General features: G+C 44.4%; 2 protein-coding genes across 3 annotated transcripts; one reads left to right on the top strand and one right to left on the bottom strand.

Annotated features, from left to right (window-relative positions):
• Positions 1 to 3,168: 3,168 nt before the first annotated feature.
• On the bottom strand, positions 3,169 to 81,525 carry IBTK (inhibitor of Bruton tyrosine kinase). Of its 2 annotated transcripts, none has more exons than XM_038760806.1 (29): positions 81,353 to 81,525; positions 70,185 to 70,893; positions 67,393 to 67,489; positions 66,218 to 66,342; positions 61,855 to 61,965; positions 58,168 to 58,338; positions 57,349 to 57,466; positions 55,322 to 55,502; positions 54,590 to 54,713; positions 51,815 to 51,992; positions 51,037 to 51,211; positions 49,038 to 49,643; positions 47,631 to 47,717; positions 46,374 to 46,456; positions 46,244 to 46,281; positions 44,444 to 44,540; positions 39,244 to 39,345; positions 37,842 to 37,959; positions 36,748 to 36,808; positions 34,730 to 34,857; positions 32,230 to 32,342; positions 31,745 to 31,848; positions 29,898 to 30,061; positions 27,413 to 27,505; positions 26,204 to 26,362; positions 15,316 to 15,468; positions 7,182 to 7,253; positions 5,997 to 6,117; positions 3,169 to 4,527 (listed from the first exon to the last, which is right to left on the bottom strand). In XM_038760806.1, exons 2-29 carry the CDS (start codon positions 70,506 to 70,508, stop codon positions 4,396 to 4,398), a joined length of 4,035 nt encoding a protein of 1,344 aa, XP_038616734.1. In that variant the 5' UTR covers positions 70,509 to 70,893; positions 81,353 to 81,525; the 3' UTR covers positions 3,169 to 4,395. The 2 variants fall into 2 exon arrangements, with proteins under 2 accessions (XP_038616734.1, XP_038616733.1); XM_038760805.1 differs by having other exon boundaries at positions 31,745 to 31,893.
• Positions 81,526 to 109,272: 27,747 nt separating this feature from the next.
• TPBG (trophoblast glycoprotein) lies at positions 109,273 to 111,474 on the top strand. The gene has a single exon (XM_038760885.1). It carries the CDS (start codon positions 109,273 to 109,275, stop codon positions 110,632 to 110,634), a length of 1,362 nt encoding a protein of 453 aa, XP_038616813.1. The 3' UTR covers positions 110,635 to 111,474.
• The last annotated feature ends 32,705 nt before the right edge of the window (positions 111,475 to 144,179 follow it).

A 144,179-nucleotide genomic window follows, 5' to 3' on the forward strand; every position in this document is an offset into this window, starting at 1 on the left:
AGTTTAGGGCTTATAATAAAAGTAATAAAAAAAGGAAACATTTAATTGGCAAATGCACTTCCGATAATCCTGCCCAAACACTTATCCACCTAGCAACTTTGTATGTTTTTTTTTTCCTGCAGTATACAAAAAGTCTTTTGTTAACTTTCCAATGCTTAAGTTAACAAGCGTGACGTGATGTAAGTCTTGAAATTATAAACCACCATGCCATCTGTTGATAGGGTGCCGAACAATAAGGCGTTGCCTTGTGGGGAGGATTATATTTATTTATGTATTCTACTGTAGGAAAACTAAGCTTCTGAATTCACGGCCATTCGAGTTACCTGCTTCAAAAATTATTTTTTCCCTAATTGCTGGACACCTTCATGTGAAGGCTCCCTTGTGCATACTAAACTCACTATAAACTTATTCTGGAGAACTCTATGCCCAAATGGAGTACAAATTAAGTGGTGATTGTTTTTTAATACTTTTTCTCAAAGGGCGACCCACCAAGGCAAACAGAACCAGAGTTAATAGGGTCTGCCATACGCACAGTTAGGGTACTTTCCCCAGACCGCCTGAACTGTCACCCATTCTTAAACAGTACAAATTCCCGGAATATTTGCTGTTCAATTATTAGGTAGTCGATGTACTACTCTAAAACTGGGTTGCACTTCTTAAACGACACAAATTCCCAGTAGATTCGCCGTTCAATTATTAGCTAGTAGATGTATTACTCTAAAACCGAAAAAGAATGAAATTTGAGAACTAGTACTAATTTCCTGCCAATACAGTATTAGCAGGAGGGACTTCTATGGGGGCAGGATGAATAGTCCAAGATTAAAAGACAGAATAAGGAAAGAGAGGGAGTCAGAGACAGAGAAGCCGTGTGTCCTAGTAAAAATATCACCCGTCTGGGAGTCAGAGGACCTGGATTCTAATCCAGGCTCTGCCACTTTGCTAGGTGACCTTGGGCAAGTCACTTCATTTCTCTGGGCCTCAGTTACCTCCTCTGTCAAATGTGGATTAAGACTGGGAGCCCTACGTGGGTAATGAACCGTGTCCAACCTCATTAACTGTATCAACCCCAGTGCTTAATACAGGGCCTGTCATCTAGTAAGTAGGAATGTTGAACTAATGCCATGTCCCATAGTTTTCAAATCCAGCTTTTGCATTTCAGGCTTAAATAAGTGAACAGTTATGTATAGCTCCAAAGGGAGGATTCAGTAAAAAAAGCAATGTACTTAACGCTGTGTCCTATAGTTTTCAAATCCAGCTGTTGCATTTCAGGCTTAAATAAGTGAATGTTTATGTATAGCTCCTAAGTGGGATTCTGTAAACAAAGCAATGTTTTCCACTGAATTTTAGACAGCCATTTCCACTGAACCCGGTCCACTTTGCTCTAGCCCATGTGACAAAAAGAAACGTGACAGTTGGTCAGGTGCCCGGGCCCCAGCAGGAAAAGTCTAAGAAGGAGACGTGGAAGGGGTGTGCTACTAGGGCAGAAAAGTCTGAGAGGAAAATAGTGCAGCTCAGGATCCCCCCATTCCAGCTTCTAGGACCTCGCTCTAGTCTGTGACCTCATTATGGACAGGGTATGTGCCTGCTAATTCTCTTGCACTGGACTCTCCAAAGTGCTTAGAACAGTGCTCTGCACACAGTAAGCGCTCAATAAATACCATTGCCCAACTGATGGCTCTCTCTTCCTCCTTCCTAAATTCAATAGGGCATTTTCCTCCCTGCTTACAAACACAATGAAATGACCCCGGTCACTAGCTTCATTTTTTTTTTTTTTAATCTGCCTCCCTGCCAGAAGGAGGAATGTCAAAAGAGAAATGAAAGAGGCTAATAAAGAACAGCAAATTACCTGCCCCGAGGAACAGCTAGAGGCAAAGGTGAGTTTCTAGCCGTAAGAGTGCGTCACCTCTTCCATTGTAGGCATTGTGCTCTTGAGGAGAAACGGACCGTGTGAATTCAAGGACTGAAATAGCACAGTTCCCCTGCTTCCCATCATCACCCGGGTAGTTGCATGCGTCAGGCGGAAGGGAGTTGGGGGTTGCGGCGGGGAGGGAAGAAGATCCATGGGGGTGGCAGGAGTGGAGAAATAGTTGTCTGGTCTGAAGTATGGAGAAGCAGCATCCCTTCTAGCCTGTAAGCTCACTGTGGGCAGGGAATGTGTCTGTTTATTGTTGTATTGCCCTCACCCAAGTGCTTAGTACAGTGCTCTGTATACGCTCGCACTCAAATACAAATGAATGAATGGATGGTGGAAAGAGCACATGCTTGGGAGTCAGAGGACCTGGCTTCTAAAACCGGCTCTGCCGCCCGTCTGCTGGGTGATCTCGAGGAAGTCATTTCATTTCTCTGGGCTGCATTTACCTCATCTGTAAAATGGGGATTAAGACTGTAATCCCCACGTGGCATGTGAACTGTGTCTAACCTGATTAGCCTGCATTTACCCTAGCGCTTAGAAGAGTGCTTGGCTCATAGTAAGCGCATAACAGACACCATTAAAAAAAGAAGTGTCCCCATTTTGTTGCTGCTACACCTGCAGAGGGAATCAATCCTACTTATTGAGCGTTTGCTGTGTGCAGAGCACCGTACTAAGCACCTGGGAGAGTACCATCAGAGTTGGTAGACACATTCCCTGCCCACAAGGAGCTTATAGCCAGATGTCAACACACATGCAGGACTCAGAAATCGGTCCGTGGCGTGAAAGTTACCACCGCACAAGGCCAACTTGAAGGTCTCTTCAAGAACATACCTCAAATAGAACCTCATGAAAGCCTTCACCGATGCTTATTTGAACAAAAGTAATAATAGTGGCATTTGATAACAGCCTGCTCTGAGCCAAGCCCTAAGGTGGAATCAAGATAACGAAGTTGGATCCAGTCCCTGCCCGGCATGGGGCTCACAGTCGAAGAGGGAAGGAGAACGGGTTTTGAATCCCCAATTCACAGAGGAGGTAACTGAGGCTCAGAGAAGTGAAGTGACTTACCCAAAGTCACGCGGCAGGCATGTAGCAGTGCCAGGATGAGAACCCAGATCCTCCGACCTGTTTCTCAGGATGACCGTGTTTTCCCCTGGGATTAGCTGGACTGGGACAGTGCTTGGCACATAGTAAGCGCTTAACAAATGCCATCATTATTTATTATTATCATCTAGGACATCAGACACGTCATGCACTACTGAGGATCAAAAATTAACTCTTTATTGCACTTTTGCATCTGTTTTCCATCTTTTGGGAGTTTAGCTAGACCTGAAACAGTTAGTTGCCGCTCTGTTATTTTTGCAAGCCCAACATGGTGCTTCCGCAGCGACTGGCTTTGACCATTCATTCAGGAGTGTCTACTGGAACTCTCTCCTTTCCGGTTTGACCAGGATCTATAAGCACTGTGATTAACTAAGTGGGAAATTTTCCAAATTTATCGGCTCAACACACAAACAAAACAGCATACTGCAAGACTGGAAAACATATATATATATATATGTATATACATATATATATATATACACACACATATATATCTACACATATATATCTCTCTCTATATATATGTATAGATATATATATGTTCAGATAAGCCTGGCACAGAGAACTTCTTGAACACACAATACTGCAAAGCCATCTACGAATCTACCCGAAAACTAGTCATTTCAAGTAGCCATAATTACGCGTTCATTCTGGAAATTTTAGCCCTTCAGCAAGCAATATGCCTCGTTCCGCCTCCAGACTTCCCCCTGAATGACATTCCTCCCTGGCTCCTTATCTTCCCCAGGCCAGTGAAGAAGGAGCTGCTACAGATTCCAGGATGGGAGGCCAACGAGGACCCAGACTCGCCAAGAGCCTGAAGCATCAGGACACAAACTGGAACCAAGGACCTTGGACCCAGCGCTTGGGATACGATGTAGGGCCTGAGCTGGAAGTGGCGGGGAGAGGCATCAGGGCAGAGGCGTGGACCGGGACACTGAGACAAGCCCTTTAATGGAAAAAGCAAAGGTCCTGAAGCAAGTTTCCGGGACCTATGCGTAAATCTCCTGCTGCTACTCCTCCAACGGGAGACAGTATAGCATTCCTACATGCGACGCTTAGACTTCAGATCCCGGTCCCTCCCTCGTGAATTAATGCCGACAATCAACTGTTCTACCGAAACGGGGCGGGGTTAAACGAATCTTCTCACCGCACAGCCTTACGTACAAAGTTACTCAAAGCGCTGTTCAATAAGGAGCCTCACTTCAGTCATACACAAGTGACACATGGCCCACGACCCCTGTGGACAAACTACCGGGAAGCCGGCCTTTTTGAGTTAGATTGGTGTTAAGCAGAGACGGGCCTCAGCCCTCCAGCCCCGCTTCCTTCTTCGGAACGCAACTGGCATCCTGAAGCCCACGTCTGCCTCCCGGGGCAGGGGGGGACTAGCATCCGTGCTTGTTCCACATAGGGGTCGCCATGGGTCCCTGCGGAGCCCTTTCAACGATGACGAACTCATCGGGGTTGCCTGACGCCTCGTAGTGGATCAACAGATCCTGGATGGCGCGCTCCTCAATCTGGAAAAAATGGGGAGAGAATAGAGGGGTTCACGCCTCTGCTGCTCTGGCTTTAAAGCACTCAATCACCTTGCTGCCTCCAACCCTTCTAGGCTGTGAGCCCACTGTTGGGTAGGGACCGTCTCTATATGTTGCCAACTTGTACTTCCCAAGCGTTTAGTACAGTGCTCTACACACAGTAAGCACTCAATAAATACGATTGAATGAATGAATGAACCTCAGTACTCTACTACTACAATCCAGGCCGCACACCTCGCTCTTCTAATGCTAACCTTCTCACTGTACCTCCATCTCATCTACCTCGCCACCGACCACTCACCCACGTCTGCCTCCGGCCTGGAACGCCCTCCCTCCTGTCTGACAAGCAATGCCTCTCCCCACATTCAAAGCCTTACTGAAGGTACACTTCCTCCAAGAGGCCTTCCCTGACTGATCCCTCATTTCTTCTTCCACCCCCTTTTGTTTTAGCCTTGACTTGCTCCCTTTATTCATTTCCTACCCATCCTCCACAGCCTCACTGCACTTAGGTCCATATCCGTAATTTATTTATATTAATGCCTGTCTCCCCCTCTAGACAGTAAGCTTGTTGTGGGCAGGGAATGTGTCTATTTACTGCTATACTGAACTCTCCCAAGTGCTTAGTACAGCGCTCCCTAAATAAAATTCACTGACTGACTGACACTGGGCTGGCCCGGAGAGTGGCTCTGTGGCCGGGCTCCGCTAAGCCCCCGGGAGCCATGGGGCTATTGCTAAAAAGCAGCCCCGAGCTTCCGAGGAGCCGCTGCAGTTGAGGGGCGACGGTGCGTTCATTACTGACAACAAACGTTGACATGCGGCTATTTATTGATTTTAGAAGCTATTTATTTTAGAAGCAGCGTGGCTCAGTGGAAAGAGCACGGGCTCCGGAGTCGGAGATCATGGGTTCAAATCCCGGCTCCGCCACTTGTCAGCCGTGTGACTTTGGGCGAGTCACTTAACTTCTCTGTGCCTCTGTTACCTCATCTGTAAAATGGGGATTAAGACTGTGAGCCCCCCGCCGTGGGACCACCTGGTCACCTCGTAACCTCCCCAGCGCTTAGAACAGTGCTTTGCACATAGTAAGTACTTAATAAATGCCTTCTAGACTGTGAGCCTGCTGTTGGGCAGGGACTGTCTCTATGTGCTACCGACTTGTACTTCCCAAGCGCTTAGTACAGTGCTCTGCACACAGTAAGCGCTCAATAAATACAATTGATTGATTATTATTGGTTCTTAACTCCATGCCCAGCAAAGCCCGGTTAATAGTTAAACCGGCTGGTGCTCCAGTCCAGCCTTCACGTGGCATTTACGCCCCGGCCTGCTCCATGACGTCAACTCCGGCTCCGATTGCCTGGTGGAGTTCGGTCGGTCCAGACAATTCGAGAGGACGCTCTGCGCCGGGGCCTGGCTGCCTTCCCCCGCCGGACGCCGGTGCCCAGAGTGCCCCTCACCTGGATCAGGGCCAGAGGTTTCTCCCGGCTTCTGAGGAGGGCGGCTTCCTGCTGCAGCTCTTCCTCCACGATAGCAGCGAACGTCACCGGGGCGAACCCCGCAGATGCGGACAGCCAGGGGCTGCAGCGAGACAACGCTAGTGTTAGCTGAGGGACAGAGCTCATTGATCGTTGGAAACCACGGCGCCTGAAGCAAACTCCGCACCCAGACGCACACCAGGAATTCCCACATCCGCCCTCTCAAACCCTGGAACTTCTGCAGCGAGCAGTAGCAGCAGGAGGAGGAGGAGTATTGGTAGTAGCAGCTAATGATATTTACTGAGCAACTTGTACAACACACTAGAGGCAGAATCAGAAGTCATGTCACCTTCCCACAAGGAGCTGCAAGGACCAGGAGTTTCTGGGGGCCTATTTCTAAGGCACTCCAGCCTTTGATGCCAGGAATAATAATAATAATGGTATTTGTTTAGTGCCTACTGTGTGACAGGAGAATAATAATGGTATTTGTTACGTACTTACTATATGACAGGCACTATACTAGGTGCTGGGGTGGGAACACGCTAGAGAAGCAGCGTGGTTCAGTGGGAAGAGCCCGGGATTTGGAGTTAGAGGTCATCGCTTCAAATCCCGGCTCTGCCACTTGTCAGCTGTGTGACTTTGGGCAAGTCACTTCACTTCTCTGTGCCTCAGTTACCTCATCTGTAAAATGGGGAGTAAGACTGTGAGCCCCACGTGGGACAACCTGATCACTTTGTAAACTCCCCAGTGCTTAGAACAGTGCTTTGCACACAGTAAGTGCTTAATAAATGCCATCATTATTATTATTATTACAGGCAAACTGAGTTGGACACAGCCCCTGTCCCATGTGGGGTTCACAGTCTCCATCCCCATTTTACAGATGAGGTAACTGAGGCCCAGAGAAGTGAAGTGACTTGCCCAAGGTCAGAAGGCAGACAAGTGCCAGAGCCGGGTTTAAAACCAGGTCCCCTGACAGACCCCAAGCCTGTGCTCTTTCCACTACGCCACGCTGCTTCTCTAAGTGGAAAACTGATAAGAGGCTGGGGAAGACTATGCCAACGTTTGAGCCTGCCCTCCCCGCTCCTCCCCTCAGAGTCCCTTCTTCACGTCTCTGCAGTGACCCTCTCAGGAGCTCCAAATTTAGGGCACAGATCAAGTCAGACTTACTTGGGACTCTCTTGCGGTGGCAAATCGCAAAGGTGGTCGCCGTCTGGTCCCGGGCTCCTTCGAGTTGAAGGTCTAAAGAACAAACACAGAAGCTGAAAATGAAAACGCTCTTCAAAGACAACCTTTGGCAGAGAAACGCTTTGGCTTCCAAGCCTCTGGGACAGAGGACCGACAATCAATGGCGTGAGCATTTGTGGGGCAATTCCTAGCGGGAAAGCCAACGAGGAGATCAGAACCGCTTGGTATGGGGCTGTAATGGCCATTCCTGAACCAGACACAGGCTGTGCTGGAGGCGGCTGCTGCCTAAGGATAGGGCCGGTCTTTCAGATAAGCTGACGTCTCCCACCAATATTGATCTGTATTGGAACCACACCATCAAAGCCATTTTGCATGCAGAACAGATTTCTCTCAAATTAACTGTGGCATTCGTTAAGCACTTACTATGTACCAGATGCGGTACTAAGCACTGGGGAGGATACAAGTACATCAGTGGGGAAGCAGCGTGGCTCACTGGAAAGAGCCCGGGCTTTGGAGTCAGAGGTCGTGGGTTTAAATCCCGGCTCTGCCAACTGTCAGCTGTGTGAGTTTGGGCAAGTCACTTAACTTCTCTGGGCCTCAGTTACATCATCTGTAAAATGGGGATTAAGACTGTGAGCCCTCCGTGGGACAACGTGATCACCTTGTAACCTCCCCAGCGCTTAGAACAGTGCTTTGCACATAGTAAGCACTTAATAAATGCCATCATCATCATTATTATTATTATTATCAGCTTGAACAGAGTCCCTGTTCCACATGGGTCTCACAGTCTTACATTTTACAGCTGAGGTAACTGAGGCCCAGAGAAGTGAAGTGACTTGCCCAAGACCACAGAGCAGACAAATGGGGGAGCCAAGACTAGAACACATGACCTTCTGATTTCCAGGACCATGCTCTATCCATTACATTAAACTATTCACGGACTTTTGACTAGATTCACTTTGCATGTACAGAGATTCATCCATTTTTGGCCTTGGCTCAAGGGGATTTGGGCTTCTTAAATTCAGCTTCAGGAAGCCTTGCAGAGCGCATTCAAGCTGCTGCTCAACAGAATCTGTAAAATCTGGGTCAGTGTCACCCTCCTGAGCCTCCAGACTAACCCGGAGGAAGAGGGCCTGTCCCACTGTTCACTCTCAGAGTGACCGAGGGTAATAATAATAATAATAATGGTATTTGTTAAGCGCTTATTATGTGCCCGGCCCCGTAGTACGTACTAAGGGTACAAACCCAGTAGCCATGGGGAACACCCATGCCCCTGCCCTGCCAGACAGAGCCCTGGATCACGGTGCCTGGGCCCACCCCAGGTTGAGCCAGATCGGAAATGAGCTCGGGCTGAACTGTAATCATAATAATTATGGCATTTGTTAAGTGCTTACTGTGTGCCAGGCACTGTTTTAAGCACGGGGGTAGATACAAGGTAACTGGGTTGGACACAGTCCCTGTCCCACATCGGTTCACAGTCTTAATCACCATTTTACAAATGAGGGAAGTGAGGCACAGAGAAGTGAAGTGACTTGCTCAGGGTCACACAGCAGACAAGTGGCGGAGCCAGGACTAAAGCCTGAATCTTCTGATTCCCAAGCCCAGGTTGGGAGTCCAGGTTTTGCTTCCAGGAGGTTTGACTCCTGGGTGCCTGGGCTCGTATGAGAAGAAGCATGGCATAGTGGATAGAGCACAGGCTTGGGAAGGTCATGGGTTCTAATCCCCGTTCCACCACTTGTCTGCTGTGTGACCATGGTCAAGTCACTTCACTTCTCTGTGCCTCAGTTATCTCATCTGTAAAATGGGGATTGAGACTGTGAGCCCTATGTGAGACAGGGACTGTTTCCAACCCGATCTGCCTGTATCCACCCCAGCGCTTAGTACAGTGCCTGACGCACAGTAAGCACTTAACAAATATCACAATTACTATATGACAGCTCCACATCGAGTGCCGGGTCTGGGCTGCTGTCAGCTGGGCCTAGGCTCACCTGCCTAACTCTAATCCTCTTTATCCCCCTGACCACCAAACAGGAGGGCTGGGTGTCTCCATGGGGACCCCCAAATTCAGCCAGGTTCAGCTTAGGATGGCAGAGGACACCTAGCTTCTTAAAGGAAAGATAAGGATTCAATAGCAGAGAGCTTTTAGTTGTCTAGCAATACATAGAAAAACTAGAGGCCCATTGTTGCAGAAAGGATAATACGGGGATCTAGGACATACGAAGAAGAGGGAAAGTCAGTCCATATATGGCAGTTAAAATGCAAGTGCACAGCTGGCTTCTCAGAAAGCTTGCAATTCCGAACACATCAGCTGCTTCGTGAAGACCACGAAGTTTCCAGATGTCGGTTTTCCTGAAAACTCACCTTCTTCGGGAAGCATTTCCCAGTTTATTTCCACTGCCCTTGATAGTATCACCCAACAGCCACGCTTGGCATTTATAAATAGGCAGTGACCTTTAGCATATGTACTCTTTTTATTTATTACTCATTACTTCATGTTTCCAAACTCCTACCTCTATTGGAGTTAAATTTTCCCTCCGGCTCCCATTATACGTATACAACTTATGTCGGTCTGTTTGCCCATTAGATTGAAAACTTTTGAGAAGAAGGGAGCCTATCATCTACATTTAACTGGACCTTCCCAAGTGCTCTGCACATGAAATAAATGCTACTGAGAGAATAGATGGATTCTAATTGGCATGGTGGATCAGGCTTCCCTGACTAAGAGGCCATCCCTGACTCAACCTATTCCTTTCCTTCCACTCCCTTCTTTGTCGTCCTGACTTGCTCCCTTTATTCATCCCCCCTCCCAGCCCCACAGCACTTATGTCCATATCCGTAAATGTGTTTATTCACATTAATGTCCATCCCTGGCAACGACTGTAAATTCACTGGGGGTGGGGGGGTATATTGCATTCTCCCAAGCACTTAGTACAGTGCTCTGCACACAGTAAGTGTTCAATAAATACAACTGACTGCTTTCGGAATAGTTAATACATTTGAAGAGTAGCTTCTGAGCTCAGAAACATGGCCATGTTAAGTGCTACGTAGAAAGAGAAAATTTAGCTCTACCAATTCAACTCCGAATAAATATCCATATTTTCCCATGTCCAGGTGGAACTGTCCATGATTAGGAATATCTTTTCCAAACGCCTAAGCAACTATGACTGTGTTTACGATAAAGACAGAAAACAGACCATTTTATTTGGCTGCTTTTTGTTTCCGTGTCTTTTTAATAAGGGCTTGGAGTGAAAGGGTCTTCCCTCTATTATCCACATTCACAGGACCAACCGCATTGCCGTTCTCAAAATAAAATTCTGTGTGTCTTGGAAAATGCTGCTGGTTTTAATGGGTTGAGATACATGCATCTGTCGAATTTCCACTTGTGGCATCAAACAAACGATAGTACTTACTGAGTACAAACTGCATGCCCCAGCATCATACTAAGTACTTGGAAGAAGTAGAGTTGGGGGACACCACCCCTGCCCACAGGTGGCTTAAACTCCTCTCTCATTTATGGTTCTGCCCACCCAATATCCCGAGGGAATAGGAGCCCAAATGTGTCCCAGGGTGTAAAAAAAAAAAAATGTTTTCATTGATTTTTGATTTGCAAAGAACACGCTACTGAAGGAAAGGTGAAAAGTTTTTAGAATTGTGAGCCCCTACCTATCTTTTTTAAAAATATTTCATATGTAGAGTACCAAAAGAGACTTTATTACAAATAGCAATTATTACTTTTCCATCTACTGTGTTCTCTCGTCATGCTCATTTCTCCCAGAGAGGAGAAAATATTACAAACCAAATATATTAGGACCTCTCATTTCTCTATTAGAATTTCTCTATTTTAATGTATATGCAGCATAGGTGGCGTATACAGATTAATACATGTGTACAGCATATAGAGTGGTTTTCCACTACCAAAAGCAGGCCTGGGGGCTCCATGCTTTCACTTGTTCCAAATGCTGGCTGCTCTTTATTTGTTTTATGGTACCTGTTAAGTGCTTACTATGTGCTAAGTCCTGTACTAAGTGCTGGGGTAGATCCAGGCTAATCACGTTGGACACAACCCATATCTTGCATGGGGCTCACAGTCTTAACCCCCATTTTGCAGGTGAGCTAACTGAGGCAGAGGAGTGAAGTGACTTACCCAAGGTCACAAAGCAGACAAGGGGCAGAGCTGGGGTTAGAACCCAGGTCCCTTTTGACTTGTCACGCTGCTTTACTGAGCTGCCTGTCTCTCATGCTGTCTCATGGAAGAGTACAAACCTGAAAAATCTGCGGAGACTCCTGGGGGACGTTCTAGGTGGTTTCTTCAAGAAACTCCACTGGTTGCCCATCCACCGTGGCATCAAACGACAACGCCTCACCATTCACTTTAAAGCACTTAATCACCTCGACTCCTCCCACTTCACCTCGCTACTCTCCTACAACCCAGCCCGCACACTTCACTCCTCTGGTGCTTACCTTCTCACTGTACCTCCATCTCCTCTGTCTCACCGCCGACCTCTAGCCCACATCCTCCCTCTGGCCTGCCACACCCTCCCTCCTCAAATCCGACAGACTCTGCCCCCTTCAAAGGCTTATTTCCTCCAAGAGGCCTTCCCTGACTACACGTTCTTTTTTTTAATGGCATTTATTAAGCGCTTACTATGTGCAACGCACTGTTCTAAGCGCTGGGGAGGTTACAAGGTGATCAGGTTGTCCCAAGGGGGCTCACAGTCTTAATCCCCATTTTACAGATGAGGTAACTGAGGCCCAGAGAAGTTAAGTGACTTGCCCAAAGTCACACAGCTGACAAGTGGTGGAGCTGGGATTTGAACCCATGACCTCTGACTCCAAAGTCCGTGCTCTTTCCATTGAGCCACACTGCTGCTTCTTTCTTTTCTCTTCTCCCATTCCCTTCTGCGTTGCCCTGCTCTCAATTCACTCCCTCGCCCCACAGCACTTATGTACATATCTCTAATTTATTTATGCTAATATCTGTCTCCTCAAGCAGACAGTAAGCTCGCTGTGGTCAAGGAATGTGTCTGTTTATTGTTATATTCTGCTCTCCCAAGCGTGCTCTGCTTTTAGTAAGCACTCAGCACTCAGTATAACTGAATGAATAATAATTATAGTGTTTGTTAAGCACTAACCCAGTGCCAGGCACTGTACTAAGCGCTGGATGAACACGCTTCTGCACATATGCATGCATCTCAGATCAATCAATCAATCATATTTATTGAGCGCTTACTATGTGCAGAGCACTGTACTAAGCGCTTGGGAAGTACAAATTGGCAACACATAGAGACAGTCCCTACCCAACAGTGGGCTCACAGTCTAAAAGGGGGAGACAGAGAACAGAACCAAACATACCAACAAAATAAAATAAATAGGATAGAAATGTACAAGTAAAATAAATGAATAAACAGAGTAATAAATATGTACAACCATATATACATATATACAGGTGCTGTGGGGAAGGGAAGGAGGTAAGATGGGGGGATGGAGAGGGGGACGAGGGGGATCATGATAATATGATCATCAGTTCATATTATTAGGCCACTAATAGGCGCTTAATTCCTTTCCTCTAAAGCAAAAGCAAGCTTAAAATTCGAGCGAACTTCACTTCTCTGGGGCTAATGACACTCAGGTTCCTAGTTCCAGAGCATGGTTGGAAGCTCTAATGCCACAGTGCACTCTACTGATCAGTTGTGGACATGAAGGTCGGTTAAAAGCTAACGCTATGTATCATCTGTTCCATTTCTACAGCTCTTAAATACAAGTGGCCCTAAAAAAGACAACATTTCAGACTGAAACGATCCCAAAGCATGTTTAAAAAAATGAAGTAGAAAGAAGAAAAGATGATTCAACTATCACACGCTACAGGGGCAGTAGAAGTTGGGGTTTTTTTCCTAACAATTCCAATGGAGAAGCAGCGAGACCCAGGGGATAGAGCATGGGCCTGGGCGTCAGGAGGACCCGGGTTCCAATTCTGGCTTCTCCCCATGTCTGCTATGTGACCTTGGGCAAGTCACTTCACTTCTCTATGCTTCAGTTACCTCGTCTGCAAAATGGAAATTAAGACTGCGAGCCCCATGCAGGACATGGACTGTGTCCAACCTGATTAGCTTGTATTTACCCCAGCACTTAGTATGGTATCTGGCACATGGCAAGTGCTTAACAAATACCATTTAAAAAAAAGTTCTGTATTTAAAAATCATCTGGATAATTTATTGGCAGAGTTAGCAAAATAATTTAGCTTAATAAGTGAGCACGAATCTAAGCCTGGTTGGAGCATGCTTATATCCCATTTGGGACTTTGCAACATGAAAAATGTGGAGGACTTGGGTGGGAGACCAGAGAGAAGAACGGAATGATTACAGGGTTGGAAAAGAATCCATAAGTACTGGGATTTTGATCTAGAATAGAAAACTGACATTTGACAATGACAGTCTCCCCTTCATTTATATCCCCCAATGCCCCGTGAGCCCTACCACACCACTTAATTACTCAAGTGACCACTTTTATCTATGTATTAATCTATTACTCCTCTTATTCTTAACACATTTGTCTGTTTTCCCCACTAAACTATAAGCTCCTTGAGGGCAGGGGCTATGTCTTCTTAAAAATAATTGTGGTATTTGTTAAAAACCTACTATGTGTCAAGCACTATTAAGCGCAGGGGTAGATTCAAGTTAATCAGGTTGACACAGTCCCTGTCTCACAAGGGAAGGGAAAACTGGTACTTCAACTCTGTTTTACAGATAATAATAATGATGGCATTTATTAAGCGCTTACTATGTGCAAAGCACTGTTCTAAGCGCTGGGGAGGTTACAAGGTGATCAGGTTGTCCCACAGGAGGTTCACAGTCTTAATCCCCATTTTCCAGATGAGGTAACTGAGGCATAGAGAAATGAAGTGACTTGCCCAAAGTCACACAGCTGACAATTGGCGGAGCTGGGGTCTCGAACCCATGACCTCTGACTCCAAAGCCCAGGCTCTTTCCAATGAGCCATGCTGCTTCTAAAAACTACCTACGTTTTCTCCACATTTACTGAACTGGAACTGATAAGTTCAAGGTGGCTGCAAGCCTCTGAAACATTCAAGAACGTCAAGTCACTTACCTTTTCTGTGCCTCATAATCTCAATCCCCATTTTACAGAAGAGGAAATGAGGCACGGAAAAGGTAAGTGACTTGCCCAAGTTCACACAGCAGGTAATTGGCAGAGCCGGGATTAGAACCCAGGTCCTCCACACTGCATCACAATCTAAGTTTTCTGTACTTTCCCAAGCACTTAGTACAGTACTGCGCACAAAGTAGGTACTCAATAAATACTACTCATTGTCTGAAAAGTCTAAGATTGATATTAGCTCTGTTAGGATTGCTCTCATGATCAATTATCTTTAACTAATCTTTACTGTCCAATTATCTGAACTAACTTCAGTCGAATAAGGGGTCGTTCAAGTAATTGAGATGTGCAAAACAGAACAGGGCTAAAGAAAACCTGTACTCACATGGACAAAAATGTTGCACAGCTTATGTTATTAGTAAACTATAATTCTGCTTCTCCTATATCCCATACCGGCATGGAACTAAAGAACACTCCCCAGTGAGGTAAACAGAGTAGGAAATTTAAAGAGAAGCCATTTGACTACGTTTTTTAAATAGATTGAAGGATCATGAAGATGTTCATTTAAAAAAAATACTGATCCTTACTTTACAGCTGAAAACATTATTATTATTATTTTAATAATATAATAATATAATTAATAATTAATAATAATTAATAATATAATTATAATTAATGATATGTCATGCTCTTACTAGGTACCAAGATCTGTACAATGCTGGGATAGATACAAGCTCATCGGGTTGGACTTAGTCCCTGTCCCACATGGGACTCGGGGTCTACGTGGGAGGGAGAACAGGTAGTGGTTCCCCATTTTCCTGATGAGGCAAATGAGGCACAGAAAAGTTAAATAACTAGCCCAAGGCAACACACAACAGACTACTGGCAGAGCTGAGATCGGAATCCAAGTCCACTGACTCCCAAGCCCGTGCTCTTTCTGCAAGGCGACACTTGCTTAAACTCATATCTCCTAGAACATACAAAAATATGCACTACTATTTCTTACCTCACAAACTTTTGGACCTGCGGCTCCTCAATTCCTTTAACGCAACCTTTTTTGATGTTATTTCCTGGAGTGCCACCTGGTACGACGGATTTTTCTTCTTCCTTTAAGAGATGCCGAAAGGACTTGGGGGAAGGTGAAGGCAGAGTAGGTGACCTGGAAGAAAAGGCCAATTGTCACGTCATGATCCTGCTTTCCGAGGCCTTGGCAGTTGAAACTCGAGGTAGGTTTCACCTTTCTATGACTACATATTAAAACCAAGCTGTTAAGGATACCAGAAAAAAAATATATCTTGACTATTTCCCAAACATGATCACTGTGTGAAAGGTTTTATGTTACATATACATTGCGGGCCCCCGCAAGCGGGCATGCATGACAGACAAATGACACTTAGAGAGTTTACTTCTGAAAGAACAGTGCTTTGCACATAGTAAGCGCTTAACAAATGCCATTAAAAAAAAGAGAGAATGACACAAAATGTGGCAATTGTTAAATTCTAACGGTGTGCTAAGCATTATGTTAAAGCACTGTGCTGAAACCAGATCGAATCAGACAGTTCCTGTCCCTCACGGGGCCTCACACTTACATTATGAGCCCCATGACGGACAGAGACTGTGTCTGGCCTGATTATCTACTATCTACCCCAGTGCTTAGTACAGTACTTGGCATAAAATGTTTAACAAATTCCACAATTATTATTACCATTATTATTATTACTACTACTACTACTACGATTATTAAGGGGGAGGGAGAACAGGTACCTCATTTCCATAGTACAATAGAGGAAACTAAGGCACAGAGAAGTGAAGTGACTTGCTCAAGGTCAACCAACAGACAAGTGTTGAAGCCAACAACAAAATCCAAATCTTCAGACTTCCAGTCCCATGCTCTAACCCTTAGGCCATGTTGTTTGCTTGGGGAAGAAAGGATAGAGCATAAGCCACTTGTCTGCTATGTAATCTTGGGCAAGTCACTTCCCTTCTCTGTGCCTCAGTTGCCTCATCTGCAAAATGGGGAGAGTAAGAGTGAGCCCCATTTGGGACATGGACTGTGCCCAACTTATCTTGGAACTACCCCAGTGCTTAGTACAATGCCTGGCACATAGTAAGTGCTTAACAACTATCATTTTTTTAAAAAGTAGAGAGTCGATCTACATTGCCTCAGGAGATTACCTCTTCTCAGAGACTGAAATGAAAAAAAGAAATAATAATTGAAATTAAAAACATTCAGTAAGAGATAGATCAGGAGATTACCTCTTCTCAGAGATTGAAATGAAAAAAAGAAATAATAATTGAAATTAAAAACACTCAGTGAGAGATAGATTATCCAGCAGTTCATCTTCCAAATCAATGTCCTAACACCTACAGTTTTGGTTGAACTGTGGCTCTGGATGGGAGATTCTCTAGAGCACAGCTGCTCTAAATGGGGAGGCATTTTGTGGAGCTGGACTTTGAGGAGTTATCCCACAGGCTTCACTCCTTCCACGGACTCATCTTATTTCGAAAAGAGACTCAAAAAAGCATGCTTGAACGTGGAGGGAGAAAAAGAACTGAATGGCCTTTTTTAAATGGTATTTGTTAAGTGCTTATAGGTGCCAGGCATTGTACTAAGAGCAGGGGTAGATACAAGATAAATGGGTTGGACACAGTCCCTGTCCCACGTGGGGCTCACAGTCTTATCCCCATTTTACAGATGAGATAACTGAGGCAACAGAGCAGTTAAGTGACTAGCCCCGGGTCCCCCAGCAGACAAGTAGCAGGACTGGGATTAGAACCCCGGACCCTCTGATTCCCAGGTCTGTGCTCGATCCACTATGATGTGTTGCTTCTAACTGCAGAACGACTGTGCCCTTTTCAAAATCTCCAATTTCTTCTCTACAGAAAATGACTAAGGGGCAGGTTCCAGCCGATGGCTCTACAAAGCTGATCGGAAAGGTTTGCCCAGACTTTCTCCTTAGAAAGCACGGCAAATGGTTATGCAAATAAATGCTAACCACATAAACCCCAAAAATGTTCAAGTCGAGTTTTGAAGAAACCAGCATGGTTAGATCCAAGCTAAGCTCATAAACCATCTGGGCCTGTACCCAGGAGAAAGCGAAGGCTTCCTGAAACCTTACAGCCCCTCTGAAGCCTTCCTTGAAGAAGTGAAAGTGAGGACTGGATTTCCACCAGACCGTCATCCAATCGCAAAGAGAAAATCCTGCATTAGAGGGAAGACAGAAGATAAGAAACTGGGAAAAATAATGAGAAGATTGTGATCCGTGCTTGATTTAGACACTTAGCAACGTACTGGCTTGCGGGTGCTAATAATCCGCTGAAAGTTCACATCTCTCTTTTATTTAAAAGAGAATAACAAAACCACCAAAGAGGTGGGATTTAAGATCTTTCGAAGAAATGGAGGTAGCCAAACAGCTGCAAAAGAGAAGCCTGTTCCAAACCCAGGGAATGGAGAAGCTCAGGGTTGAGAGTGAGGAATCGCAGAGACAGGGGAGATGTGCTTCCCTGGACGTGAAGGGAGAAGGAAAGTGAAGATCACAAAAAAGACTAAGTAGATCAGGGCCAAAGGTTGATATTTTACCCAAAGAACACAAGAAAGCCATCAGAGGGGACTGGTACCATGGAAGCAGAGAGTGAGAAAAGATTAAGTGATCGGACTTTGAATGGATTTGACAGGACAGAGGCTGGAGGGAATCAGGCCAATAAAACTGTCACGTAAATGCTGGGTATCATCAGAAAACAGAGGAAAAGAGGAACCAAAAGAGAGAGGAATAGTTTCTTCACATAACAGGCTATAACCATATGGAATTTGTTACCATAGGAAATTTTGCAAGCCAAAACTTTCAATAGATTCAAGAGGGCTTTGGATAAATTTAAGGATGAGCAGCCCGAGAAGAATTCCTACAGGAAAGCAAAGGATGTCCAGGGGTAAAGTGGGGTGTTAAATGGTACATCCTTGAAAATTAGGGCAGATGTCATAGAAGGAACCTACTACCTTACTCTTACTGCAACTGAAAGACACAGAATATTAGGCCAGACGGAACAATGTTTAACCTAGTGTGTTTTTTTTTTTAATGTTCCTAAGCAACAGCTTTAAGTGAGCAAAAAAAAAAAAAAAAAGAATTCCTTTATCACAAAGCAAGATAAAAATACGACACCACGTTTTTGTTTTCCTCAGGGCCAGGAGTGCTAGAATACACGAGGATTCAACTCGCTGTTCTGTTTTCTGGAATTTGATATCAGTATCCCAAGAACACCTATCTCTTAGGTAAACCTACTTGTCCTATGTTTTGCTTGATTTTTTCGAAATGGAGTGAACGAAAAGGCAGTGGGATGCCAGGAAATAAATAAAGAAAACTTTCTTATTTTTTGATTTTCTTTTTCCAAACTGGAGGTCTTTATTGCCTACTATTGAGAAGCAGCGTGGCTCAGTGGAAAGAGCACAGGCTCTGGAGTCAGAGGTCATGGGTTCAATCCCGGCTCCGCGACTTGTCAGCTGTGTGACTTTGGGCAAGTCACTTAACTTCTCTGTGCCTCAGTACCTCATCTGTAAAATGGGGATTAAGACTGTGAGCCCCCTGTGGGACAACCTGATCACCTTGTAACCTCCCCAGCACTTAGAACAGTGCTTTGCACACAGTAAGCGTTTAATAAATGCCATCATCATTATTATTGAGAAGCAGTGTGGCTCCATGGAAAGAGCACGGGCTTTGGAGTCAGAGGTCACGGGTTCAAATCCCGGCTCCGCCAATTGTCAGCTGTGTGACTTTGGGCAAGTCACAACTTCTCTGGGCCTCAGTTACCTCATCCGTAAAATGGGGTGAAGACTGAGTCCCCCATGGGACAACCTGATCACCTTGTAACCTCCCCAGCGCTTAGAACAGTGCTTTGCACATAGTAAGTGCTTAATAAGTGCCATCATTATTATTATTATTACTAAATGAATACCTCCCCTATCCATAATTATACCTCAACCCCTGTGCCAAATGACTCAGGAAATCAGATAGATCTAGTAATATTATTATCTCACCAAAACGTATTCCATACAACTGGGCTACTGCCATGAAGATTGTTACTCATCTCACTACAAATTAGCTTAGAGAGAGGTTGTCAGAGTCCACGTGACTAAGACGACAAGTTCGCATTTGATGAGCCAACCTCTGAAAGCCTTTGCACAAATTAAGTTAAATTCCAGACACCCGTTTAGAGCCTCAAAAGAAAATTAAAAACCTAATTCCCTGATGAACTTGGGGTACAACATGTGCCTTTTGACGTGCTTCTGCCATTTGCCATCAAATAACTGGCCTTCAACTCTATCCTCAAATCTGGAGGTTTCTTTTGGCAAAAAAAGATAAGTACGGTGTAAGGATTCTATGTCGTTAGTAAACCCGTAGTAATGCCAGGAGTTCCCCCACCCTTCTGGCTGATGTTCTTGCCAGCAAAACTGCTAAATTTCCAAAGCAAGTATCTCATTTCCCTGGAACACAAAAGCTCCATGGCTCCCTTTATGCTGCGGGAATGGAAAGGGCAGCCAATTTGCTGAATGCCCCCTCGTATTATTTGGGGGGCGCAACTCAGAGCCCGTACCATATGGTACAGTAGTTCCATGCAGAAAGGAAAAACATTAGTGTGACTCACTCCAAGCTACTGTTTCTCTTTTCAATAGAGATCTTCTGTAGAGAACCCATTCTTCTGAAAAATAGATTCGCAAACACCCTCCCACTATCTCAAATTAAAACTACCAGTAATGGTTAACAGGAGTTATCTAGAGCTCTCCTGAAGCAATTTTTATTAAATTAGCTTAATTCCTCTTTTCATCAACCTGATTACGTAAGAGTCACCAATTTTTCACTAACTTAGTTTCCCTAATTCTTGGGCTACTGCTATTTTCCATCTTAGCAGCCAAAGAACGCTATGGAAGAATATTTATAGGCATCTGTAACCACATGAAAATTGAACAGAACTCCATTCCTCAGCGAAAACTGCCCCGCAGCACCTTCATTTGAGTGAAAAAAAAAGAATTCAAGTTTAAAAAGATGAATAAGCCGAATAACTTTAGGTTAGAACAATTGATAGCTTGGAAGTATATCTTCAGAAGACACAAATCCATTTTCAGTGCAATTTCTAGCCAAATATACACCTGAAAGAATGTGACTTGAGACTACCAATGCATCCAGTGAGGAAAGGGCTGTCTATTCAAGAGAAAATTTCTTCGGTTTTCTCCGGATTCCTTCTTGCAATATTTTCCTGGGTAACACATCTCTATCTGAGGTTAACTGGCATTGCCTAATTCACATTTTTACACAAAGTAGTTATTTTATAATTTAACCTAACTCCCCCAACTGACACTATTACTCAATAGTCATCTTTCCCCTTTCAAGGACTTGCTGAATTTCTCCTTCATTTTAAAACCCAGGATAAAGACATTTGGAAACACATCTCCGAAAAAAATATTACAGCCAAAGAAGCCCAGTCCATCGGTGAAATAAATAGGAAAGCTTTGTAGCCACGACCCTGCAGTAGCAATTAACCTGGCCTGCAAAATAGGTCTTGATGGAAATCAATCACTCCGTGCTATTTCTAAAGCACCTGAGTGCCAAGCATTGTGCTACTCTTGCAGCTGCTGAACAACGAGAACAACAGATCTGAAGACGGAGGAGTCTGGAATTTAACGCAGTGTTGTAACACCCTAACCCAGCAGGCAGTTGCCATGGTAGCCACTGTGATCTTCGCTGCCCACGCTAGCCAGGCCGTCTTGTGGGATGTCCAAAGGCAGTTCTTTGGTTAGACACTGATGCAGGCAAGACACTGCCCTACTTGCAGAGCCGAGAGCCCAGGTGTCCTGATTCCCAGAGCAGGGTTCTTGCCCCTCTCCCTTGCAAGGAGAGGTAGACGACTAGGAGTTCAGGAACAGCTAAGACAAGGACCCTGAGCCAGGAGAGCGGGATGATAAAAGTCTAGACCTCCTTCTGGGGGCTGGAAGGGTAAAACAGAGGTAAAATACACCTTCTCAGCCTCAAAGATTTTACAAGTACTAAAGATAGCTGAATCCTACTTCAACCCTTCTCGTTCCTTCTTCAGAGTATTTCTCTAAACTTGTCATTCACTGAAATCTAAATCTAAAAAACGATACTTGCCCCCCCCATTTTCTAATTTAATTCCAATTTTTGTTTAATCCTACTGAAAATGATAAACTAAGTAGTGAAATTGAATTCTGCTTTAAAAATCAAGAATAATCTTGTCGCACATAGATTTTTCTAGATGGCGTGTTGTAACAGAATGCTGGATTATTTTAGATCGGGTGGATTATGTTTCCACCACCACTGAAAAAGTGAAAGATTTTTTTTTTTAATGGTATTTGTTAAGTACTTACTACCTGCCACACACTGTTTTAACTGCTGGGGTAAGTACAAGCTAATCAGGTTGGAAGCAGTCCAGGTCCTACATGGGGCTCACAGTCTTAATCTCTATTTTACAGATGAGGGAACTGAGGCACAAACAAATGAAGTGACTTGCCCAAAGTCACAAAGCAGACCAGTGGCTGAACCGGGATTAGATACCAAGTCCGCTGACTCCCGGGCCGTTCTCCCTCTACTAGGCCATGCTGCTTCTCTTTTATCCCAGTGTTTCGGGAATTTAAAAGGGAAACACCATTTTCAAACCTCCAATAATGTTCAAAATTGCTGTGATTTTATAAAACTAGTAGCAACCTCATTTGCAAAATACAATCCTACTTTCAATGTTTCAGGGAAATCTTTGGCTTATTTATTTTTCTTGAAATACCAATGAAACTATTTCTGAATATTGCCTCTGATTTTGTTCAAATACTGAATAAATAAAAGTCCTAGGTTAGGACTGCTTTACATAGAAATAGCAAAACGCAAACAGTCTAGACTACAGCTGGCTTCCCAAAGTTACACCTTCCCCGCTGCCAAGTTTCTCTCACAGCACAATTTTGTTTTAAGAAATCTAGAAATTTCCAGGAAGATAGATGCAAACCTATCTAGAAATGCTGACAAGAATGAAGGTGTTTGTGTAAATATAGTCCCGAAAATCTGGCAATTACAAATTCTGAGACCAACATGATTATTACAATCATGGGCTCAGGGTTTTTTTTACTAGCCCCCAGATTCCAGATGAGTTTTCCAAAAAGCAGCTCTAACAAGAGAAGCAGTGTAGTACAGTGGATAGAGCTTGGGCCTGGGAATCAGAAGGACCTGCTTTCTAAACCCAGCTCTGCCACTTGTCTGCTGTGTGACCTTGGGCAAGTCATTTCACTTCTCTGTGACTCGGTTACCTCATCTATAAAAAAGGGATCAAGACTGTAGGCCCCATGGGATTAGCTTGTATCTACCCTAGTGTTTAGTACAGTGTTTGGCACATAGTAAGTACTTAACAAATACTATTAAAAAAAGAAACTGGTTTGTGAGTCAATTCCCAATACCCTGAGATGCCTATTCTCTCTGGATCCCCTAGTTACACTTTCCACACATTCTTTTACTGGTGCTTACTGATTAGGAATCTACTACAATCTTCCAAAGAACCCTTACATGCCTCACATCCTTCTAATTCTTCCTCTGGATGGGACTATCAAATCCCCCCTACTCTATCTATGCAACTTCAAAATCCTAAAATATTTTTCCATGTTTCTAAAATTCTCCTGATTGCCTGTTATCCAACAGAGCATTCTCCTACATCACAAAATCATGAATCCAGGGACAAATCTGATTTTGAATTTTTCAAACAATTGAAGAAAATACCTTATAGATCTGAATCAAATTTGATTAATGAGCTAAGTGCTGAAAAACCAGATAGGACACAGTCCCTGTCCCACTCAGGACTTCATAATCTAAAAGGGAGGCCCAATTTCAGCATCAATAATTTTATTTTTGTGCAATGAGGAAGCTGTTTGATTGCACATATCTCATCAACTCCCTAACAATCCTTCCCCCCACTGAGCTTGATGCTCTACACACCAAGCATATTTATTGAGTGCTTACCATATGCAGAACACTGTAAAAGGAGCTTGGGAGAGTACAACAGATTTGGTAGATATGTTCTCTGCCCACAAGGAGTTTACAGTCCGGGGGTGGGCAGACATTAAAATATATTCCAAATCTGTACATGAGTGCTTGTGGAGCTGAGGGTTGGGTGAATAAAGGGTACACATCCATGGGAAAGGGTGACACAGAAGGGAGTGGCAGTAGGGGAAATGAGAACTAGGGGAAGGCCTCTTGGAGGAGATGGGATTTTAATAAGGCTTTGAAGGGGGGAAGAGTAACGGTCTGTAGGATATCAGCAATGTAAAGTAGAAGGGGACGAGGTGACTGAGTGCTTTAAAACCTGTAGTAAGGAGTACAGACAATAGTTCGCCTGCCAGCACAGATCTCACTCCGACACTCAACGAAGCCTCCGCTGTGATGACAGTCATGGAAAAGGCAGAGCTCCCAGATCTGACGATAGAGCAGCTGATCTCTTCAAGCCCTTGAAGGGAGCATGCAGTTCAGTGGCCTTTTCATGACCTTTCTTAATATATGGCAAACAGTGAGGGAATGTCGCAGGATTTCAAAGATGCTACCGTCTTCAAAGAGAAAGGGGAATGAGAACGGACTGTGGAGATTACTGATATCTTATAGCTCTCTGTTCTTGGTGCGAGTCTAGCCAGAGCCTTCAAACTGTGAGTGGGGAATGTGTGTTATATTGTACTCTCCCAAGTGTTTAGTACAGTGCTCTGCACACAGTAAACGCTCAACAAATACAATAGAATGAAGACCGTGGTTAACTGCCTCTGGTTTTCAAATCCCCTCAATCCATCCTCAAGCGCAGTGGCCCAGAGTGTGAAACAGGATGGACCGGCCAAACAGGTTCACGTTCACTCCAGAACAGAAAGAGTTCCCCAGGGCCCCTCCCACTCGGATTTCACCAACTTGCTGGTACATCATGAGCCTTTATGGAAGTATCTTCAGACACATCTGTTTTCAATTCAGTGTCTATTATGAAGGCAAACTGGATGAAAACACAGGTCCGTTTTACGAGAAGTCTCAATAATGGGAAGCAGAGCTATTACCCTCAAGAATTCCCAAAATCAAATCACATGAAAACGTCAAAAATCTCCGAAAATGGCCCTTTCTTTATAGCTCGGCCTGCCTTACCCAATTCTGAAAGGAATCTGCTTCTCTTCTAGTCTATCAGGTTGTTTATCGCCCAGGGAGGTCCCTTCCAGTCTTTTACCTCCCTTTCAAGCCTTTTCTTCCCCAATTCTTAATAATTACGGTATTAGTTAAGCACTTACTATGTGTCAGACACTGTACTAAGCACTGGGGTGAAAACAAGCAAATTGGATTGGACACTGTCCCTGTCCCGCACCGGGCTCACGGCCTTAATCCCCGTTTTATAGATGAGGTAACTGAGGCACAGAGACTTGAAGTGACTTGCCCAAGACTACACAGCAGACAAGTGGTGGAGCTGAGATTAGATCCCATGAACTCCTCACTCCCGGGCCCGTGGTCTATCCACTACGCCATGCTCTTTCCCCTTCAGCTGCTTCTTGTCCCACTCTTTTTCCATCTGGTGCTCGGGAAGATAAAGGCACTTAGAGAAGCCAGGTGATTCGAGTGCAACCATTTGTCTTACTGCTACAAGAGTCTTCTTCCTAGAATGGGAACTCACATTACACATTCTTTTTCTATAGTTCTACTGCTACTTCAATAAATTGTGATGCTTGGGCCAAAGCAACTTCATAAGGCTGCCCCTTCAAGTGAGTGGCTTTCATTCATCGGTCAATTAAATCGTATTTAGTGAGCGCTAAGTGTGTGCAGAGCACTGTACTAAGTGCTTGAGACAGTACAACAGAACAGACTGTAGACTTAGTGGCTGGAGCCCAGGCCTGGGGTCAGAAGGACCTGGGTTCTAATCCTGGCTCCACCACATGACTGCTGTGTGACCTCAGGCAAGTCATTTCACTTCTCTGGGCCTCAGTTCCCTCATCTGAAAAATGGGAATTAAGCATGTGAGCTCCATGAGGGACTGTGTCCAACCTGACTGACTTGTATCTACCCCAGCACTTAGAACAGTGCTCGGCACACAGTAACTGCTTAACACGTACCATAACCATTATTGTTATTACTGATAAGGAGATTTATAGTCATTCTAAGGAACATTTACCAATCAATACCCGGGTTCCAACACAAGAATCACTGTTGAACTGTGAGGAAAAAGAAATGCGATCTAAGAAGGAAAATAAACCAAAAAAAAAAAAAAGAAGAAACAATATGCTACCACAATTAAATTAAGGCAACTATTATTTGGAGACCTGCCTTTCTATTTTTAAATTAGAGATGTTTCTGCTCAGATCTTCTAACTCTCGGTATAACTTCCACCTGCCAAATAGGAAAGGTCACATTCCAAATTGTGCTCGATGACATCACTGACCCGGCAGCAAAGGCTGCTTCACGGCAGATCCTCTGGCCCAGGGCCTGAGACGTAATTTTCCCCATGTGGATGTACAATCTCCCCATCTCTGACGCAGGGCACAAACGGGACTCAGCTGCTTCAGAAGATGGCTGTCACAAGACTACCTCGGAACTTTTAAATCAGCACAGCACTGATTTATTAAAATCGACTGATTTGCGTCATGACAGGCGTCCGGCTAAAACGCCAATTACGGAGAAAGAATTGCTGGCCGGAATTAAAACTGCCCCTCTCGGAGATTGGGATTATTTCTCTTACTTTCAATGTCTAAACCTAAGGATTACTGAAATGTGCTGTGCCAAAATGAATACGCTTTTCTTCAGCTATAAAGATACTTAAGAAGCATTTCTTAATGAAGGCTGCATAAAGCGGGAGGAACACCCCTGCAAATCAAGAATGATGTAGAGGAATTAAACACAACATACCAAGCATTCCCTGGTTTTGAAGCTTTTGTAGGTGTCGAGGGAGTGGTCAGAACAGGTGCAGTTTCCGCATTACTCACTCCTACGCTGTTCTCCTTTGCAGCCATGGCGATCATTTTTCTTTGCTTCTGGGAAAGCTTAATTCCAGGAGAAGCTGTTTTTCTATAAATTGAAACCAAATTCCTTGAATAACTAACTGCTCTTTGCATGAGGCAAAGGAGCTTTATATCTGAACAGTGCATCCTACTCAGGAAAAACAGAATTAGGTGAAAATGTTCAAGTGCGTCAACTAGTGAAGATGTCTGTTTCGGCCCCTAAAATCAAGGGGTAGCCTTGAACTCACACAACACCCTGCTTTGGGGGGGTGGGGGTCAATCACAGGATGCCTCAGTCTTCATATCCATTGCATCTTTAGCCTCTTGGCTGAACAATATATGATCAATAAATCATCATACCCATGATTTTAATTTCAGCCTCCTCCCATTAGACGGTAAACTTCTTGTGTGCAGGGAACATATCTACCACCTCTGTTGCATTGTACTCTCCCAAAATGTAATATAGTGCTCTGCGCACAGTAAACACTCAATAAAGACCATTGATTGATTGAATGATTCAGGTCTATCAGGAACAGGATTAAGATCAACTCGTTCAGTAAGCAGAACCACCTCTAACCAGAATTAACTTATTTCTGGATCATTCCGCCTTTAGGCCAGGGGTCTACAAAACTCATACTGTTTGAAAGAGCGGAGAGAGGTCAATTGATCGATCCTCTTGCTTTCATGCAGAACATGATTTGGAGGCAATGCTGCTGCAAATTCTTTTGAACTTTTTAGGTCTCAATTTCTAAACCTTAAACACAAAAAAGAAAATTGGGCAAGATGTTTCACCGAACCATCCTCTAAAAGAAGAAGAAGAAAAAAACCAGAAATCTAAGTCCTATGCATTGACTAAAAACAACCAATTAATCTAACGATCTGGTCAGAAGGCCCAATTTGGTTTCTCCTTAGTAATTTCTGAACATCCACACATTAAATATTTCACTGTAATTCCTTAAAGAAAAGGTTGCAAAGCTAAATAAAACTACCTCTTTAATTATAATATAAATGGAATATATGGTTTAAAGAGCATTTAACTCTCAATGCCGTTAAGTAAATACGTAATGACCTTTACGGTTCCATTTCCTTCTTTTATGGATTTTGGTTTTTTACCAACCCTGAATTTGTCTTTGGCGTAGCTCCACGCTTTCGCATGTTTTCTTCAATTTCCATGATGGTTCGGAGCTGCAGTGCAGGAGGACTAGCAGGGCTGAACATTAAAAAAAAAAAAAATTACCTTCTGTTCCTCCCAACCTATTTCCCAACCTTCCCAGAAACAGTTTAAAACCATATACGAGTTTGGTCATCAGATGTATAATTTGTGTCTGTTTCCTCAATTATGGCCAACCACAAATAAAACATTTCAGGCAAAGCCTTCCTTTATGTATGGATCTATAAATAGCCCAGCAAAAAATACTTCCAAAGTCATTACAACCTGAAATAGTAACCTCAAAACTTCACTTGTTGTTCTTAAAGAAAGGGGAACTCGGGAAATGAGACTTAAGGGCCTTGATGTCTTTCTGAATATCGGCTTATGAGATATTTTACTTTGGGAATAATCCTCACCATTTTATAAACTACACAGACAGGGCTTGAAATAAACTTCGTGCGCCTCTTTGATAACTTCATCCAGACCCCAGTGGCACCTTCCTTCTGACCAAGAAAAGCAAAGGAGAAACTGGGCAGAGATCACCAGTGGCAACAGGAGATCCACTAGATGGGGATGCAAGATAAAAACACCCAGGTATTTCCAAAGTCTTTTCAGTCCTGGAGCTCTTGGGCATTCATTAATTCATTCAATCGTATTTATTGAGCGCTTACTGTGTGCGGAGCACTGTACTAAGCACTTGAACACTGCACTAAGCGCTTGCGGGATAGTTCTCCTGCAAGATTTCTTTTCCTCCCCTACCCCTTCCATCCCCAATGTCTTGAAACCTTTTTTATGATTTCCTTGGAGTTAACAGTGATAGTTACGGAGCTCCTATAAGGAAGAATATGCATTTTCAAAGCCTAAAATGGTGTTCTAGGAAATATTTACTTTACGGATGAGAGAGAAAAATTACTGCTTAGACTGAGAATGTAAACAGGGGACTGTTTAGAGCCCAGGATAATAGGTGCCTCTTAGAGATGGCGCCCAATTCAATTCTTACATTGCTGACTTTAAGGCCATTTTACTCAAAGCAAGTAAAGGTATTTTCATGGTAGAATTTGAGTAAACTTTTCTAATATGATGCCCACGAATTGTGAATGCTCATAGAGACCTCTAAGGGAGTCACAGGATTGGGGGTCTTTTAAGAGCCTGAAGCCTAAGAATTAAAAAGCTGAACCGCTTCTAAAAGACAGGAAACACCCAACTTCTGACTAAACACTTTTACACACTTAAGGGTTCGTTGATCTTTCTAAGGAGTCTATCTTGAGCTTTATCTAGTCCTGCTGCAGTTTTTCCTGCTGGGTCGAATATAGTATAAACTCCCACTCTTGGACAAATCTGTAACCCTTCAGAATCTGTAAGTCTTGGGAAGAGTAAATCTATGTGATGCTTTATCAAACAAGGCAAAGTCTGTTGAAGGGTAGCTGTCAGAGCACTTTCCCTCTACACGTACAGAAATGTAATACAAAAACAGATACTGATATTTGGAACACATTTTCCAGTTTTTTTCTTTCTTTTAGGTATTTGTTAAAGCACTTACTGTGATCCAGGAACTGTACCAAGCACTGGGGTAGATACAGGCTAATCAGGTTGGACACGGTCCATGTACCCCATGGGGCTCACAGTCTTAATCCCATTTTACAAATGAGGTAACTGAGGAACAGACAAGTTAAGCGACTTGCCCAAAGTCGCACAGCAGACAGTTGATGGAGCCGGGATTAGAACCCAGGTCCTTCCCACTCCCAGGACCATGTTCTACCCACTACATCAAGCTGCTTCTCAATGTTAACTGTTGGTGATCACTCATCCTTGTCACTGGATGTGTTTATCAAGTACCACAAAGATTGAGTGTGTATTTATCAGGCAATCCAACGAACAAAACCCCCCCAAAATACTTTCTAATTCAAGACACCTTAAACCAGAAACACCCTTTAGGTAACTGGCTTGCACCTTTGCCATTCCTTGCTGCTGCTGGTTTTTCAAAACCCACTCTTTGAAGCTAAGAGCAATATACAGACTCCAAAGACACTTCTATTAAAAAAACTAAATTGAAGCACATTATTTTTCAAGTAGAACACTCACTCTAAGTTATAAAGTATAAAATACATCGTATGGGATCTCAAAATGCTGTAAACGATTGTGGTGAAACAAGACATATGTCAATCAAGACAAGCTTAGGTTTGTCCAAATGACCTTACCCTCTTTACATATTCTATTGATAAGTTACTAACTACCTTAACTAACTACAGGAAGCTATGCTGGTTTCCCCGAAAGAACCTACTCTATGTGGAGTAAACACTAGTCACCAATGATTTTTTTTTTTAATGTACTGTCTTTTAAAAAGCACATGCAATAGCTTTTTTGGAAGTTGACCTCTAATGATACTTTGCTGATTCTGAGTAGAAATAAAAACTCATGTCTGACAAATATAATTGAAAAGAAAAAATTCTACCTGAAAGAGCTAGCCACCCAGTTGGAAAAGCTCGTGGAGAAGTTTTTGTTCCTGGGAATCGGCTGTGGGGTGGACCTTCTAAGGCCTGTTGGGTTTTCACACAGCTTCACATCTTCATGAAAATGAGGAGGTTGTCCACCATTAACGTAAGTTTTAACTTCCACCTGAAACCAAAACAAAAGCTTTCTTCACTCACCAAATCACATAAGTGGATCAAAATGGAAATTGGTTGAGTCAAATCTCATAGGCTTCAAGGCTCTTTATACCTATCTACCCACCTCTCCCACTTCACCCATGCTCAGCCTCTCTGAAATCTCCAAATATGCCTCTCTTGCAAATGACTCTCCCACTTCCAAGCCATCGACCACCATTTCCACCTCTTACTCTGCAAAGCCACATTCCTCCCCTCCTCCAAAGCTCTAATAAAAATCACACAATAATAATAATAATAATAATAATAATAATAATAATAATAATAATAATAATAATAATAATGGCATTTGTTAAGGGCTTACTATGTGCAAAGCACTGTCGTAAGTGCTGGGGAGGATACAAGGTGATCAGGTTGTCCCATGTGGGGCTCACAGTCTTAATCCCCATTTTACAGATGAGGTAACAGGCTCAGAGAAGCTAAGTGACTTGCCCAAGGTCACACAGCGGACATGTGACGGAGTTAGGATTCAAACCCATGACCTCTGACTCCAAAGCCCGTGCTCTTTCCACTGAGCCACGCTGCTTCTGGTTACTGAGCACCTATGCCATGCAAAGAATTAAACGAAGAGCTGGGAAAAGTGTAATATGGTTAGACACATTTCCTTCCCTCAAGGAGTCCCCAATCTGGAGGGGACAGATAGTCTCAGAGAGGAGAAAGAAGAATTGGACATATATATAGCCACTTCTTCAAAAGCACTAACTAGTGCACATATATATACGTATATATGCACAATACATACATATACATACACACGAGTTATTGCTTAAATAGTAAGATAATAATAATAATAGAATTTGTTAAGTGCTTTCTATGTGCCAAGCACAGTTCTAAGCACTGGGGTAGCTACAGGGTAATCAGGTTGTCCCATGGGGGGCTCACATTCTTAATCCCCATTATACAGATGAGGTAACTGAGACAGAGAAATGAAGTGACTTGCCCAAAGTCACACAGATGATAAGTGGCAGAGACAGGATTAGAACCCACAGCCTCTGACTCCCAAGCCCACACTCTTTCCACTGAGCCACGCTGCTTCTCTATGTATGGATGAAGCACACTGGGTGCACAAGTGTGTAGTTGAAGCGCATGACTCATCGCTGATATCAAACCACTTTGCGGCCTTGGCTACTTTCAGTAAATCTGAAAAGATAATGCAATTCTGCTCATTTGAACTCAAGAATTTTTTGGCGCTGGCTTTTGTGGGTTGACTTCTAAACTAAAGGCAGAGCCATCAAGTGACATGAAGTGACAATGGCCTACCCCTCCGAGACAGCCAAAGGGGGTGAAGTGAGTGGGCCTGCTCGCAGAATCAAGGGTGAGGATAGTGGTGTTCCCTCCCAACCCAGCTTCTTCCTTGCCCGTTGATCCCCTCTATCCCTTTTCCTTCCCTCCCCTGGCTGCTTCGCAGCTCACCATGGAAAACCTAAAGAAACACTGGCCATCACTCCGTGCTGCACAATAAGCAAAAGGGAAAGGAGATCAAAGGTGCCAGTAACCTGCTTCGGATTAGCCAGGCAAGGGGACGTCTTTAAACTACTGAGCTCACTTTGCACCTAATGGTTTGGGGAATTGTTTAAGGACAAATAGTTTGTCGTGATCCGCACAGCCAAGTTCGAGAAGAGCTTGAATAACAAACCGCCATCTTATCTTGTTGAAATCCTGTTGTGAAGTCGGGGGACTGCAAATCTCTCGGGCTTCCCACTCCAGGATAGCTACCTTCTGAGTCTGAGGTCAGTACTTCTGGAAGAGACTCCACAGAATTGGTCTTAGCAGATTTTACTAAGCCTAAAGTGCACAATTTAACAAAAAGACACAGATGGTTAAAAATGGTATAAACCAAAAGTGTCTGTCCACAAATTCCACTTTTCCATGGTGCACCTAGAAGACACATCCTGAAAAATGTTTACCATTTGATAGCACTATTCAAGAGCAGATCTTCACTTTTTTATTATTATTTTTTTAGCCACCATCTTGGGGAATCTATTCTTTCATATGAAATGGGGATTATTATATCCAACTAAACCAGATGCATTTCAGCTACCAATCCTCCAATGACAGCTATTTTTCTAATGGAACATAAAGGCTAGAAAATGGTTTTAAAAGGAAGTGGTTTCTACTAACCTGTGGAGGGTGGGCTCTGAATAATATCTGAAAGATTATAACCTCCAGAGCTGTCTGAGCGTCTTCGCGGCTTCTTTTTGGCTTTGGTTTTCGCCTTTTTGAAAAAACCTTCCCTGTGGAGGAATTAAAAAAAAAAAGTATCAACGGTTTACGTGTGCAAAAGAGTCAAAAACAGGCGCAAATGGACCGAGGGGTGGAGTCCTGACTCACTTCTGCAGCTGAATATAGCAAAATCACAGAGTTCGTCACTCTAGTTTAAACCCACTTCAGCATCACCTAAAACAGGAAAAATGGAGCTCTGCCCCCCAGGGAACACTTTAGAAATGATTTGAGACCTTTAGAGAAAAAACACACTTGCTCTAAAAGTTATCTTACTGGTCCAAAGCATTGATAAATGGGCAGTGGCCAAGACATTGATACCCTTCCTGCCCCAGGAAATGAACCCAGAATCACGTTTTAGTTCAGAGGTAGATTTCGATACTATTGATATTAGAATGCCATTTTGTAACAGAGGGCATCTTTGTAGATATAGGGGTGCCTGAATCTGTTTTTTTTTAACATCATACCGACTGATTTTTGATTCACGGGTCTTTTCCCAGCATATTGGAGCAAAATCCTGAACTGCATATTTTGATTTGTTTTGGTGGATCCTTTTTCCAGCCATGACACTATTTTTTTTCTTTAGTGTATTTGTTAAGCGCTTACTATATGCCAGACACTGTTCTAAGTGCTGGGGTAGATAAAACCTCATCAGGTTGGACACAATCCATGTCCCACATGGGGCTCACAGATTTAATTCCCATTTTACCAATAAGGTAACCAAGGCCCAGAGAAGTGAAGTGGCTTCCCCAAGGTCACACGGCAGACAAGTGGCGGAGCCAAGATTAGAACCCAGTTCCATCTGACTCCCTTGCGCTTTCCACTAGGCCACGCTGCTTCTCTAGGTAGTTTTATGCTCACACTGCTATGCTGGAAAATCAAACAGAAGTATAAATAATAATAACTGTGCTATTTGTTAAACACTTACTCTGTGTCAAGCACTGTACTAAGGGCTGGGGCAGATACAAGATAAGAAGTTCAGACACAGTCTCTGTCCCCCAAGGAGCCCCTAGTCTCATGGGGTTTTGGCTTCCTAAGAAATCCTGCACCAGAAGGAGACTCAAGTCCTGGAAATCTCAGCTTGTCCCAGAGACTGTCATCATCCTGGCCAAAATCTGAACCAAATGCACCTGTGCAGGTGTAAACTGAGAAGCAGCATGGCCTAGTGGATAGAGCAAGGGCCTGATAGGAAGAAGGACCTGGGTTCTGATCCCGCTGCGCCCCTGCCTGCTGTGTGACCGTAGGCAAGTCACCTCACTTCTCTCTGCCTCGGTGTCCTCATCTGTAAAATGGAGTTTAAGACTGTGAGCCCTACGTGGAACAGGGACTGCATCCAACCTGATTAGCCTGTACCAACCCCGGAGCTTAGTACAGTGCCTGGCACACAGTAAGCCCTAAACAAATACCATTTTTAAAAAAACAAACAAAACTGGAGATAAGCAGGAGAACAGGACTCAGAGCCAGGACTTTGACATCTCCTAACAAATGTGCTAATTATGAGGCTAATTAAAAGAGAGAACTTGAGAGCCTCAGACTCGTCCGGGTTTTGGCCTCAAACCTCAGCATAACCACCTGATCTTTGCTGCCCAGAGCTGAGGACAACTGGAGGACAATCAAATTGGGCCCGACTATTTCTTTGGTTGTTTTAAATTTAGTAAAATAGGAAAAAAAATCCAGTGTCTGTCTTTACATCACAGCCAAGAGAAAAGCATAGCATGAACTTACCCTTTAGTCATTTCCCCAACTCCTCTCTAGACTGCAAGCTTATTGTGGGCAGGGAATGTGTCGGTTATATTGTACTCTCCCAAGCGCTTAGTTCAGTGTTCTGCATACAGTAAGTGCTCAATAAATATGACTGACTGACTCTTTTGCAAAGACTTTGCACTAGGATTTGTACCCTTTGTTCACCTCACCCTCAGACTCTCAGCACTTAGGTACATATCTGTACTTTATTTTAATGTCTGTCCACCAGACTCTAAATTCCTTGTGGGCAGGGAGCATGTCTACCAATTCTGTTGTACTGTGCTCTCCCAAGAGGTTAATTCAGTACTCTGCACATAGTAAGCTCTCAATAAATATGACTGACAGATTGCATTCAACCTGTCCAAAGCATCCACATCTTTTCCCCCTTTTCCGAGTTATCAAGGAGCTTCTCCAAATTTGAGACCTAAATTAAGGCAGGCAGGCAATTCTTTAATTCTAAATGTTATGCCTGTTGCACTCGACTATTATAAAATAACATTAAATCATCTTCTTTATTGGAGCCTGTTCCATTGCTTCTATGTGACTTCTTTGCTATTGTACCACTCCTACTCGTGGAAAATAAATGGCAACAGAGAAAAACTCCAGAGTTCCAGGAACCACGGAAGGCACGGATCGAAACAAAAAGAAATGGACTTACGGAGAATTTTGTTCTATATTGTTTTCTTCTCTCAAAAAGACAAAGTTTTCTCCATCTTCAGCCTCCAAATAGGCAATGTCTGGTCCGCCTTGATAAGGTGTGATCACTCGCCTGCCCATTGCTGGAATCTTGAACATGATAGTGAAAGGTCACCATCGATCCTTTTTGGAATATCCATACATTCAAGCGAGGTATTATTATAACAATCATAATTTCCTTATTTGTTAAGCACTTACCCTGTGCCAAGCATTGTACTAAGGGCTGGGGCAGATACATGGTAATCAGTTCAGACAAAGTTCTTGTCCCACTTGGGGCGCCTAGTCTGATGGGGTCATGATTTTAGGAAATCCTGGGCCAGGATTTTTTTTAAATGCCTGGAAATTAGCCCTCCCCACAAAAAACTCTTGGGGATTTCCATTGTCTTCAAATTAAATTCAGGGCCAAAAAAGAACCTCTTTAAGGTATAAGAGAGAAGCAGTGTGGCACAGTGGAAAGAGCATGGGCTTTGGAGTCAGAGGTCAGGGGTTCAAATTCCGGCTCCGCCAATTGTCAGCTTTGTGACTTTGGGCAAGTCACTTAACTTTTCTGTGCCCCAGTTACCTCATCTGTAAAATGGGGATTAAGACTGTGAGCCCCCCATGGGACAACCTGATCACCTTGTAACCTCCCCAGTGCTTAGAACAGTGCTTTGCACATAGTAAGCGCTTAATAAATGCCATCATTATTATTATTATAAGTACAAGATTCCAAGCTACTAGGTCACTATCTGTCAACCCCTTAGAACGTTAAAGAGGAAAACCTGATAAAGTTTAAATTGCATGACTCCTTCCTTGCTCTTCCGGTAAATGACTCATTTACCATTCTTCTTAATAATATCTCCATTATCCCCTGGCAAGCAATTACTTTCTGTTATATCCTTGTTCTTTCTGTTCCAATTACTTCATCCAAAAAATGATAATTACTGAGCTCTAATGAGCTCAAATCATTGTACTAAGCACTTAATAAATACCCTCGAATGGTTGATTTGTTGATACTAAATACTTGGGAGATAATAATAATGATTAATGTGGTATTGTTAAGCACTTCCTATGTGCTACCCACTGTACTAAGAGCTGGGATGGATACAAGGTAATCGGGTCTCAAGTGATGCTCACAATCTAAGTAGGATGGAGAACAAGTATTGAATTCTCATTGCGCAGGTGAGGGAACCGAGGCACAGAGAAGTTAAGTGATTTGTCCAAGTGGCAGAGCCAGGATTAGAAGCCAAGCCCAGACTCTTTCCACTAGGCCGTGCTACTACTTGTGTCAGAGAAAAACAACAGCAGGACACGTAAACCTCTGCTCTCAGGAACTAATGGAGGAAACAGACAAAAGTTCATGACCAACAGTGGGAACAGGTGGAAGAAAGAGGAAGGATGTAATGGGAAATAGGACATCTATGTCATGATCAAAGAGCTAAATAATTGAATATACAAATAAATACATGATGTGAATAAAGTGTGGCGGAAAGGAATCAGATAAATAAGGGTTAAGGAGAGCAGCTGGGTTAATAATAATAATGATGGCATTTATTAAGCGCTTACTATGCGCAAAGCACTGTTCTAAGCGCTGGGGAGGTTACAAGGTGATCAGGTTGTCCCACGGGGGGCTCACGGTCTTAATCCCCAGTTAAGTGACTTGCCCAAAATCACACGGCTGACAAGTGGCAGAGCCAGGATTAGAACCCATGACCTCTGACTCCAAAGCCCGGGCTCTTTCCACTGAAAGAGTGAAACCCCTCACTCTACCTGCACAGGAGGAGTGGGTTGGCATGACTAGTATGCTATGAATTAATCTGAACATCTTTAGACACTCTCTGAAGCGGGGAGAAGAACTTGCAGGGAACAGTTCCAATTCCCTCATGTTCCAAGATGCTCAGGACTGGAGTCTCCTAGGAGATCATCCCATTAGAAAATCCAGTAAGGCTACCATTTTACTTTGTTATACAGTCTGTCTTCACTGAAAAATGCAAACCTTACCATTTTTCTGTACGACACAGAAAGTTCCTTCAAAACAGCATCACTTAAAACATCCAAAGCCCTGAAAAATAAGATCAACAGTTATATCTTGGGATTTGTCTGACAGAATGTCTCTACAGAACTACAGTGGTTTATGGGCAAAAAGCATTTCATTGTTTTGGGGGCTTTATTTAATGGTATTGGTTAAGTGCTTACTATGTGCCAGGCACTATAGTAAGTGCTGGGGTAGATACAAGCTAATCAGGTTGGACATAGTCCACGGCCCACGCAGGGCTCACAATCTTAATCCCCATTTTACAGATGAGGTAACTGAGGCACAAAGAAGGTAAGTGACTTGTCCAAGGTCACACAGCAGACACAGGGTGGGGCTGGGATCAGAACCTGGGTCCTTCTGACTCCCAGGCTCCATCTTCTATCCACTAAGTCACGCTGCTTCTCGACCACAAGGATAGGTTTGAACTTTTCTGATTAGCAATGATTAAACAAAAAACAAGCATCCTGAATGTATAGGTAGACGAAAAAGCTGGGTGAGTTAACAGAAACAAAATAGCAGGTGGCAACAATAGTCTTTCCCTTCATTTCACAACGATTCCATATCCTATGCTGCCCAAATTACAGCAGCTTTCCAGAAAAAATAAAAAGCATAAGCTGTTCATTTGGGTAATTAACTACGTCAACATGTCATTTAAAGACTTGTTTTTAGAAAACTACAAAAATGTGTTTGGCAATTTGCAGAAATGTGAATGTTACAAACCTTCTGTACTCGGAAGTGTAAATACAATTAAGAGGACTGGCTTGATTACAGTTCCCAGTAAAAAATGAAATGAAAACAACTGTGCTCCCAACTACACAGTCAAGGGCTTGTCGAATCAACAAATCGGATGAGTCCTTGTGAACTGTGATATCATTAACAGCGGCAATGGAATACCGCAATTTGTAACTTCCTCCTCTTTTTTCAAATGCCCTGCTTCAGAAGATTTTCAAATTCTTGAATTCACCTTTATGGGCCCTAATCCCTTGGTACATAGATGTCTAGTTTAGTCCTGTGTTTAAAAAAAAAAAAAAACTCTTCCATTTTCCTAGACCCAACCTACCTTGCTTCAAGTAAAGCCGCCATATTTAGTCCTATAAATTGCAGGCAAGAGAGCTTCAACTGTTCGGCATTATACATCGCTGCAAACTCCAGCAGTTCTGCTGCATTCTTTAATGTCACTGCAAAGGAAGAGAATACTCTCGAAAACAAAGCCAGGTGCCTACTGCTTCAATAGGAGAATGGCACTTCAATCCCAAATGTGTCCAGTTATAGGAAAAAAATCTTTTAATTTCAAACCAAATTGAAAATGAGTTTGCTTCAAAAGAACCACAGAGACAGGGATAGAAATTGACCGGCACCCTCCATTTACCACAATTATTTCAACAGGAAGGAAAGGAAAACTGAAATTAATCACTGAGGAAAACTAGGGAGAGCACCAAAAACAAATTCTGAAAAAAAAAAAAAAGGTGGAAAGTAGGAGGTCGGGTCACTAAAGAGCAACCTCCAAGAAGTCACATAAGTCTGATATCTAGAATGTAACTGGGTATTTTGAAAATTCTTTCGTTGGCCAAAACCTTCTTTTCCAAAACAGCACAATAACTTCCCTTGCTAAATCAGCCATAAAGAGGGGGTAGGTGGGAGAAAGAAATCAGCCATCTAAATGTATGAGGGATAAAATATAAATGGCAGCATTTGGCAAGGTGTTGATGTGCTGAAGCTTTTTGTCTGGGGAGGAGGGAAGTAAATGCCATTTCTCAAGTGTCCACATGTCTGCTACTTGTTGCCTTTCTGTCCTGGAGACTGTAAGTCCCTCCTGTAGACTGTAAACTCCTTGTAGACAGGGATTGTGTTTACCGACTCTATTGCATTGGACTCTCCCAAGAGTTTGGTACAGTGCTCTGAACACAGGAAACGCTCAGTAAATACCACTGATTCCCCAGCACTGGGGTTTGTGGGTGCTTCTGCCACCACTTAAGACACTGCTCTGTCTCTGGGAGTCATTCTTCTATATGTCTCATCCCAAATTGCACTCACATCACCTGGGCGAGAGCAAAGAGACTGACAAAGGCTCTGGTAAATGAGAAACTACATGAAGTCTCAGAGCTTGGTCAGAAAGAAGGGTCCTTGTCCTCACGCCAGACAGATCATTCTAGTTTGGCCCACCCTAATGTGTATGCTAATACCTTAAAGAGTCATTAAAAATGCCAAAGGCTAGCAAAACGTAACTAGTTTTGCTTTCAATTTCTGCTTTCAAACTTCTGTCTCTTTTCTAGCTCCCAAGCTTGCGCCTCATTCATTCACAGATTGAGTCAGTACAGTGCTTTGCACACAGTAAGCGCTCAATAAATTCAATTGAATGAATGAATGACTTGACCTGCTATAACATCTCACTACCACTTAAAAGAAGCCTTCAACAAATCTGAGTTGTTCCCCACGTTATTCTATCGTGGGAATATACTTACGTTTTTCGGTTATAGCTACCTCGCAAATCTCTTTCAGTCGAGTTATTAGAAGCTGATCGGCCACCACAAGAACATTGCAAACAAATTCCACACTTGGAGACTCTGAAAATTAAAGACAAATTGCAACTGAGAAAAAAATACTCTCTAACAATAAAAAGCTATTAAAAAATTAAAGGAATAAAAAAGAAAATTCCATTCGACCTCAAACTAAAGAACGCTAAAGATGCCTAAGGAGCTGACACATTAATTATGGAAAATTACACCAAGTTTGAATTTTGACACAACATAGAGGGCAAAATCAATAAGGCATGGCAGGCTAGCCGGGGCAATGGAAGGCAAAACCAGTATTAATTTGAGGAAAAAATTAAAATGTAGAATTCCAAGCAACACCTACAACATGGAATCCACGCTGCAGCACCAGATAAGCCATGGAGGAGTCAAACCTACTGACAACATATTCAAACTAAAATGAGGATTTAACATAAACTTTAGACAAAAAAGGCATTCAAAAGCTCTCAAAACATTTATTTCCAAAGAGTCTTGGGTCCAGCAAAACCGGTGGACTCATTTAAAACCAGATCTCATTTAACATCAGTGGGCCTTTTTAAAAAGAAAAAAGAAAATGATATTTGTTAAGCACTTACATCATACCATGGGGGCGAGGGGGCAGTGGTTTAATGGTATTTGTTAAGCACTTACTATGTGCCGGGCACTATTAAGCATGCAGAATACAAGTTAATCAAGTTGGACACGGTCCATGGCCCAAATGGGGCTCAAAGTATTAATCCCCATTGTACAGATGAGGTAATTGAGGCATAGAGAAGTGAAGTGATTTGCCCAAGATCACAGAGCAGACAAGTGACAGTGCTGGGATTAGAACCCAGGTCCTTCTGACTCCCCTGTGCTTTCACAAGGCCATGCTACTCCCCTCCTTCCCATTTTATTATTATACTTTTTTCCAAAGATCTTATTGGAGTCTATAAATTTGTTTCACATCGGTTAACAATTATAGTCTATGTTTTCACGAATTAAATATTCTGTTTTGTTTCCATCATTTGTGCATTTAGAAGAAAAAGCCAAAGTGAAGTAATGAGTTCTTCCACAAGTAGTGGTTCTTCCCTTTGTTCTGCCCTTTGGAGCTGACTTTGCAAAGAAAGCTACAGACTAAAGCAATCGAATCCTCTGACAGCTTTATGAAGATGCAGTCTCAGCTGAGCTAGTAAAGTCTGAAAATTAAAACTGGCATGAACAGGTTATCCTTTTATTTTCAAGTCCGTAAAACAGGAATAAAACAAGCATGCCAATAGTTCAGATTTCCATCCTGATTTGGAAATCAGGTAGGTAAGCATAATATTGAAAGAATAAAGATGACATGGGAAGCTCACTACACTCTAAAGCAAGAAGAGGTAAGGGGCAAGCCATAGTTAGTAGACAGGGACTTGGCTAGGGCTCAACCATGGCAGCTCACAGGGCTGAAATAGTCCCAGAGGGGCTGGGGGAAGTATAGCATTGAATCACAACAAAAACAATCACTTCCAGGCAGAAAAGCCCTGTCACCATTCTTAGTCAATGTGATCCAAAAGCAGAAGCGGTAACTTCCTTCCTTGGTAGTAACTTCCTCGCTAAATTACGTACGGAGAACTCTCACTATCAAGGTAAATAGCAAGGGCCAGTTCCCTCCTGCTCAATCACAGCTCAGTCGCGGTCTGAAAGAATTTAGCTCCAGAGGTGACCAGTTGTCAAACTATTAATGCAGAGAGGTGATACTGGGTTCCCATTTCTGACCCAGGTGGTGGGAGGGAGAGGGTGCAGTCCCAGGGTTTCCCACACAGCTGCCTTCGGCTGTCTTTGAGCTGAAAGAAGTTATTTACACTGTAAGCCCCCCTTTTTAATTCTTTCTTATGGTATTTGTTAGGCGCTTACTGTCGGACTCTGTACTACGCGCTGGGGTAGATAAAAGCTAGTCAGGTTAGACACGGATGAAGTCTCATATGGAGCACAGAGTCTTCATCCCCATTTTACACATAAGGTAACTGAGGTCCCAGGAAGTGAGGTGACTTGTCCCAGGTCACATAGCAGACAAGGGACGGAGCCAGGATTAGAACCCAGGTCCTCCCAACTCCCAGGCCGGTGCCCTATCCACTGGGCCAAGCTGCTCCCCGGTTCCTTGAGTGCAGGGAATGTGCTTTTTAATTCTGTTGCCTTGTACTTTCCAAAGCGAGTACGGAGTACTCAACATATACTATTGATAGCAACACAACAGAGTTGATGTAGACACATTCCCTGCCTACTATCAATCTATGGTATTTAATGAGCACTGTCTATATGCAGAGCACTGTACTCATTGTTGGCAATCAATCAATCAATCGTATTTATTGAGCGCTTACTATGTGCAGAGCGCTTACTATGTGCAGGGAAGTTTCTGCCAACTCTGTAATACTGAACTCTCCCAAGCACCCAGTAAGCGATCAATAAATACAATTTTGTTTGATTGAATTTAAGCACTTTCTATGTAAGTCCTGGGGTAAATTACACGTTTATCAGGTTGGACATGACTGACTGATCACTGAGAAGGGTCTGGCGGAATCCACCTTAGGGTCTGAAATCAGGACCTGGGCATCCCCCATCCCTTTGGGGCTGGAAAGGCGTAAGCGCTTAATAATAATAATAATAATAATAATGGCATTTGCAAAGCTCTGTTCTAAGCATTTGGGAGGTTACAAGGTGATCAGGTTGTCCCACAGTCTTAATCCCCATTTTATAGACGAGGTAACTGAGGAACAGAGGAGTTAAGTGACTTGCCCAAAGTCACAGCTGACAGTTGGTGGAGCCGGGATTTGAACCCATGACCTCTGACTCTGAAGCCCGTGCTCTTTCCACTGAGCCACGCTGCTTAATCCAGTGCAAGCGCTCAATAAATGCGATTGAATGTACTGAATGACTAAAAACCCAAGAACTTTGTTCTGAAGTCAGGGTGCCGTGCTAACATTTGGGGAGCAATCCGGGTGAGGCGGCAGACTGGCCCACCCAATTCCGAGGGGACTCGACGATTACAGGCTCCGAAGGAGAGGAAGCAGCTAACGGCTTTGCTCCGAAGCAAGTGTGCTGGTTGGGTATCTATCTGACCCATACAGCGCTCAGATCAATGACCACAGGCTTGGAGACAGGCTGTCGGTGGCTTTCACGCCTCATGAGAGCCCTAATATTTCAGGGGACATTCCCTTACCTGTGATATAGCCGAATCTAGAGGTTTATACATGGTGTTAAAATGCAAATGAAGGGTAGTCGATTTAATAGGTAACCATCACCTTTTAGCACTCAAAGTAAAATGCAAATGAATAGTACTCGATTTAATAGGTAACCATCACCTTTTAGCGCTCAAAGAGGATTCTGTTTCACATTACAAGCCAGTGCTGGGGTAACTCCTGTGCCTTAAGCAGGGGAGAAAGTCTCAAATGGGAGTAATAAATCAAACAATGGTTTTTATTAAGGGCTTACTATATGCACAGCACTATACTAAGCATTAGGGAGAATACAACAGAGTTGGTAAACACGTCCCCTGCCTACAATGAGCTTAACAGTCTAGAGGAGGATACAGATATTAATATAAATAAATTACAGATTTGTACATGACTACCATGGAACAAAGAGAGGGGTGAATTAAGGGTGCAAATCCAAGTGCAAGGGCGACACAGAAAGGATTGGGACGAAGGGAAGCAGCGTGGCTCAGTGGAAAGAGTATGGGCTTGGGAGTCAGAGGTCATGGGTTCTAATCCCGGCTCTGCCACTTGTCAGCTGTGTGACTTTGGGAGAGTCACTTCACTTCTCTGTGCCTCAGTTCCCTCATCTGTAAAATGGGGATTAAGACTGTGAGCCCCACGTGGGACAACCTTGATTACCTTGTATCCCCCCCAGCACTTAGAACAGTGCTCGGCACACAGTAAGCGCTTAACAATACCAACATTATTATTATTATTATTAAGAGGAGATGAGAGCTTAGTTGAGGAAGGACCCTATACTCTTTCCTCATCTCTACTTCCTCTCTCCAATTCCTCTCCCCCTCTGTGCGTGCGTATGTGAACACACACACATAGAGCCCCAGGACTCTGTGTTTAAGAATCACTTCTGAAACAGGCCCCACAGAGCCACAGGGTGAAGCTGAAAGACCTCAGGGAGTGAACTGAACTTTACCATGAAGAGCCTCTGCAGCTCCCCGGCTGCCAACCTGTGTGGGATTCACGTTTGTAATTACAGACTGACGTGACTGAGCTAAAATTACTAATTTCCGAGTGTTGATGAATCAGTAAATGGTATTTACTGAGCACTTACTGTGTTGCAGAACACTGTACTAAGTACTTGGGTGAGTACAGCACAGCAGAGTTGGGAGACAAATTCAGTCGAGACAGCTACTTGAAACAAAGATCATGGCAAAATGTGCTGGCATTTCTATCTCCAGCCACATGACGAATCAGGTGGTCATCATCATCATCAATCGTATTTACTGAGCGCTTACTATGTGCAGAGCACTGTACTAAGCGCTTGGGAAGTACAAATTGGCAACATATAGAGACAGTCCCTACCCAACAGTGGGCTCACAGTCTAAAAGTGGTCCTCACTGCCCAAACACTTGGTCTTGAGCAGACGAAGCTCACCTGTACCTCACAGGCTCCCTGAGCTCTTGGAAGGTTGAGATGTCGAGCTAGCCACAGACATGCCGAGCTAGCCACAGAGATATCAAGCTAGCCACAGATGCTGAGCTAGCGGCACCACCGTCTGGGCCAAGTGACTTCTGGTGAGGTGGAAAAGAACCTACTCTTCTTGGGGCTTGTTGGGGCAGGGGAGGGGGAGAACAGAAAGGCAGGTAACGGGAGCAAATGTTCTGTCTCCCACCCATAATTCCAAGTCATTTTAGGAAAGAAACTCTTACTCCGAACACAAAAGTGTCGCTTTGAACCAGAAGCAGACAAAAGGCTCTGGATATATGAGGTACGCTGATGTGGTAAAACACAAAGATAGTCAGTAAACCTAACTGAACGGGTATAAACCTTCTCTTAAGAATTCAACTACTTCGAACAGGGATCCAGACAGCCTGGTGGGAGAGGAACACTTAAGACACTTTTCCAAGCAAGGCAACTTTAGAGCACGGGGCCGAAGCCAAATGACAGCCACCCCTGCTTAGTTTGGAGTCTTCGGTCAATACCTTTTAGTGCAAGAGCTTCATCTGTATAAAGGTAATCCAAAAGGACTTGCAGTATGTCAGAGTGAATTGGCATTTCCAAAGCTGAACAACTGGAAGACTAAATAAGAGGGTTAAGAAAATGAGTTTTCCAAAATGAAAAGGAACACTTTCTCAACATTAAAACTCTCCTGACCAGAGACTACCACTGAAAACATTTCAGTAGCGCACACAATTTTAAATATCCCAAATAACACCCAAATAAGAATGAAAAATTATGAATCTCTGAATCACTTCAAGGCATTAAAAAAACTCACAAAAATGGCATCAATAACAGGATACCACAAATCCAATTTTCCTGGCTTGGGCCTCTCATAAAATAACTGGGTACATCCTAACTTGGCAATAGCTTTTTTTATTATCAATTTGTACAGTTCAAGGGTAAAATTCAGCACAAATAAAATTCTGGTAATAAACAGTTATTTTTAATGTCACACACCCAGCTTCTGATAGGAGAAAGAAAAATTTCAAGTGTTAGAAAACAAATTCTCCTCCATGTCCTAAAAAAAAAGGGGGGGGGGGGGGTGCTGGGACCCAGGATTTAGTTCCACCTCTGCTACTGGCCTGCTGTGTGACCTGAGGAAAGTCATTTGGTCTCTGGTCTTCAGTTTCTTCCTCTGTAAAGTAAGATATCTACTCTCCCTGTCTCTTAGATTGTGATCCCCATGTGGGTTGGGGACTGTGTCTGATTTGACCACGCTGTACCTAATCCAGTGTTTAAAACAAAGCTTTGGCTCACAGGAAGTGTTCATTAAACTCCACCACTATTAGGCACATATATAAGTGATTGCCTTCTTGGGTCAAACCGAAAATCATCAAGCTTTGAAAGCAGCATGGAAAGCTTCTCATTTTAACTTTTTGTTTTAAAAACTGTTTCGTTTTACAATTCTCAATACCAAATACACAAAAATAGTCTAGCTTCTCCAAGTATGTGAAAATGACTCTTTAAATCTCCCTATTTCCATATGCCACCCCTTCAGATTCCTCAGCACTCATGAATCCATCTGTTTATTTGTGACTGATGAAAGCATTTACCAGGACTATTATTTAGAGTTACTCTCTTACTCTTAACTATGGTGAATTTGCCTATTTATGTCTGGCACCACATCTTTTCCTTCTTTCCACATGCTTCCCAAGCGACTGGTCCGATGCATTGTACACTGCAGGCGCACGATAATGTCAGTTTTGCAAGGATTTAAACAGCATGCCACTTTTTAGTCAAAATAAACATGGCTCATTTTATTGATTTTCATGCTCTATCAACCTAAGGCTGAGGGCTAAGAAATCCAACAGCTATAAAAACAATTTATGTCCTCAAGATGATGTGGAACAGCAGGAAAACAATCCTGATCGATATATTTGTATAATACTTTATGCGTTGACAGGGAAGCAGTTCCATATTCCCCTCCCCCCCCGACACACACGCTCAATAAAGCACCCAAAAATTCTAGCCATACACTTAAAATGCCATACATAATTTCCATAAAATTTACAAAAATCACTTCCCAATTATTAATGCTTCCCACGAAGCTAATCATTTTATATGAAGCAACTTGAATACATTCATCCCAATACATATGCTAGCTATATTTTTTGATAATGAGGCTTTTAAATGTCTCCCAAAAGTCAAGACTCATAAAAAAGCATATTGACAATCAGGTTGTTAGTAGTTTAAAGAGTTTAAAGTACTCTCTAAAAATACATAAGGCCCTCTCCTGAAATTAATACCAAATGCACATGCTTATTTTATCACTGCAAACTTACCTCAATCCATGAGCTATTCAACATACTGTGAAAATATTCTAGAAAGAAAAAAAAAAACTCCTCAGTTGAAAAGTGTCAGTTCAAATAGATCCAGGTCATAAATATCCCAAACTTTTAATCATATACATACCAAGTCTGGCACAAAGTACACATTTGTGACAATGAAATTCCTTTCCATCCAACGATTTCATGGTCACATCACAGAAATATGTGCTGCAAGACAAAGTGAAAATCCCAAATCAGTGGTATTTCTTCCTTATTGAGAAAATAAGAAATCTCTTAAGACTAGAAAGTGGAAGAACCAAATCAAACACACTGCAGGCGGAAACTCTAATGCTGCCATATTTCCAACATAAACCAAATCACAGTGAGGTGCTTTGTCTTCTGCTCCATAGGACCCTGCCCATCCCCAAGAAAACAGACCAGACCAGACTTTCCTGGCTAACCCCCCTCATTTGCGCACCATAGTCACCCTCCCCTCTGCATCGCCTCTGCCCTTAAACATTAAACATTTCGCTACTCTCCCCATCCCTGGCCACACAGTCCTTAATTACATATCCTTATCCCCTGCAGTTTCCTCCTCTGTCATTTATTTTAATGTCTGTCTCCTCAACTAGATGGCAAGCTTCTTGAGGGCTAAGACCATGTCTACCAAATCTACTGTAATACACTCTCCCAAGTGCTCTGCTTATAGTTAAGTGCTCAATAAATACCACTGATTGATCGATTGAGCCCCGCGTTTGCTGCCACTGGCCCCGGTTGTGGACATAATACCCACAGTCCTCCCGATCCACAGTCTTCCTGACAATCCCAGCTTCCCCCGACCATTTCCAGGAGATGTCTGGCTTCCCACGTTCTTGCCCACTGGGAGACTAGCCAGACTGTGTGGCTTTTTGGGCTGCTTCCCCTATCCTATTCCCTTCTTCCTTGCCGCATCTCTCCCCTGTAATTGCCTGTGCTCCACCTGATGTCATCCAGTGAGTGACTGACAACCCAAAGCAAAAAAGCTTTCCCTCGGGAAGGCATCTGAGGAGCAATCTCACTGCTCTGGAAACTCCTGGGCCTTTCCCCTTTTTCTATGTGAGGAGCTAGTCTGCAGGACCACCGCAGTGACCTGTTAATTGTCTTCAAGTTCATGACAAATTTTTCCTAGATGGCTTTGACACTGTTCTCCAGGTCCCTTAGGAACCAAATAAAAAGAAAGAGTTTAAATAAAAGCAAGAGAGATTTGGGTTGGACAGAAGGAAAAATTTCCTTGCTGTCTGGTTTTCTTCATCTTTATGAAAAGACTGACACTGCTTTGTTATTCACCGCCCAGAGCCAAAATGTTGGAACAGAAGGTCATTCGAGATCTACGAGTCTCTGCCATAAGTATTTTCAAACTTACCATTTTTTCGGATTCAGCTTTATTTTGTTCCCAGTTCTCCGCGAATTAACATTGATTTTTTCATTTTCAAACTTCACTCCATCCAGTCTGCGAAAACAAAAATTTCCATCTGGTGTAATCATTCATTTTCTCAAAAGGAATGAAAAAAAAAATTCACTCCAGTTAGCAAAGAGTACTGAACAGTATTTTAGAGATATGAGAAATACACTGCACTTTTATATCATAATTTTATTCTCCAGAAAAGCCTATTGAGAAGGAAAGACACAGGGGCTAAATCACAGGTTGGAATGTAAAGACTATAGTAAGGCTCCTCTAGACTGTAAACTCCTTATGGGCAGGGAACGTGGCTTTCAAATCTGTTGTACCCTCCCAAGTGCTTAACATGGTACTCTGCACACAGTAGGTGCTCAATAAATATGATTGACTGATTAGTTTTAGTCTGGGCTTGACTTGGGTCCTAAGGTACAACTTCTGAGGTGCCAGAGAAGGAAATACATGAGGTAAATGTTTTCCCCCACTTACAAAGATATTTATTGAGCAGTTACTGTTTGCAGAGCACTGAACTTAGCGCTTTGGAGGGTACAATACAGCAGAGTTGGTAGACACATTCTCTGCCCACAACGAGCTTACCACCCAGAGAACCTTATAGGCCACAGTCGTGGCCTTAATTGATTTTCACATACTTGTTATACCACTCCTTATTACAGCACTTTATAATTGTTGTTTATAATGAAAATAATAAACATATGCTGTTCAAAGTGCCTCAACTACCAAATCAAAGCCATAGCATCAGTAAAATCTCATAGGTCAGAAACAAATTTCAAATATTAGCATACATCCAAGGCTAGGTGGTGGCCCTAGCCATTTATAAAGATAATCAGAGCCGAGGCTGGTCCGTATTTCTCGATGGGAGACTCTTATCACAGCTGCAACCCAAGCCAGCCTAATTGGGAGGGGGGAAGGTAGTGAGGATGCTAGTAGAGAGAGCTGGGGTCGGGACGAGAGTAGGTCAACCTTAAAATAAGAGGGAACCCATCAACAGCACAAACCACACAGGTGCACAGCTCAAACAGGACAAAGTAGCAACTCGGGGCTGGCCGGAACCCCTAAAATAAGGACCACTGGGAGAACTCCTAGTGCACCCTTACTCAGTTTCCCTGTGGGTTCTTCCCAAGGCCGAGGTGACTATGGAAATGCCAACAAATGCTTACACCGAGAGGAAGGCAGGGCAGGAAGGACAGGGAATAAAATCTCAAGGCTTAACCCACTAGAAGATGAAAACTCTCCACACCCTTCGAACGGTCAGAAGAAGAAAAGCCAATTAGGGCCCACGGTATAAGTGGAATAAAAGGACACAGAGTGTGGGAAAGGGGAATCGGGAGGCAAAGGAAATGAGCAGGGGCACACCTGTCGTTCAAGTTACTGAAGCCAAATTTCTTGGCCACCATTTGCAGCATCTGGACCGGGCTGGCTTCTTCACCCACGCTTTTACCCTTTTTGGACGATTTGGGTTTGTTTGTTTGTCTTTCGCCGCCTGACTGGACCTTATTGCTCCTGTAGACCTCGCAAGTTGCTTTCCGATTGAGCTCTTCCGGAGAACTCATTTCGTGCAAGTTGGAAATCAGGGCTTCCTCGCAGTCTTCAGGGGATTTCTTATTCTGCATCCTCGGTTTGTACCCATGAGTCAAAAAGTCACACGTGTCTGTATATACGAATTGCAGAAGTTGTGCAAACAGGTCGGGGTGAACCTTCTCGACCACAAAAAGCTCGCGTCCCTCAGGATCTTTATCGCTGCGGTAAACATCAGGAGCATCCAGAGAAGTGCCATTGGATGTAAACAACTTCCTGAAGAAGTCAGATCTCAAGGACAAGATGCATTTGTGCACGTGGAAGGTCCTATTGCCAACCTGAAACGTGACATCGTGGATCGTGTCCATCTCATCTGTTTCCTCCAACAGTTTGCCAAGGTCTTCGGCAAGAGATGAGGAGGACACGCTGGGAATTTCATAAAGGCTAGAAACAAAACAAAAAGCGATGATTTTTCCATTCGGGTGGTGTGAAGCCAAAAATAAACTTATTTTTCAATGTGAGAAAAAGTAAGTTATTTTGACAGTTGCCCTGCATAATTGTCATTGTAGTACAAAGAATGCCAATTTATCTTTTCTTAGAATAGTGATCTATAGTCAAAAACGTGGCCATGTATTCATTCTATGTACACTCATTTTTTTCCTTTAAATAGAATAAGCAGATTTTGTCTTTGAATGCTCTGTCTGCTCTAGCAATGGGCTCATTCTTAAGCTATGTAGAACCATAAGAACGATTTACCTACTTCATGGGAAAATCAGGAATGCAAAAACAATTTTAAGGCCTCATGAAAGACTTCTGAAAGCCAGAAGAGTGGACGAGGTGAACCCAGAAATGTGCCCCTTCTCTTCTCGAAGGCACTAAATCTAGTTCCTACCTCTGTAGTTTCCCATGCTTTACGCAAAACATCTCTGAATGGTCTGAAGGGCAAAATCTTTCATTCACCTGTTCATCTGGGTCTGTACCCCTAAAGCACTTTGAAACTGACGCCACCCCAGCCCCACAACATTCACGTGCACATCTTTATATTCTGCCATTTTCCTTTTCTGTTATTTATGTTAAAGTCTGCCTCCCCAACTAGATTGCAAACTCCTTGAGGGCAGGCATCATGTCTACAAATTCCACTGCCTTGTGCTCTCCCAAGCACACAGTAAGCACTCAATAAATACCTTGGACTGACTGATTTCCCCACAGCACCTGTATATATGTATATATGCTTGTACATATTTATTACTCTGTTTATTTATTTATTTTACTTGTACATATCTATTCTATTTATTTTATTTTGTTAGTATGTTTGGTTTTGTTCTCTGTCTCCCCCTTTTAGACTGTGAGCCCACTGTGGGGTAGGGACTGTCTCTATATGTTGCCAACTTGTACTTCCCAAGCACTTAGTACAGTGCTCTGCACACAGTAAGCGCTCAATAAATACGATTGATTGATTGATTGACTGATTCGTATACATCGACAAATGTGTTGCTGGGGGTTAGAGTACATTTGGGAACTGAGGTGATCTTGAATACAATCAAATGAAACTAATTCAATTTAAATCGGTCACATTTGCTCAAATTCAAAATGAGCAGCATCATTTGGAGCGGCAAACGGTAACTGTCTGGAGATAAAATAGTGCTCTTGAACTTCTTAACTCATCAGTCAACAGCAAGTTCCCCTCAGGGTCAGCCATTCCTCTCCACCTGCTTAACAGAGCCGTGGGTCTTCTCTAAAGGAAATTCTTCAGTTCAACTTGAGGGCGTTTGAAGTGGATGGGGCTTTTCTGGCCTCTTAATGACAGGCAAATGAAATTGAAACCCTTTAAGCGTACCTGGTCTTGGGATCCGACTGCAGAACTGCAAAGTTACAACCGCTTGGATCTGTGGTGACACTAACAGCTCTGTGGACAAAAGGAAGCTTCTCGAGGCGAATTCTTTCATAAACACTACTTGTGTCGTGGGCCCAAGAAACCTCAGAGGAAGAATTATGGAGATTTGTGATAATCTCTGTTTAAAAAGGAAAAGAAAATTTTAAGATCAACTATTTTCGTGAAAAAAATAAAACAGAACAATAGATGAACAAGCAGGATTTACTACATATATGGAAAAGCACTTTAATCATACAGAAATGTATTTAGTACACAAACATCTACAAATTAGGCCTGCTCTACATTCTACATAGCTTCATAAACCCATATTTAATACGGCAACTATTATTTTGTAAGTATGCAAATTTAGTTTATCCAACTAGTAACATGTGATTACAATTTTTCCAAAATGAAATGCAAATAATTACATCATAATCTCGTGGAATTCAAAAAGCGTCATTAAGAAAGCTCTCCCCCGGTGCTGTGGCTTTGGACCGTAGCCCGAGATCTTAAATGAGAATAATATTCTGCTCTCTCTTCAATCCTGCCTCTCACATGCATTTCAAAGGGCAAGCAAATCGTTTAAAAAAAGCAAAATTCCCTTGTTTCACAAAAAAACTTTGTAAAAATGATGGATTTATTGAAGAGGGATAACACGGAAAACTATCATCAACTGCAAAATGAAGAATCCACGGAGTGTAAGTATGTGGGCATAAAACACCTTACCCTCACATGAACTGACCTTTCTTTTCTGTGTTCTTTTTCCCTTCTTCCAGCCACTTTCCTGTAAATCCTTCCCCATCCTGTGTGACAAACAGCATTTCATTCTTATTCAAAGCAACGTCAGACATGAAGACTTGGCGACCATAAGCCCATCGGCACTGCTTTATATAGCTGCTGGGCGATCTCCAGCAAAACACCTAAAATGAAAGCAAAAATGTGGCGGAAAAATAAAGAAAAATACATGGAATAAAAATCTAAATAAAATCAACGTATATGAATGAAAGCAACACCTTTGCAACCTCTCCTTGGTAGCATTCATGAATTCCTTTCTGGGAAACTTCATTTTGCCAGACTGAAAGGTATTCCAAGCTACCAAAGGAACTTGTTATTCTGAGTACCTTTATCAGATGGATCCCCAGAACACAATGCATTCAATATCAATCAATCAATGGCATTTACTGAGCGCTTACTATGTGCAGAGCACTATAGTAAGTGCTTGGGAGAGTCCAGTGCAACAGAATTGGCAGTCACATTCCCGGCTCATAGTGAATTTACAGTTTAGAGGGGGAGACAGATACTTTCTTCTTTCTCGTGTAATATCACAATTACTCTCATCACCTTCATTAGCAGACATGATAGATTGATATAATAATATTAAATGCCTAAATTCTCCAACCTTACTCTCTGGTTAGTTAAAAGGAATCGTACATTGACAAAAAGATATGCTTGGGAATAGGAACCATGAGGTAATCCTCCCATTACATCCAGCACTGTATGGGGCTGCAGTCTGTTTGGGCTCTGACAAAATGAAAGAGATAAGGAGAGTTTAGAGCAGAAGCTAGAGATTGGAAAGCGATCGTCTCTGTTGCTTGTTACTGACACCACCTAGTGACTCCCTCAGGAGAAGAAGCAGCTGTTGCCAAATGCAGTGCGATAATAATAATAATGATAATAATAATAATAATAATAATAATAATAATAATGGTATTTGTTAAGCACTTACTATGTGCCAAGCACTGTTCAAAGCTTTGAGGTAGATACAAGGTAATCACGTTGCCCCACATGGGGCTCATAGTCTTAATCCCCATTTTAAAGATGAGGTAATAATAATAATAATTGGCATTTGTTAAGCGCTTACTATGTGCAAAGCACTGTTCTAAGCACTGGGGAGGAGACAGGGTGATCAGGTTGTCCCACTTGGGGCTCACAGTCTTAATCCCCATTTTACAGATGAGGTAACTGAGGCCCAGAGAAGTTAAGTGACTTGCCCAAGGTCACACAGCAGACAAGTGGCGGAGCTGGGATTAGAACCCATGACCTCTAACTCCCAAACCCGTGTTCTTTCCACTGAGCCATGCTGCTTCACGATGTAACCGGTATATTGACTGTAATTACTCTAGACTGTAAGCTCATTGTGGGCAAGGTACGTGTCCATTTATTGTTATACTGTACTTTCCTAAGCGCTTAGCACAGTGCTCTGCACACAATAAGCACCTAATAAATACAACTGATCGACTGGAGGGACAATAAATGGTGCACCAACTTATGCGGGTTTTCGTTTTGTTTGGCTCTTCCGAGGAAACAACTTGCCAAGTCCTGCCCTGAAAGGTATCCTGGCTCTGCCACTTGTCCGCTGTGTGACCTTGGGTAAGTCACTTCACTTCTCTGGGCCTCAGTTGCCTCATCTGTAAAATGGGGGTCGAGTCTGTGAGCCCCAGGTGGGAGAGGGGCTGTGTCCAACCTTCTATCCACCCCAGCACAGTAAGCGCTTAACAAATACCATAATTTAAAAGGAGTGACTAAGCGTCTATAACAAATAACTAAATGGCACTGCGGGGCAAGAACAAGAAATAAGCTTTAGGCCCCTGAGACTTATCATTCATTCAATCGTATTTATTGAGTACTTACTGTGTGCAGGGCACTGTACTAAGCGCTGAAAGTACAATTCAGCAACAGACACAATCCCTACCCAACAACGGGCTCACAGTCTAGAAACAGTTTGAATCTTTAGTCTAGAATCAGTCTAGAATCTTTGGGAAACAGTTCGGTTCCGTGTTAAAATGTGATGAGCATATTCTTAACAAATTCATATTAAATTATTAGCAAATATTAGTATATGAGCAAAGATATGATTTGATTCCAGCTTTGCAACCAAAAGCATGAAATTTAGAAGGAAGTCACTATTTCCATAGGCTGCTTATTTTAAATATGGTATTTGAAACATGGTATTAAATGGTACTAATAGTATTACAATAGAACACGCAGGAAACAAAATCATGGGGAAAACACATCCCAACCTGTTGCAAATGGAACTGGTTTGAAGTCGTTTTGCGGTTGCTGTTTTTATCCACACCCACTCAAATCTGAACGATCAGAATTAATGTTTTCCAATGCTTCCAAAGCACCTGAGAAGGGTCTCGGGGGAGGAACTGGGGACTGCCTGATCAAAATGAATTGCCTTTTCCACCTTAGAATCCTACACCATTAACTCTAAGAGTCATTTCCAAAATATCTGCTTCAGGTTCTTCATTTTCTAAGCCAAAATCCACAGGGAGGGAGCAGTACTACCTGAGCAATGCAGCCCTACTACAGGGTTAGCCCGATGACTTCATGACTAGTCCGTTTCCAATACCATCACCCTGCAGCTACTGAATACCAAGGAAGAAATTTAAAGCCAACAAAATACAAAATACAAAGAGGACAGGGAACCTCAACCATACCAGAGGGTAACCATCACTCCACTCGATGTGCAACGAAAAGCTAGTTAATATACTTCGGTAAATTTATAACTTACTCGTCCAGTTTTATCCAGAGCAAGAACGCAGATTTTTTGACCCCCGTTTTCTTTCAGATGTTGAGGATCAACTTTGTACTCCATATATCCTCCGGACACAAGAACCTTTTTTAGGTTTAGCTGTCTAAATAAACAAAGGGGAGAGATTAATATTTTGCCTAAATCTGTGTGCTAATTAAAAAAAAAAAAAACTAACAGGCAAATAAAGGAAACATTTGCTTTCAACACTAAAATAACTCACTCTTCACTCTGAGTTATATTAACCTCTCCTCTGAGGACCTCAAAAGGTGCAACTCTCCAATCAGACTGGCAACTGATCGCCCTCCCAAGAGGCTTGGAAGACATGAAAATTGAATTCATGTCCATGAAATTGGACATGACTGCCCAATACAGCAAGCCAACACACACCACCTATAGTACCTGTGCTCCATAACTAAAAATCCACCCCTAACCCATGTGGAGAAATGGAAATTAACCTAAATTGAAAGTCTAGATATACCACCAGATGACCATTAAGGCAGCCATCTGTTGGCCAGACTCACCAGGCAGAGGCAGCTGAAAACAGCCCTCATTAGGTAAAAATGGGGTCACAGGGCTGAGGATACCCCCAAAAGGAGTCCTAGGCTTCTATAAGACCCTAACCAGTGCAGATGGGCATGCTTCCATTTCCAAAGTGTCAAAGCTCTTTCAAAGAATGAAAAAGTGATATTTTGTTCACCCGGAGCTACCTACTTTGAAGCCATCTTCTTGCACTGATAGAATGCCAGCAAGTAAATATCTCCCCTTCCTGTCACGCAAACAGTAGCAGCATCACTTGCGGTGACGAAGGACACCGTAACATCCTTATGACACAGGGCTGAGACCGGGCGGGGGGTCGTCACATACTTCTCGCCGTTGGGATCTGGCGGATACCCTGCAAGAATGTTTGAGCAACACGTAGAATTATCCTTCTTTAACTTGTTATTTGCCTCTAGACTGGAAGCCACCTGTGGGCCAGAAACAGGACCCAATCAGTGTCCACTATCCTGTGAGTGGTACAAGGTTTCCCAAATCCTAAACATTTCATCGACTGTGACTGGGTCTACTTTCCAGGGGGATTATCTCTTCTCACTTATAAATCGTAAACACACTCCCACATATAAAATTACGGGTTCTATTAAAACCCAAATGTCGATTAAAAACAAAGGTTTGCATCATGACATGCTAATTCAGTCGGGCGGTGATTTGTACAGACTCTGATCTTCCATTTGAGCTTTTACTTCCAGTAGATTGTAAGCAGTTTGACAGGGATTCCCTTTCACCTCCACTGTACGTACAGCAGGTGCTCAGTAAACACTACTGAGTGATTCCCCCCATACAGTGAATTTGGGAACTGGCAGCCACCACACCCCACCTAATAAAAAAAAAAAAATAATAATGATGGCATTTGTTAAGCGCTTATTATGTGCAAAGCACTGTTCTATGCACTGGGGGGATATAACATGATCAGATTGTCCCACGTGGGGCTCACAGTCAATCCCCATTTACAGATGAGGTAAATGAGGCTCAGAGACGTTAAGTGACTTGCCCAAGGTCACACAACAGACATGTGGCAGAGCCAGGATTCGAACCCATGACCTCAGACTCCAAAGCCTGGGCTCTTTCCACTGAGCCACGCTGCTTCTCTAATGGTGCAGGATGAGAACCTCAGCTTCATTTAAGTATGGTGTACCTGATGTGCTTCCCACACAGCTTCCCCCGATCATTAACAGGATAAATTCCTGTTACAGCCAATCCCTGGGTAAGGAGGAAACTGTATTATAGGGTTTGGAGGAAAATACAATGTAGATCCCCAAAATACCACTACTGTACTAATGAGACCTGCTACACCGAAGCCTCTAAGAGAGCCTCCAAGCTTATGACATTGGAAGGGTGAAAGACTAAATCCCTGAGGTACCCCCTCCCCACCACCAAAGACAACTCCTTCAATGAAAATGCAATAATCCAAAAGCATTTTAGGGGTACTCTCAAAGGGAGAAATGGAGAGCCTGCAAAACAAAGCCAGAGAGCAAAACCAGGACAACAACAGCTAATAGTCTAGCTCATCTACGACCTCATCTATATCTAGCAGACTCCTCTGTTTCTGGTCTATTCCCAGAAATGAAACCAGATTAAAAAGAGTCAAGGAACTCAAGACACTCTAAACATACCCAGGGTTGCTTCTCAAGTTTCTCTACCACCTTCCCTTAAAGAAAATTAGAATTAGGACTCTAGGGACCAAAAAACTGATTCTTAAGTTTCTTGAAAACTGACCGAGAGTTAACTCTCTTGAAGGGAGACGCTATCTCGGCCAATGACAGGTCCAGGAATTCCTTCCTGGTTTTCTCCAGCCAAGAGGAATATGAACCACTCCTAGGACCTCTGGCTGAACCTCAAGCAAAGAAATCAACACCAACCTGATGGTCTGGCATGGCTCAACTACCCTGGAAGCAGACAGTTCCCTCCCAATCTAATTTTACCGGCAAAATAGACGGAGAAGTCTGTCTCCCACCCCTACTCGGAGAGAAAACGTCAACTCTATGGAAGATGGTGGGCAGTCTAGATTAGATTACCAACAATCCAAAATCATTTCATTGGATGAAATTATACAGACGCCCTTATGGAAGCAAAGGAGAATGTATCCGTCTTCCCTATTCCACAGCATACAAATCTTTACGAAGCTTAGATTTTATAGATTTGTTGTATTTACACTGCAGATGGAGTTTTTAAAGGTCTCTCACCTAGTTGCCCACCATTTAGTCCCATGGTGTAGACAGCTTCTTTAGTCCAGAGCACTGTATGGAACCTGCCTGCCGCCACCCCAAATATTGTTCTCCCTTTCAGATTTTTTGCCTGAACCTGTGGGGAGAGAGAAGCATACGTTCATCTAACTTTTTGGAAATGAAGAAAGGCTTTCAATTAATGAGTTACTGAAATGGCTCACAATATCTGTAACAAAGGGGCCAAAGTATTGCACTGACCAAGTTTTAGTTGGATCCCTTTTTATAAACCCAAATTTGCTATTTCTTTTCTTGTGCACGTCAAGCTCTGTAGTCATACTATAAATTGGAATTCAATCAAGTTTTGTTAAGAAAATATGCCAGGAAATGTACCTCCATTTAACCCAGACCTAGCAACCCCACCCTAGGTAGCTGCCGTGCAAATGACGGACAGAGGCAGTCATACCGAGAGTTGGAATTACAAATCTACTTGATGATTTCCTCAGTGTTCGTGATCATCTGAATTCTCCTTGGTTGGTCAGAGATATGTGCTTGATTCGAACCCAAAGAAATTATCATGAGGGTTGTCTTAGAATCAAGATGGAGGAGTATCCCCACTGAGGATTTTTAAACTACGTAAAACACTGGAAAACACATCTTAAGAGGTCACTTAAAGGCATAATTTCAAGTTATGGATGAGTCAGTTTATCAGTCAAGTGGAGACTTTCTGATGATGGGAGCTTTTTTCATTTTCCAGTGTCCTGCAAAGAGTAGTAAGGGTTTATTAAATGCTGCTACTGCTGCTGATTAAGACAATGAAATAAAATGATAGACTTATACCTGTCTCGGTAAACTGCAACTTGGAAGGGGTGGGGTAATACCCAACTGATGAAAAGTATTTAGACCAAATGTATAAACATATCCCTCTTCAGTTAAAACAACTGTGTGGTCTTTAGCAGCTGCTACTTGGATGCAATTATGACCAATAAGCCCATCCACCAGTCGAGGAACCTATAGAAGAAATGGGACAAAGAATGTATCGACAGGAAATGGCATCTCTAGCTTAGAATACATATAGCAACCGAAAATCAAGAAGCCTTCAGGTTTGACCCTCAAAAACAACATGGGACACAGGTAACAACTCTCATATGATAGCAAACATCTCATGCGTGAAGTTCATTCGGATGAGAGATTTGGTTTCTACTGGACTTCAAGAGATTTTTTTTTTAAATGGCATTTGCCAAGTGCTTACTATGTGCCAGGCACTGTTCTAAGTGCTGGAGTAGTTACAAGGTTAGGTTGGACACAGTTTATGTCCCACATGGGATTCACAGCTTTAATCCCCATTTTACAGACGAGGTAACTGAGGCACAGAGAATCAATCAGTTGATGGTATTTGCTAAGCACTTAGTAATTCCTCATTAGTATAATGGTGAGTATCCCCGCCTGTCACGTGGGAGACCGGGGTTCAATTTCCCGAAGGGGAGGTGAAAGTATATTTTTCTCCCCCTTGTAGACTTTGAGCCTGTTGTTGGGTAGGGACCTTCTCTATATGTTGCCAACTTGTAATAACAATAATAATAATAATAATGGCATTTATTAAGCGCTTACTATGTGCAAAGCACTGTTCTAAGTGCTGGAGAGGTTACAAGGTGATCAGGTTGTCCCACAGGGGGCTCACAGTCTTCATCCCCATTTTACAGATGAGTGAACCAAGGCCCAGAGAAGTCAAGTAACTTGCCCAAAGTCACACAGCTGACAATTGGCGGAGCCGGGATTTGAACCCATGACCTCTGACTCCAAAGCCCGGGCTCTTTCCACTGAGCCATGCTGCTTCTCCTACTTGTACTTCCCAAGCGCTTAATACGGTGCTCTGCACACAGTAGGTGCTCAATAAATACGATCGAATGAAATAATGAATGCGCAGAGCATTGTTCTTAGTGCTTGGGAGAGTACAATACAATAGAATTAGCAGACACGTTCCCTGCCCATAATCACCTTATGGTCTAGTGGGAGTGAAGTGACTTGCCCGAGGTCAGACAGCAGACAAGTGGAGGAGCAGAGATTAGAACCCAGGTCCTCCTGACTCCCAGGCACATGTACTGCTCTGTGCTGCCTCACAGAGAAGCAGCGTGGCTCAGTGAAAAGAGCCCGGGCTTTGGAGTCAGCGGTCATGGGTTCGAATCCCGCTCCGCCACATGTCTGCTGTGTGATCTTGGGCAAGTCACTTAACTTCTCTGGGCCTCAGTTACCTCATCTGTAAAATGGGGATTAAGACTATGAGCCCCACGTGGGACAACCTGATCACCCTGTATCCTCCCCAGCGCTTAGAACAGTGCTTTGCACATAGTAAGCGCTTAACAAATGCCAATTATTATTATTATTATTATTATGTACTCTATCCACTAGGCCACGGTGCTTCTCTGCTTGAAATGTTCTCTTGGAACTGGTTTGTCCAGGCATGATAGGGGAGGGTTTCCAACCCAAATGAGGGCAATGAACCCAAATGAGGGCAATGAAGGATGCACAATTGCTTGGTACATAGTAAGCACTTAACAAATGCCATCATTATTATTAAACAGCTCCCGCCTGTGTCCTCCCCTTCCTACTGATCAACCAAGTCTACGTGGCCTGTTGCTTGCCAGACCTTTCCCCAAGCTTTCCGACTATACCAAGTTCAATCAGGTTCTCTCTCAGCTTTCTTCTCTCCACAATGAAGAGCTCCTAACCTTTGCAATCTCACCTTTTGCTTCCAGGTCACCCTGATTGGCCTGTTCTGTACCTTTTCTAATAATAATGGTGGTATTTATTAAGCGCTTACTAGGTGCAAAGCACTGTTCTAAGCACTCGGGAGGTTACAAGGTGATCAGGTTGTCCCACGGGGGGCTCACAATCTTAATCTCCATTTTACAGATGAGGTAACTAAGGCACAGAGAAGCTAAGTGACTTGCCCAAAGTCACACAGCTGACAATTGGCAGAGCTGGGATTTGAACCCATGACCTCTGACTCCAAAGCCTGGGCTCTTTCCACTGAGCCACGCTGCTTGCTCTATTCTTCCTACGAACTGCAGTGGTACTCCAGGGTTGGATATACTCTCGTGGTTTCACTGAGGGGGGAAAACCTATGCTTTTTGTTATTTTCTATACCCGTCCTAATGACGTGCATGATCTTGTTGGCCTTTGTGGATGTTGCTACATGAAGGGTGGATAATTTGAGGGGACAGTCAGCAATGTCACCTTTTCCTAATCCTCGATCGACACTCAGGGCCCATTTACGATGAGTTTACCTACGAGACATTACCTTCCCCATCCTCTCATCGGCCTCTTTCCTACCCATTCACTCAGCTCCGCAACATCTTCCAGCAGGTTATTCCCGTCGGAAAAAATGAGTGACCACTATATACTCGGAAATTTCCCTGCATGCTTCTCCCAGATCATTCAGGAAAAAGTCTGCTGAAACTAGATCTAAGACTGAGATCTGACCGAAGGAGACCCCTAATTTCACTTCTTTCTATATTTTTTCCACAACAGACAAACCCCTTCCAGTTCTATGATTCGTTTTGGGGGTCCCATCAGAGTTTCTGACCTACAGCTTCTCCCAATACCCTTCTGAATGAGCAGGGGACAAAAAGCTCCCCCAAAATGACTCAGGCCCGGGGTTGGCTGCCAAAAGCTAATCACGCAAACTGAACCATTCAGGGCGATAAGGCAACAAGATCCCAAGAACTGTGTTCTGAGCCCCCGCTCGATTTCATGGTACTATGAGATGACAAACAGAGCCTGAAAAAGATCTTGGCTGAAAACCACCTTGACTCATGTAAACACGGCCTGGTGGCAGTGGGCGAGGAGGGGGGATGGAAAGCAACCTCTAAAAAAAATTGTAAGCGTTTTTAAGCTTATTTTAATCTGAGTGTTGCCCTATGTCCCACATAATGCTTTTCTGCTCCAACTTGACTCAAATGGGAAAATGTATAGTTAGCATTTTTCACATAAATACATATTTAAAACAAACCCACTCTATTTAAAATTATAAGTAGTGCAGCCCAGTGGTACCATCACAGGACTGGGAGACAGGTGACCTGGGTTGTCACCCCTGTTTCTCTACTTGCCTGCTGTGTGACTTTAGACAAGTCACTTAAACCCTCTGGGCCTCAATTTCTGGGCCCCATTTTTCAAATGAGGATACCTGTTCTCCCTCCTAGCCTCTTGTGGACCAAGGACTGTATCCAATCTGCTTATACTGAATCTACCCCAGGGCTTAACACAGTGTTGGCGCATAGGAAGTGTTTAATAAATTAGCATTATATGTAAAAAAATTGTATCGACATTTGGTTCTTTAAACCAAGGATATAAACTTATGCAATCCTGATCTGCTAGCTCCAAAACACACTGCCCTCTCCCCTGTAGGGAACGAAAATCTGAAACACAGTACGGGGGCAAAGATGCCGTATTCTTGCATCACAAACACCCCTGCATAGATTTTTCGGTATCGATCTAAATTTTCGATTTAAGTTGTTCTTCAAATACCAGGCAGGTTTGCTCATCTCCATGGCCTAAGCGTCCCCCTTGTCCGTGACCGCAGGTGTAAACTTGCCCTTTCTGCGACAGGAACACCGAATGAAATTTACAAAGTACCACCTGCAGGAAGACGAGAGAACGAGAGAATCACATTAGCGATACGCTAACTAAATGCTTCTAATCCATTACATTTCAAGGCATAGCCATCACAAGGAAAGAAAAAGGGAAGGGAACGCTGATTACAGAGTCTCTAAAAGCTCCCGGAGAAGAGCTGAAAATGGTCACACAAACACTGAGGGTGGCTTCACGTGGCCCATGGCTCCAACGTCCAAGAAGGATCTAGTGAGCACCTGTCTGCAGCTCACTGACAGCCCCACCTCAAGTAATGACAATAATAATCGTGCTATTTGTTAAGCGCTGACTAGGTGCCAGGCACCTTACTAAGCACTGGGTGGAAACAAGCAAATCAGGTCGGTCACCATCCTGTTCCTCAAGGAACGCACAGTCTCAATCCCCATTTTACAGACAAGGTAACTGAGGCCCAATCAATCAATCAATTGTATTTATTGAGCTCTTACTGTGTGCAGAGCACTGTACTAAGCGCTTGGGAAGTACAAGTTGGCAACATATAAAGACAGTCCCTACCCAACAGTGGGCTCACAGTCTAAAAGGGGGAGACAGAGAACAAAACCAAACATACTAACAAAATAAAATAAATAGAATAGATACGTACAGGTAAAATAAATAGAGTAATAGAGAAGGGAAGTGGCTTTTCATTCATTCACTCATTCGATTGTATTTACTGAGCGCTTACTGTGTACAAAGCACTGCACTAAGCCCTTGGGAGAGTACGATACAACAAACAGATACATTCCCTGACCACAATGAACTGATAGTCTAGAGGGGCAGACGGACATTAATTTATATAAATAAATTAAAGATATATGTATATGCGCTGTGGGGAAGGGAGGAGGAATGAATGAGGGGAGCAAATCAGGGCGATGCAGAAGAAAGTGGGAGAAGAGAAGAGGAGGGCTTAGTCAGGGAAGGCCTCCTGGAGGAGATGTGCCTTCAACAAGGCTTTGAAGTGGGGGAGAACAATTAATCTGTTTGATATGAAGAGGGAGAGTGTTCCGGGTCAGAGGTAGGATGTGGGCAAGAGGTCAGCGGCGAGATAGACGGGATCGAGGTACGAGATCGACTTGCCCAAGGTCACCCGGGGGACAAGTGGTGGAGCCGGAACTAGAACCCAGGTCCTTCTGGGACCCTGCTCTATCCACTGGTCCACACTGTTTCTCAAACCAACGGAGACTGAGAAGGCCTGGAACTCCTGCCCAGAAGCAGCCGCTTTAACGCCCCGCTTGGCTCAGGGACGGAAGTGAGGCAGAGCAGGGCTCGGTAGTCTTGGCTCATTTATATTGGCTAGTTTATAATCCCCAGTTATTGCTGTGCCTCTTCTTATCGACAGGACTTGCACCTGGCAGGCTACCAATTCTCCCGTCGGGGCTGAAAGTATAACCTGACTCATACTGGAAAGGGGAAGGGGGAGAGGGGCGGGAACAAGATATTTAAAGGTGCCCGCCATTCGGTTAAGGCCAGGCTCAGCCTGTGACGGCAGGAGGGACGGGTGAAGCAATGGGCATTTCCAACTGCAGCGGCAAGCTTCTAGCTGACCCTGCAGCCCAGTGCGGACGAGGGGCACCTCCCAGGTGCCCAGACCGGGCTGGGGGCCGGACAGAAAAAGGGCAGCAGGAGTGCGGGCCAGCTTCCCCTCCAGGCCCACCCCCGAGTGCCCCCACCCATGCCCTTCCCGCAGCCATGCCAACTCCCTCCAAGGACTGACCGCACTGCTGGCGGCCGACTGGACGCGTGGCACGCTGCAACTCAGGCCCTCCCTACACCACTACCATGGGTTGGCACCAAATCTCACTTAGGCCTGAGAGACAACCATTCATTCATTCAATCATATTTATTGAGCGCTTACTGCGTGCAGAGCACCGTACTAAGCGCTTGGAAAGTACAAGTTGGCAACATATAGAGACGGTCCCTACTCAACAACAGGCTTACAGTCTAGAAGTCCCCACAGAGCCAAAAGCCCCCCAAACTGTTCACTCTGAAATCATCTGAGCTGGGCCATGCTCACTGGCACGTACTTGTATTACCAGGTCCCCGCTGAGTTTCACCAGTGCTCCTGATAGTTCCTGTTTTGATGAAGCCTGCTATTATTCCTGGGGCTTTAGTCTGTCAGCTTCTCTTCTAACTTTTCCTGCTCACTTTCCACATCCTGGTCAGCCTGTTTCTAGGTTACGCCTTCTTGCTAAGAGTTCCAACATTTCCTCTCCAAATTCCTTTATAGTTATCATGGTGGGTTTACCCCAGTTCATCAATTTGGCCTAAAACACTTTGGGTCATCACCGCACTTCAATCCAGGGCCTTTGATCTGCCTTCCTTTGAAAAATGATTCGGGCAAGGAAACCTCCATTATAACTTCCTCAGGAAATGCCAAACCATAGAATTTGCTGAGCTTCTGTCAGTTCTTTCATCCCCATGTGCATCTTTACACCACCATGATCATGTTACTCCACTGAACCCTTGGTCAACTTTCTGCTTCGCAGTTCTTAAATATTTGAAGCCTCTTGTACTACTAGTTTTGGCATTCCTGTACGATACTCTTCATATGTTTTAGGTCCACCTCATTACCTGTTTGAATTTGACCTTTAAACTGTAAGCTCCTTAAGGGCATGGATTAGGTCTACCTACTCTACATTGTAATGTACTCTCCTAAGTGCTTAGTGCAGCGCTCTGCACACAGTAAGCTCTCGATAACTACCACTGACTGACTGAGATTGACCTGTCATTCTATATACACTTTCATGTTCTCACTTGATTCAAGATGACTTTTTTTTGTCAGTAAACCTTGCTGGGTTTCTATCTGATCCACCTTCTATGGGCTTTGATTTATCTAAATCTAAATTTAGATAAATTTAATATCAATTACTTGAGTTCAGCATATTCATTCAACAATAATCTCAGTGGGCTCAATTCTCCCAGCGGCTGATTCTTCTTCACCACTAGGGCAGATTATCTAAATTTTATCTAAATTTCTAATCTGGTACTTTTTAATAGAATCCAGGATTCTTCTAAACTGATTTTTGTACTAGCTGCTCCTTTTAACTTTTGGCTTAATTAGGTGTCCCATCATTTCAGTTTCTTTATTTGAAAAAGCAATAACTTCATTCAGTGATTTTTTTTTTTTAATTTGCCTTCCCTCCCCGGTAAGAATGTCAAATTCAATCATGCGGTGGTTGCTATTTCAGGAGGGCTCTTCATCTTACATTTCCTGCTCCAAGTCCAATCATCTACTAAGGATCAAATCCAGAATATGTTCTCTCCTTGTGGGCCAGGGGACTATTGTTCCAGAAAATAAGTCACTTCACTTATCCAAAAGCCTCACCTCCACTTGTCACTTGGATAACTTTTTCAGTCAATCCACGTAACGACAAATGAAGCTTTCCGCTATTATGACAGCCCTAGTGTTGCGGCTTCCGCAATCTATTTTAACTTTTCCTGCTCATTTCTTCATCATCATCGGGTGACCTACAGAGTTGGTCTACTACAACATTTTTGCTGAAGTTTGAAATTTCCACCCCCTTCTCCACCCCAACGTGGACTCTTCTCTTTTCCAGGAACACCCACTGAGTGTCAGGCACAAAAGTCACAAAAAGACCAGAGAGACCCAGGCATCCCTCAGTGTTAGGGTGGGAACTTCTTAGTTAAAGTTACTACTCTACCTGGACAAGGCTGATCAAGACTGACTTCAGGCCACGAGAAAATGAGTTTGGAAGTTTCTAAACCCTGGATTGAAACGGCTGGGGAATATCCTCTTCTGGGGTCCCTTAAGATGCCCAATCAACACAATCGGTCTGAGATTATTTCTATGTAATCGTTACTTAAGGCAGTAGGGAACAGACTAGATGTTTCTTTAAAGTCATTTCCAGCCCTGTTTCTGGGAAGCAAATTGTCTTTTCTCCTCCGAAAATGAACCATAGCCCGTCGCCCCTTAATTTTCATACCTCTCAATGCACCCCTGCCTTCTCTTGCCCGAAACTTGCTAATAGGAATTAAGCATTATCATCCAGTAATTATGCAACATGCCCTGCAAAATGACACACTACAAACCCTTGATTAGTTTACAGGAAAAGCCAGAGAGATCTCAGGAGACCTAGAAAAAGGACTGGATTATTTAGGCAATTAAACAGACTCATTCCTTCGGTATTTGAACATCAACCCAATCCATTAAAAAAAAAAAAATCAGTTGGACAGAACTGCTCTTTGAAAAATCTACATTTTTCATCATTACATACGAAAGTACCTGTGTGATATAGGTTCCAGTTCTAGGGAACAGATCCACCAATTCAGGATGGTGCTTACTCTGCTGACTTCCATGACCCAAAGTGAAATTTACGTTATTTCCCCAGGTGTAGACATCTGTGGGATCTGAAATGAGATTCAATTTTCACACGTAATGTTTCTCTGTGTACAAAGGTATCAGTTTAGCTCGGTTTCGGATGGCCGACTAATATAGGGGCATTGGGACTGCGTGTATTTTAAATTTGGTAAAAGGCAGGAAAAAAAAAAGAGAAAAAATCAACTACCTTCAGCTTCTACAATGAAGCTGCCAAGACTATTCAATAAGACTGTTAATAATGAAATCCCCAAAGAATAATCAGCAGGTGTATCAAACACATGTTGCCAACTTGTACTTCCCAAGTGCTTAGTACAGTGCTCTGCACACAGTAAGCACTCAATAAACACGATTGATTGATTGATTACGACGAAGACATTATTGTAACTGCAAGAAATGGAGCGTTTTATTCACCTATGCCATTTCCTTTCTTGCTAGTCATTAATAATGACATCACGCAGCCCATATTTTTACAGATAACAAATTTCACAGATAACTGGTAATTGGCAACACTTCTAAAGGGTGAGTTTATTTCCCTCTCCCTGCCTCCCAAAAAACCCACTATAGTAACTCTAGCCATCCACTGAAACCTACGATACCTATATACGTATATATTTTTGTGTTGCTATAGTTACGGTACTAATAAAGCACTTCCCAGGTGCTAAACTCCGTGCTAACCGCTAGAGCCCTGTTGTTGGTCCAGGACATCGAGCCCTGCTCTGGGAATGAGGATGCCTGGGTCAGAGTCCTGGTTTTGCCCATAGCCGGGCAATGGGGGCCAAGGTGGCACGTGCCCTTTGTAATGCGTTACCCCCGTGCCCACCTCCTGGGTGACTCCGTGCAACGATGGCTGGCAGAGGCGAGAGAGTACAATCGGCCCTGGGCAAGCCACTGGCACGAGAATCAATTCCTCCTTGCGGTTTCTCGGTTCTGAAGTACCAGGACCAAGGCCCGTCTGTCATTCCTGAGGGAAGACTCTATCGCTAAGTGATGAGACAAAGTCAAGATAATCCAATCGGCCCCGGTCTCTGCCCCCAAAAGAGACTCATGATCTACGTGAAACGCCCGATTTTACATCTTACCCGAATTCTTGAATGTAACGTGAGCTGGCCGGTCCTTCATTATAAGATCCAGAGCTGACAATCCTTCTCTATCCTGTGTATACAAGCTTACCCCTCGCTGAAAGGAGGAAAAATATTAAAAGGTTTCAGAGAATGCATTACAGAGCGCAGAGGCTTACCTGAGTGTAGAGATAAAAAGTCCAAAGGAATATGGTTAGAGTGCAAATGATAAAGTTTTATTTTTTCTGATATAGAAACTCGGGCTGTCCACACCAAGATAATTAAGAAATTAAATCACTAATGGCAACGTCAGTTTTTCACAAAACAAGGTAACAGTCCAAAATCTACAGGTGTCTTGCATTTCCAAGCCAACTTGCTTCAAATAAATTTTGACATTCAATAAATCCTCTTATGGAGTATTCTATCCATTTCCAAATAAATTTACAAAGTGGGGTCAAAAAAGCAAAAACTGGCTCAAAGGTTGAGATGAAATGAACAGTTCTCTTTAGGATATTTTTAGCCATATAAAAAAGACAACAAAATAATGAAAAACTGTCTAGGCTGTAAGCTCGTTGTGGGCAGGAAACATGTCAACCGACTCTGTTATATTGTACTCTCCCAAGCATTTAGTACAGTGCTCTGCACGACAAGTGCTCAATAAATACAAATGACTGATTGATTAAAAAAAATCTCCAACACAAGTAAATGCATCCTGAAGCTGGCATCTTCAACTTAGAAGTCTACAAGGTAAAATAAGTTCATCCATCCTAACTTTGTATTCTTGAAGAACCGACAGTGAATTTGACAAAAGCCCTGATACTTAGAGCCCAATTTTCAATGAAATAATTGATCTTTTTCCAAGATCGGAATGTCAGGGTAGTTGTGCCAAAAACGTCTGGCTAAACTGAAAGGGTCGTTTTTACTACTTTGTTGTCTTATTCTTAATTGAAGCCTTTTTTCCAACAGTATCCTATCAGTGATTTTTAGATGCTAAAAATCAGTATTTCCCTTACGGGGATTGATGACTTCACTTGTATATATTTTATATCTAGCTCACCCAACAGAATGCGAGCGATCTGTACTTTACTTCAGTGTCGTCTCCCCAGCTAGACTGTAAATTCTTGGAAGACAGGGATGAGGTCTCCTAATTCCACTGTACTCTCCCGAGCACTTAGTGGAGTGCTCTGCACAGAGTAGGCTCAATCAATACCACTCAATGATTGCATCTCATGCTTCAGTTGCATTTTCCAGAGTGTTTACAACAGGGCATGGTGCCCAGTGAGAACTTAACTGTTATTACTACTCTCAGACTGGGGTCCCCCCGAGGGAAAAGAGGCCATGTCTAAATCGCATCTGGGTATTCTCTCCCAGGGCTTTGAACAGCACTCTGCACACAGAAAGTACTTAATAAATACTGTTACTACAACTAAGGGGAAAATATTGCAAGTGACTATAGCTAAATGTAACCAGATCAGTACAAAAAAAGAAAAAAAAAATCTCCACTCAAACAGGTTCGTGAACTAAGAATGATTTCTGATCAAATATTCTTATCCCTCAGGCTACAACAGAAGTCCTTCCTTTGGGAGCTGTTGCTAACTAATATTAAAACGTCACAGAACACACTGAGCCCAGTTCTTCCAGGGCCTAAAGACACACCCTGGTAGTTAGCCAGTCGTTTGAGAGGAACGTTAATTCCTTCCGACTTTTTAATGACTTTTTACTGTTTTGCCCCCCGTGCACTGCAGCAATGCCTTAGTGGGGCAGATGAATCAGGCGCTGGGAGAATTGAGCCCACTGAGATTACTGTTGAATGAAGATGCTGAACTCAAGTAACTGGATTAATTTAGTTCATGGATTCTAGAAAAGTAAGGTCATTTATGGTTGCATACACTGGACCCTTAAGGAGATGAAAAAAACTTTCAGGAATCCTTAAAAATCTACCTTCCCCAAAAAAGCACGCCAAAAAAACTCCAGGTCTCTTGCAGAAGGGAGTATGAAAAATCTAAAGGCTTCTCCGGATGGATTTACAGGAAACAGCTGAGGAGTGTTTCTACAGAACAATGGATCCAGTTCTCCTAGAATACAAAGGTTGCATTCTTGCAAAAACTGGCATTTAAGGACAACTCACTCTGAGGTACTCATCCGCTCCCGTCACTGTGTGCATACTCAGTTTTTTTCCAATAACATGGTGCACCAAACCCAAGTGGGTTCTCATTCTCAGAACAGTCCCCTAATTGCCCAACAGTACCGCTACCCAAAACGTGAAGTGAAAAAACATGCTATGGAAGGGGGAGGTACACTGCAAATGTACGAAAACAGTCAACAACCCAGGAAGTCTACAACAAAGTTCAATACGGCAGCAACCCAACATTACCTCCATTCACGTATCAAATGGCAGAGGGATTTCCCCCAAAACAGAATCAGGACTTTTGATTTATTCCCTCTGAAATGTTTCCCTTTACTTCACAGCCCTCAGATAACGCCCAACCGCTTAATGGTTTGGAAGTTGCACAGAAACGGTGATGTTTAAAGTCCAATTTAAGAAAGGCAACTTTCTTAAATTGTCTAATGTTCCAAGGCTAACCCCAAACAGCATGCTAGCCCAATTCAGTATGTTATTCTTTTAGTGGCCGCCTGATTCAAGAATTCAGTAAACAAGTACGCGATGAAGTCGTTTAGACCAGGAAAAACAAGAATGGAAGCCTTCAAGTGGTCAGTACACCTAATTACAAATGACACGAAAGCTACAATCCAAACAAAAACTAAAAATCAATAAAACGAGCTTAATCCACAAATCAAAATTGGACCCTTACCTTCAAGAGAGACCAAACGCAATCAATGTGTCCATAGAAGATGCTTCGGTGGAGAGCGGTCCATCCTGATTCTTTGTCCTTTGCGGAAAGATCCACTCCTTTGGTGTCTGCCACCCAATCTAACACTCCTTTCTTACCACACGAGGAAGCAAGGTGGAGGACATTCCTACCAAAGGTATCCCTGATGGTCGCTGCATTGTAACAGTAAGTGGAGAGAAAAGCCTTAATCTGCCCTTCGCTCCCTCGGGTCACTACAGACAGGATGTCCACTGCATGCTTTGTGGAGCGACACTTCGGAGTACAGTCGGGCAAGGGAGAACTCATCCTAATCCTTCTTACGCGGTGCTCGCTTCTTCAGAAGAGCAGCCAGTTCAAACTGGTCTAAAGCCGGGGCACTATGGTATTATTTAGGCTAAACTACGCTGGGAATGAATAGTCTTCCCTGTATGCAAATTCAAATCCCCCTGGCAATGGTACAAAAACTATTAATCTCTGTACAATTCATTGGGCGCTTCAGCCAAAAAAATATTTAGAAATATCTACAAAGTTCATATCAAATGTATTTTTTTTTCAGTTTTTCTATTTCTTAAAAAAAGCTCTTCCAATGTCCGTTAGTAATTCCAGCAGTCAAGCACCAAGGAGAGGGGGAGGGAGGGCTCCCCCTCCACACTGTGGGACCCTTTCAAATATCCATAATTGCGAGGGAGACCTAGGAGACAAGACACAAAATAAAAAATGAATCGGACACATTAGAAGCCCAAAGCCAAGATACAGCTTTCACTGATGCCGAACGTTAAGATCGTCAGCCCGAATATTACGCACAAATTAGATTGGCTGAGGACGGAACAAAAGGAAAAGCTTCTAGAACTGATCTGAAATAGTTTAAGAGTGGATGGGCTGATTTTTCCAGGCACAGGTACCTCCTAGCCCTCTGACTTCCAGGGTTGCATTAACAAATGTTGGAATGTCCCGATGAAGAGTGTTTCTTCTCCTCAGGAAATACGGACCATCAACCGATCGGTGGCTTGTACTGAGCGATTACAGCGTTCCCAGCACTGTACCATGTGCTTTGGGAGAGTAAACCAGAGGAAAAGGCACAGTTCCTGACCCCAGAGGTTTGCAATCTAATGGAGGAAACAGGCAGACCTAAATTATTTACAAATAATGTGAGTAGGAGGACGAGCAAAGATATAACTGAGAAACAGTGTGGTTTAGTGGAAAGAGCACGGGCTTGGGAGTCAGAGGTCGTGGATTCTAATCCCGGCTCCGCCAGTTGTCAGCTGTGTGACTTTGGGAATACCACTAAACTTCTCTGCGCCTCAGTTACCTCATCTAGAAAATGGGGATTAAGACTGAGAGCCCCATGTGGGACAACCTGATTACCTTGTATCTGTCCCAGTGCTTAGAACGGTGCTTGGCCCATAGTAAGCGCTTAACAAATACCATCATTATCATTATTATTATAACTGGCTGAGCCCTAGTAGATTAATATGATAGCTATATAATTATTAGATGTATAACTGAATACGCATATATAAATTAGGTGTAAGTACACCTAGGTGCTAGCGATTATATGAGGGTTTTCTTGTTCTTTTTTTCAATGGAATTTGTTAATTATGTGTCAAGCACCGTGCTAAGTGCTGGGGTAAAAACAAGTTACTCAGGTTGGACACAGTCCCTTGTCCTACATAGACTGTGCACCCTACATCCCCATTTTACAGAACGAAGAAACCGAGGCACAGAGAAGTTAAGTGACTTGCCCTAAATCAAACAGCAGACTAGTGGCGGAGCTGGGATTAGAAACCAGGTCCTTCAGACTCCTAGGCCTGGACTCTATTCACTAGGACAGGTATTCAGAATTCACCAGAAAACCTCCTTGAAGGCGGTGGAATTTTTGGAGAGTTTTGAAGGTGGGGGGAGCTGTAACTGACAGATTTGAGCACCCAAAAAATGTGCTTCATTGCAGGGAAAAAATTAATCTGCGAAAAGTCACAATTCAGCCTTAATCTCGCAATGATAAAAATACAGAACATTTGTTACCTTTTCAGAAGGTACCCTAGATTTTGCTTATTATCCAGCAAGTCAAAGACAAGGAATCTTTGAAAATGATGCTACGGTCCACAGAAGAGCCTAATGCCCCCTACACATTAAACAATATGAAGTCTTCAGTCTTTTATAGTTTTTAGGCACTTGAAGCTACCCAGCCCACCACAAGTAATGCAAATGCTACCCTGCCCACCATAAGCCATGCAAATGCAAGGCAAGTTACCAAATATAATGCTTAAAATTACTCTAGAATTCTGGCATAAATGAATGCTTCTGATAAATATCAGTCACTGACTCACAAGACGGGAAATACCACACAATCCATTCCCCCTACTTCAAGAAATCCCAAACTTCACCGTCCCAGGCAGGTAAAACTCAATCCTGCTTTTAAAATTTTCCAGCTGCCTCTTGGTATGATTTTGTTCTCACGGCAAGGGCGCGGTAGGTAACACGTCACAATGAAATACTTCTGATGCAATATTTGAAGAACTAAAACCATCTGTGTGCCTCCAACTTCCTTATTGATTTACCTCTTTTCCTCATCAAACAACCCACTATTTAAGACGTCAGTCCCGTAATGTATAAATGTACAAATCCGTATTTGAAAGCCTACAGGGCCCAGCCCAAACCCATGGGGTTAAAAAGATCCTTGAGACCTTGAAGCACTTAGTACAGTGCTCTGCACACAGTAAGCGCTCAATAAATACGATTGATTGATTGAAAGTAGAACTCTGCTCTGGCCAGAAGTTGCTTTTTTAAAATAATAATAATAATGCTTGTTAAGCTCTTACTGTGGGACAAGCACTGTATTAAGCGCTGGGATGGAGAGATTCAGGATTCAGTACCTGTTCCACACGGGGCTCAGTTTTAGTCCCCATTTTACAGATAAGGAAACTGAGGCACAGGGAAGTGAAGTGACTTGCACAAGGTCACCCAGCAGCCAAGTGACGGAGCCGGTATTAGAACCTAGATCCTCTGACTCCTGATTATCTTGTAACTACCCCAGCGCTTAGTTCAGTGCCTGGCACATAGTAGCACTTAAATACCACAATTATTATTATTATTATTATTATTATTAGCCAACTCCCTCTGTTCAAATTCTCCAACCTACCGCCAGATGTGACCTTAATTAGGGAGTGTGGTGGTTTGGTGTATATGGCCTATTAGTCGCCGTCCTTCCGATGGCCAAGCTAAACCCGATCAATCGATCAATCGGTCAATAGCAGTGATTGAACGCATGCCGTGTGCAGAGCACTGTACTAAGCCGGGGCTGGAGCCACTCCGGGACATGAGTGCGAATTCAGCAGGAGCCTCTAAGAGTGCGCGTTTTCAAAGTTCTGTCTGTTTCACCCAAACCAAAGCAACCTAGCAAATTGAAGAGCACCGGGGGAGTAAGTTGGGTAACCGAGTCAGGACATTCAAGTGCTTAGTACAGTGCTTTGCACGCAGTGAGCGCTCAATAAATACAACTGAATGAATGAATGACGTTCAGAAGTATTCTGTCCCAGATGAACTGGCCCCCCAAAAGCTTTAACTAGTTTTTCATTACTAGTGACCTATAATAAAGAATAAGTGTCCCTGCAGGAGTTTCAAAGAGCTCTAACCTCCTCTCTTTTAGGGTCCTCCCCATAGAGAAGCAGCGTGGGTTAGAGGAAACATCATCATCATCATCATCAATCGTATTTATTGAGCGCTTACTGTGTGCAGAGCACTGTACTAAGCGCTTGGGAAACAGCACGGGTTCGTGAGTCAGAGGATGTGGGTTCCAATCCCAGCTCTGCCACTTGTCTGCTGTGTGACCTTGGGCATGTCGCTTAACTTCTCTGCGCCTCAGTTACTTCATCTGCAAAATGGGGATTCAGACTGTGAGCCCCAAGTGGGACAACTTGATTACCCTGTAACTACCCTAGCGCTTAGAACAGTGCTTGGCACATAGTAAGCATTTAACAAATACCATCATTATTATTATTATTTTGACCCCTGCCTCCTTCCCCCTTCCGCACCGTGGCTCAGTGGAAAGAGCACGGGCTTTGGAGTCCCCAAGCGCTTAGTACAGTGCTCTGCACACAGTAAGCACTCAATAAATACGACTGATTGATTGATTGAGTCAGAGGTCATGGGTTAAAATCCCGGTTCCGCCACTTGTCAGCTGTGTGACGTTGGGCAAGTCCCTTCACTTCTCTGGGCCTCAGTTCCCTCATCTATAAAATGGGGATGAAGACTGTGAGCCCCCCGTGGGACAACCTGATCACCTTGTCACCTCCCCAGCACTTACAGCAGTGCTTTGCATATAGTAAGCGCTTAATAAATGCCATCATCATCATCATCACCATGCTGAGTTGCGAGTGGGCATGACCACTAGTAAATTTTAAAATAATAATAATGCTTGTTAAGCTCTTACTGTGGGACAAGCACTGTATTAAGCGCTGGGATGGAGAGACTCGGGATGAGGTAGGGCACAGTACCTGTTCCACACGTCACTTCACTTGGCTGCTGGTGACCTTGTGCAAGTCACTCCACTTCCCTGTGCCTCAGTTTCCTCATCTGTAAAATGGGGACTAAAACTGAGCCCCGTGTGGAACAGGTACTGTGCCCTACCTCATCCTGAATCTCTCCATCCCAGCGCTTAATACAGTGCTTGTCCCACAGTAAGAGCTTAACAAGCATTATTATTATTATTATTATTTTTAAAACCCCGGAGGGGTAACCCTGACCCCAAAACTTGTTCGACAACCGGTCTATTTTGGAGAACGTCTTGGAATCGAAGAGCAAAGGCTCCCCCAGGCAATCAAGGCCTCTTCTACCTTCACCCTGAGGATCCATTCTTAATATTCCTCAGACCTCTTTTTGAACCACGGTTTTTATTTGGGGGAACCACCACTTTCGGTGATCGTGAAGAACGACACCTGCCATTTCATCATCAGTCGTATTTATTGAGCGCTTAACTGTGTGCAGAGCACTGTACAAGTTGGCAACATATAGAGACGGTCCCTACCCAACAGTGGGCTCACAGTCTAAAAGGGGGAGACAGAGAACAAAACCAAACATACTAACAAACTAAAATAAATAGAATAGATATGTACAAGTAAAATAAATAAATATTTCAAGTCAGTTGTGCTGCCCGGGGTGGAGTGTTAGGAACCTGGAACCTTAAACCACAAATTTTAAACAGCTACTATAGCCTTTCCTTGTAAATTCGAACAGCATTTATAACTAACCGGCTTAGGATACCTTTTCAATCCCGACCTTTCGGAATTTCACCTAGGTGATGAAAGGGACAGAGTCCTTAAGCTCCTAAGGCTTTGCCAGCAGTGAGCGCTTTCCTAGACCTCACCCCCACACCGGGCTGCTGGGGGAATGCGTAATTGAAAATAAACTTTGCCAGGACAAAGGGCTTATTAAAAAAAAAAAAAAGAATGAAAGCCATTCTCTTGCTGCATTTGGAAAGTAAAAATTATTAAGGTGCTTCAAACGCCAACACTGTTTTGAGCTAAAACAACCATCAGTACATTTCTTGCATTCTAAATAAATGCTTCATAAAATATTTTTTTTAGGTACTGTTGAGCAGTGTGGCTTAGCGGCTTGGGAGTCAGAGGTCATGGGTTCGAATTCCGGCTCCGCCACTATTCATTCATTCAATCGTATTTATTGAGCGCTTACTGTGTGCAGAGCACTGTACTAAGCGCTTCGGAAGTACAAGTTGGCAACGTATAGAGACGGTCCCTACCCAACAACGGGCTCACAGTCTAGAAGGGGGAGACAGACAACAAAACATATTAACAAAATAAAATAAATAGAATAGTCAGCGGTGTGACTTTGGCCAAGTCACTTAACTTCTCTGGGTCTCGGTTACCACATCTGTAAAACGGGGATGAAGACTGTGAGCTCCACGTGGGACAACCCGTTAACCTTGTATCCACGCCAGTGCTTAGAACAGTGCTCGGCACATAATAAGCGCTTCACAAATACCATCATCATCATTATTATTATTATTATTATCTCATTATGTGCCAAGCACTAAACTAAAAATAATAATAATAATAATGCTTGTTGAGCTCTTACTGTGGGACAAGCACTGTATTAAGCGCTGGGATGGAGAGATTCAGGATGAGGTAGGGCACAGTACCTGTTCCACACGGGGCTCAGTTTTAGTCCCCATTTTACAGACGAGGAAACTGAGGCACAGGGAAGTGAAGTGACTTATTTTTATTATTATTATTAATTATGCCCATTATATCATCAATAGTATTTATTGAGCGCTTACTGTGTGCAGAGCACTGTACTAAGCGCTTGGGAAGTACAAATTGGCAACAGATAGAGACAGTCCCTACCCAACAGTGGGCTCGCAGTCTAAAAGTCTAATACACAGTCTAATACACTGCTAATGCACCGCTAAGATCTTTGCAGCGCCCCGAAAGACCTTTTACCAACAAAAATTTCAGATTCTGATAGTATGACCTCTCCGTGGAAATTTTTGACAAGCTCTCGGGGAGTCAGGAGAAGTCATCATCATCATCATCATCAATCGTATTTATTGAGCGCTAAGTCCCCAATGAAGCGTGGTTCAGTAGCGAAGCAGCGTGGCTCAGTGGAAAGAGCACGAGCTCTGGAGTCAGAGGCCATGGGTTCGAATTCCGGCTCCACCACGTCTGCTGTGCGACCTTGGGCAAGTCACTTCACCTCTCTGAGCCTCAGCTGCCTCACCTGTAAAATGGGGATGATTACCGTCAGCCCCACGTGGGACAACCTGATCACCTTGTAAAAACTCCCCAGCGCTTAGAACAGTGCTGTGCACGTAGTAAGCGCTTAATAAATGCCATTATTATTATTACCAGCGCTTAGAACAGTGCTTTGCACATAGTAAGCGCTTAATAAATGCCATTATTATTATTATTAAGGGTGCCCTGCAAAGCCGTTGGCACAAACTGGGGCTGGTCATTCAGGGGGCAAGCTCTGCTCCAAGTTCCCAAGGAAAAGATCATCATCATCAATCGTATTTATTGAGCGCTTACTGTGTGCAGAGCACTGGACTAAGCGCTTGGGAAGGACAAGTTGGCAACATATAGAGACAGTCCCTACCCAACAGTGGGCTCACAGTCTAGAAGATGTTTTGGGGTTCCCCATCCCCGGGTCCCGCCCTCCCTCGCAGCTGTCCATCGTTTTCTTATCCCACTTACGTGTCCGGCAAAACCTACCTGACCTACCGGAGAACGGGGCCCGCGACTATCCGTGCCCGGCTGGCAAGGCACGGCGTAACCCGGAGGCAAGGGACTGGACTAGACGCCCTTAGAGTGCCCGCCTCTCCCCAGAAGCAGCGTGGCTCAGTGGAAAGAGCCCGGGCTTTGGAGTCGGAGGTCACGGGTTCGAATCCCGACTCCACCACGTCTGCTGCGCGATCTTGGGCAAGTCGCTTAACTTCTCTGGGCCTCACTTACCTCATCTGTAAAACGGGGGTTAAGACTGTGAGCCCCACATGGGACAACCTGATCACCTTGTAACTTCCCCAGCGCTTAGAACAGTGCTTTGTACATAGTAAGCGTTTAATAAATGCCATCATTATTATTATTATTATTAAACACTTGTATTGTCATTCATTCACCCAGTCATTCAATTCATTCAACCGTATTTATTGAGCACTGACTGGGGGCAGGGCACTTCAATTCATTCAACTGTATTTACTGAGCACTGACTGGGGGCACGGCACTATACTAAGCGCTTGGGAAGGTAGTTGCAAGAGCGTGGGTTCTAATCCCAGCTCTGCCGCTTGTATGCTGTGTGACCCTGGGCAAGTCACTTAACTTCTCTGGGCCTCACTTACCTCATCTGTAAAACGGGGGTTAAGACTGTGAGCCCCACATGGGACAACCTGATCACCTTGTAACCTCCCCAGCGCTCAGAACAGTGCTTTGTACATAGTAAGCACTTAATAAATGCCATCATTATTATTATTATTATTAAACACTTGTATTGTCATTCATTCACCCAGTCATTCAATTCATTCAACCGTATTTATTGAGCACCGACTGTGGGCAGGGCACTTCAATTCATTCAACTGTATTTACTGAGCACTGACTGGGGGCACGGCACTATACTAAGCGCTTGGGAAGGTAGTTGCAAGAGCGTGGGTTCTAATCCCAGCTCCGCCGCTTGTCTGCTGTGTGACCCCGGGCAAGTCACTTCACTTCTCTGGGCCTCAGTTACCTCATCTGTAAAATGGGGATGAAGACTGTGAGCCCCGCGTGGGACAACCTGATCACCTTGTAACTACCCCAGCGTCTAGAACAGTTGTTCTTGTTGCTTGGCACATAGAAAGGGCTTAACAAACGCTAATATTATTACTATTATTACAATACAGCACTAAAACGCTTAGTACACAGTGCTTTGCACCGTCAGCGCTCAGTAAATACAGCAGAATGAACAGATGTTATTATTCTCCAGGGTTGGATGGCGGAGTGGGCTTGGGTCGTGGGTTCTAATCCTGGCTCCGCCACTTGTCTGCTGTGTGACCTTCGGCAAGTGACTTCACTTCTCTGGGCCTCGGTTATCTCATCTGTAAAATGGGGGTGAAGACTTGGAGCCCCATGCAGGGCAAAACTATTACCTTGAACCTACCTCCAGTGCTTAGAACAGTGCTTGGCACATAGGAAGCGCTTAACAAATATCACTGTTCACATATATCTATGGATATATATATATATATATATATATATATATATATATATATAATGCGGATAATTAATAATAATAATGAGACTGTGAGCCCCACGTGGCGCAGCTTCAAAACCTTGGATCTATCCCAGCGCTTAGACCAGTGCTTGGCACATTCATTCATTCATTCATATTTATTGAGCGCTTACTGTGTGCAGAGCACTGTACTAAGCGCTTGGCACATAGTAAGCGCTTAACAAATATCATTATTCACATATATAGATGTCACCTGTAAAACGGGGATGAATAATAATAAGACTGTGAGCCCCACGTGGCGCAACCTCATTACCTTGGACTTTGTTTTCCCTCTTCCTAGTTTACAGAGGAGCAGCGTGGCTCAGTGGAAAGAGCCCGGGCTTGGGAGTCGGAGGTCACGGGTTCTAATCCCGACTCCGCCACACGTCCGCTGTGTGACCTTGGGCAAGTCACTTAACTTCTCTGAGCCTCAGCTCCCTCAACTGTAAAATGGGGGTGAAGACTGTGGGCCCCTCGTGGGACAACCTGATTACCTTGTATCACCCCAACGCTTAGGGCAGTGCTTGGCACATAGTAAGCGCTTAACAAATGCCATCGTTATTATTATTGGATCTACCCCAGTGCTGAGAACAGTGCTTGGCACATAGTAAGCGCCTATCAGTATTCATATACATATACAGATGTCATCTGTAAAATGGGGATGAATAATAATAATAATAAGACTGTGAACCCCTGTGGTACTGCCTCATTAAGAAGCAGCATGGCTCGGTGGAAAGGTCCTGGACTTTGGAGTCCAAAGTCGTGGGTTCAAATCCCGGCTCTGCCACTTGTCAGCTGGGTGACTTTGGGCGAGTCACTCCACTTCTCTGGGCCTCAGTTCCCTCATCTGTTAAACGGGGATGAAGACTGTGAGCCCCACCGTGGGACAACTTGATCACCCTGTGACCTCCCCAGCGCTTAGAACAGGGCTTTGCGCATAGTAAGCGCTTAGAGAAGCAGCGTGGCTCAGTGGAAAGAGCACGGGCTTTGGAGTCAGAGGTCATGGGTTCTAATCCCGGCTCCACCAATTGCCAGCTGCGTGACTTTGGGCAAGTCACTTCACTTCTCTGGGCCTCAGTGACCTCGTCTGCAAAATGGGGATTAAGACTGTGAGCCCCCCGTGGGACAACCTGATCACCTTATAACCTCCCCAGTGCTTAGAACAGTTCTTTGCACATAGTAAGTGCTTAATAAATGCTATCATTATTATTATTAATAGATGCCATTATTATTATTGATGATGATGATGATGGCATTTAAGCGCTTACTATGTGCAAAGCACTGTTCTATGCGCTGGGGGAGATACAAGGTGATCAGATTGTCCCACGGGGGGCTCCCAGTCTTCATCCCCATTTTACAGATGGGGGAACTGAGGCCCAGAGAAGTGAAGTGACTTACCCAAAGTCCCACAGCTCAAAAGTGGTGGGGCCGGGATTTGAACCCATGACCTCTGACTCCAAAGCCCGTGCTCTTTCCACTGAGCCACGCTGCTTCTCTCCCAAGTGCTTAGTACCTGGGTTCTAACCTCCTAAGGGCTTAGTACAGTCCTCTGCACACAGTAAGCGCCCAACAAATATCACTGATTAATTGGCTGATTAGTGCCAGGTCTGCCACTTGCCTGTTGTGGGATCTTGGGGTATTCATTCATTCATTCAATCGCATTTATTGAGCGCTTACTGTGTGCAGAGCACTGTACTAAGCGCTTGGGAAGTACAAGTTGGCAACATATAGAGACAGACCCTACCCAACAACAGACTCATGGTCTAGAAGGGGGAGACAGACAACAGAACATGTAGACAGGTGTCAAGTCGGGGGGGATACAAGGTGATCAGGTTGTCCCACGTGGGGCCCACAGTCTTCATCCCCATTTTACAGATGAGGGAACTGAGGCCCAGAGAAGTGACTTGCCCAAAGTCCCACAGCTGACAAGTGGCGGGGCCGGGATTTGAACCCATGACCTCTGACTCCAAAGCCCGGGCTCCTTCCATTGAGCCACGCTGCTTCTGTTATTATGTATTATTATATTATAATTATAATATATTGCATATATATTATAATTATATTATTAATATATTTATTATTATTATTATTGCCATCATTATTATTATTAACAAATGCCATCATTGTTATTCTTATTCTTTTGAAGGGTGGGCAGCGGGGGGGGGGGGGGGGGGGGGGGGGGGGGGGGGAGTGGCGGCGGCCGCTAGGGGGCGCGCTGACGGCCCGGCGGCCACTAGGGGGCGCACTCCCGGCCCGGCGGCCACTAGGGGGCGCGCTGACGGCCCGGCAGCCGGCAGGGGGCGCGCTCCCGGCCCGGCGGCCGGGTGATGCGGGCAATGACCCGGCGGGGGTCAGAGGTCAAGGACAAAGTATGGCCAACCCCGCCAAGCCCCGCTCACCAGTCGCTAGACGAAAGGACGGCGGCGACGGTGTGGTGGAGGGCGAAGCACGGAGGCCCGGGCACCCATCGTCAGTGCCCAAGGCGGGGATGGAGGAGGAGGAGAAGAAGGCCCCTGAGCGCCACCCCGATCGCGGTCCGAGGACGCCGCTTCAGCCTTGGCCCCACGTCGGCGAGCAGGGGCGGGCCCGCGCCCTGCAACAAGGAGGCCGCCGATTGGCCCGGCCGGACAGGAAGGAGGACGCTGATTGGACCGCCGCCCCGGCTGCCGCTCGGGGATTGGCTGGGCGGAGGCGGGCCGGCCGGCCCCCTCACGACGGGCCGCCACGTCTCTACCCCTAAAATCATTCACTCAGTCCTATTTGCTGAGCGCCCACCTGCTGCCTGTGGGACAGTACAATGATAATAATAGTAATGATAATAATAATAAATAAATAAATAAATAATAATGGCATTTATTAAGCGCTTACTATGTGCAAAGCACTGTTCTAAGCGCCCCATCTTACCTCCTTCCCTTCCCCACAGCACCTGTATATATATATATACATACACATATATATATGCATATATGTTTGTACATATTTATTACTCTATTTATTTTAATTGTACATATCTATTCTATTTATTTTATTTTGTTAGTATGTTTGGTTTTGTTCTCTGTCTCCCCTTTTAGACTGTGAACCCACTGTTGGGTAGGGACCGTCTAGATGTTGCCAACTTGTACTTCCCAAGCGCTTAGTACAGTGCTCTGTACACAGTAAGCGCTCAATAAATATGATTGATTGATTGATTGAGAGGTTACAAAGTGACCCGGTTGTCCCACGGGGGGCTCACAGTCTTCATCCCCATTTTCCAGATGAGGTGACTGAGGCCCAGAGAAATGAAGTGGCTTGCCCAAAGTGACGCAGCTGACAGTTGGCAGAGTCGGGATTTGAACCCATGACCTCTGACTCCAAAGCCCGGGCTCTTTCCACTGAGCCACGCTGCTTCTCTGATAATGTTGATATTTGTTAAGCGCTTACTATGTGCAAAGCATTGTTCATTCATTCAGTCGTATTTATTGAGCGCTTACTGTGTGCAGAGCACTGGACTAAGCGCTTGGGAAGTACAAGTTGGCAACATCTAGAGATGGTCCCTACCCAACAGTGGGCTCAGAGTCTAGAAGGGGGACACAGAGAACAAAACAAAACATATTAACAAAATAAAATAAATAGAATAAATATGTACAAGTAAAATAAATCAATAGAGTAATAAATGCATACAAACATATATACATATGAGGAATATATATATATATCAGGTATCTGTTAAGCGCTTACTTTGTACCAAGCACTGTTCTAAGCGCTGGGGGGATACAAGGTAATCAGGTTGTCCCACGTGGGGCTCACAGTCTTCATCCCCATTTTACAGATGAGAGATCTGAAGCCCAGAGAAGTCAAGTGGCTCATACAGCAGACAAGTGGCGGAGTGGAATTAGAACCCAGGTCCTCTGACTCATTCATTCATTCATTCATTCAATCGTATTTATTGAGCACCCAAGCCCATGCTCTTTCCACTAACCCGTGCTGCTTCTCAAGGGGGTGAAAGTTGCAATTCCCCATTTGGACAAGGACTGAGTCCAAGCTGATCACCTTGTATCTCTCCCAAGGGCTTAGAACTGTGCCTGGCACATAGTAGCCCTTAATACCACACACCACCACTGTACTGAGTGCTTAACAAATATGACACCACTGTACTAAGTGCTTAATATGACACATCACCACTGTACTAAGCTCTTGAGAAAATTAAAAGAACAGAATCAGCAGACACAGTCCCTTCCCATAATGAGTTTATAGTCTAGAAAAATAAGTTTACAGTCTAGAGTGACTACAGAAAATGTAAAAGAACGGAATCAGCAGACACAGTCCCTTCCTATAATGAGCTTATTGTCTAGAAAAATAAGTTTACAGTCTAGAGTGACTACAGGCTAGAGTGGCTACAGGCTAGTCACTTGCCCAAATTCATCCTACAGGCAAGCGGCAGAGCTAGAAATTCCGTTTGTTTACCCTTGGCTGGGTCAATCAATTACTTTGTCTCCTCACTGAGCCTAGAACTTCTTTAAATATTACTATTATTGTTATTGTGTTTGTTGTGGTTACTTATACTAACAACAGTGATGGTGCTATGTGTTAAGTAAACCTTTTCCTGGGTCAATCAATTACTTTGTCTCCTCACTGAGCCTAGAACTTCTTTAAATATTATTATTGTTACTGTGTTTGTTGTGGTTACTTATACTAACAGTGATGGTGCTATGTGTTAAGTAAACCTTTTCCTGGGTCAATCAATTACTTTGTCTCCTCACTGAGCCTAGAACTTCTTTAAATATTATTATTATTGTTAGTGTGTTTGTTGTGGTTACTTATACAAACAACAGTGATTGTGCTATGTGTTAAGTAAACCTTTTCTTGGGTCAATCAATTACTTTGTCTCCTCACAGCCTAGAACTTCTTTAAATATTATTATTATTGTTATTGTGTTTGTTGTGGTTACTTATACTAACAACAGTGATGGTGCTATGTGTTAAGTAAACCTTTTCCTGGGTCAATCAATTACTTTGTCTCCTCGCTGAGCCTAGAACTTCTTTAAATATTATTATTATTGTTAGTTTGTTGTGGTTACTTAAACAACAGTGATGGTGCTATGTGTTAAGTAAACCTTTTCCCGGGTCAATCAATTACTTTGTCTCCTCATTCAGCCGGAAGCTTCTTTAAATATTATTATAATTGTTATTGCGACTGTTGTGGTTGCTTACAATAACAACAGTGATTATGCTATATGTGAATTGTTTTGTGCTATATGTGTATTGTTTTTACTCATATTAACAAAAATGATTGTGCTGTATGTTAAATAAACAGTGGGGTAGATGCAAGACAATAAAATGAGACATAATGAGACACAGCGTTCACAGAGTCTAAGAGGAGAAAGAGAATAGGTGCAGAAAATTGAAGTGACTTGCCCAAAGTCATACAGCAGACAAGTGTCAGAGCTGACGTTAGAGCCCTTGCTCTTTCCACTAGGCCACACTGCTTCTTCCCTCCATCTCGCTCCAAAGCTGCTGGATCAAAAACACTCCCCATCTTCCAACCTTTTTTTAAAAAAAATCCCACCTGCTCCAGAAATATTCCCATCACTTCAGCCCAACAACCAGCCTTAGCACTTGGATACTTTATTCCTATTCTCAATACAAAAATATTTCTGTTTGATTTTGGAACACTCTACAGATAAATACGCACATGCGGAGATGTCAGTTCATTCAGTTATAATAATAATAATAATAATGATGGTATTTGTTAAGCGCTTACTATGTGCAAAGCACCGTTCTAAGCGCTGGGGGACACAGGTTGTCCCACGTGGGGCTCACAGTCTTAATCCCCATTTTACAGATGAGGGAACTGAGGCATAGAGAAGTTAAGTGACTTGCCCAAAGTCACACAGCTGACAAGTGGTGGAGCCGGGATTTGAACCCCAGACCTCTGACTCCAAAGCCCGTGCTCTTTCCACTGAGCCACAAGTTATTTGTTCAGCTATTTTGTCCTGATGTACTGCTTCCTGTTTTATCTTTGGTCTTCTGCATTCGCTATCCAAGTAATTTTTGTCTGTCTCCCACCCCCATTAAATTGTAAGCTCCTTGAAGGCCAGAAATGTATGCCTTGCTGCTGCTGTACTCTCCCATATATTTAGTACAGTGCCTCAAGAGATGCTCAATAAACATCATTGATTGGTTTATGGAGAACATACATTGTCAGCCTTCTTGTGGCTAGGAGGCAGGAAGATATTTAACATCGCATCGCATACTTTAAACCAGGGACATAGAATATTGTAATCACGCCATACCCACTAAATTGTGTATCTTTCATTCATTCATTCATTCAATTGCTTGTATCGAGCGCTAACTGTGTGCACAGCACTGTACTAAGTGCTTGGGAGAGTGCACTATAATAATAAACAATAAATAAATAAACGTCTATGCTATTGACACCTGTCTATTTGTTTTGTTTTGTTGTCTGCCTCCCCCCTTTCAGACTGTGAGCCTGTTGTTGGGTAGGGATTGTCTCTATTTGCTGCCGAATTGTACTTTCCAAGCTCTTAATAATAATAATAATAATAATAATGGCATTTGTTAAGTGCTTACTATGTGCAAAGCACTGTTCTAAGCACTGGGGAGGATACAAGGTGATCAGGTTGTCCCACAGGGGGCTCACAGTCTTATTTCCCATTTTACAGATGAGGTAACTGAGGCACAGAGAAGTTAAGTGACTTGCCCAAAGTCACACAGCTGACAATTAGCAGAGCCAGGATTCAAACTCATGACCTCTGACTCCCAAGCCCATGCTTTTTCCATTGAGCCACGCTGCTTCTCACACATACTTAAGGAGAGAACTGGTGAAAAGCCTTGAAGCTAATGGCCTGGAGTTTCTGCTAGGACTAGAAGAAATCCGTAGCCTTTGGAGATTTTTGAGGAGTGGAAAGGTGTGTGTTGAACTGTTTCCTTCTGCTTGGTTTGGATTTGACACCATCAAGCCTTGTTTTAGGGTATTTAAATGCTTACTATGTGCCAGGCACTGTACTAAGTGCTGGAGTAGATGAAAGCTAATCAGGTTGGGCACAGTCCATGGCCCTTATGTAGCTCACAGTGTTACTGCCCATTTTACAGGTGACATAACGGAAGCTCAGAGAAGTAAAGAAACTTGCCCAAGGTCATAGAGCAGAAAAATGACGGAGCAGGGATTAGAAACCAGGTCCTTCCGACTCCCAAGCCCGTGTTCTATCCTCTAGGCCACGCTGCTTCTCTTGTCTTAGTGCTATGGGATTTGGGGAACAGCAGTTCTGATTTTGCCCTGGCTTCCTCCTTTACTATTATTATTATTATGCTTAAACACTTGCTGTGTGTCAAGCACTGTTCTAAGCATTGGGGTAGACGCAAGTTAATCAGGTCGGACACAGTCCCTGTCCCGCGTGGGGCTTACTGTGTAAGTTGGGAGAAGAACAGGTATTGAATCCCCATTTTATGAAAGAGGAAAATGAGACACAGAGAAGTTAAATGATTTTCCCAAGGTCACGCAGCAGGAATCTGGCAGAGTCGGGGTTAGAACTCAGGTCCTCTGTCTCCCAGGCCTGTGTACTTTCCGCTAGCCCACACTCATTCATTCACTTAATCGTATTTATTGAGCACTTAAGTGTGCAGAGCACTGTAGTAAGCGCTTGGGAAGTCCAAGTTGGCAACATATAGAGATGGTCTCTACCCAACAGTGGGCTCACAGTCTAGAAACACTCCTCCTCCTGGGTCACCCTGATGCTCACGATTCTGTAAACTTTGATCCAGTCCCCTTCGTGGCCATCTCATAGTCATCTTACAGCCAGAGTGTAAGAACAAAAAGCCAGAGGAACTGAAAATTTAGGAATTCTCTGGAAACAGAAAATTAGCTATTGATTTGGAAATGAGGGATGAAATCTGTTTCCCACACCCACTACAGAAACAGGAACGTGTGTAACCCAGAAAATGAGGTTACTTTAAATGGGCTATTATTTAAAACCCCGCTGCCAAGAATCTGGGAAAACTTGTTCAAAGAAAAACTCACTGACCTAGAGGAAGGTAGGTATGATCTAAAATAATTAAAGGGATGGATCGTTCATTTACTGACTGGATGCTCCTAAACGAGCAGGGGCCCAGCCGCTGGAAAAGGGAGTCTGCTAGCCAGCAAGAGAAAGAGGTTTCCTTACAGTAGAAAAATGCTGCCGTCAGGCTAAAAGTCTACAAATCTTTACCTCATGTAGGGACTTTGCATTGAAAGACCAGACTATGACCAGGAGGAGTTGTAGCTTATATTGAGGAGAAGCAGCGTGGCCTAGAGGGAAGAGCACAGGCCTTGGCGTCAAAGGATCTGGGTTCTAATCCTTCCCTCTGCCATTTGTCTGCTGCATGATCTTGGGCAAGTCACTTATCTTCTGTGCACCTTAGTGTCCTCATCTGTAAAATGAGGGTTAAATCCTACTCCCTCTGTGAGGGAGTAGACTGTGAGCTCCATGTGGGACAGGGACTGCGTCTAACGGCATTATATTGTATCTACTCTGGCACTTGGCACAATGCTTGGCACAGAGTAAGCACTTTAAAAGTACCAGAATTATTATTATCAGGAGCCCCCAAGCCAGGGAAGTAGGAGATGGTGCCAGTTTGTGGGTGGAAAGGCAGCCTCCAGGAGAGGGGCTGTTGGGCCCTGGGGAGAGAGAACTGATGTTTTAGCATGAAATGGGGAGGGGACAACTTTTCTCTGTGACTAAGCCCACCATCAGAGACCAGAGCAATCAGATTCCAGATAGGTGGAGAGGGAGGGGTCTGGGCTTTGAATCAGCATCACATATCACCTCAGGAGAGGGTGAGTTGTGGCCAGTTTGAGAAGCATCGTGGCCTAGTGGATAGAGCACTTGCATGGGAATCAGAAGGGCCTGGGTTCTCTGCCACTTGTCTGCTGTGTGACCTTGGGTAAATCACTTCACATCATTATGCCCCAATTATCTCATCTGTAAAATTGGGATTAAGACTGCGAGCCCCATGTGGGATATGGACTGTGTGTGACCTGATTAGCATGTATCTACCCTAGCGCTTAGTACAGTACCTGGCATATTGTAAGCACTTAACAAATGCCATAAAAAAGAAAATCCCATTCAAGCCTCCACAGCAAACCACTGAACAGTGAGGCCTACTCCCAGTTTTTACTCCTTTTTTTTTACTTTTTTTTTTACTCCTTTCACTCATCTGGCCTAATTCTCAATCCTTGGTACTCACTGGTGCAGAAAGTATACACTCCCAGGTCCAGGCCTGGCTAGCAGTTCTGTTTCGGGAATGGACATTCCATTCCTTTGAGGAATCTCACCACCTAAGGCATCTTCAGTGTTCCTTCTCTTCACCCGGATACCTTTGTCATTAAATGAACAAACATTGCCTCTAACACTAATGTGATCCTGTCTGCGGGGAATTCAGTCTCTGTCTCTGAATGATAGATCCACTTAGTGGATAACTAATGGGGCCTACTCTCAACGATGCAGGTTGCCAACTGGTCTGGATTTCCTTGGCATCATTTCGAGTTTGGGAGACAAGTGCCTAAGGAGGCATGAAATTTCACAGACTGTTGAAAAACTGAATTATTCCATTTACGCCCTGAGTAAATACTAACTGATGACTAAGAGGCTGAAGCAGTATCTGTCCTAAGGGCTAAAGGAAGCACTACCCCGAAAAAATAGTTTCTAGGAGTAAGCCTGTATATCGTTGAGCCTTCTGATTTCATACACGTTTTGAAGATAATTAATCAGTTGCATTTATTGAGCATTTACTGTGGGCAGGGCACTGTACTAAGCATTTGGGAGGGTACAGTATAACAGAGTTGGTAAACATGTTCCCTGCCCACGACAAACTTACAGTCTAGAGTTTAGAAGTGGAATCTGAGGGCCTGAAAACGGGTTTTTTTCTTCACTGAGGGCTGAAATTACCTAGAATCCCTAGTGAGTTCACAAATCCGCCTCAGATTTAACGGTTTGGAAATCATCACCTGACATGAGGAGGCAGGACCTGATCTGAGGGACTGTTACCTGAAGTTTCCTGCACCAGTTCTCCTCAACACCAGACAACATCATCACCTACCGTGGCATTGATGGAGACTCTACTGGGTGCGGAGCACTGGGCTAGACAACTGGGGACAGAGAAGTAACAGGCAGAGCCTTGCCTTTGAGGAGTTTACCAGCGGATAGGTTTGGCATTTCTTATGTAAGCACAATAAGCAGCAGTTCTGGTCAGGGAAAGTTGAGGTAAGAAAGGCAGGGAATGTGTCTGTTTACTGTTGCATTGTACTCTCCTAAGCACTTAGTACAGTGCTCTGCACACAGTAAGTGCTCAATAAATATGATTGAATGAATGAATATAAGGAAAGAGGAGCTGAAGACACTTTTGCAGCTAGATTTCCTTTCCCTTTTTGACCTTGCTGTGCTAGGAGATTTTGTAGATAAATTTACTGAATCTCCTCTAGATTGTAAGCTCATAGTGGGCAGGGACCATGTCCACCAACTCTGTTGTATTATACTCTCCCAAGTGCTTAGTACAGTGGCTCTGCACATTGTAAGCCTTCAATAAATACCATTGATGATGATGATGATGATGATGATGATGAAGAAGTTAATTGACTTGCCCAAAGTCACACAGCTGACAGTTGGCAGAGCCGGGATTTGAACCCATGACGTCTGACTTCAAAGACTGGGCTCTTTCCACTGAGCCATGCTGCTTCTCCAACTTAGCTTAACTTCTTAACCAACACTTAACTTCTCTGTGCCTCAGTTCCCTCATCTGTAAAATGGGGATTAAGACTGTGAGCCCCACGTGGGACAATCTGATCACCTTGTATCCCCTCAGCACTTAGAACAGTGCTTTGCACATAGTAAGCGCTTAACAAATACCATTATTATTATTATTATTATTATTCTTTATACACTGTTGTACTGTAGTCTCTCGAGCACTTAGTGCAGAGTTCTGCACATACTAAGAGCTCAATAAATATCACTGATTGATTGATTTGATACTCACTCCAGCCCCACAGCTCTTACGTCCATATCCTTATTCTACATTACTCCCCCTATTCGTAATTTATGTTAAAATCTGTCTTCCCCTTTAGGCTGTAAACTTTCCCCTTCCCCCCTTCCTTTAAATGGTACTTCTTAAGTGCTTCCTATGTGCCAAAACTGTACTAAGCACTAGGGTAGATAAGAGATAATCAGTTTAGACACAGTCCTGGTCCCAAATGGGGTTCAGAGCCTAAAATATGGCCATCTACCAACTCTATTATAGTGTACTTTCTCAAACTCTTAATCCAGTCTTCTACATACAGTAAGCGTTCAGTAAATACCACTGATTGATACGGAGTTTAATATATGGAATAAATGCTACTTAATAGCACTAAACAATGCTAAAACTAAATAAATATATAAATAAAACTAAACAGTCAATAGCATTCATACTACTGTTTAGAAATTATTTTTTTAAGTAGTCCTTAAGTGCTTACTATGCGCCAGGCACTGTACTAAGTGCTAGGGTAGATAATCAGGTTAGACAAAGTCCCTATCCCACAGTTTGTCGGAGGGAGGATGATTTAATTTCCATTTTAAAGAGGAGGTAAGCAAGGCACAAATAATTTAAGTGACTTGCATATGGTCACACAGCAGACAAGTGACAGAGCTTAAGTGACTTGCCTATGGTCACACAGCAGACAAGTGACAGAGCAGGAATTAAAACCCAGGTCCTCTGACACCCAGGCCCGAACTCTTTCTACTAGGCTACACTCTTCCCCATTAGCCTATATTTTTTTTAAAAAAGGGACCTCATCTTCCGTTCTCCCAGCCCAACCGCTTGGTCTCCTCTGCTTCTGAAAAGCCCCGTTCCCTTCCCTCTGGGCAGGGGTGGTTGGGGACCACATTCTCACTGGACAAAGCTGATCTCTTGCCTCTCCCCAGCTGCTTTTGCTTTTTTAATTTCCATTTTACAGAGGAGGTAAGCAAGGCACAGAGAAGTTAAGTGACTTTCCTATGGTCACACAGCAGACAAGTGACAGAGCAGGAATTAAAACCCAGATCCTCTGACACCCAGGCCCGAACTCTTTCTACTAGGCTACACTCTTCCCCATTAGCCTATTTGTTTTTTAAAAAGGGACCTCATCTTTCATTCTCCCAGCCCAACCGCTTGGTCTCTTCTGCTTCTGAAAAGCCCCGTTCCCTTCCCTCTGGGCAGGGGTGGTTGGGGACCACATTCTCACTGGAAAAAGCTGATCTCTTGCCTCTCCCCAGCTGCTTTTGTGACTGTATTCCACTAGGTGCCAGTGCCTCTGAGAAGCCCCGTTCCCTTCATCATCATCATCATCATCAATCGTATTTATTGAGTGCTTACTATGTGCAGAGCACTGTACTAAGCGCTTGGGAAGTACAAATTGGCAACATGTTCCCTTCACTGCAGACCCTCAGCCCTTCTGCCCTTTGAAAAACCTCCCTGGGCAGGCAGGGGTGGTTGGGGACCACATTCTCACTGGACAAAGCTGATCTCTTGCCTCTCCCCAGCTGCTTTTGCTTTTTTAATTTCCATTTTACAGAAGAGGTAAGCAAGGCACAGAGAAGTTAAGTGACATGCCTTTGGTCACACAACAGACAAGTGACAGAGCAGGAATTAAAACCCAGATCCTCTGACACCCAGGCCCGAACTCTTTCTACTAGGCTACACTCTTCCCCATTAGCCTATATTTTTTTAAAAAAGGGACCTCATCTTTCCTTCTCCCAGCCTAACCACTCGGTCTCCTCTGCCTCTGAGAAGTCCCGTTTCCTTCCCTCTGGGCAGGGGTGGTTGGGAATTTAGACTGTGAGCCCACTGTTGGGTAGCGACTGTCTCTATATGTTGCCAATTTGTACTTCCCAAGCGCTTAGTACAGTGCTCTGCACATAGTAAGCGCTCAATAAATACGATTGATGATGATGATTCTCACTGGACAAAGCCGATCTCTTGCCTCTCCCCAGCTGCTTTTGTGACTGTATTCCACTAGGTGCCAGTGTCTTAACACAGATCTACTAAGCCTTTGCCATGGAAGTTATTCACCCTCATTGAGAAAACCTCCAAACATGAAATCAGTAGCTGGATCCATTATATTTACTGAGCACTTACTGCGTGCAGAGCACTGTACTAAGCGCTTGGGAGAGTACCCTGGAACTGAGCTGGTAGACACATGCCCTGGCACCCCCACTCTATTTTCCTGTACTAGTTTAAAACCTCGCCTGGAACTTTTAATCTGACCAGGAGCTCTGTCGATAGATTTACTAAAAAGTCACTATTAAAAGGCTCACTCCCTTCCTTGGATCGTTGACACAAACGCCCAAACCTTTAACTCTTTAAGGGCTACTTTCCAGCCAGGTAATATGTCGGGGAAGGCAACTTTGTAATCAGTGGATGGGTAGATGAGGAGGAGAAATAAATCAACAAGGAAAAGGAAGTCTTGAATTTTCTTTCATTTCCGTGCACGCAGCCAGTGCACATCAGAGACTTCATCCCTTACGCAGTCATTTAGTGTTACTCTCTAAGTGTTAAAGAAGAAAAGATACACCCTGGGCAGATATTTCATACACACGTACACACACACACGCACACACACACACATCCCCAACCACCCAGCAGCTCTTGGGTTAAAGGAAAGTGTTTTACCTGCTAGAGGGCTGAATGCATAAGAGGAATGGGTAGCTGTTTGCCTCAAAACCGAACTGTGAGGTGGAAAGAAATAAAGGGAGAAGGGATAGAATAAATATTTTTAAAAGGGAGGAGAAACGGAGATGGAGAATCAGAAGATAGATATTAATGAGACAGAGATTTTGTTGTTTTTTAAAAGGCTAAGAATAGATGGGTTGTTAGAAAGAAAATGCGGAGCAGTTTGAAGTCAGAGATGGGGCCTAAAGAGAATCTTGTTTTATCCAGGCAAAGGGCAAAGTCTCTAGATCTGTGGCCTTCTAAAGTGAGCCAGATCTGAGCTTGGGAAACTACTTCAGGCTCAAAGATTCTCAGAAGCATCTTGGAGACTGCGGCCAGCCCAAATGTTGTAAGGAAAGTCAATTGGAAAGACACTCTTGGCTTAAAAGTCAAAAGCTTCCTCGCTAATAGTAATTGTGGTATTTGTTAAGGGCTTACTAAGTACTATACTAAGCGCTGGGGTAGATACAAGATCAATCAGTCAATCAATCATCTTTTTTGAGTGCATACTGTGTGCAGAGCACTGTACTAAGCACTTGGGAGAGTATAATATAACAGAGTTGGTAGACACAGTCCCTGCCTGCAATAAGCTTATAATCGGGGCCCACAGTTAAATTAGGAGGGAGGAAAGATGAGGGAACTGAGGCACAGAGAAGTGAAGTGACTTGCTCAAGGTCACACAGCAGACAAGTGGTGGATCAGGGATTAGAACCCATGTCCTCTAACTCCCGGGCCCATGCTTTTCCCACTAGGCCACACTTCTCAACAATCCTACAAGCGAATGGGGACTGGTAATAATAATAATAATAATAATAATAATAATAATAATAATAATAATAATGATGGCATTTATTAAGCGCTTACTATGGGCAAAGCACTGTTCTAAGCGCTAGGGTGGTTACAAGGTGATCAGGTTGTCCCACGGGGGGCTCACGGTCTTAATCCCCATTTTACAGATGAGGGAACTGAGGCCCAGAGAAGTCGAGTGACTTGCCCCAAGTCACACAGCTGACAATTGGCAGAGCCGGGACTTGAACCCATGACCTCCGACTCCTTCCACTGAGCCACACTGCTTCTCCTGTGGTAGAAAGGTTGTGGTAGAAAGGGAGAAGGTCAAGAAGCTCAGTAGGTCCTGAGGGAGAGTAGAGGCAACTCTGAATCAATTGATCAATCGCATTTATTGACTGCTTACTGTGTGCAGAGCACTGAACTAAGTGGGAGAATACAGTACAAATTTACAGTCTAGGGTGGGAATGAGCTTTCTTTCTGGCCTGTGACTGAGGAAACTTTTCTCCTTGTTTTACCTTTCCTCCAGCCCCCGCAGATACCCTTCTTCAGAGGTCCACTTCCTGCTCAGCATAATCTATGACTTGGTCTACCTTGAAGGCTGGGAACATGTTGGACTTCAGAGAGTCCATTAAGAGACAAAAGACCAAGACTCGGGCGATCCCAACGTTTAAAATAACGTAAGTGGGGGAAATGAACCCGCTAAATAAAACCATGACAGGGACACTCGGTGATTCTCTCTGATTCATCACCTTAATAAACTAAAGCCATCGTTTGCCATCATTCTTAAGAATACCAGAGGAACTCCTTCTTTGAAGGACTTAGCAGAAATTCTTCATCAGAGGAACACCTAGGAAAAGGATACGCCATTCTTGTGTCCCAAGTTCCAGGGAAAACTGGGGGAGCCTGCTATTCTCTCACTAATATGAAGAAGCAGCATAGCCTGGTGGATAGAGCACGGCCTGGAAATCAGAAGGACCTGGATGCTAATCCCGGCTCTGCCTCTTGTCTGCTGTGTGACCTTAGGCAAGTCACTTGACTCCTCTGTGCCTCAGTCACCTTGACTGTAAGATGGGGCTCAAGACTTTGAGCACTATGTCGGACAGAACCCGTGTCCAACAACTTGTATCTACCCCCCCAGAGCTTAATACAGTGCCTGGCACATAGTAAGCACTTAACAAATACCATAAAAGAAGAGATATACTGAGGAGGGCTGAGTGTTGTGGATTTGCAACTTGCATATACATTCACACTAGAATGGAAGGATATTGCATCACAAAGTGCTCTTGGTTCATGCATTTTGCAAAAGGAGATGAAGTCATTCATAATATTTATTCATAGCCTTGGGAAGCAGCATGGCTCAGTGGAGAGAGCACTGGCTTTGGAGTCAGAGGTCATGGGTTCAAATCCCTGCTCCACCACTTGTCAGCTGTGTGACTTTGGGCAAGTCACTTAACTTCTCTGTGCCTCAGTTACCTCATCTGTAAAATGGGGATTAAGACTGTGAATCCCAGCCTGATCACCTTGTAAACTCCCCAGCGCTTAGAACAGTGCTTTGCACATAGTATGCGCTTAATAAATGCCATCATTATTGTTATTATTATTTAAAATGTCATTATTCCAAAAACATTATGTGCCAGCAGCTCATATCCTTGCTGAGAAATTAGGTAGGGCCACTGAAGGGGCCAGAGATGGGTGGAATTAGAGTTCCTGGGTTTGTGGAAGAATTTTTTTTCATAATTGAAGGAAAGAAATATTGGCAGCTGCAAAGTTAACAGCTCTGAATTGAGAATTTAGGGAAGGGACGGTGGTGGGCGTGTCTCTGACTGAATGTAGTCCTACTAAACTTGGTCAAGTTTTTTCCCCTACCTAATTATACCTACAGGACTGTCTATCTTTTCCTGGAGATTGATGTGTTGATTATTTAAGGAGAAAAGGGCTGCCAATTTTGTATTTCAAATGTTAGGATGAACTTGGAGTGGGGAGTCCCAGGGTGTTTCAGGCTGGGGTCGAAACAAGCCAAATAGGCTCACAGTGGGTGAGCAGGTGGGAAAAGTACACAGTGCACGTGTGGGGGTAGGGAGGTAGACAGACAGACACACAAACATACACACACTCACACTCACAGGGAAATAGTCTCAAACACACATACACACACACAATCCTCTACACTGTAAGTTCAATGTGGGCAGGGAACACGTCTACCAACTGTTAGATTGTTCTCTCCCAAGCACTTAGTACAGTGCTCTGCACACAGTAAGCCCTCAATAAATCGATAAACATGATTGATTGAATGCTACGGAGGTAGACATACAGACACACACACAGAAATACGCAGAGGGGCTGGGGAGGAGCCCGCCTTCTAGACTGTGAGCCCATTGTTGGGTAAGGACTGTCTCTATATGTTGCCGACTTGTACTTCCCAAGCACTTAGTACAGTGCTCTGCACACAGCAAGCGCTCAATAAATACGATTGAATGAATGAATGAATGAATGAGGTAGTCACACACACAGACACACATAGGCACACACGGGATAGAGAGGGGGACACAAATGCACACTCTCTCTTGGGGTTCTTTGTATCTGTATATTCCCCCTTCAATCATCAATCCCTTGTGGGGACGGGGAGGTTGCCTTACCCTACATTAGCCCAGTGCTAAACACACAGTAAGCATGTAATAAATACCCTAATTAATGGGTTTTCAGGTAACGGGATGAAACCTCAATATTTTTGACAGTCACACTGAAGTAGGTTGGAAAATCAGTCCTCCTCTCACACATGGGCAAAAAAATGTCTTCGTGAAAGCTTCTGAAAGTACAGTGTGGTGTTCCAAGCAAGCCAACAGTCAGTGGTATTTATTGAGTGCTCATTGGGTGCAGAGCGCTGTACTAAGCGTTACAGAGAGTACAGTTCATCAGAGTAGGATTCCTACGCACAGGGAGATTTACAGACTAGAGATTCCAAGAGCTTCTTAATCAACCCACACCTTCAGAACTTAAATACAGCTCCACTTGAGCCTCACACTTCAGCTTAATCTCTTCCTGCTTTTAATAATCCACCTAACACTAACCTGAAAGCTGGATAGGCATCTTAAGCAAAGGCCTCTGACTAAGTGGCAGAGATATCTCTTGGACTGTGGCACCACTGATACCGAACTTCCATCCCCCTTTTCCCATCCATCGGGAACGCGGGCGTTAGGAAAACCCAAACATGTTCTTAAGCATTTTAGACACCGAGGCTGTTAAGGCGTCTGTGAAAGTTGTTCCAGGTTATTTCAGCGTGAAACGAAGACCAAGCACAAATAATACGACAACGGTATGAGAGGATGATTGATGAGGTTTGTTCCTTTGTTTAATTCCTTCAGGGCCTCGGAAATTTTCCTGCTTTCTTCATTCGGGACCATTTTATTTGAGACATAGGGTCGAGTAATAAAGTCTGAAGCTCTTTTCCAGGCAATACGACCAAAAATAGCATGGAGAATATCCTGTTGGAGAGAGCAGTGCACTTCTTTCTAAAGAGCCGCTAACAGGGTTTCTGTATTTTTAATGCCATGAATTTAAATCCTCAACCTGGCCACTTGATCCTCCCAGGTTTTTCAGCTAGTGATTCCATCTAACCCTGTCCAGAAGCAGCGTGGCTCAGTGGAAAGAGCCCGGGCTTGGGAGTCAGAGGTCATGGGTTCTAATCCCAGCTCTGCCACTTGGCAGCTGTGTGACTTTGGGCAAGTCACTTAACTTCTCTGTGCCTCAATTCCTTCATCTATAAAATGGGGATTAAGACTCTGAGCTCCATGTGGGGCAACCTGATTACCTTGTATCCCCCCCAGCGCTTAGAACAGTGCTTGGCACATAGTAAGCGCTTAAGAAATGCCATCATTATTATTATTATTATTATCAATCAGGCAACCAATAGGATTTATGGACCACTACAGTGTACAGACCACTGTACTAAGACTTCCTCCTAGGTACCTAGAGAGTGACACAAGGCATGATAGGCACGAAGTAATGGGCAAGGCTTGGTCAAATAACTGGCATTTGTTAAGTGCTTATTCATTCATTCATTCATTCATTCAATCATATTTATTGAGCGCTTACTGTGTGCAGTATTTATTGAGCTTTTTCTGTGGGCAGAGCACTGTACTAAGTGCTTGGGACTAAGACTGTGAGCCCCCCGTGGGACCACCTGATTACCCTGGATCTACCCCAGTGCTTAGAACAGTGCTTTGCATATAGTAAGTGCTTAATAAATGCCATCATTATTATTATTATTGGGAGTGTAAAACACAATAAAGTTTATAGACATGTCCCCTGCCCTGAAACTGCTTAGTCTAAAGGGGGAGACAGACATTAAAATAAATTATAGATATGTATATAAGTGTTATGAGGCTGAGGTGGGGTGAGTGGAGTATGAATTATTTGGTATCACCTGATTGACAGGATTTCTTCCCCCCTTTTTAAAAAAAAATAAGGGCTAAATCAAAACAAAAACAGATTTCATTTTTAAAGTTAGTTTTTCTTAATATTTGCTCTGCCTTCAATTTGGTTTATGAATCCAATTAAATTCTATCACAGGTGACTTAAAGTTAGTCATTTATTTGACTCTCCCCCATTAGATTATAAATTCCTTAAAAAGCAGTATGGCCAAGCAGAAGGAGCATGGGCCTGGAAATTAGGGGCCTGGGTGCTAATCCCAGCTTCACCATTGTCTGCCGTGTGATTTTGGGCCAGGCACTTAACTTCTCTGTGCCTCAGTTCCCTCACTTGAAAATGGGGATTAAGACTGTGAGCCCCGTATGGGACAATAGACCGTAACCAATCTGATTATCTTGTATCTACCCCAGTGCTCAGTCCAGTACCTGGTACACCGTAAGCCCCAAACAAATGCTATTTATAAAAAAGAAAGGATCATGTCTCCTACTTTTCTTGTTCATCCACAACTGTCAAGTACCCCATTCTACACACAGTGCATATTCAAGACAGCTCTGAACATTCGCAGTAAATTCTCATTATCAGGATGGCTCATGAGAAGCAGCGTGGCTCAATGGAAAGATCACGGCCTTTGGAGTCAGAGGTCATGGGTTCAAATCCCAGCTCCGCCAATTGTCAGCTGTGTGACCTTGGGCAAGTCACTTAGCTTCTCTGTGCCTCAGTTACCTCATCTGTAAAAGTGGGGATTAAGACTGTGAGCCCCATACGGGACAATCCCCAGTGCGTAGGACAGTGCTTTGCACATAGTAGGTGCTTAACAAATGCCACCATTGTTATTATTATTATTATTATTAAATACTATCGATTGATTGATGGGAAGGCGGGCCTGCTCAACATCATAAGCAGCAGCCCGGAGGGAGCTTGTGATGACCTCTTGGTATGGGAATTTCCTCTTCAATACTTCTCTGCCCTCATTAATTTTTCCAAGCCCTTTCCCCCCGACAAATGATTTTTACCACGGTTATGAGGGAGATTTTCAAAGCATTCCGTGATCAGACAGGGGTTTGGAGCAGACCAGACCGGGTTGTGGATTGAACTGGAATCCTTAGCCTTTATCTAGTCGTCGCCCTCCCTCCACCCGTCCCCAGGAGGCTTCAGAACTGGTCTATCTCCTGGGAGTCAGAAGATCAAAGAACCCAGCTAGTGTCAGCAACCCCGGCACCCTTTTTACACAAAGGGCAATTATCCTTTAGATCAACAAAGCAGAGGGCCATTTTTATTCCAGCTCAGGATGTTGGCACATAAAAAAGCATTTAAAGCCACAATTTTTGCTATCATTTTCCGGAGAGCGCAGCCAATTTTCTTGAAGATAAAACTCTCCAAAACCCCTTTCTCATAGGCTAAGACCTTATCTGTCAAGTTTCACCTAGAAGCAATTTATAACAGGGTTGTAAATGCACGGGAGAATTTATAATAGAAATTCTAGCAAAAAAATTATGTTCAATAAAGCTATAGGGAACCACTGTAAATGATATGCCATGCTCAAAAAATTGGGCAGTTAGCACTTTCCATATTCGATAAGACTCCTGATCCAATAAATGATTCTTCTGACTCTGAGAGTGGGTGAAGTATTTTGAGCTGCTTTAAGCTAAACGTTGTTTTGCCCTCCTGGGTCTCCCATCGTGCCTTGCCTCTCACGCTGGAGAGATGCATTATACTGTATTTGTACATATCTATTCTATTTTATTTTGTTAATATGTTTGGTTTTGTTCTCTGTCTCCCCCTTCTAGACTGTGAGCCCACTGTTGGGTAGGGACCGTCTCTATATGTTGCCAACTTGTACTTCCCAAGCGCTTAGTACAGTGCTCTGCACACAGTAAGCGCTCAATAAATACGATTGATTGATTAATATCTGAATGTTTCCTGTTGTCAGAGTCAGGATTCCAGCCACTGGATTTGTATCCTGGGGCTGGAGGTCCAAGCTCGGTTAGTACAGTGCTCTGCACGCAGTAAGCGCCCAATAAATACGATTGATTGATGGACCGCTCCCAACACTTTCGATGGAAGAGGAGAGAGGAGCGGGCAGGGATCTCTGCCCTTTCCTGCACCTGTGACACTCACTCCATGAAGATGCCGATCTTGTCTATCTCACCACCAACATCGCGTCTATCTCACCCACATCCTGCCTCCACCTGGAGTATCCTCCCCCTTCAAATAGGACAGACAATGACTCTAGCCACCTTCAAAGTCTTAACGAAAGGCACATCTCCTGCAAGGGGCCTTCCCTGATTAAGCCCTCATTTCCTCTTCTTCCATTCCCTTCTGCATTGCCCTGATTTGCTTCCTTTATTCACTCCCACCTCAGCCCCACAGCATTTTCGTACCCATCGGTAAAATTTAGGTACTTTTATTACTGTCCGACTCCTCCTCTAGACCGTAAGCTTGTTGTGGGCAGGGAACATGTCTACCAACTCTGCTGTACCCTCCCAAGGACTTAGCCCAGTGCTGTGCACACCATAAGCGCTCAATAAATACAATTGATTGATTAATGTCAGTTTCCACAGTGGCAGGCGCTTTGATCCCCCAACACAAGCCATCCAATTGGGAACCAGAAAGGCTCAGGCAGGGAAACTCAGTAGTTTTTACTGAGCATTTTCTGTGTGCAGGGCACTGAACTATACCATGGGAGTGTATGGTAAAAGTCATGACCCCTACCTTCAAGGATCTTACAGTTTAATGGGGGAGACAGAGAGGCACACATCAAATAGGTACGATGGGAGTAGGTGGGGGGGAAATAAGATTTTTCAGCAACCGAGGCTGTGGGTGAGTTGTTTTGGTTTTTGGAAACACAGCAGTTGGAATTTGTTGGCAGGAAACTTTTTGACAATGGGTTTTTGATATGCTCTCCTAAAATTCAACATAAACATTCCCCGGAGACCATCAGAATCAGGAAACCAATCCTGCTCATCTTGGCTCTTATCTGCTAGCAACCGAAGACACATCTTTTCTCTGTTAAGGAAATTGAAGGGACAATTCTGATAACTCACTACCCAGTTCCTCATCCACATGTGAACTGGAAGAGCCTTTGGGGTTGTGAGGGAGGAGGGAGAGAGAAAGCCTTGTTGCGGTAACACTTGCCTCTCCCCTTTGTTTTCTAGCATTGTAATGCATTCTCCGTGCTTGGGCTGCTCACTTTTATTTAGGTTTTGCCAATATTCACAGCTACTGGCTTTCACCTCCGTGATTTATTTTTAATATCTGAGGGACAGTCAAAACAGGCCTCCGGCAGAAATTCCCAGACTAAGGCCAGATAACTTAAATGTCCGAAAGAATTATCCTTTAGACAGTAAACTCATAATGGGAAGGGAACGCGTCTGCTAATTCTGTTGTATTGTACCCTCCCAAATGCTTAGTACAGTGCTCTGCACATAGTAAATGCTCAGTAAATATCACTGATACCCCAGTATAATGCTTGGCGCCATGTAATAAACTCATTATGGGCAGGGAATGTGTCTGTTTCTTCTTTTGTGTGGTACTCTCCCAAGTGCTTGAAACAGTGCTCTGCACATAGCAAGCTTTCAATAAATACCATGGATTGCTAATGTCTTCCCTTCTAGACTGTTAGCTCATTGTTGGCAGGGAATGTTTCCGCAATATTGTTTTATTCAATCACTCAATCAATCAATCGTATTTATTGAGCGCTTACTGTGTGCAGAGCTCTGTACTAAGCGCTTGGGAAGTACAAGTTGTACTCTCCCAAGTGCTTAGTGCAGTGCTCTGCACACAGTTAACTCTCATTAAATAGGATTGACTGACTATAAAGATAAGCATATACTTGTTACAGGTTGGGGGAGGAAAATACTTAATTGTTTGAGGATCGCCTAGGTGCTGAAATGACAGTTGGAATATCAAGTGGGGAGATTAGAAATCAATCAGGGAAGACCTCCTGGACGAGGTGGGCCTTGAGGAAGGGCTTTAAAGATGGGGAGAGCAGTGATCTGCCAGATGAGAAGGGAGAGGAAGTTCAAGAAAGTTCAGGAAAAGAGATGTGAGAGTCCACATAGCAACCCCTCATCAGACACTACAGTTGTTATGATGATGATTGTTAGAAGCCAAAGGGGCCAGTAGGTTGAAAGGTTTGAGGTCGAGTGTGAGGAGTTCTTGCTTGAAGCCAGTGAAGGATTTTGAAGTGTGGAGAGATGTGTGCCAAGCAAGGCTTCTAGAAGATGATCGGCAGGGAGGGAGGGAGGGAGGGTGAGGATTGGAAGACCTAGGCCCAGCAAAGAGGCTGATGCAATGAGCCAGCTGGGTTGTACCAGAGCTTGGACCAGGGACCAAGTAGTGTTAGATGCAAATAGGACTTGAAAAACAGCAAGGGGTCCAGAGCAACATCGAGGTGGCAGCCTTCTGGGACAGCTGGGAGAGGGAACCACAACAAACAGCTCTTGGAAACTCATTTTTTCACTTCCCCAAACAAAGCGTAATGTGCTTCTCTGCAGCAAACATCAGGGGAGTTCGAATGCCCGTTATATAAATTCCTTATTCCTGGGCTCAGCCAACAGTGTACTAACATCCTGAATGACTTAGGAGTTTAAGTGAACAGCTACAGACAGCTCTTTTAGTTCCTGGACTCAGCTCTGTTCTGGTCATGGAAGAGAAATCTTTGGAACAATATCACTCGGCTAGATTCTATGCATCTCTTTCTGGGGGCTGAAAACAGTGACTGAACAAAGGACATGATATCTACCTTTCTCCAACCAGGCACCGAAACCCTTCCTGGATCTTACACGACAGTGGGACCAGAACAAAGAGCAAGTGCTAAAGTCACTTCATGCCTAGGCTACAGAAGGTGACTGAAAGACTTGTTTAATGCCTTCGAGTCTTTTCTGACAGATAGCGACACCACGGACATATCTCTCCCAGAACTCCCCGCTTTCCATCTGTAATCGTTCTGGTAGTGGATCCAGAAAGTTTTCTTGGTAAAAATACAGAAGTGGTTTACCACTGCCTCCTTCCACGCGGTAAACTTTACTCTCTGCCCTCGACTGTCTCCCATGACGCTGTTGCCCAGCATGGGTGAGTTTTGATTTGTAGCCGATTGCCTTCCACTCGCTAGCCCCTGCTCAAGGTAGGAACGGAATGGGTAGGCCTCGAATTCGTACTTCCCAAGCGCTAATTTGTACTTCCCAAGTGCTTAGTACAGTGCTGCGCACATAGTAAGTGCTCAATAAATACGATTGATGATGATGATGATGATGATTCTCCCTCCCATAGCTGAGACTGGTAGAGTATTGGAAACTCTCCAGGTGCGACCTGAGAGGGGAGAATGAAGACTTACCCAGGTTTGTTTTCAAAAAGAGGACTCCATCTTCGAAGGCCTCTTAAAAAGCCACCTCTTCCGAGAGATTCCCTAACTAGTCCCTACCTTCCTGGCTGGACTACAGTGGAAGCCCCCTCCTCGGCTAGCTCCCCGGGTTTCATCCCTCGACCCTAGGAGGGCTCGCCGACCCCCAGCCCTGCTCCGGAATTGGTGCGTAGGAGGAGACCTCAGCCCCTAAATTCTAATCTCACCTCTGGCACCTGTCTTTTATGTGACCTTGGGCAAATCACTTCACTTCTCTGGGGCAGTGACTTCATCTGTAAAATGGGGATTAACAGAGAGCTCCCTATGGGACACGAACTGTGTCCAACCTAATTAGCTTGTATCTACCCCAGCGCTTACTACAGGGCCTGCTACGTAGTAAGGGCTTAACAAATACCACTGGAAGCATCCAAAACACAGGCCCGTCCGGGTCTCTCCATGAGCTTCACTGGGCTTCGCTCTCTATGCCTGGGAAGGAAAACTAATGCATCAGTTGAGGGCTGGAAACCCTATTTGGCATTTGCCCCCGGGGGAAAACAGTGTGACTAGTGGATAGAACACGGGCCTGAGGATCAGAAGGAGCTGGGTTCTAATTCTGACTGCCACTTTTCTGTTCTGTGACCTTGGGCAAGTCACTTCACTTCTCTGTGCCTCAGTTACCTTACTGAAGGCACATCTCCTCGTGACTAAGCCTTTTCCTTTTTTTCAATGACCTTCTGGGTCACCCTGACTTGCCCACAATTCATGCTCCCTCCCAGCCTCCCAGAAACTGTCTGTGATTGATTGATTGATTGATGTTAATGTCTGTCTCCCCCTCTAGACAGCAAGCTCCTTGTGGGCAGGGAATGTGTTTATTGTTATACTGCACTCTTCCAAGCACTTAGTACAGTGCTCTGCATGCAGTAAGCACTCGATAAATATGATTTATCTGTGGGACTGACTGACCCATCTGTAAAATGAAGATAAATGCTGTGAGCCCCACGTGGAACACGGACTGTGTCCAACCTGGCCTGCTTGCATCCACCCCAGCACTTAGAACAGTGCCTGGCACAGAGTCAGTGCTTAGCAAATATAATTTTTTTTAAAACCCAAACAAAGCAAACAACATCAGCAAAAAACCTGGACCTACCCCTGGTCCTTCCTCTGCTCTAGGTGGCCCTAAAATTTGCCAGCGGGCCCCCCCCCCCCCCCGGGGACCCTGAGCTTCATCTGGCTTCTCTACAGGTTGCACTCTTGGGTCTCTCCAGTCCTGATTCGGGCTGCGCTTAGCACAGTGGTCTGCATATAGTGGAGAAGCAGCATGGCTTAATGGCAAGAACCCGGGGTTGGGAGTTGGAGGAAGTGGGTTCTCATCCCAGCTCCACCACTTATAATAATAATAATGGTATTTATTAAGCGCTTACTATGTGCAAAGCACTGTTCTAAGTGCTGGGGAGGTTACAAAGTGATCAGGTTGTCCCACTTGGGGCTCACAGTCCTAATCCCCATTTTACGATGAGGTCACTGAGGCACAGAGAAGTTTAGTGACTTGCCCAAAGTCACACAGCTGACAATTGGTGGGGCCGGGATTTGAACCCATGACCTCTGACTCCAAAGCCCGTGCTCTTTCCACTGAGCCACGCTGCTTCTCTACCTTCTCTATCTTCTGCTGTGTGACCCCGGGCAAGCTGCTCCGCCACTTATCGGCTGTGACTTTGGGCAAGTCACTTAACTTCTCTGTGCCTCAGTTACCTCATCTATAAAACAGGGATAAATCTTGTGAGCCCCACGCGGGACAACCTGATCACCTTATATCCCCCCAGTGCTTAGAACAGTGCTGTGCACATAGTAAGCGCTTAACAAATACCGTTATTATTATTATCATTACTATCTCTCATCTGTAAAATGGGAGTTAAAACTGTGATCCCCACGTGGGACAACCTGATTACTTGTATCTACTCCCAACGCTTAGAACAGTGCTTGGCATGTAATAAGCGCTTAACAAACACCATCATTATTATCTTGTCTGTTGTGTGACCCTGGGCAAGTCACTTCACTTCTCTGTGCCTCAGTTCCCTCATCTACCAAACGGGGATGAAGACTGTAAGCCCTACGCGGGACAACTTGTTTACCTTGGATCCTCCCAGTGCTTAGACCATTGCTTGGCACAAAGCAAGCGCTTAACAAATTGAGCCCATTGTTGAGCCCGAATCGTCCTTGCCGAGCGCTTAGCACAGTGCTCTGCACACCGTCAGCGCTCAATCAATGCGATTGAATGAATTGAATGAATGAACAAATTATTATGATTATCATTTGTTAGATGCTTAGTCCAGTGTTCTGCACACAGTAAGTGCTCAATTAATGTGATTGATTGAATTCAGCACTTGGAACAGTGCTTGGTACATAGTAAGCACTTAACAAATACCAACATTATTATTATTATTATTGTATTATATATATAACATAATATACAATCATATTAGAGAAGCAACGTGGCTCAGTGGAAATAGCACGAGCTTGGGAGTCAGAGGTCGTGGGTTCTAATTCCGACTCCGCCACTTGTCAGCTGTGTGACTTTGGGCAAGTCACTTAACTTCTCTGTGCCGCAGTTCCCTCATCTGTAAAATGTAAGACTAAGAAATGTGAGCCCCATGTGTGACAACCTTGAATCCCCCCAGTACTTAGAACAGTGCTTGGCACATAGTAAGCGCTTAACAAATACCAACAATATTTTTATTATTGTGGACTATCTCTCTATGTTGCCGACTTGTACTTCCCAGGAGCTTAGTACAGTGCTCTGCGCACAATAGCATTGAATGAATGAATGAAACGCCAGGAAATGTAAAATTAGGACTGTGAGCCTCACGTGGGACAACCTTGAATCCCCTCCAGCGCTTAGAACAGTGCTTGGCACATAGCAGTTCTTTAACAAATACCAACATTATTATTGTGGACCGTCTCTCTATGTTGCCGACTTGTACTTCCCAAGCGCTCAGTACGTTATCATTGCGGACCGCCTCTCTATGTTGCCGATTCGTACTTCCCAAGCGCTTAGTACAGCGCTCTGCGCACAAAAGGTTTGAATGAATGAAATGCCAGGAAATGTAAAATTAGGACTGTGAGCCCCACGTGGGACAACCTTGAAGACCCCCAGCGCTTAGAACAGTGCTTGGCACATAGCAAGTCCTTAACAAATACCAACATTATTATTGTGGACCGTCTCTCTATGTTGCCGATTTGTACTTCCCAAGCGCTTAGTACAGTGCACTGTGCACAATAAATACGATTGAATGAATGAATGAAACGCCGGGAAATGTAAGATTAGGACTGTGAGCTCCACGTGGGACAACCTTCAATCCCCCCGAGCGCTTAGAACAGTGCTTGGCACCTAGTAAGCCCTTAACAAATACTAATCTTATTATTGTGGACCGTCTCTCTATGTTGCCGACTTGTACTTCCCAAGCGCTCAGTACATTATTATTGCGGACCGCCTCTCTATGTTGCCGATTTGTACTTCCCAAGCGCTTAGTACATCACTCTGCGCACAATAGGATTGACTGACTGAATGAAACGCCAGGAAATGTAAAATTAGGACTGTGAGCCCCACGTGGGACAACCTTGAATCCCCCCCCAGCGCTTAGAGCAGTGCTTGGTGAGCCCTTAACAAATACCAACATTATTATTGTGTACCGTCTCTCTATGTTGCCGACTTGTACTTCCCAAGCGCTTAGGACATTATTATTGTGGACCGCCTCTCTATGTTTCCGATTCGTACTTCCCAAGCGCTTAGTACAGTGCTCTGCGCACAATAAATACGACTGTATGAATGAATGAATGAAATGTAAGATTAGGGCTGTGAGCCCCACGTGGGACAACCTTGAAGCCCCCCCTCCCCCCAGCGCTTAGAACAGTGCTTGGCACATAGCAGGTCCTTAACAAATACCAATATTATTATTGTGGACCGTCTCCATCTGTTGCCGCCTTGTACTCCCCAAGCGCTTAGTACATCATTATTATTGCGGACCGTCTCTCTATGTGGCCGACTTGTACTTCCCAAGCGCTTAGTACAGCGCTCTGCGCACAATAAATACGATTGAATGAATGAAACGCCAGGAAATGTAAAATTAGGACTGTGAACCCCACGTGGGACAACCTTGAAGCCCCCCCCCCCCCAGCGCTTAGAACAGTGCTTGGCACATAGCAGGTCCTTAACAAATACCAACATTATTATTGTGGACCGCCTGTCTATGTTGCCGATTTGTCCTTCCCAAGCGCTCAGTACGTTATTATTGCGGACCGCCTCTCTATGTTGCCGATTTGTACTTCCCAAGCGCTTAGTACAGCGTTCTGCGCACAATAGGATTGAATGAATGAAACGCTAGGAAATGTAAAATTAGGGCTGTGAGCCCCACGTGGGACAACCTTGAAGCCCCCCCCCCCCCCCCCCAGCGCTTAGAACAGTGCTTGGCACATAGCAGGTCCTTAACAAATACCAATACTATTATTGTGGACCGTCTCTCTATGTTGCCGACTTGTACTTCCCAAGCGCTTAGTACAGTGCTCTGCGCACAATAAATACGATTGAATGAATGAATGAATGAAATGCCGGGAAATGTAAGATTAGGGCTGTGAGCCCCACGTGGGACAACCTTGAATCCCCCCCCCCCCACCCCCAGCGCTTAGAACAGTGATTGGCACATAGTAAGCCCCTCTGCCCATCCGCCAGGCTAGCTCTCTTCCCCCCTTCAAGGCCCTACTGAGAGCTCACCTCCTCCAGAAGGCCTTCCCAGGCTGAGCCCCCTCCTTCCTCTCCCCCTCGACCCCCTCTCCATTCCCCCCCGTCGTACCTCCTTCCCCTCCCCACAGCACCTGTATATATGTATATACGTTTGTACATATTTATCACTCTATTAATTTATTTATTTTACTTGTACATATCTATTCTACTTATTTTATTTGGTTAACACGTTTGGTTTTGTTCTCTGTCTCCCCCTTCTAGACTGTGAGCCCACTGTTGGGTAGGGACCGTCTCTATACGTTGCCAACTTGGACTTCCCAAGCGCTTAGTCCAGTGCTGTGCACACAGTAAGCGCTCAATAAATACGACTGATTGATTGATTGATTGATAATGTTATTGTTGTGGACCGTCTCTTTATGTTGCCGATTCGTAGTTCCCAGGCGTTTAGTACAGCGGTCTGCGCTCAAGGAATATGAATGAATGAAAGGCCGGGGCAGGTGGGGCGCCCTTCCCGCCTTCCCTTCCGAGTCTAGCCGGCATCCCCCTCGCGATGGTTCGTCCCGGGTGCGGGGGCGGGGCCGGGGGGCGGTCCTCCCGGGCCAGGGGGCTGGCCCTCCTCTCCCACCCGGCCGAGTTGGCACGGGAGACCGCGGGCGAGGGAGGTGAGTGGCGAGGCTGCCAGGCTGGAGGGGGCCCATCTCCATCCCCTTCCCCTTGCCCCCCCCCCCCCCGCCAGGACCGGCCGTGCTGGGCGTTGGGGTGGGTGGGTGGGTCCCCTAGGAGACGGGGAGGGGGTCCCCACGGCGGAGGGCGACGGTGGGCATCCTTCCTTCCTGGGCTGGGCATCCTTCAGTCACCATTCCGCCTTGCTTACTGAGCGCTCCCTGTGTGCAGAGCGCTGCACTGAGCGCCTGGGAAGTCCGAGTGGGCCACCTCGAGAGACCCTCCCCAACGACGGGCTGACTTGGGCAGGGACTGGGCTAGATGTTGCCAACTTGCACTGCCCAAGCGCCTGGTCCGGTGCTCCGCACACAGTAAGCGCTCAATAAATAGGCTCGATGGATTGATCCCCAGGACAGCGGCCCTGGGAGGATGGGGGGAAATCAGGCGGGGAGGGCCGACGTCGGGCGGAGAGGGGCGACAGCAGGCGGAGAGGACTGACCATCTCCCCTCCCATCCCCCTGTCTCTCCGGCCAGGTGGTGCCCAGGACGAGCCGGAGCCGGAGAAGGACCCCCTCCTTGGGGGGTGAGGGGCGGGCGGTGCATGTCCGGGGGGCGAGGGTCCAGGGGCCGGAGTGGCGTGAGAGGGGGGCGGGCGGGGGTCCAGGCAGGATGCCGGGGGGCGGCGGCGGCCGGGGCCGGCCGGCCGGGCTGCTCCTGCTGCTCCTGGGCTGGGGCTGGGCCTCGTCTTCGTCCAGCGCGCCCCCGTCTCCCTACAACGCGCCCGCCTCCGGCGCGCCCCCTTCCCCCTACAACGCGCCCCGCGCTCCCTTCACCGCGCCCGCCTCCAGCGCGGCGCCTTTCCCCTACAACGCGCCCCCGTCCGGGCCCGGGGACTGGTGCCCGGAGCCGTGCCAGTGCTCCTCGGCCGCCCGCACCGTCAAGTGCGTGAACCGCAACCTCAGCGCGGTGCCCGTCCGCCTGCCCTCCAACGTGCGCATCCTCTTCCTCACGGGCAACCGGCTGGGCCGGCTGGCCCCCGGGGCCTTCGCCCGCCGCCCGCCGTTGGCCGAGCTGGCCGCGCTCAACCTGAGCGGCAGCCGGCTGGAGGCCGTGCCCTCCGGGGCCTTCGCCCACCTGCCCGCCCTGCGCCAGCTGGACCTGAGCCGCAACCCCCTGGGCAAGCTGGGCCCGCGGGCCTTCGCCGGCCCGGTGGCGCTGGAGGAGCTGGCGCTCAACGAGGCCCTGCCCCAGCCGGCCGGGCCCCCCGAGGTCAGCCGGTTGGCCTCCATGCTGGCCGCGGCCCTGCGGGGCGACCCGGAGCCCCCCGGCGAGCCCGGCCACCCGGCCCCGGCCGACCGCGTGGCCCTGCGGCGCCTCCGTCGCCTGGAGCTGGCGGGCAACGAGCTGGTGGCCATCCCCCGGGGCATGTTCGCCGGCCTGCCGGCCCTGGCGGAGCTCGACCTGGGCAACAACTCGCTCCTCGGGCTGGGCGACGGGGCCGGGGGCACCTTCCTGGCCCACCTGCCCGGCCTGCGCCGCCTGCGCCTCGCCCACAACGCCCTCAAGGGCCTGGACAACGCCACGCTGGCCGAGCTGCGGGCCCTGCCCGCCCTGCGGGTCAACCTGGACGGCAACCCGTGGGCGTGCGACTGCCAGCACGTGGCCCCCGGCCTGCTGGCCTGGCTCCGGGAGAGCGAGCAGGTGGAGGGCAAGGCCGCCCTGGCCTGCGCCTTCCCCGCCCGGCTGCGGGCCCGCCCGCTGCTGCAGCTCAACCTGTCCGAGCTGGACTGCGGCCCGGCCCCCCTGGACCTGCAGGCCCAGCTGCAGACCTCCTACGTCTTCCTGGGCATCGTCCTGGCCCTCATCGGGGCCATTTTCCTGCTGGTCCTGTACTTGAACCGAAAGGGCATCAAAAAGTGGATCTATAACATCCGGGACGCCTGCCGGGATCACATGGAGGGCTACCACTACCGCTACGAAATCAACGCTGACCCCAGGCTCACCAACCTCAGCTCCAACTCCGACGTCTAGCCGGGAGCCGAGGATTCCCTCCACCCACCCGACCCCCCTCCAGGAGCGAGGGGCCGCGGCTCTGCATGACATGTAGACTTCAAGCTTCTCCCCCCCACCGCCACTTTCTGCCCCCAGGGCCTGTGCCCCCGCTCTTTGGCCTCCGCACCCCCAGGAACCACAGACTTGGACTTCTAAAAGATGGGCAGGGAGTGGGCTTCGAGGTCGAGTTGGTTGTGCCCCCGCCCTCCCCCGGACCTCTCCCTGGGGTCTTTCCCCTCGCCCCTTTTCTCCCCTCCCTCGCCCTCTTCCCCCACCCCTCGCCCCCTTCCAGTGCCCCGTTCTGGAGCCTGGTCACCTCCGCTTCAGGGGGATCTCGGGCAGTGCTTGTTTGGAAAGATTTTTTTCTTCCTTTCTTTCTCTCTTCTAAGTTTCGCCCGAAAAAAAAGAGGATTTCTCCCAGTACTAAGGTGTAGCAAGGGTACCACTACAGATACCGTTCAACGAAAGCTGCCTCAACTCTTTTGGGAAAAAAGTATTTTATCCGGCAGTTCCAGTTTTAGTCCTATATATCGTCATGGTGGACAGGAATCATTTCATTCCATAAATTGCCTGCACACTTAAAGAGCTCTTTTTAACCATTCCGTAACAAAATAGCACATGAATTAGAAAGCATGCATATATTTTACTGGTCTGCAAATAATGAAAAAAAAAAACAAAACAAAAACCTTGCAACCTCAGACAAGCTCTTTGTAAAAACGAACTTACTTTTTGATTGCAGTTTACGTGAAAAGTTGCCAAGTTTTTTATATAAACTGCATATGGAGTCAACAAAACGAACTGTTAAAAACATTAAATAAAGGGTCGTAAAAGAATTCCAACGGTGTCCTAATTTGCTGTTTGATGGAAAATGGGGGAAAGAATTAGGGTAGCCCACTTAGTCCAAACCCATTTTCAACAGTTTTGTCCCCTAGCGCCACATCTGCACACCCCAGTTAGCACCCGCAATATTTTGATTTCTCTACCCATGTTGAGTTCAGTTGGAATTACTCTTCACCGTTTCGCGTTTGAGCGTTTATTAAAAAAACTGAGCCTAGAGCATAATTACCAGTTGGAGAAGTACAGTGGAGGCGCACTGTCCTGAAATCCTTTTACGGGAGTATCACAAAGAAAATCCAGATGGAAATTTCTCTCCAGGAAGCCTGATCCCTCTCTGCTGCTTTCCTGTTTTAAGTTTTTTCCGAGCCGTGTTCCTCGGGAAAAGCCTCCCGGTTGCAACACGATGTAGAAATGGATCCGGCAGGAATGATTTAAAGTTTTGGAAGAGAATTCCGTCATGGGACTTAGGTAAATGTTTTGAAAATCGAGTATCTTAATTTTTTCCAAGATCTTGCAAGTAATTAGATTCTAGCACTATCTACAAACTTTGCAGAATTATTTTGCCTCTTGTAAAGGAACGTTTAGGCATGGTCACTAGAGTCATTTCAGAAGGGAAAATCAGAAAAATAATTGGGTAAAATGATCGATCGCCAATCTTAAAACTGCTGTCAGTGATGTGCTTGAAGAGTTTTGATTTCAGGAAAGTTTGCTCTAAGTTATCTGAAAATTAACTTTGAATTTAAAAGGAACACATGAGCAGCTAGAACTAGAGCAACCAGTCGGGTGGGATGTCAAAAGCAGCAGCTGAATCATTGGAAGTTATCAATCGCATGAGTTTTTCCTTTTGGGCAGCTTATGTAATTATTCAAATTCATCCTTCTGTTCTTTGCAGTTCATCACATGTCTCAGAGAGTTCTGAACAGGGCTTTTCCCACTTACTATTTGAAATTTCTATACTTTGCTTAATATTTTATGAAAAAACAATGTAAGCTGAAGTCAAACCTCTACAACACTCAGGCTTTTGAAAGGCTACGTTGCTTTTGTTTCTCAATACCTTTTCATGGAAATTTAACAACTGAAAGCGGACTGCAGCTGGAGCCTCCAAGTACCGTGTTGGGCCAGTGGAATAATAATCATAATGGGGGAATTTTGAAGTGCTTACTCTGTGCCAAGCGTGGTACTAAGCACTAGGTAGGGACAAGATAATCAGGACAGACGTTCCCTGTCCCACATGGTACTCACAGTTGAAGGGGAAGGAAGGACAGGTAAGGATTCCCCATTTTACCGATGAGGAAACCCAGTCCCAGAGAAGTTGTGACTTGCCCAAGGACACCCAGCAGGCAAGTGGCTGACTGGGTTTAGAACTCGGGTCCTCTGACTCCCAAGCCCGGGCTTTTTCCACGAGGTCACACCGTTTCTCAAGATTATGGCTTTAGGAATCGGGAGACGCGTCCCTTCTCCGAATAGGGGGATGGTTGCTGAGGCTCTCGTCAATGGGGAAGGTTTTTGACCGAAGAACCACCTCGGCCATTTCACAAGGTGGACAACCCCAGCAGACATCCTGAGGGATAAGCTGACTGGGTGGCAAATAATAATGATGGCATTTATTAAGTGCTTAATATGTGCCAGGCACTGTTCTAAGCACTGGGATGGATACGAGCAAATTGGGTTGGACACAATCCATCCCGTGTGGGGCTCACAATTTCAAAGCTCACGGCATCTCCCACAGCAAGTCCCCAAACAACCGCCTGCCGGATTATGGTGCTACTGTCAGTCAATACTGTCAGCCAGTAAATCCTATTCTTTGAGCGCTTACTGTGTACAGAGCAGTGTACGAAGCACTTGGGAGAACACAGTACGGCAATAAACAGACACATTCCCCGCCTAAGGTTATCCCACTTAAACACAAATGGGCCCTGCACATTTTAAATAACAATTGTGGTATTTACTAAGCACTCACTATGTGCCAAGCCCTGAAATAAGTGATAGGGTGGCTTCGAGATACAATCCCAACCCAGCCCTTGCCCAAAACGGGGCTCACAGTCGAGGTCTAATTCCCAGTTGGGCGCTGTTGCTCAGCGCTTAGTACAGTGAGGCACACAGTAAGTGCTTAATCATCAGTGGTATTCGGTGAGTGCATATTATGTGCAGAGCACTGTCCTAAGCGCTTGGGAGAGTACACACCAATAGAGTTAGCGGACATGTTCCCTCGCTACAATGAGCTGAATGAATACTGTTACTACCAAGAATGTGTCGTGTGCTTTTCACAATGTCTCTGCACGCCAGTGTTTAGCCTGGAAGAGAGTGTAATACTTCACTGTCACTCTATCCCTTTAAGCATTCATCCATTCAATCGATCGTATCTATTGAGCACTTAGTGTGTGCAGAACACTGTACTAAGCACTTGGGAGAGTACAATAGAATGATAAACAGACATAGTCCCTGCCCACAATGAACCACACCCCCCACGCAGATTCCTGAACCTTGGAAGTTTCAGAAATGAGGCTTATCCCTTGTTTTCTCCCAGAGACACCATCATCATCATCGATGTGATACGGAGTAATCCGCATTGTATGAGGCCTTCCTTCTTTTCCCTAGCTGTGTACCTCTGAAGGAACAAAATGATGCATTTTATCTCTTTTTAAATTTAACAAGTTTTTGGCTCGTGTTTGAGTTCTTGTTCTCAGCGAAGACTTCAGCTAATATTTTTCTCCTGCTGGAAAAGTCCCATCGAGTAAATGAGTCACTCAGAAGAAATAGCTTTTAAACTTGAAAGCTATTTGCCCCGAATATTTAAATCATTTAATATTTTACCAAATACTGTATTAAATCATGGCTTGGGAATGAATACCCAAAGCCATACTAATTATTTGTAACAAAGCAAAATGTGTTTTAGTTCTTTTATGATGTCAGTGAATGGTGTGGGTGATGTTTAAAAATTTCACCAGGCATTCATATCACTGGCTGGCTCTTATTTACTAACAAGGAAGGAAATATCAGCCTGCCAGAAGAATTGAGAACATCTAATTAATAACAGCACAATGTAACGTTATAAACTACTTAAGGGTAAGCTGCTCCGATAGGTTTTAGAAATACAATATGCCTACTGAGACCGTCAGGAATGCAGCAAATCAGTAATTATTCCAGAAGCAAATGTCACTGCTGCTCTAACATCTGTTAAGCAGAATCATTTAATCTGCATCAGAATTTTCATGTACAGATGATAGAAATAGTTGTTAGTGAACTGTGTCCACGTTTCCTGGATCTGCACAGCTCGGAAATTCCATTTTCCCGCATCCTGTCAGAATCAATCAATCAATCAATCGTATTTATTGAGCACATCAAATTCAGAGCTCTGTACTAAGCACTTAAGAGTACAATACAACAGAGTCGGTAGACATGTTCCCTACCCACAACAAGCTTACAGTTTGGAGGATCCCAAATGACTTTCTGAAGTACAGCTTCAATAACAATTCAATAATAGAAATAATAGTGATGATAATAGTGCTGTAGGAGTTCTTTCCTGCATTCTTCAGTCCTGTTTATTGAGCACTTACTGTGTGCAGAGCACAATACTGAGCGCTTGGAAGAGGGCAATATAACGATAAGCAGACACATTCCCTGCCCACAATGAGCTTACAGTCTAGAGGGGGAGATGGACAGTAATATAAACAAATTACAGACATCTACTTAAGTGCTGTGGGGCTGGGACGGGGGAAGAATAAAGGGAGCAAGTCAGGATGCCACAGAAGGGAATGGGAGAAAAGGAAAGGGGGACTTAGTCAAGGAAGGCCTCTTGGAGGAGATGTGCCTTCATTAAGGTTTTGAATGTGGAGTGGAGGCGGGGGGCCGGGGGGAGGGGGAAGAGTTCCTTGCTGTTCAAATTTGCCATTGCTTGTTTCTCCCATTATGGGCCCCGCCTGCTTCCACCTGCTCTTTTTCCAGCTTTCACCCTGTTGCGCTCTCTCAACATTAGCAAGTATTTGGTAAGACCTGAAATTTGGTTACACAATTTAAATCCACTTGAGCTCCCAGGAGGGCAGGTGCTATATAAAGTCAATAAATACATCAAATAGAAATCAACATCCAGCTATGTTTTCATATGGTAACACGCTTAAACATAGGTAGATGTTGATTTCTATTTGATTTATTCATCATCAGTGGCCAAGACTGAATTCCTTATCTTCCCTCCCAAACCCTGCCCTCTCCCTGACTTTCCCATCACTGTTGACGGCACTACCATCCTTTCCGTCTCACAAGCCCTGCAACCTTGGTGTCATCCTTGACTCTGCTCTCTCGTTCACCCCTCACATCCAGTCTGTCCCAAAACCAGCCAGTCTCACCTCCGCAACATTGCCAAGATCCGCCCTTTTCTCTGCATCCGAACCCCTACCCTGCTGGTTCAATCTCTCATCCTATCCCGACCGGATTACTGCATCAGCCTCCTCTCTGATCTCCCATCCTCCTGTCTCTCCCCACTTCAATCTATACTTCACGCTGCTGCCCGGATCATCTTTGTGCAGAAATGCTCTGGGCATGTTACTCCCCTCCTCAAAAATCTCAAGTGGCTACCAGTCAACCTACGCATCAGGCAAAAATTCCCCACTCTTGGCTTCAAGGCTGTCCATCACCTCGCGCCCTCCTACCTCACCTCCCTTCTCTTCTTCTACAGCCCAGACCACACCTTCCGCTCCTCTGCCGCTAACCTCCTCACAGTGCCTCGTTCTCACCTGTCCCGCCGTCGACCCCTGGCCCACATCCTCCCCTTGGCCTGGAATGCCCTCCCTCCACACATCCGCCAAGCTAGCTCTCTTCCTCCCATCAAAGCCCTACTGAGAGCTCACCTCCTCCAGAAGGCCTTCCCAGACTGAGTCCCCTCCTTCCTCTCCCCCTCCCCATCCCCCCTGCCCTATCTCCTTCCCCTCCCCACAGCACCTGTATATATGTATATATGTTTGTACATATTTATTACTCTATTTTATTTTGTTAATATGTTTTGTTTTGTTGTCTGTCTCCCCCTTCTAGACTGTGAGCCTGCTGTTGGGTAGGGACTGTCTCTATATGTTGCCAACTTGTACTTCCCAAGCACTTAGTACAGTGCTCTGCACACAGTAAGTGCTCAATAAATACGATTGAATGAATGAATGAATGAAAGTGTTGTATTGAGTTAATCAACGGCATGTACAGAGTACTGTACTAAGTACTTGGGAGAGTAAAATACAACGTTGTGGTTGTTCTTTGTTAACAGTATATTTCCATGGATACCCAGAAAGCTATAGGTTTCTGGACCTGCTGGTTAATTGTTATTATAAAGGCTTTCTGAGCTAGAAAAAAAAATCATCAGTCATCAGTGAGAGAATGGACTGGAGATGTAGAAATCCTTCATCCTTTAGAAAATTAACCAGAGCTCTGTTAGTAAAATGATGGCGATGGATGAAGTCTATGAACATGAATGACCGATGACTCTCAGTTCTGTCCAGGAGAATTCAGGACTGAGAAGCAGCATGAAAGAATCGCTTGTGAGCAGGGATCTGTGTCATTTTCTACTATTAAATCTTCCAAGCACTCTGTTGTCAGAGTACAACTCTGTACTCCAGAGTTCACTCTGAAGTCCAAGTTGGCAACATATAGAGACGGTCCCTACCCAACAGCGGGCTCACAGTCTAGAAGGGGGAGACAGACAACGGACAGTACTCTGCTCTCAGTAGAGGCTCAATAAATATGGACCGAAGAAGGGTTTGGATAGATTAATTGGGTGGGATGATCGGGATCAATCGATCAGTACTTAATGAGTGCTTACTCTATGCAGAACGCTACTCTAAGCTCTTGGGAGATTACAAAAGAGTCTGTAGACAAGATCGCTGCCCTCAAGGAGCTTACAGTCTGGAAAGCTTAGGGAAACCTTCTCTCCGCATCCCTGAGTGCCAGCCAGAGAGAGAATCTTGGCCTGAATGGGCAATGACTGACTCAGAAGCCATTTTTCCATTCTGTTCTGCTCCTTTACTGGAATTTTCACCTGTTTGCCACTCATGCCAGTTCAGCTGGAAGCCAGACAGGACAATTCAACTGTACAGTTAATGGGGAGAAAGGCAGAATCTGAGCCCTTTTGACGGGCCTCTTGAAATTAAACATGCAAATGAAAATTGATTTGGATATTTACTAAGAACTCTAAAAGAAGAATGGAGTCTTTAGAGCACCAGGGAAGCAGTGGGCAAACTCTTCAGAATTCCCTTTTTTACTCTAATTAGGATCGTGGCTGAGTCTGTATTTAATTTTAAACCTCTCTGAATACAGGTTTAAAGGGAGGAATACAGAGATGTTAAAATTGTGCCCTTAAGGATACCTCAGTATATGCCAAGTGAGTTAATTTCCTTAGCCCAGCCTAAAGACTTCTACACATCTCACCTAGCATTTGGATGCTGTAGACATTCACCTCACATCTCCGTGACTCAGTTTCCTCATTTCCTCGCCTGTAAAATGGGAATGAATTCTGTGAACCCCATGTGGGGCAAGGACATGGACTGTGTCCACCCTGATTTGCTTTTGTCTACCCCAGTGCCTGTCACATAGTAAGTGCTTAACAAATACCATTTTAAAAAAATGAGAGCTTTGGAACTCAGCCTGAGAATCCTTCTTGTGGTGGTGGAGGTGGTGGTGGTGGTAGCAATAGTAGTAGTAGCACTAGTAGTGGTAGTAACAGTATTTATTTATTCCCTGTTTGGTGTAGTATTAGACGCTTGCAAAATACAAAGCAAAAAGTGACACAATGCCTGATCACAAGGAGGTTACCATCTAATGGGAAGACACAGAAAAATATTTTCAAATAGGATAATCAGTAGCTCTCATGGGTTAAGAGCCAGAAAATCAGTGTGGGGTTCCATCAATCGATCTATCAATCAATAGCATTTATTCAATCAGTGGTATTTATTGAGTTCTTAAGGGGTGTGGAACACTGTACTAAGCACTTGGCAGAGAAATGTACACTTGAGTTCATAGAAAGGATTCCTGCCCACAAGGAATTTACAGTCTAGAGAGGGAGACAGACATGAAAATAAGTTATAGATAGGGGGAATGACATAGTATATGTGCATGCCCTTCCTCTGACATGGAATTTTAGCAGAGTACAATTATAGTAGGGCTCTGAAGATGGGAAGAGTGGTAGTCTATGGGAAATCAAGGTGGAGGGAATTCCAGGCCAGAGGAAGGAGCTGGGCAAGGGGTTGGTGGAGAGACAGTCAAGACAGAGGTACAGTGAGTGAGTTGGTACAGTGAATGGGCTGGGTGTAGTAGGAGATCAATGACATAAGGTAGGAGGGAGAGAGCCGATAGAATGCCTTAAAGCCAATGGTTAGGAGTTTCTGTTTGTTGCAGGGGTGGTTGGACAGTCATCCAGTGTTTAGAACAGTGCTTGGCACATAGTAAGCACTTAAAAAATACTATCATCATTATTATTATTGGAGGCTTTTGAGGAATGGGGAGATGTGTGGGCAGAGCACTCAACTAAGTGCTTGGAATTGTACAGTTTAAAAGAGTTGGCAGACACAATCCCTGCCCTAAAGGAGCTGAAAATCTCTCACTCCAGGGAAATGTGGTCAAAGTCATGCCCTTAAATCTCCCTCCAGTGCAGCACAAAGGTGACTTCAGAGAAGTCCAAGACACCAGTGCCGGTCATGCTCCATCCCAAATTGCCGGGCTTGGTCAGGCCGGGTCTTGGGGCAGTTGCTTGAATTGAGTCTCCATTAGGGAATGTCTTGATTATGATCTCCAGTGACCTCCTTCGCGGCCCGAGTAGGGATGGGAAAGGGGATTCTTCGATCTGAAAAGAGGGAGATATTTTTTTCTTCTTAATTACCCCACAGCACCCTCTGCCTGCTCAGCCTCTGCCTTTGATGAAGGAAGGCAGGAAAGGATGAATTTGGTAAGAAACAGACTACAGAATTCCACTTCTCCTAGAGTGCTATAAATATGATTATTATTATGGCACTTATCAAGGGCTGAGTATGTGTCGAGCACTGTTCTAAGCACTGGGGTAGGTACAATTTAATAAATAGTAGGGACTTGGTACTTTCCAAGTACCTTGTGAAAAATACCTTGACAGAACTCTTTGTTCAGTCAGCGGAGTGGCTGCAAGACACTTGATTGATACACTTGAAATAATTAGTTTAGGATAATATTCTCCCTGAACAGTACATTAGAGCCTTTCACCTTCATAGAGAGGACAAATAAGTCTTTATGGATATTGTATACAGTTAATTACCTCTTCCTTTCCTGACGTTCTGAAGCAAGAAAATGAAGCTACGCACTATCGTCTCCCAACCCAAGTGTTTTAACAGTGATATCTTTGGACTGGCGTACTAAGGATGAGACTAAATTAACCCATGAAAACACAGCCACGAAGACCGGGATCTCTGACCATGCAGCCTGTCAAGCCTGTGGCCGGAAGGAAGGAGCTACTCCACCATTTATTGCAACTGTTTAGACATGTTTAGATAAAATTCAAAAATGAGGAATTTGCAGAGCCGATTGGAAGGTCTTTCACCATGTTTTTCAGAGCCTTTTCAGTTCCAAGGAGAGCTACTCAGATCAGTGGCAGACTAGTGAAATATTTTAATTGTTTTGTATCGTAGACTCTCTTGTGAAGTAAGAAGCCTTATCTCTAGGACGAACGCTGAATGTTACAGATGTTGCAAGTGAGACTGAAATTTACCATGATTCCTATAATCCCAGTTAATTATAGACATGTATGCATATGTGTAGGGCATGTGCAATTCCAAGTTATTTGACTGGCGCCAGAATTTGGAGATGTTGATGATGGATATAGTTATCTCAAACTGGCCTGGTTGCCTAAATTGCTTTGTTATGGATTTTAAAGTTAAACTGTAGTTTTTATATTAAGGATCATTACTGTACTGTATACTTCCATTAAACGGTGTACAAAAGGATAAATGCAGTGTATGCACAGAATTTTTTTGAGATAATGAGATTTTAATTTTAGGTTCTTAATTGAATATTGGAAAAGTTGCTAAGGAAACACTTGTTTTTGGAGAGGAAATGCTTTCAAAACCAGCCAGCATAATATGGTTGCAACAGCACTGTTTCAATGAATCTATAAAATTTGTTACTGTACCTTATAGTTGGGAGGGGATTAATGGTAATTATAGAAGCAGTCTTTTTCATGAGAAGGTCAACAGGAAGTCGACTCTCGATCAGAAAGAAAACTGCTATAAGAGGGCAACTACTGAAAACTAAGCATTTAAGAAAGATCCACATCGAAAAATCTTTCAACTGGATTGAAGATTCCTATCTACATGGGAAATTAAAGGATATCATGACATCTCGCCCTTGATAAATGCTAAGAGAATCTTCCAAAGATTCAATAGTGACTAGTAGAGAGCAGAATAATCGTTTCTAAACACAATCACTTAAGGGTAGACTGTTCATCTTCACTGTACCTTATAGTTGGGTGGGGATTAATGGTAATTATAGAAGCGGTCTTTTTCATGAGAAGGCCTACAGGAAGTCTTGACTCTCTTGACCAGAAAGAAAACTGCTATGAGGGCAACCACTGAAAACTAAACATTTAATAAAGATGCACATTGAAAAACCTTTCAACTGGATTGAAGATTCCCATCTACATGGGAAATTAGAGGATATCGTGACATCTCGCCCTTGATAAATGCTAAGAGAATCTTCTAAAGATTCAATAGTGACTGGTAGAGAACAGAATAATCATTTCTAAACACAATCATTTACAGGTAGGCTGTTCATCTCCACTGCAAATGAGCTTCCATTTGTCACTGTTTCCATCCTTTCTTTTGCCTTAAGCAAACCAAAATATTTTCGTGCCTATTAATTGCAAACATATTTATTTCAAGTTCGTTTAGTTGTTCTCTTCTCCCCGTTCTTTTCATTGAATTCATTGCTTCGTGGAAGTAGCACTGGCCTTGGAGTCAGAGTTCTCATCCATGCTCTGCCACTTTCATTCATTCAATTGTATTTATTGAGCACTTGCTGGGTGCAAAGCACTGTACTAAGCACTTGGGAGAGTACCATATAATGACAAACAGACACATTCCCCCCCCCGCCCACAACTCTCTTACACTTGCCCACTGTGACCAAGTCACTTGACTCCTCTGGGTCTCAATTCCCTAATCTGTAAAATGGAAATTAAATTCCTGTCCTTTCTCTTCCTTAGACTGTGAGCCCCAAGTGGAATAAGGGCCGTCTCTATTCCAGCACTTAGTACAGTGCTTGACACATAGTAAGTCCATAACAGAGAAGCAGCATGGCTCAGTGGAAAGAGCACGGGCTTTGGAGTCAGGGGTCATGGGTTCGAATCCCGACTCTGCCAATTATAATAATAATGATGGCATTTGTTAAGCACTTACTATGTGCAAAGCACTGTTCTAAGCGCGGGGGGGGGGGATACAAGGTGATCCGGTTGTCCCACGTGGGGCTCACAGTCTTCATCCCCATCCCCATTTTACAGATGAGGTAATTGAGGCTCATATAAGTTAAGGACTTGCCCAAGGTTATACAGCAGACATGTGGCGAGCCGGCATTCGAACCCATGACCTCTGACTCCAAAGCCCGGGCTCTTTCCACTGAGCCGCGCTGCAATTGTCAGCTGTGTGACTTTGGGCAGGTCACTAAACTTCTCTGTGCCTCAATTCCCTCATCTGCAAAGTGGGGATTAAGACTGTGAGCCCCCGGTGGGACAACCTGATCTCCTTGTAACCTCCCCAGCGCTCAGAACAGTGCTTTGCACGTAGTAAGCACTTAATAAATGCCATCATTATTATTAGCAAGTACCACAATTCAGCCTATTTCTGTGATCCTGTATAAATTACTAATTAGGCTCAAATTAACCATTTTAAAGTGGCTGCCCTTAAAAAAAAAAAGACCTCGGCCTCGTCTTTTACGGGTTACGTGTTGTATTAAGATGGTCTGCATTTTATCACCCCTCGTTCCACACCCAGTATTTGATTGAGGTGCTAATGCAATTAAAATAGCCAGAAGGGCATAGGTAATCTGCAAATTGGATTATCCACCCCTAGGCTAATCAAATTCAGTGAAAGGGGTTTTTGCGATTCAAAAAGCATTCAGGAGGATTTTACCAATCCCAGTCTTTGAGTCTCCAAGAGAACAATTATTCACTGCTATGTAAACTTGATTTTCCACAATTTTCAATAAATAATTTATATTTAAAGAAACAGCATAATTTTGCCATTATTGTACAGTATAATAATAATGATGACGGCATTTGTTAAGGGCTTACTATGTGCAAAGCAGGGTTCTAAGCGCTGGGGAGGATACAAGGTGATCAGGTTGTCCCACGTGGGGCTCAGAGTCTCAATCCCCATTTTACAGATGAGGTAACTGAGGCACAGAGAAGTTAAGTGACTTGCCCAAAGTCACACAGTTGACAAGTGGCGAAGCCGGGATTAGAACCCATGACCTCTGACTCCCAAGCCCGTGCTCTTCACTGAATGACACTATTGATACACTATGAATAGTGGTGGCAATACTGAATCCAACTTGATCAGTGCCTATTGATAACTGTTCTTTCAAGGGGTCAGTCTTCCATTTGAAATTGCTCTGTTCACCATACACCATACACCAAACACCATAAACTCAGTTTGAAGGAGGAAGGACGGTTTCCCCTGGGGAAAATCAAATTACAATTTTGATTTTCTCTGATAATTTTTTTTTTTTTAAAAGCCAGGTGACATTTTGCTTCAGGTTTCTTGCAAGTCTTTTGGAGGCAGCAAACTGTTCCTTTTTGAAGTGTGAATTTTTTTTTTTCTTATGGTGTTCTTTAAGCACTTTCTCGTTGCCAGGCACTGGGTTAGATTCCAGGTAATCAGGTTAGACACTGTCCGTGTCCCACATAAGGCTCACAGTCTTACTCCCACTTTACATTTGAGGTAGCTAAGGTGCAGAGAAGTGAAGTGACTTATGCAAGGTCTCACAGCAGACAAGTGGCAGAGCAGAGATTAGAAACCATGACCTTATGACTCACAAGTCCATGCTCTAGCCACTAGGCCATGACGTAAAATGAGGATTCAGTTCCTGTCCTACCCCCTACTTAAATTGCGACCCCAGTGTGCAACCAGGATTGAATCCAACCTGATTATCTTGCGTCTATCCCAGCGTTTAGTACAGTGTTTGGCACAGAGGAAGCATTTAACAAATACCATTAATATTACTGTTATGTGTACTTTTTTATTTTCATTGATCCCTCCTTTTTTTCTGTGAGCTTTCCAAAAGGTGAACCCAATTCACTTCCTGGAGGTTGCAAACAAACCCCCCAAAGCATTAAAAATAAAATGTGCAATTGGCACAGATTGGGTTTAATGATTTAGCTTTGCAAGCACAAGTGTTATGACATCACAGTTTCAAAATTTATATTTACCAGGAGCAGATGTCTTTCAAAGCCTGGAGGAGGGATTCCAGTTTAGTTCAGGCACTGATGATAACACAAAACTATTACAAACAACGGGATAAGGGCAGCAGCAATACCGAGTCAGATGATGGTCAGTGGCCCAAGGAAGCAGAATGCCCACCTGAGCATCCTCACTGTTAAGGATGGACTATCTACTCTCCCCAACTTTTCCCTCCCCATCCCTAACTGTTTCTCTAGTAACCCATCATAAACCACTCATCCATGAATTTATCTAATTCCTCCTTGAACCTATTGATCTCTTAGGTTTGTATTGGAAATGCCAAGTTTAAATATTAAGAGAAAGTGGAAAGAGGTGGGAGTTTTAGCGGGGATGAGAAATAAGAGGGGGGCAGGCTTTGAAGTAATAATAAACCAAAAGGTCACTGTTTGTTTTTTCAGCCCTGATGGGAAGACTCAGGTCTTTTCAGGGGCCTGGGGATAAGGAGTGGCTTAGTGGAAAGAGTATGGCCCTGGGAGTCGGAACACCTGGGTTCTAATTTCAACTCTGTCACTTCATTCATTCATTTCATTCAATCGTATTTATTGAGCGCTTACTGTGTGCAGAGCACTGTACTAAGCGTTTGGGAAGTACAAGTTGGCAACATATAGAGACGGTCCCTCCCCAGTGCTGTGTGACGTTGGGCAAATCCCTTAACTTCTTACTGCTTCAGTTTCCTCATCTGGAAAATGGGGATTCAATAGCTGTTCTCCCTCCCCCTCTAGATTGGAAGCTCATTATGACAGTACCGTGTCCCCTAATGCTTTTGTATTGTACTCTCCCAAACATTTAGTACCATACTCTGTATATAGTAACCGCTGAGTAAATACCACTGATTGATATCATTGATTATTTAGATTGTGAGCCCCATAGACTGTATCCAAACTTGATTTTTTTTGTATCTACCCCCGTGCTTGGCACATGATAAGTTCTTAACAGAATACCACTGCTGTTATTAAGAGTTAGCCTTGATTCTGAGATCTCTTTCCTGAGTAGTGACTGACAGCTCAGTCTCCTTCACCAAGAGATTAGAATTTGGATGAGTTTTTTTCCCCTTTGTCCTTGCCATGTTGAAGCTCAAATTTTCCACCCACTCTCTGAGCTTTCTGAGATCCTCCGGCAGATTATTCTCACCAGCAGAGTTTCACCGTCTGGCTGTATGTAATGGTCATACAAACGTGTCTTTTCTCCTCAAGAAATGTAGAGTGTTTTATGTCCTAGTTTCCAGAGAGACAATTGTAATCCAGTAGAATCGCTGTCACGCTAAAGAAAGACCCTCCATAAGTTGGTTTGAATGAATAGGGAGCAATTTAATCACCATGAATTTTGTGAAAAATGCAAAAGTAACATGAACCAATTCTGATCCATTTGACCGATTAGGAAGAGACTAGTTGGGCCACATGTTCATCTTACCTTTATTATCAAAAAATATTTTAATACACCAAAAGTAGGGGGTTGATGTTTACATGTTTATCGGGAAAAAAAAGCCTGTACAATAGCCCTATGGAGTTTTAGAAAAAATGTAAATGAATCAGCTAAAGTTAAAAAACAAACCTATTAAAAAGTTACCAAACTCAAAAAAAACCCCTTCTACATATAGTGAAATAGCAAAATCATTCAGAACTTCAGGGTTCTGGTTAACTGTGCAATTAATTCCATTTGGTGAGCTTCTGAAAATTTTAGAATCGAGCAAATCTCCTAATCAATAAGTAAATTCTGCTACAAGTTTTTCAGAAGATACCTTTGTCTTAATTCTAGCTGAAAACTAAACAGCCATCGTGGATATAGAAATCAATCATCCTCAAGCTCCAGAATAGGAAGATTAATTTTGAAAAAGTGGCAGTGCTGCACATCAGTGTCTGGGGCAGTGATTTCTGAAAGCTCTAATTGCTTCCAAAATGTCATAATTGTAAGAAATGAGTCTTCAGTTCTAAGCTATTTAAATATGGAAAATATACGAGATGTTAATGTAGTTACAGTTTCAAAAAGCGTTTTCTTGAATGTTCTTCATAGCTTCATCACCCAGAACACTCCCAAAATGGGCATGTTTGTCGAGTCTATGGTTAAGGAAGGGTTTTCACTGTGCAGAAAGTTCAGTCCAGACAGAGCACTGTACTAAGCACTTGGGAGAATACAACAGAGTTCATAGACATGTTCCCTGTCCACAGTGAGTTTGCAATATAGAAACAGTTCCGGGTGACTACATCTTTTAATGGCATTTGTTAAGTGCTTACTATGTGCTAAGCACTCTATGAAGTCCTGGGGTAGATACGAGTTACTTAGGTTGGACATAGTCCAGCAGCGTGGCTCAGTGGAAAGAGCACGGGCTTTGGAGGTCATGGGTTCAAATCCCAGCTCCGCCACTTGTCAGCTGTGTGACTTTGGGCAAGTCCCTTAACTTCTCTGGACCTCAGTTACCTCATCTGTAAAATGGGGATGAAGACTGTGAGCCTCACGTGGGACAACCTGATCACCTTGTAACCTCCCCAGGGCTTAGAACAGTGCTTTGCACATAGTAAGCGCTTAATAAATGCCATCATCATTATTATTAAAGTCCGTGTCCCACATGGGGCTCACAGTCTTAATCCCCATTTTACAGATGAGGGAACTGAGGGAGAAGTGAGAAGGGAGGGAGTAACCTCCAGAACATTTAATTACTATGGACAAGGATGGTGGATAAAGGGTAGTGTGACTTTTAATTCCCAGCTCATAACACTGTTCGGAATCTGGTGCTAGGCTCTGCCTTCTACAAATGGCAGGATAGCTCCATCCATCCATCCATCCATCCATCCATCCATCCATCCATCAATCAATCAATCATATTTATTCAGTGCTTACTGTATGCAGAGCACTATACTAAGCGTTTGTGAGAGTACAATATAACAGAGTTGGTAGATGCATTCCTTACCCACAAGGAGCTTACTTTCTAGAGGGTTCCTCCTGCCTCATCCGTTGCCCAGGCTTGGAATTATTGTAACACCACACCCAGTAAAAAGAACAAAACCCAAAGAGGGTTTCAAGAAGATAGTATACCTTCAAGAGAAGTTCCGAGAATTTTAGTCCTGGCTCTGCCACCTGCCTCTCAGACAATCAGTCTCTCTTACCATTTAAAGCCTTCGTGGCTCAATGGAAAGAGCCCGGGCTTTGGAGTCAGAGGTCAGGGGTTCAAATCCTGGCTCTGCCAACTGTCAGCTGTGTGACTTTGGGCAAGTCACTTAACTTCTCTGGGCCTCAGTTACCTCATCTGTAAAATGAGGGTTAAAACTGTGAGCCCCCACGTGGAACAACCTGATCACCTTGTAACCACCCCAGTGCTTAGAACAGTGCTTTGCACATAGTAAGCCCTTAATAAATGCCATCATCATCATTATTATTATTATTGAAGGCACATCTTCTTCAAGAGGCCTTCCCTGATTAAGTCCTCCTTTCCTCTTCTCCCACTCCCTTCTGCATCTCCCTGACTTATTCCCTTTATTCATCTTCCCTCCCAGCCTCACAGCACTTATGTACTTATCTATCATTTATTCAGCACTTACATACACATCTATCATTCATTGATTTGTACTAATGTCTGTCTCCCCCTCTAATAATGATGGCATTTATTAAGTGCTTACTATGTGCAAAGCACTGTTCTAAGCGCTGGGGAGGTTACAAGGTGATCAGGTTGTCCCACGTGGGGCTCACAGTCTTCATCCTCATTTTACAGATGTGGTAACTGAGGCACAGAGAAGCTAGGTAACTTGCTCAAAGTCACACAGCTGACAAGTGGCGGAGTTGGGATTTGAACCTATGACCTCTGACTCCAACGCCCATGCTCTATCCACTGAGCCACACTGCTTCTCTAGACTGTAAGCTCGTTGTGGACAAGGAATGTATCTGTTTATTGTTAAATTTTATTATCCCAAGTGCTTAATTCAGAGCTTTACACGCAGTAAGCGCTCAATAAATACAATTGAATGAATGAATGAATGAAATGTGACTTTGAGCAAATCATTTAATTTTTATGTGCTTCAGTTCCCTCATCTCAGACTAGCTTGTAAGCTGTCGTGGGCAGGGACTGTGTCTACTAACTGTATAATACTCTTCCAAGTGCTTAGTACAGAGTTCTGCATACTGTAAGATCTCGATAAAGACCACAGATTGATCGATTGACTGTGAGTCTTGTATGGAACAGCCCCTTATGCATGAACTGAGTAACCAAGCGTCAGGCTTCTGACTGACTGGAAGGTTGTATGACCCTGAGCGCATCATTCTCTGTGCCTCAGTTTCCTCATTTGTAAAATGGGAATAAGATACCTGCTCTCTCTATCTCTTAGGTGGTGAACTTGATCTCTATCCAATGGGACTATTTTGTAACCACTCCAGCATTTAATAATAATAATGATAATGACATTTATTAAGTGCTTACTATGTGCAAAGCACTGTTCTAAACGCTGGGGAGGTTACAAGGTGATCAGGTTGTCCCACGGGGGACTCACAGTCTTAATCCCTATTTTACAGATGAGATAACTGAGGCACAGAGAAGTTAAGTGACTTGCCCAAAGTCACACCGCTGACGATCGGCAGAGCCGGGATTTGAATACATGACCTCTGATTCCAAAGCCCGTGGTCTTTCCACTGAGCCACGTACTTGGCCTACTTGGGAAGGATGGCGAGTAGCCCAGCAAGCAGAGACCAAAAGCAGCTTGGCCTAGTGGATAAAGCACGAGCCTGGAAGTCAGAAGGACCTGGGTTCTAATCCCGGCTCTGCCACTTGTCTGCTGTGTGACCTTGGGCAAATCACTCAACGTCTCTGTGCCTCAGTTCCCTCATCTGTAAAATGGGGATGAAGATCGTGAGCCCTATGTGGGATAGGGACTATGTCTAACCCGATTAGCCCGTATCTACCCCAGCGATTAAAACAGTGCTTGGCACATAGTAAGTGCTTAACAAATATCACAAAAGTGACTATGTGCTTGGTCACTGGACCACGGATTGGTCTGGATTCAGATCCTTCTGGCCCGTGCGTGTGTTCGTGTGTGGGTGAGTGGAGGGGAGAGTTTCTCAGGCTATCCACATCAGCCTTGGAGGATGGGGAAAAGGCTCAGGGTCCTTTTGAGCAGCTTCCGGAGATTCCAGGATGCAGCTTCATATCTCCATGGGCGGGTCCAGAACCTCCACCGCCCAACCCAGCCCACCTGAGCTCCAGGAGCCCAGAGAAAATCCTGGGAAATGGGATGCTTGCCAGCACCAGACCCAGGGCATCAGCAAAAGTCTTTCCAACCCACGGCCATCAGCAGAAACTCAGATTTTGCAGTCAGCACGAACCGTCTCTGGAGAAGTAGCTCATCAGCAGCATCTTTTCACTTGGCTTACCTCTCCGGCAGGCTGACTTAAAGCAAGACAAATCATGATGAGTGAGAGTGAAAAACTGTCACGGCTAACTACATCACAGATAACTCCGGGAGGACAAACCACAAACAGGCGTGATGTTCGGTACCCAAATAGACTCACTCAAGGTCCCGGTTCCCCTCTTATCTTTCCAAACTCCCCACAGTCGGACCCAAAGGGAATTGAAAGCGTGGGCTTAATTTCCTTCTAAGAAGGAAGGCGAGGGGAGGAATAGACCAACATCCTAAAATAGATATAGAGGAATGAAGAAGGAAGGCACATATTTAATCTCCATCACGGTACGTGGTCCCTGCAGAATCTGAAAGGTAGATAGTCTCCCTGTATAGGTAATGCTAATGATAACTGTGGTATTTGTTAAGTGCTTTCTTTTTGCCAAGAGCTGTGCTAAGCACTGGGGTAGATACAAGATAATCAGATCAGACACAGTCCCTGTCTCAAATGGGGCTCACAGTTTAAGAAGGAGAATGGGGCTCACAGTTTAAGAGGGAGAACAGGCATTTAATCCCCATTTTACAGATGAGGAAACTGAGGCCCAGAGAAGTGAACTGACTTGCCCAAGGTCACCCAGCAGGCAAGAGGTGAAACTGGGATTAAAACCCAGATCTCCTAATTCCCAGGCCCGTGCACTTTTCACTAAACTAAACTGATTAGGGAGTTTCCAGAGGATGCCCTCACTGCATTGTAGTTTGTGGCTCTATTAGAGAAACTGTTGTAATTCACTCCTTGCATGTCTTCCCAAGGACCTTATACCCTGTACATTGTAAGAACAAGAAAGCCATAATCATCATCACCATCACCATGGTATTCACTGAGCACTTCCTATGTGCACAGCACTGTACTAAGTGCTTGGGAGAGTACAGTACAGTTTGGCTTAGTGGAAAGAGCACCAGCCTGGGAGTTCAGAGGATGTGGGTTCTAATCCCAACTCTGCCACATGTCTGCTGCGTGTCCTTGGTCAAGTCACTTCACTTCTCTGAGCCTCAGTTCCCTCATCTGTAAAAAGGGGATGAAGAGTGTGAGCCCCATGTGGGACGGGACCGTGTCTAACCTGATTAACTTGTATCTACCCCAGGGCTTAATACAGTTAACAAATACCACAATAATTGTTATTATTATTGTTAATAGAGAGAGGGTCAAGGATGTGGAGGGGAAAGTTAGGGGTGTCAGATGGCTCACCCCTAATCCTTAGGGTGGGCTCCTGGGGGACATCCTTCACAGTTTCTCCAAACATCCTGATGCCGGTGGAGACACATTCCAGGGCGGGATGGCCCCTTGACATTTCTCTTTGTCTTTTGGTTCTGTGTTCTCTATAAATAATTGATGATGATGATGATGATTACGATTTAGAGATGATGGTGTTTAATGGTGGCAAAGGTCAGATAGACCTCAAGGGTCCAAATCTTGCCCAATTCTCGCGCAAGATTCCACACCCCAATTCAGTGTTGGCCAACGTAGAAGTTATTGTCTGGTGATTCAGCAGTAGGTTAAGGGGCAGTTGGTCCTTTGATTCCTTGCCACTAACCCTTTCCCCCCTTCTCAACCCACTCTATCAAATGGAATGGGGACCAGGGAAAAATTTATCTCCTTTTTCTTGTGATTTATCTCATTTTTGTTTGAGAATGTGTGTGTTCCAGGGATTGACTTTCCAAGGTTCAGGAAGTTAGGGAGAAGCACCTAAATCAACAGCAACTACTTCTGTTATTAAACAAAGCTGGGAAAAGAGGGTTTTTTATGGTATTTGTTAAGCTTTTAATAATAATAATAATGATGGCATTTATTAAGTGCTTACTATGTGCAAAGCACTGTTCTAAGCGCTGGGAGGCTACAAGGTTATCAGGTTGTCCTATGGGGGGCTCACAGTCTTAATCCCCATTTTACAGATGAGGGAACTGAGGCACAGAGAAGTTAAGTGACTTGCCCAAAGTCACACAGCTGACAAGTGGCAGAGCCGGGATTTGAACCCATGACCTCTGACTCCAAAGCCCGTGCTTCTGTATTATATGTCAAGCACTGTTTTAAGTGCTGAGGTAGATACAAGTTTTACCAAGTGGTCTCCATCCCACATGCGGCTCACAGTCTAAATTGGAGGGGGGAGGATTTAATCTTCATTTTACAGATGAGGTTTCTGAGGCACAGAGAAGTTAAGTGACTTGCCCGAGGCCGTACAGCAAGCAATTGGCAGAGCCAGGATTAGTATCTAGGTTCTCTGGTTTCCAGGCCCATGTCTTTTTCCACTAGGCCATGTTGCTTCTCTATTTTGAGCATTTGAACATTTTCCTCAGGAAGACAATAAACAAGAAATAAGAGCCCTCATATTAGCAATTACAGTATTTATTAAGCACTTACTCGATGCCAAGTATTATGCTAAATTCTGGGGTAGAAACAAAATAATCCCATTGGCTACCATCCCTGTCCCACATGGAGTTCACCACCTAAGAGGTAGAGAGAGCAGGTATCTTATTCCCATTTTACAGATGAGGAAACTGAAGCACAGAGGTCACACCACAGACCAGTGGCAGAACTGGGACTACAACTTGGGGGGAATTCCGATCCCTTCACCTGATGAGGTAAGAGGAGTGGAGTTGGCAGAAGGGGCAAAGTTGTCATGGGTAGAAAACAGGGCTAGTAGATTGGTTATAGGCCTATAGATCTGGGAAGCCTGTTTGTATGGTTGTTTCCATTCTGATTTTAAAAGGCTTCAAAAGCGACTATTTATGTATCTCTGTATTTTGGGTTTTTTGTTGGCTGCAGGAAAAAGCCCAAGCAGAGGGAAATCTAAATGTCTCCAGCTGATATTATTTGATTTAATGGATGCTCTGTAATAGCAAATTAAGTAAATGCGTTCAATATTCAGTTTGTCTCCAGCACTCAACCTGAAAGCTATACTACAGTGTTAATGATCACTCAAATTCCACTTCAGAGTCATTTTCTGTTGAAAAATATGCTCACAAATGATACTAAATCATGATCGTAAGAAAAATTTCCTTCATTTTTGGCCTCTCTGCTTTCTATTAGAACCTTTGAGAGACAAACAAGTGGCTTTTTCAACAACACTGAACTCCTTTTTATCTGCAGATCAGTACCTAGGCCCAGAAGATCCCTGTTCTGCCCTCTTGGCATTTTTCCTTTTTTGTGCTCCCGGCTCCACTCAAACAGCAGGGAGTAGGGTGACAATGGGATATGGGGGAAGAGATGAGGAGGGGTCTACTGAAGGGCCCTGGGAGTTGAAGAAGGTGTGATTCATTCATTCAATCTCTTTATTGAGTGTTTACTGTGTGTAAACACACAGTGTTTACTGTGTGCTGTACTAAGCGCTTGGGAAGTACAAATCAGCAACATATAGAGACGGTCCCTACCCAACAACGTGCTCACAGTCTAAGAAGGGAAAGACAGACAACAAAACAAGACATGTGGACAGGTGTCAAGTCGTCAGAACAAATAGAATTAAAGCTAAATGCACATCATTAACAAAATAAATAGAATAGTAAATATGTACAGGTAAAGTGTGATGGCAACCATGACAGAAGAGGTGACCAGGGAAACCTGGACCAAGGAATTCTTGGCTGCAGGAGGACTGGGCCCAACCACAGACTCCCTTCAGTCAAGCTCTCCCTGCTGCTCCTTTCCTCACTCTCTTATATATCCTTGGAGAGAATGACAAGGCAGATATTGACATAAGTCTCTGAGGTCTTGTTTTCCACCCAACATCTTTGCTGCTTTTGAGAGTAATAAAAATAATAGCAGAATTAAGCACGTATTATGCAAGCCCTCGGGTAGGTACAAGATGATCGGATCGGACACAGTCCCACACAGGACAGGCCTGTTCTCCCTAATACTTAGTCTTTGAGACCCAAGTGGGACAAGGACTGTGTCCGCCTTGCATTTACGCCAGTGCTTGACATGAAATACCACTTAACAAACACAATAATAGCAATAAGAGGGAGGGAGAACAGGCATTTAATCCCCATTATTCAGATGGGATAACTGAGCTCAGAGGCGTTAAGCGACTTACCCAGGGTCACACACAGCAGGCAAGGGCAGAGCCAGGATTAGCACTCAGGTCTCTGGACACCCAGCCCTGCACTCTTCTCGGTAGGCCACACTGCTTCTCTTGGCTCTGGAAAAGGTGGAAGTCTGCCATTTTTTTTTGAATGGTATACTATATGCCAGGCACTGTACTAAATGCTGGGGTAGATACAAGTTAATCAGGTTGGAAGCAGTCCATGTCCCACATGGGGCTCAAAGTCTTAATTCCCATTTTTCAGGTGAGGTAAGTGAGGCCCAGAAATTTCAGTGACCTGCTCAAGGTCACAGAGCAGACCAAGTGGCGGAGCCAGAATTAGAACCCAGATCCTTCGACTCCCAAGTCCATGCTATCTCCAGTAGCTTCTCATATATGTCATTTATTAGGTAGCGCTTTAGCATTTATTTATTTATTTATTTATTCATTTATTTATTTATTCATTTATCCATGTCATTTATTAGGTAGCGCTACTGCAGATAATAAAGGTGAGGTAAGGGCTCTGGCAAAATGTTTAACAGAAGAGTTTGTCCCACGGCGCCTGATTTTGAGAAACAGTCCTCTTTTCAGGCTCCAGGTTACATCGTTTGTAACTGTAACTCACTGGGAAGAACGAGGCCCTTAAAACGAAATGAAAATAAATGGCAGGGGAAGGAGTAATTGAATTTCTCATTTATTCAGTGCTGCACTGGTTCACTCAGTCTCCTCCTTCCCTTGAAATGCTGATGGCTTCGCCTAGCTGAGAAGTGTCAGGATAAATGCATGAAGCTGGTTTGGGCGTTCCATTCTGCCACCATGCCCAGGGTCAGCCAGACATATGTAATAATAATAATAGTATTTGTTAAGCACTTACTATGTTCCAGGCACTGTACTAAGTGCTGGGGTAGATACAACGTAATCGGGTTGGCCACAGTCCCTCTCTCACAGGGGGCTCAAAGTCTTAATCTCTAGGTTACAGATGAGGTAACTGAGGCCCAGAGAAGTGACTTGCCCAAGACAAATGGCAGAGCGGCATTAGAACCCAAGTCCTCTGACTCCCAAGATCATGCTCCATCCGCTAGGCCATGCTATTCCTTGTGTGTCTCTGAAGTTGTCTGTCTTCCTCAAACTTTGTTCAGAAAGACCAACAGAGAGAAGGTGAGACTGCGAGGAAACCTGGTAAGTAAGCTTCTTGGACTCTTCATCTGTCTGATCTTCTGTCAGCTTCCTCCCAACACCCTCACACAATTCCACAAGATCTGGGGCCTCGACGGAACTTCCTGCGGAAGGAGGAATCTGAGGCTTCTGCTCAGAAAGGCCTCGGCTTTTTCCCATGTCCTAAGTTTCCTCATCCAGAGCCCAGGCCACCCATCACCTCCATTTTCCTACTTGTTCCTCCAAACCAAGACCCTGTCTTTTTAAACCCCTGGTTCCTGCCCTTGCTTGCTCTGTCCATTCCCATTGAGACTATGGGTCACTAGCTCTTTTATCTTCAAAAGAAAGACAATTCTGGAATGGTTGACTCCTCTGTGTGAGTCTGGCATTTGAGCCTAGCCCAAAGGCCTCTGGCTGTTTGGGAAGCCAAACGACAGGGGCTTTCAAACATTAGCCAAGCCACCTCCCTCCTCAGGTCTTTCCCTAGCTGAAGTGGGATTCTCTCCTGCACTCGCTCCATCTGTTGAATGCTGAAACTTATTGAGCACCGCCAGAGGAGGAGGAGGAGGAGGAGAAAGAGCAGCAGCAGCAGCATAGCCTGGAGGAAACAGCCGGGCCTGGGAGCCGGAGGAACTGAGTTCTAATTCGAGCTCCACAAGTTGTCTACTGTGGGCGTCACTTCACTACTCTGTCCCTCAGTTACCTCATCCATAAATTAGGGATTAAGCGTGTGAGCCAACCCAATTTACTTGTATCTACCCCAGCGCTTAGAACAGTGCTTGACACATAGTAAATGCTTAACAAATGCCGTTATTATTATTACAGGCACCAGCGGAGAGAGGTACAGTTAGAGTAGGGCACTGGAGGAAGAGGGGTATGGGTACCTTCTCATCTAGCCTAGAGTGGAAAAAAAAGAAACCTTTTAATGCGGTATGAAGAGTGAGCAAGTGGGCAGTCGCCCACTACCGAACAGGTGGCCAGGAGTTTCATCCGTTCATACTGGAGACCGCTCCACCTTCTATGACTGAGTTTTAGAGAAAGGTTTTAGTGCCAAAGCTGAGTACAGCATTAAACCCACCTATGTGGATAATACTGACATAACCAAAACAGCTGCAGGACAGTCCCTGGGGTGGGGTGGGGAACAAGGAAGAGCTTGATTTGAATTTGGGCCCATGCAAATGAAGGCAAATAGAGAAAGCTTCAGGACTGGTGTGTGTGTGGGGGGGGGGGGAGAGAGGAAAAGGAAAGGGAGAGAAAGAAAGGGAGAGAAAGGGGGGTGGGAGGGGTGAGGGAGAGAGAGAGAGTATTCGGGATGGAGGGAAAAAATGCAGTTGTTTGAGGTAATCATTGCCCTGCCCCAGCTCCCTGAGCTGGATGAGTCTAATTCTCAATCCCCATCTCTCCACAACAAGCAGAAACTCCTGCCCATCAGCTCATGTGTAAAATGGAGATTAAGGCTGTGAGCTCCTTGTGGGACGTGGACTTTGGCCAACCCAATTTGCTTGTAACTATCTCAGCACTGAGTCCAGTGCCTGGCAAATAGTAAGCGCATAAAAATACCAAAAAACAAACAGACAAACAAAAAAGGTGCCAGGTCTGAGACTTGAGACAGTCCTGCCCCATTCAACCTCCTTCCTGTGGGGAGATGAGGCCTGTCAGCTCGAGCCAAATTCAGGGCAGTGACTGGATCGGGCCTCAGAGAGAAAGCCGAGAAGCCGAGAAGAAGTCCACAGCCTTCCCAAGACCAGTGAGGTTAGGGGTGAGGGAAGAAGGGGACCACCATTCATTCATTCATTCATTCATTCATTCATTCATGCAATCATATTCACTGAGTGCTTACTATGTGCAAAGCACCACCACCTTATTTCTTGGAAGCCTTCAAGAGCACAGCACAGTCAAGCCCCCAGATTGAGTGCACATCTCAATCTCAATCTGCATTTCTTTAGAAAGGATGTTGATGAGTTGTCGAAGCCTCATTGCCAATTAGAGCAAGTCTCAAAGATGGCGCTACTGGGGTCAGGGAGATTTACCCCTCTACGATTTCTCCTATACCTAATCTGTTTTAAAGTCTGCCTCCCGCTGTAGTCTGTAAATTCCTGGTGGGCAGGGAACATGTCTACCAATTCTGTTATACTGTACTTAGTATGATGCACCCAGGAGTGCTCAATAAATACTATTGATTGATTGATTAATTGATCTCTCTGTTCTTTATGCACCACCCACTCTCTTTTTATCACAGTGGGCACTAGATAATAATAATAATGACATTTATTAATAATAGTAATGGCATTTATTAAGAGCTTACTATGTGCAAACCACTGTTCAAGCACTTACTATGTGCAAACCACTGTTCAAGCGCTTACTATGTGCAAAGCACTGTTCTAAGCACTGGGGTGGTTACAAGGTGATGATGAGATTGTTCCATGGTGGGCTCACAGTCTTAATCCCCATTTTACAGATGAGGTAACTGAGGCACAGAGAAGTTAAGTGATTTGCCCAAAGTCACACAGCTGACAATCGGCAGAGCTGGGATTTGAACCCACGACGTCTGACTCCAAAGCCCGGGCTCTTTCCACTGAGCCATGCTACTTCTCATTGAACACAGTGTCATTGAACACAAGGGCATAAGACCACGAGCGATGTCCATAAAGGGTCAGACCCTTGTCAGACCCTAGAGAAGCAGCGTGGCTCAGTGGAAAGAGCCTGGGATTTGGAGTCAGAGGTCATGAGTTCAAATGCCGGCTCTGCCAACTGTCAGCTGTGTGACTTTGGGCAAGTCACTTCACTTCTCTAGGCCTCAGTTCCCTCATCTGTAAAATGGGGATGAAGACTGTGAGCCCCCTGTGGGACAACCTGATCACCTTGTAATCTCCCCAGCGCTTAGAACAGTGCTTTGCACATAGTAAGCACTTAATAAATGCCATCATTATTATTATTATTATTAGACCCTTGGCCGAACCAGTCCAGGGCTCTATTGCTGACTGGGGAAATGGGAGGCCTGGAGAAACCGTGTGATGTCCATCTTTCCAACTGGGGATGCACCATCTAAAACCCTTAACTGTTCTCCTCCACATCCTACTGTACGTGTTCCTCTATATGCTGCTTATTTATGTTTGTATTTCTTAAGCGCTTACTATGTGCCAATCAGTGTTCTAAGCGCTGGGGTAGACACAAGGCAATCAGGTAATCAGGTATCCCACGTGGGGCTCACAGTCTTCATCCCCATTTTACGGATGAGGGAACTGAGGCCCAGAGAAGTTAAGTGACTTGCCCAAGGGGTCACATAGCTGACAAGTGGCAGAGCCGGGATTAGAACCCACAACCTCTGGCTCTCCAGCCTGTGCTCTTTCCACTGAGCCATGCTGTTTCTCTTAAATATTTGTGGGAAGCAGCATGACATAGCAGCAACAGCACGGGTTTGGGAGTCAGAGGAAGTGGTTCTAACCCCTGCTCCGCCACTTGTGGGCTGTATGAACTTGGGCAAGTCATTTCACTTCTCTGGCCCTCAGTTACCTCAACTGTAAAATGGGGATTAAGACTGTGAGCTCCATGTGGGACAGGGACTATGTCAAACCTGATTACCTTGTATCTACCCCAGTGTTTCAAACAGTGCTTGGCACATAGTAAGCACTTAACTAATACTGTTATCATCATTATCATCATTATTATTATACTTAGTCTATTATGGTCCACTCATCTCTCACTCGTTTTTAATGGCATTTTTTAAGTGTTTACTTTGGGTCAAGCACTGTTCTAAGTGCTGGGGTAGAAACAAGTTTGTCAGGTTGGACACAGTCCCTGGCCCACATGGGGCTCATAGTCTAAATGGAAGGGATGAGGATTTAATTTTCATTTTACATTCGAGATAACAGAGGCACAGAGAAGTTAAGCGACTTGCCCAAGGTCACACAGAAGCAGTTGGCAGAGTCAGGATTAGAACGCAGTTCCTCCGACTTCCAGGCCTGTGCTCTTTCCACTAGGCCATGACGCTCTCTGAATTTTATCCAAGCCCTTCTTGAACTTTTTTTGATATTTTCCATCTGCCCAACTTCCTAGGGAACAGATTCCATATGTCTACCACCAGCTGGGTGAAAAAGTGTTTCCTTCGTTGGTTTTGAATCTGCCACCTTCAAGCTTCAGTGGCTGCTCCTATCATCCTGGAGCCGAGGGATTTGGTGAACAACAATTCCACGCTTGTCCTTTCCACACCCTTCATGATTTCAGAAACTTTAATCATGCCCTCTTCCTGCCTCTATCTTTCCAGCCTGAAGACTTTATTGTTTATTTATTTATTTTTTGCTTTATACAGGGCATACTACAGATATTTTAGAGGCCACGTTGGCACTTGAATGTAATTTTTATTTCCCAATTTAGTTGTAAAGGAAGCCTCTATGCCTTGAGACTTTCTCTGTTACGATCCCAATATCCCTCGACATTCCCATCATTCTAAAAGCTGTCAAGTTTCTGCATTTGATTGAATGCTTCTGCTGTCAAATTTCCTTCACATGCCTCTGGAATAAAAAAAAGAAGAAAAATCTTTTTTTGGCTCTAACAGAGTTCTAGACCTCAATAATACACTATCTGTAAGCCAGTCTGGAAATGATTCAGAATTGTCTTGCTTCCTGTCCCTCACAGGCCCGAAGTGACAAATAAGACCCTATTGGGCTTTCCTGTAGTTATTCATTTTTGTCACGGTGGGCAGCCCTGTGTAGAAAGGCTCACAGGGGCCATATTTCAACTCGGTTGTTTCTGAACGGCAAACACAACAGGCTCTGGGTCGAGTGATGGTCTGAGAACTGCCAAGTTGCTCCATCAAATCCATCCTTAAAAAAATGTCTTCAACTTTGTTTGGAGGGCCTCCCAAACCTGAAATAGCCGTTCTTCACATGAGGCTGGGATACTGTCTGTTCGGAGAACTGCAGAAGAAGCACCAGTCGGGCAGAAGGATGTGCTGAGCGCCCACTGGGTGCCGAGAGCTGCTGTCCTGACTAGAGGCCAAGGGGAATGGCCAAGAAATAAAATGACAAGGTCCCTTCCCTCAAGGAACTTACAATCGAAAGAGGAGGCAAAGCAAACATGAGCGCAAATCAATCAGTCGGTCGCCCTTACTGAGCGCCTACAGTGTGCAGAGCTCTTGGGAGAGTACAGTATAGCAGAAGTGACAGACACGTTCCCTGTTCACAACGAGTTTACAGTCTAAAGGGGTTGAGAGGCATCAGAACAGAAACAGTTTCCTCATAGTTTGCAAGGGCTTAACTAGGTAGTAGGCATAGCTGGCATGAGCAGAATGATCCCAACTAGGAAGGTTATTTTAGGCTTTTTTAAGTGGCATTTGTTAGGCACTTATTATGTGTCAAGCACTTTTCTAAGAACTGAGGCAGATTCAAGATAATCCGGTTGGACGCAGCCCCTCTTCCACAAATGGAGTCCAAAACAGAGAAGCAGCATGGCTCAGTGGAAAGAGCATGGACTTGAGAGTCAGAGATCATGGGTTCTAATCCCAGCTCCACCACTTGCCAGCTGTGTGACTTTGGGCAAATCATTTCACTTCTGTGGGCCTCAGTTTCCTCATCTGTAAAATGAGGATTAAGACTGTGAGCCCCACGTGGGACAACCTGATCACCTTGTATCCGCCCAGTGCTTCGCACATAGTAGGCGCTTAACAAATACCATCATTAATACAGAGGGAGGAGGATTTAATCTCCATTTAACAGATGAGGTCATTGAGGCACAGAGAAGTTGCTTGCCTACGGCCACACAGCGGACTAAACTGTAAACTAGACTGTAAGCTCGTCCTCAAGACTGTAAGTTTGTTGTGGGCTGGGAATGTGTCTTTGTTTATTGTTCTACTGTACTCTTCCAAGCGCTTAGTACAGGGCTTTGCTCACAGTAAGCCTCTCAATAAATATGATCGAATGAATGAGTGAAGTGACAGACCCAGGGTTAGAAGCCAGATTCTCTCACTCTCAGGCCTGGACTATTTCCACTGCGCCTCGCTGTGGAAATGCCATTATTATTATGAGAGGATTTTTTGGACAAAACTTTTAAGGTGAGAATAAATTAGGTTTAGTAAAGTGGTGGTGGTTGTGGTGCTGGGGTGGAGCAGGAGGAGGAGGAGGAGGGTGATATTTCAGGTTGAGTAGTGTTGGAGGCATCTGATGGATCAGAGCGGAGAGTCACTGACAAGGAACAAGAAGCAGGCTTGGAGGGCTGAATCACAGAACCCAAGGAGGGGACTTAGAGGAAGTGGAAGAGACCAAAGAACAGGAGTTTTGATTTGACCCTGGTCCAAAGACAGCTATCACACATTTGCACTCTAAACTGCTATTTCACACAGTCATCTTATAATAATTATGGTACTTGTTAAGCGCTTATTATAAACCAACCACTGTTCTAAGCACTGAGAAGGATACAAGCTAATCAGGTTGGGCACAGTCCTTGTCCCACGTGGGGCTCACGCTTTGAATCCCCATTTTACAGATGAGGGAACTGAGGCACAGAGAAGTCAAGTGACTTACCCAAGGCTCACGCTTTGAATCCCCATTTTACAGATGAGGGAACTGAGGCACAGAGAAGTCAAGTGACTTACCCAAGGTCACCCAGCAGACATGTGGCAGAGCTGGGATTAGACCCCCAATCCTTCTGAATCCCAGACCCGTGCTCTATCCACTAAGCCACCCTGCTTCCCTTAGGGACTTTATACATCCCCAGTCCTGTTGAGCAGTGAAAACCCAGTTTTATTCTGAATCTGCAGCCATGGACTGCACTGTCAATCCCCAGAGACTTGCATTTTTGAGAATTCCAAGAAATGCTCTTGTTTCAGGCTGATTTCAGCTAATCTTCCCCAAAATGTTGGCCTTGCGTCATCATCATAAGCAGTATATCAGCATAGTGCGTGTGACTTCACAGGTGTCCTGGGAGTTCACGTTTCCAGAGCCGTCACTACACACCCTAGCTCTATCTCCCTTTAATGTCCCATCAACAGTCAAGAGTTTGGAAGAGAGTCATTGAAAAGCTTGGTGCAAGTGCAAAATAGGTCATTCTTCTGAGCAAAATGGAAAAACAATCAATCATTCCCCCCGTTGCAGGATTGCACACGGTAGAAATCACATCCGTGTGACTACTTCGCTGTCTCTGGTTTCACTTGTCAAATCACCTCAGGCCCTCCAGCTATGAGAAGAGAGGGGAGAAGGCTGGGGAACGGGGAATCAAGTGGGACCCTATCCACTCTGTTATACTTATTCTCTCAAGCGCTTAGTACAGTGTTCTCCGCATAGTAAATGCTCAGTAAATATGATTGATTGACCCCCAAACTAGACTCCTTCTAGTTGAAACTCCCATACACCAGTGCTCTAACGTGCAAGAATTTATTCTGCCATTTTGCTTGGAGTGGAACTTTAGATCCCAATCCACATGGAAGAGATCTCATTTAAATCAGCGGGGCTTTAATTCAATTTCTCCTCCAGCTCATAGTTAGCAGTAGCATATATTGAGCACCCTCTTTGAGGAGCACATTGAACTAGTGCTTAGGAAGAATGGAATGAAAATCAATCAATCAGTCATATTTACTGAGCACTTACTGTGCACAGAACACTGTACTAAGTGCTTGGGAGAGTACCATATAACAGAGTTGGTAGAAATGTTCCCAGTCCAAAACAAGTTTATAATCTATAATCTTACAATCTAAAGAAGTGCCCATTTCCCTGTACACAAAGAGCTTACACTGTAACAGGGGAAAGAGACATTAAAATATTTGCAGTTAGAGAGGTGAAAATAAATGATTGAATTTACAATTGAATATATATATATTGCAGATGCATATAAATAGTAAATTTGTAAGTGTGACACATACAGGCACACACATTTCTCAGCAATGTGGGAAATAGCATAATTCTAATTATGGATTGTTTTTCAGGACTTTCCCTTCAGTGAACAAACATAGATCTCCCCTCAATGAAAAGCATCATAGCCTAATAGAAAACGCCCAGGTCTCAGAATCAGAGGATCTGGGTTTCAAACCTGGTACTGCCACTTACCTGCTGTGTGACCTTGGACAATTCACTTAACCTTTTCTGTGCCTCAGTTTCTTCATCTGTAAAATGGGGATCCAATACCTGTTCTCCCTGATACTTAGACTGCAAGCCCCATGTGGGACAGGGACTGTGACTGCTCTGATTCTCTTGCATCTACCCCAGCCCTTAGTACAATGCTTGGCATATAATAAGCACTTAACAAATATCACTATTAGAAACTCGTATCTGCTCATGTAGACAACAATACACCCAACTTCCCCCTAGTGCGTGTATAGAGTGAGTGCTCCTCTTACAAGGCCTGATTTAGTAATAGTAATAGTATTTTTAAAGCAGTTACTAGGTATAAAGTACTTCCTCCCAGGGCCCAACTTTTGTGTGCTGAGTGACCTTGGGCAAGTCACTTAGCTTCTCTGTGCCTCAGTTCCCTCATCTGTAAAATGGGGATTAAGACTATGAGCCCCAGGTGGGACATGAACTGGGTCCAACCTGATTAGCTTGCATTTACCCTAGCGTTTAGTACAGTGCCTAGTACAAAGTAAATGCTTAACAAATACTATTTAAAAAAAAGGGGCCAAGGATTGGAGGGGAGCTGATCCTTGCTGAGACTGCAGCATGTGAAGCAGTGTGGCCTAGTGGATAGAGCATGGGCCTGGGGGTCAGTAGGACATGGGTTCTAATCCCAGTTCTGTCACTTGTCTTCTGTGTGAACCTGGGCAAGTCACTTAACTTCTCTGTGCCTCAGTTCCCTCATCTGTAAAATGGGGATTAAGACTGTGAGCCCCACATGGGATAGGGACTGCATCCAACCTGGTAGCCTCAGCTCTAATCTCAACTCTTAGAACAGTGCTAGACACATAGTAAGCACTTAATGAATACCACTGTTATTATTATTATTATTGTTATTATTATGAGAGAGGCATGGCCTGGGGACACTCTAGGGGTGAAGCAGGGGGACAACCATAGCTTTTTCCAAGCAAATGCACATGGCTCCAGGAAGACTAGATCCCGCCGTTCCAATCAATCAATCAATCAATCAATCAATCAATCAATCCAACCATCACATTTATTGCACATTTACTATGTGCAGAACACTGTATTAAGCACTTGAGAGAATACAACAGAATTAGGCAACACGTTCCCTGCCCGTAACAAGCGCATAGTCTATTCCAATGACAACTTAGGGTCTGCTGGGTCTACCTGTATATATGTATATATGTTTGTACATATTTATTACTCTATTTATTTATTTTACTTGTACATATCTATTTATTTTATTTTGTTAGTATGTTTGGTTTTGCTCTCTGTCTCCCCCTTTTAGACTGTGAGCCCACTGTTGGGTAGGGACTGTCTCTATATGTTGCCAATTTGTACTTCCCAAGCGCTTAGTACACTGCTCTGCACATAGTAAGCGCTCAATAAATACGATTGATGATGATGATGATGCTGGGAGAAACCTTGTCCTCCTACTCAGGTAAATAAGTTTCATACAAGCATAAAATCATTTCTAACTTAACGATGCCAAGAAGGTATTTAAAATGTGCTAATAAAGAAGGTAATGAAAAAACATCAACCAAAACACAATAGTAATTTAGTGCGAGCAATCCGCTCTCCTAGAGGCGAAATGCAAGAACATTAGACAACCTAAAAGAGAAAATCACAGGGGAT

Source organism: Tachyglossus aculeatus, chromosome 19 (assembly GCF_015852505.1).
Source record: "Tachyglossus aculeatus isolate mTacAcu1 chromosome 19, mTacAcu1.pri, whole genome shotgun sequence".
Taxonomy (NCBI): domain Eukaryota; kingdom Metazoa; phylum Chordata; class Mammalia; order Monotremata; family Tachyglossidae; genus Tachyglossus; species Tachyglossus aculeatus.

Coding starts and splice junctions, on each gene's coding strand:
- IBTK (XM_038760805.1), bottom strand. CDS start 70,508: ATGAGTTCTCCCTTGCCCGACTGTACTCCGAAGTGTCGCTCCACAAAG. Junction 44,541..46,243: donor TGAATAGCTCATGGATTGAG/GTAAGTTTGCAG, acceptor CCTCTTATTTAG/TCTTCCAGTTGTTCAGCTTT. Junction 31,894..32,229: donor TCAGAGCCCACCCTCCACAG/GTTAGTAGAAAC, acceptor TGTGCACTTTAG/GCTTAGTAAAATCTGCTAAG.
- TPBG (XM_038760885.1), top strand. CDS start 109,273: ATGCCGGGGGGCGGCGGCGGCCGGGGCCGGCCGGCCGGGCTGCTCCTG.